Source organism: Littorina saxatilis, linkage group LG10 (assembly GCF_037325665.1).
Source record: "Littorina saxatilis isolate snail1 linkage group LG10, US_GU_Lsax_2.0, whole genome shotgun sequence".
NCBI lineage: Eukaryota > Metazoa > Mollusca > Gastropoda > Littorinimorpha > Littorinidae > Littorina > Littorina saxatilis.
The window spans coordinates 33,139,684-33,283,862 of record NC_090254.1 but is presented as its reverse complement, the minus strand read 5'-3'; the positions used below and the strand labels follow the sequence as shown (position 1 = coordinate 33,283,862).

The 144,179-nt window shown below is 42.0% G+C and overlaps 3 protein-coding genes across 3 annotated transcripts; 2 read left to right on the top strand and 1 right to left on the bottom strand.

Annotated features, from left to right (window-relative positions):
• The first annotated feature begins 7,498 nt into the window (after window positions 1-7,498).
• Window positions 7,499-20,844, top strand: LOC138978633 (microsomal glutathione S-transferase 2-like). The gene is made up of 5 exons (XM_070351396.1): window positions 7,499-7,863; window positions 10,020-10,119; window positions 10,898-10,968; window positions 17,640-17,721; window positions 19,301-20,844. The coding sequence occupies exons 1-5, from the start codon at window positions 7,788-7,790 to the stop codon at window positions 19,452-19,454; spliced, it is 483 nt and encodes a 160-aa protein (XP_070207497.1). The 5' UTR covers window positions 7,499-7,787; the 3' UTR covers window positions 19,455-20,844.
• A 6,549-nt stretch (window positions 20,845-27,393) lies between these two features.
• Window positions 27,394-46,732, top strand: LOC138978629 (microsomal glutathione S-transferase 2-like). Its single transcript, XM_070351394.1, has 5 exons — window positions 27,394-27,778; window positions 30,755-30,854; window positions 34,283-34,353; window positions 39,633-39,714; window positions 46,089-46,732. The coding sequence occupies exons 1-5, from the start codon at window positions 27,703-27,705 to the stop codon at window positions 46,240-46,242; spliced, it is 483 nt and encodes a 160-aa protein (XP_070207495.1). The 5' UTR covers window positions 27,394-27,702; the 3' UTR covers window positions 46,243-46,732.
• Window positions 46,733-58,389: 11,657 nt separating this feature from the next.
• LOC138978622 (uncharacterized) lies at window positions 58,390-122,988 on the bottom strand. The gene is made up of 12 exons (XM_070351385.1): window positions 122,650-122,988; window positions 115,358-115,482; window positions 99,873-99,981; window positions 98,694-98,846; window positions 76,076-76,231; window positions 70,377-70,449; window positions 68,711-68,838; window positions 66,678-66,786; window positions 65,101-65,195; window positions 62,100-63,626; window positions 60,194-60,321; window positions 58,390-58,952 (listed from the first exon to the last, which is right to left on the bottom strand). Exons 2-12 carry the CDS (start codon window positions 115,412-115,414, stop codon window positions 58,722-58,724), a joined length of 2,766 nt encoding a protein of 921 aa, XP_070207486.1. The 5' UTR covers window positions 115,415-115,482; window positions 122,650-122,988; the 3' UTR covers window positions 58,390-58,721.
• Window positions 122,989-144,179: the final 21,191 nt, after the last annotated feature.

The window sequence follows — 144,179 nt, the reverse complement described above, 5'->3', positions numbered from 1 at the left end:
GAGGCGGCACTGTCACATTCTCATTTTTCAATCAAATTAATTGAAATTTTGGCAAAGCAATCTTCGACGAAGGCCGGACTTTGGTATTGCATTTCAGCTTGGTGGCTTAAAAACTAATGAATGAGTTTGGTCATTAAAAATCGAAAACTTGTCATTAAAAAAAAAATTTTTAAACGATCCAAAAACAATTTCATCTTATTCTTCGTCATTTTCTGATTCCAAAAACATATACAAATGTTATATTTGGATTACAAACAAGCTCTGAAAATTAAAAAAATTAAATTTATGATTAAAATTAATTGTCCGAAATCGATTTAGAAACAATTTCATCTTCTTTGTCGGTCCCTGATTCCAAAAACATATAGATATGATATGTTTGGATTAAAAACAAACTCAGTACGCTAAAAAGAATCATAGACCAACAATATAGAACTATGAAAGAATAAAGATACAGAAAAGCGTGTTATCCTACTCAGCGCGACCATTACCGCACTATTCTGGCTTGTCGATTTCACTGCCTTTGCCACGAGCCTGACGAAACTACGAGTATGCGGTCTTGGGGGAAAAATGCAGTGCGTTCAGTTTCATTCTGCGAGTTCGACAGCTTGACTAAATAGAGAATACTACATGGCTTGCTGTGTCGTACCAGATTTACACGAGTTTTTTTTTTTTAAATATTGAACTGCGAGCGAAAGCGAGCTGTTCACTATTTGAAAAAGCAACGAGTGTAAATCTGGTACGAAACGGCAAGCCATGTAGTATTCTGTTTATCCTACATACTGTACTAACGTGTATTTTACTGAAAATGTCCTGCAGTCGAAACAGCTAACTTGAAGACGCTTGTTTTGGAACCTCGATCTCTTCTAAAGCCTCGTGCAATCTATTACGTCAAAGCAAAGAAACGTCACTCTGAAAGTGTGGCGTGACGTGTTGGTTCTCAAAATTCATCGAGGGTAATTAGCGAGCGCAATTTTTTGGGTCTATTATGACGTTTGTCTCGGTGACTTTGGCATCATGAGCAGTGGAAAAACAGGTCCCTGTCAGACTTGCTTGACATGACCTCATTTACATGATACACACACGTGTGATTTAAACGATTATTATCTCACGGGTGTCTCTCTCACGTATGTAGGATAAATGTTGTTATTTCGCCTTACGCGACTTGTTTTCTTCTTTTTTGTTTAATTTGTTGTTAAATGGTACATGTACCCTAATGTGCATGTGCGAGCGAGCACGCGCGCCCCAGTGTCATTCTGATAAGCATCGCGGCTCCACGGCGGCCAGGATGGCGCGCGTGTGTGTCTGGATGTGAGTGTGTGTGTGACACTCACAGTGCATGCATACGTCCGACAGTGCTTGCATGCGTGTTTATATGCATGCGTGTGTATGGGTGTGTGTCACAGGTCAGTTTTCGTCAGCCTGTTTCTTTCTGCGAGCGCCTTCCAAAGGAAGTTTATGGAAGGAAAACACGCCGCCTTTTCGTATTAGCTAAAGAAACAGGTACTGCCTGGACTTTACTTTCCTTCACTCTTTCCCATGCTCTCGAAGTAGCGGAGAAAGGTCAACACAGGTTTATACAATTTAATGCATGGATAGTGTTAATAAAATTCTTGCAATGCAGCACACATTAATCAGGTTAGTCTATATTTTTGCTAAATATCAGTATCGTACTAAATGTATCACACACTGTTCAAGCTAGGTCATGTTATTTGAATCACAGCACGCTCTGATCAAATGTCTATTGCTGCTGGATTTCAATTCTGTCATGGTAATCTAACGTGACTCCGCCGCCGCAAACGTTCTTCGGAATTTTCCCTTGGAGGACATCAAAACAAAAGGAATACACATAATGTTTATGAAGTTTTGACTTAGCTCGATGTCATTGAAAAGGTACTCGAGATGACGTGCAGCACTTGACTGGTCTAGAAGACCGCGCTCCTGGTTTGGGACGTCACTCTTCTTTTCAAGACACCATCATCAAGTTGATAGCAGTAGTAGTCTGGTTACATCTCTCTCCACAATTACGGCAACATGAGGAAGAGGAAGATGAATGAATCATTGGACCGTGGGTTCCTGAAACAGATCAAAGGGCCATATGTGTTACCTACACAGCCTGTCTAAAAGACTTGGTTTGTTCATATTTTATTATCGTTCTCATTCTATTACTGCGTTTCGGAAAATGGGGATTTGGCAACAGCGCACATTCAAAACGTACACAACTTGACAACAACACAATGTAAATGACTGACACGATACACTCATCTCCGCCCAGATTAACCTGGGGAACGGGGCAAAAGGGGTAAAAAAAATGGTTACAGAAATGATATCGAATGGAAATGGTAAAGTGAATGTAGATCTAACAATTGCATCATGTTATACCTATGTACGCCTCTGCATAATGGAGAATTTTCAAGTTGAAAAACGGTAGAATTTAATGTGCCCTCACTGGCCAGCCATAGCTTGGGTGATTTGTTTACCATGGGAGACAACTACAACTTCGTTTTGCGCGAGCATTTGAAGCAGAACTCTGCACGTCAACAAATCTTTGGTAAGTAAAGTATTTCGTCTTTTTTGTGCGATTTATAGTTTGAATTAAAAAGTTGCCACTAAACACTTGCAATATCAATGAATATTTCCGAGGTTTTACTTTGTTATAGGACAAATAAACGATCGGAAGCGATTGGAAGCGATCGATTTGATACTGCAGCAGACGATGCTTTGACAGTCTGTAATACGCTGCAGTGTTCGCTCGAATATATGTTTTTAATTCCTTTTTTTGTCTTTTTCTTTATAAAAATGATCTAGTTGACTACTTTTCTTGGAATGCGCAAGAGGATGATAATCAGCAGTAGCTAAATATCTGTATTTTACTGTAAATAGGACCGAATTGTTTAAGCCGACCTTCACCTTCACGCCGGCGCTAATGTTTTTTTAGGTCACAAGTATGGCTCGCGAAACAGATCTAAAGCTGCTGAGACAGTGTTGTGTATAAAATAGATTCACCGGAAAAAAGACATTATTGTACTTCTCATGATCAAACAATGAGGTAATTTAGCTACATGTATATTCTAACGTTGCCTTGTTGAGAACTGGGCGTGCGAGTCTGTGTGCGTGTGCGTTTGTGTGCGTTTGTGTGTGTGACGGTGCGTGCGTGTATGCAGTGTGAGTGTGAGTGTGTGTGTGTGTGTGTGTGTGTGTGTGTGTGTGTGTGTGTGTGTGTGTGTGTGTGTGTGTGTGTGTGTGATTCCCTGCCAGATTAAATGTCTAAAGTGATATAACACAGAATGACTCATACTCAGTTTAATTTATTTTGCAGCTTTTGTTCCAATTACAAACCATGGCGCTGTGTGTTTTGTGTGGTGATCCGCTCAACCTTGGAGAGAAGACTGTTGTGCCAACAGACAGAGGAAGAGATCTATACCATAAACAAGGCTAGTCTGGAACGTGGTGATGCCGTTTGTCTATCAGAAGGTGAAGCAGTGCACGAGGTTTGTCGTCGCAATTACACGAATGCACGTAACATTCAGAGCGTTTTGAAGAAGAAAGCAGAAAAATAGAACGCTTTATCAAATCAGTCTAGCACAGAATTTGTGCTCACAGTAATAATGTTTTGACTTTGCTAAATGTTGCCTTTTTTGCGGCAAGGAAGCAAACCTTGACTCGCGCTCTCGTCCCAAAGTGTATCCAGTTAGGACACTTGACTTTGAACGCACAATTTTTCAAGTTTGTTCGCAGCGCTGTGATGAATGGGCAGACATTGTACGAAGCAGACTGGAGTTTGTATCAGATTTGCCAGCTGCTGATGCAGTCTACCATCAAAACTGTAGTCTTTGCTTTCGGAGCAGGAAAAGACCACTACAGTTTACTCAGTCGCATCAAGTCAACAAACAGGTGAAACTTGGTCGACCGAAAAATGAGAGGAAAGCTGAAGCGTTGGAGAAAGTTGCTACCTACCTGGTTCAAAATGAAAACGAACAGATAACAGTGAACGACCTGATTATCAAAATGAAGGAGTTTACAGATGATGCTTATAGCCACCCGACGATGAAACAAGAACTTCAAAATTATTTTGGTGAGCAGCTCATCGTCACGGAAGTCAACGGCAAGTCAAATGTCGTAACATTCAGGAAGACAGCCTCTTCAAGTCTTCATAACTTTTATGCAAAAAAGGTCAAAGATGAGGATGCACAGAAAGAGCTGATTCTCAAAACCGCTGCAGAACTGCTAAAGAATGACATAAGAGCAGTGCCGACATCCCGTGCAATGTACCCCAGTGATGATGACATTTCATCGCGTGGCGCCAAATTAGAGTTTGTTCCAAAGTCCTTACAGATTCTTCTTGAAAACCTCTTCAGTGGAAAGGAAACCAGCGTGAAAGTCTCATCGATTGGACAGGCAATTATGCAGGCATCTCGCCCACGATTGTTGCTGTGTCCCCTGCAGATCGGACTAGCTGTGCAAATGCATCACTGTTTTGATTCAAAGTTTCTCATTGACACATTGTATTCTCTGGGATTCTGTTCATCGTACAAGGAGGTTCTGACCTATGAAATGAATGCTGCCGTTTCAGAAAACAACGTTGCGTTTCAAGTTGATGGCCATTTTACCCAATATATCGCAGACAACCTCGACCACAACACAGCAACACTTGACGGGTGCAACACATTTCATGGAATGGGAATGATCGCCACTGTCACTCCGACCATCGGGAAAACAGACAGGATCAGAAGAAGAACTGACGTCAAGCCAGAAGAAATAGTGAAAAGAGCTAAAGTTGACATTCAGTACTACAACAGACAAGCGTGTGATGGCCTGCTGAAGCTGAAATTTGAACATCTTGAAAACGTGTTTGTAGAAGATGTAACATCAAAGGTGGATCTGCTGTGGAAAGCTTGCTGGCTGTTGCAACCCGACAGACCATCTTGGTCTGGTTTCATGCAAGCCATCCACAAGGGCAGATATCCAGGACAGTCATCCATAATATTTATGCCGATGATCGACATGAATCCCAGTGACACCTCGTGCATATTTTCTACCCTGCATTTCATCAGTGCTCAGGCAAAGCGCAGCAACACGACACCTGTGTTGACATTTGACCAACCCTTATAGTGGAAAGCTCTTGGCATCATCTCCAGTGAGCCAGATGGCAGCGACCTTAAAGCCTGGCCATTGTCCTTCGCCTTGGACCCTTCCATCTGGAAATGAGTTTCCTGGCGTGTATTGGCCATCTGATGGAAGAAACGGGTCTTCATGAAGTGCTGTCTACTGTGTACGCACCAAACGCAGCGAGCAACATGCTTCAAGGGAAAGCTGTGCTGCGTGCCGTTCGAGGACACATACTTGTTGACGCAGCACTAATTATGCTGTTGCTGTCTGACATATTCCGTGTGCCACTGCCACTGCCCGAAAGTGACACAGAAAAGAATAGAGATAAAAACACGCAAGATGAGCAGACAGAAACACTTTCGACCCCTTACGAGTCTGAACTCAATGTGAACCAAGTTGACGCACTGAGCATCAATAAGGACACTGCTGTGCAGCTTCACGGTGTTCTAGAGTTAGAAGCAGCCTCGATGAAGGAACTCAGAAACAACCTACAGTTGCAAACACTTGCTGAAGTGTTCCTCCAAGACAATGCGACCTTAGAGGATATCCTATCAGCAGGTGAAAAGGCGTTAGTGCTGCTCTACAACGGTAGTTCCAGAGAGGGTCTCGATGAACTTCGCTACTGACTCTTCTGTTCAAAGGTAGCTGTTGGAACAACGTTTGTGCAAATTCACACTCTGCCACCCACCTCAGCAGCTGCCCGATTCTACAGCATGCGAGTGTACTTGCAAGTACAAGAATGGATGGGACTCAAAGTGGCCATGGATCCCACGGACTACGGCTGGAAACTTGAGCATGGCATCCTTGTTCCAGTGACAACAGATCTGCCGGCAGCACCAGCCGATGTGTTAAAGGTGATTCGCTGCACATGCAAAAGTGGTTGTGACACAAAGCGGTGTAGTTGCAGGAAACACGGACTAGAGTGCACATCTGGATGTGGGGAATGTCGCGGTGTTGGCTGCTGCAACTCGCCTCTACCGTCTTTTGAAATCGAGAGTGAAACATCGTAACCATCATGTTTTCCTCAAACGGTAGGCCTATTGTGTTATGCACTCTTTTCTTCACCTGTAGATGACTTTGAATGAAAGCCGTCCTAGGAAGTATTCTGCTGAAGAAGACAAAGGGATAGGAATAGGTATAGTCATATTAAAGAATGCGTATTTCTTTTATCGTCCGTACGTGAACAACGCATTGCAATGCGTTATTGTTCATTTCATTTTCATTATTTTATTATCCCAGGGCTGGGAAATTCGGGTAGCTTCCTCCAAATGAAAGCTTGCAGCAACAAGAGTGGTGCTAACCAGGTGTGCGCGTGTTAAGGTGTAATCAGCTAACTGCACTAATAGCAGAATGACCAAGATCTTTTACGTCTTACTGTGGTGACACGGGGGTGGGACATGGATACCGTTTCTTAGTCTGCACATACACTTGACCCTTGTCCGTCCACCGGCTTAATAAAGTGTTCCTTATAGATGATGGTAGGCTAATGAAGCGGCGTAGAGTGGAATTTTGCGGCGTTATTGGCAGAAACAAGGGTTTTTATATGTGACGTAATCAAACCGTCATAAAAAAGTTATGCAGAGGCTGCCAACGGTATAACTCGTTGGGAATGTTGAGACAGGCTATCTAAATGCGTTGCAACAAAAAAACTTTCTGTAACCATTTTTTTTGGGTCTAAGCATAATTCTGGACAGGCTCCCCACGCTAGATCCCGTGGAACGATTGTCGATGCAATAATCACAGTCACTTACCTACAAAGACAGGGGAACGGCTTTTCCTCCAAGCGTTCTTCGCTCCGTGGGCTTGCGGAAAACGACCCTCTCGTGAAACGATTTTAGTTTACGTCAGTACACTTGGATACGTCACATGAATACGTCACTTGGCTACGTCGTGTAATGCGCGAGTAGTCTCGGTTGCCTATTCTATTCTTGACAGGTTCGCGCCTCATAATAATAATTCATGACAGTGTGATTGGCATGTGTCTGTGTTTGTGCGTGGCCGGTGTGACTGTGCGGCGTGTGTGTGTGTGTGTGTGTGTGTGTGTGTGCCGCTGCGTGTGTGTGTGTGTGTGTGTGTAAGCCACGGTGTGTGTGTGTGTGTGTGTGTGTGTGTGTGTGAGCCACGGTGTGTGTGTGTGTGTGTGTGTGTTTATCATCCAGGAAAGCTCTTGCCTCATCTAACCCCTTATCTGAATTGACTTTCATCAGCGAATAGGCTAAACTCCAGAAACAAAAAAAAGCGTTTTTGAGCGCCTATGTTATACTTTTCTTTGCCGTGCATGCTCGGTTGATTTCGTGACGTCAAAACAAAACCAAAGTGCAACACATGACGCGGTAGAAGCACTGAGTTACATCACAGGTAGTCATATATATATGCTAAAGCCTTCAGTGGCTGCAGGGCTTTCAATGATTACAGTTACACATTTTTAACTCATAAAACGCACCCCGACGAGAGCGTACGTGCACTCCGTCGTAAACAGCACAGGTTTCCAGGTCAAACGAAGGGAGAGACGCCTGACATTGAATTCAGTATACTGCGAGATTGTGTAGTGTTGCAAACACGAGCCTGACCCCGGGTATAATCGAGAAACAGGTCAACAGTCGACTGCTGCCGAACTACCCGAGAACTGAGAGGTCTTTCCACCCGACAGCACAAAAGTCGTGCACCAGTCTCGCTGAAAAATGTCGAACACTGTTGCGAATTTGGACGAGTATGCTCTGCCAGCATTCGTTACATTTGCTTCTTTAGCACAGCAAGGTAAGTTATTTTTGAATAATATATATGTTTATTCTACGTCAGTCGAGGTTCTTAGCTGATATATTTCACAGCTGTACTATCAGTAGCCTACTGTGAGGGCCCCAAAGAGGGGGTATCATCACGATCACGGGAAGGGAAATTTTAGCTTTCACGATCACAGTTACCTTGATTTTTGTTTTCACGATCACGAACACCTTGACGAACAGAGGATCATAGAGTGATTACAGCTGTGAAAAATGTACTTTGAAAATAAAATGTTTTGCAATAATTCCCATCACGATCACGAAAACAAATGACGATCACGATCACGAGACTTGATTTTTTTGTCATCACGGATCACGGGCAAAGTCCCATCACGATCACAGAAATGGAAATTTCAGCAATCACGGTCACAGAAAGGTCAAAAATCGCCAATCACGATCACGATTTTAAACCCTTTGGGGCCCTCTACTGTGTCTCAGGCTGTCAAGCAAGTGGAAGATGATTCAGCATTTCAAGGTTTACCGGCCCCAGTGAAAGCAAAGGTTAACCGATTCGAGTGATTCATTTGTAATGGGAAATTTCACTACTGCCAGCTGTTTCTATAAAGAAAAAACTTAAACGGGTTAAATTACACGTAACGTAATATATTAGGCTACACAACCGCTTTATGCATTTCCTTGTACATGGACCATGTGTGTTTCTAAAGTGACAGACAAGCAATGTGAGTCATGACTGTGTTCTCAGTACATCGTATCCGACGCGGAAACAGATACGATACAAACGAAACGAGCTGAGCGCAGCTCTAACTAACAATTAACATTCAGGACCCAAATATAGATAGCTCTTTGAACTCTCGGGTTTAATTAGTAGTCTGGCTTAATTACGCCGATTAAAACAATACATTTTCTTGCAAGAGCAGGTCAGTCAATAGGTATAGATGTATGTGTGTGTGTCACGGTGTGGGGGGGTACTGTGTGTGTGTGTGTGCGTGCGTAGGTATGTGCCGGGTGCGTGCGTGCGCCGTCAACGGTGCGTGCGTACGTGTGTGGTGTGCCGTGTGTGTGTCAATGCGGCGTGCGTGTATGTGTCCTCTTTTGGTCAGTACTCCAAGAAGATGGATAAAAAGGAAAAGACCCTGGTATCAGCGTCTGAAACCCGCTGATAGCAAACTGGATCGGCACAATTGTGTGTGTGTGTGTGTGTCGGTTTGTGTGTATGTCTGTCTGTCTGTGTGTTTGTCTATCAGGGTCTTTTTTTTCAAACAATTTTATTCAAATAAATAACTACAATTAACAATATCTCATACAATGAATTAAATACAACTTATCGAGTACAACAAGCTAACTTTTTTAACGTTTTGTTCTTCGAACACTCGCACATAAATGCTTCTTATCTGTAACTGCCTATTAAAAATACTTTCCAACGCGGGTAAAAACGAATTTGTTTTTTTAAATATAGGCCTACTAACGCACATCTTTCCGATTAAGATAATGTGGTTCAATTTATACTAGTTGCCTTTTTCACCATTACAAAATGCATACCGCAAATAAAACATCACTAACTTTCAAAACAATCTTAATTTCTAAAGTACGAAAAATAAATTCTTCAATAAACTTCCAGAATTTGTGTGTCCGGGCCTACCGCGCCCGTCTGCCGTACGGTGTGTGTCTCTTCTACCGGTGTCACGAACTGAAAACTCTGCCTGAACAATCACCGTCCTTCTCATTGCAGTCAATGCGCATGCGCTAACATGGGGAGATTAATCAGCTCGAATGAACAACCTAACCCTAACCTTTTAAATCCTAACCCTAACCCTAACCCCGGGTTCGTTCGCCGTTCGGTCAAAGGGTCGCATTTTTTTAAGTCCAAGATTGGCGCATGCGCATTGACCGCAATGAGGATTGTTCAGCAGAGGTTTCAGTTCGTGACAAAGGGTCGCATTTTTTAAGTCCAAGATTGGCGCATGCGCATTGACCGCAATGAGAAAGATTGTTCAGCAGAGGTTTCAGTTCGTGGTAGCTGTGTCTGTGAAGGCTGACAGACATCTCTAACCTTGGTGACATGGCTTTCAGCACACAGAGGATCCCTGTACTACACTACATGTATATGACTGTTGATTAATGATTATACCGTATTGCATAGCTTTCTTTCTTTGCACTGGGTGTGCATTTCAGCGCGGTTCGCCAGACGGGTGGGCCTGGCTCGTATGAAGTACAAGGTGCCGGTACCCGAGACCACAGGCGACCCTGCCTTCATCAGGACTTTCCGTGCTCAGTGAGTACAACAACAGCAGACAATTTATAATCTTTCTTTTTTTCTCTTTTTGTTTTATATTTGCCTTCATGCCTGCCTCACAAATACAGAGACATCAGACCAAGACGTGACAAGTAAAGATGTAACACTAGAAGACCCCTATACTGTTGTTCTAAACTTGGCCAAACAATTATTGCAACAAATTTCGCACCAGAATTAAAGCCAAACAAGTATTGCAACAAATTTCGCACCAGAATTAAAGCATTAATTCCAGTGTCATTTCATTAAAACTTTATATGTCAGTTGAGGCCGTTCACTTAACTATCAGGCCTGATTAATGAAAAGACACTGGAGTTAATGCTTTAATTTGGGTGCGAAAATTGTTGCAATAATGTTTTGGCCAAGTTCTGTATCAAATTTTGGCAAAAATTGATGTTCGCGATTGCTGAAAGAGCGTGGATAGTGGCGAAGGAAATTTTACTTTGAGAAACATGATGTGCCTGTGCCTATAATCACCGTCATCCCGAATGAACATGATCATCGCATTTCTCATCTGCAGTACAGTGACTGTACTTCACACCGGGTTTCAGCGTTGTTTTCTTCGCAACATGTGTCAGTCTACGAATAAAATTACACTTTTTAATACATGTATAGATACCTTCTTGGTTTTATCACAAGTTTCAACATCACACGTATTCTCGACGTGTTGTATTCTGCAACAATTACTGAATTATTTGATGAGAAGCAATATGAAGAAAAAGCTGGCGGCCTCACTAGTCGAATGTGTTTGTGATTTCAGTCAAAACGGTGTGGAGTTCTATCCTATAGCGGTGTCGTCTCTCTGGCTCTCGTCACTCTTCTTCCATCCAGGTTGGTATTACTATATGTGACCCTCCACCACGAAATGAGTTGCATGTCACCTCACGCGGTTCTGCGCTAGGCTTAAGTCCGGGGAGTGTCTGGTAACAGTGTGATGGTGCCCTTAGTCACAGGCTTATAACTCAAACAGTGTTCGCTCTTTTCTAAAACGGTTTTCACCACTGGACAGAGCATAAAAAAACTCTTTAGGAAAATGTAAACATGAAAATCATGCAAAGGTGACATGCGACTCATTCCGTGGTGAAGGGTCACATATACACTGAAAAAACTGAAGTTTTACGCCTTCACGACAAAGCACAGGCTTTGCGGCATGGGGGGGGGGGGGGGGGGGGGGGTAAAGGCCGACGGTTCGCTGCCGGCGGCGGCAAGAGGAGGCTGAGTTGCACGAAGCCAAAGTGGGTGCCACCCAAAAGGGTCGTACGCAGCCGCGAGGTCTGATTGGTTGAAATTGAGATGTGTTGCCATTTCAACCAATCAGACCCCGCGGTTTGTTCCCACCCAAACGGATGGCACCCACTTTGGCTTCGTGCACCTCAGTCCTGGAGTTGGCTATGGACCTGGCTGGGTTGTCTTGGGTCAGTGCTGTGGATGGGCAGGCTGGGGGCTGTTTGGCCAATTGAGCACAGCGGCTTACTATTTATTTGGTATTTGGTATATCCTAATATTTTCCCAGGGGAATTCCTTCAAGGAAAGGTTAGTACAAAGTTCTTTCCTGTCCATACATTATTATATATATAATAATTATACTGTATTCAATTCAGTCTTTCTTTGCTAAATGTTTTGTCTCTGAGAGATGTTGAATGTCAGTAAATGTGAATCCTTGACTAATTACAAGAACAGATCTAGGGGAAGGGCCCCTAATATGGACCACTTTTTGTTTATTGCTGATAACTAGCTTGTTTTTTTGCGAAGAAGTTTTATTTTGTGGTTGGTAGTCCTTCTCTCTTAGGTTAACCGTTAGGCCTAATTAGAGTGAAATAGCTTTGATAGACATTCAGCAAAAATAAATACAGAACAAATCACAAATGGTCCATATTAGGAGCCTGGGCGCCCAATATGGACCAGTGAAGCGGCCTTCACGATTCACTGTAAAAAGCCCCCTATACTTCAAAATAACATGATACAACTTAGTGTGCAAGTCAGACTAATTCAAATATGCTTTAGATTTATCTGTTTTGGGTTGATGAGAGCAATATTTGAAGCACACCAGGAAACTGAAGAAGCTTATCAAAACCAGAGTGAAAATAAGTGAAATTATCAACTTCCACAAAAAAAAGACTATTTGTTATATTTTTTTGAAGGCTAGTTATAGGTTATTTTCAGCAAGCTTCTTAATGAATTAATTAAAATTGCCTTTAGCTTTTATTTTCTTCGATTTGTTGAAGGTGGTCCATATCAGGGGACTCACACATACTTTGAGGTTTTGCTATTATTTTTTGTTTGCAGTAGAAACTCGGGGTAAACACTGCCAAAATGTAACAAATACGGTCTTAGCTGTCATATATAATAATAATAATAATAAATGAGCATTTATATAGCGCAACATCATAACTTTACAATTATGCTCTTTGCGCTTGACACATTTAAAATTAAAACACAGTTATACAAGCATTTACATCTACATTCATAGTCAACAACGCTTAATTAAAAGCATACACCATCAAAGATACATTACAAAAGATTCTTCCACTAACTAAATAATAAAAACATGAATAAAATAGGTAGTGAAAAATCACTAAAACAACAAATAACACTAAAATTAAAACACAGTTATACAAGCATTTACATCTACATTCATAGTCAACAACGCTTAATTAAAAGCATACACCTTCAAACATACATTACAAAAGATTCTTCCACTAACTAAGTAATAAAAACATGAATAAAATAGGTGGTGAAAAAATCACTAAAACAACAAATAACACTACATGTAGCCTACTGATGGACTGAGAAAACAAAATCAGGGGTTGTATTTCCTGAAGAGGTGCGTTTTAAGTGCTCGTTTGAATGCGTGGGGTGACTGAGAGTGGCGGATGTGAAAGGGGAGAGAATTCCATTGTGTGGGTGCGCAGAAAGTAAAAGTGCGTTGTCCGTATGTTTTGGTTTTGGTGTGTGGAATGGTAAGGATGCGACAGTCAGAAGAGGCACGGAGTTGTCTTGCTGGAGAATAGACGGTGAGGAGTTCAGAGAAGTAAGCAGGAGACGAACCAGAAAAGAAGTTAAAGCAGAGGGTAGACAGTTTGTAGTCAATGCGGGCTTGAATAGGTAACCAGTGCAGTGTGTGAAGAAGTGGTGTTGCGTGATCTCGTTTTCGTGCTTTGAGAATGAGGCGTGCTGCCGAGTTTTGGACTTTTTGTAGTTTATGCAGGAGGTACAGAGGACAGCCAGAGAGAAGAGAGTTGCAGTAGTCAAGTTTAGAAAGAACAAAGGCACAGACAAGAGTGTTAGTTGTTTGAGAGGAGAGTGTGTGGCGAATGGTGCTGATCTTACGAAGCTCAAAATAAGCTGCTCTACAGACTAAAGATATATGTTTGTTAAGGGTCATGTCAGATGAAAGGGTGAATCCAAGGTTTCTAGCTGATGGTGAGAAAAGAATGTCGGTGTTGCCTATTTGAACAGAAACAGGTTGGGGAGATGTAGTGTTCTTCTTTTTGCACAGTAAGACTTCAGTCTTATCATCATTCAGCTTAAGTTTGTTATCGACCATCCAAGATTTAACATCAGTGATGCATGTCTGAATGGTCTGGATGGCGGAATGTGTCTCTGCTTGGGGGACTGGGTTTATACAGCTGGGTGTCATCAGCAAAAGACTGATTTAAAACAGAATGGTTTTGAATCAGTGTGGAGAGGGGCTTAGTGTACATGATGAAAAGGATGGGACCAAGTACTGAACCTTGAGGAACGCCGAAAGAAAGTGGGGCTGGAGCAGACATCTGGCCATCGACAAGCACAGCCTGAGTCCTGCCAATGAGATAGGACTCAAGCCATGCTAGCGGTGGACCGGAGATGCCGTACAGAGTCTGAAGTCTATGGAGAAGCGTGACATGGTCAATCGTGTCGAACGCTGCAGAAAGGTCAAGTAGGGTAAGCACTGACACATCACCACCATCCAGAGCAGACAGAATGTCACTGATTACTTTAAGTAGGGCTGTTTCAGTACAGTGAGAAGGGCGATAAGCGGACTGAGAGTGCGAGATCAAATCATGGGTGTTCAAATATGACAACAGCTGCTTCAAAACTACCTTTTCAAAAACTTTGGACAAGAATGATAAATTAGATACAGGACGATAATGTTTCAAAATATTGACATCAAGACTTGGTTTTTTGAGAAGTGGTTTGACAAGTGCAGTTTTGAACAATGATGGAAAAACACCAGATAACAGGCTATCATTGACAAGTTGAGTAAGAGTTGGCAACAACATCAAGATTCTCAAAAAGCAATGGTGTGGGTATGGCATCAAGTGGACAAGTTGTTGGTTTGGACTTCAGAATAATGGATCTAAGGTCTTTTTCACTGATTGGCTGAAATGATGAAAAAGAACAATCAGTGGGAACATCAACATGACTGGAGGAAGCAGAATGTGCACTCATCTAATCTAGTTCAGAACGAATATCAGAAACCTTCTTGATAAAATAGTCGCTGAATACATCTGGCAGCTGACTAGCGGGGAAAACAGTGGGAAGTGGGGATACCTTACTGCGGCCGGTCAACCGGCTGCAAATATCGAACAGTTTTTTGCTTGAATCGCAGGCAATAATCTGGGTTTGGAGGAAGGTTGTCTTTGCTGCGTGTACTAACTTAGTTACAATGTCCTTTGCTCGTTGAAATATTTGTTTGTGGACAGTAAGACCAGTCTTAACACACCTGCGCTCAGCACGCCTACGGTCACATTTGGCATCACGCAGTTCGACACAGATGTCGGAGTACCACGGTGCGGACTTGGACGGACGGACAGGGCGACGTAAAACGGGGGCATGAGCGTCAAGAGCAGCACGAAGTGTGGCATCAAGTTGGTCAGCGGAGGGGGAGGGGGGCAGCGCGTTCTGCAGCTCGTTCCTAAAATGTCTTATAGCCATTTTTGACTCACATGCGAAGCAAAAGTGAGTCTATGTACTCACCCGAGTCGTCCGTCCGTCCGTCCCCCCCGTCCGTCCGTCCGTCCGTCCGTCCGGAAAACTTTAACGTTGGATATTTCTTGGACACTATTCAGTCTATCAGTACCAAATTTGGCAAGATGGTGTATGATGACAAGGCCCCAAAAAACATACATAGCATCTTGACCTTGCTTCAAGGTCAAGGTCGCAGGGGCCATAAATGTTGCCTAAAAACAGCTATTTTTCACATTTTTCCCATTTTCTCTGAAGTTTTTGAGATTGAATACCTCACCTATATATGATATATAGGACAAAGTAAGCCCCATCTTTTGATACCAGTTTGGTTTACCTTGCTTCAAGGTCAAGGTCACAGGAGCTCTTTAAAGTTGGATTGTATACATATTTTGAAGTGACCTTGACCCTGAACTATGGAAGATAACTGTTTCAAACTTAAAAATTATGTGGGGCACATGTTATGCTTTCATCATGAGACACATTTGGTCACATATGATCAAGGTCAAGGTCACTTTGACCCTTATGAAATGTGACCAAAATAAGGTAGTGAACCACTAAAAGTGACCATATCTCATGGTAGAAAGAGCCAATAAGCACCATTGTACTTCCTATGTCTTGAATTAACAGCTTTGTGTTGCATGACCTTGGATGACACATGTATTTTGGTAGGAAAAATGTGTAAAGCAGTTCTTAGTGTATGATGTCATTGCTAGGTTTAGGACCCTGAAGGTCAAGGTCATGTAAAGGTCAAGGTCAAGCATGTGAGTCGTATGGGCTTTGCCCTTCTTGTTGTGTGATAAACGCTTTGGCTGTGGACAAAAACAGTCCGTTTTAGGCGGCAAATTTAGAGTGAACCCTGCCAAAAGTGAAAAAAAGCGAAAAAGCCTAACGGTTTTGAGGTTTGTGTTTCTGCAACAGTTTTGACATGTGCAACTTATCCAGAGAGGGTGAATAAAGCGAATGAAATTGTTTTGAGCGCTCTAGCGCCGTTAGTTTGTCAGAACAGGAGGTGGTCCATATTAGGAGCCGGTCCATATTAGGAGCCTTTCCCCTACCTTTGTTTGTTTTTTCAAATAGAGTTGTCGCAGTTGTGTCTTGCCTCATAAATATGAGTTGCACACACGTCTACCGCGATGTAAAGTCAAACTCAAAGAAAACTCCAACATTTGCATAACCTCGGTGCGTTGTATTCCCATCAAACAGCGGGAATGCATGATTCATAAACATAAGTTTGTCAAAGTTCTTATGTCTTAAATGCTCCGATAAGAAGGTAAAGGGTTGGCTTGTTTATTCTTGTTTCGCTTTGAGCGCAAGAAAAAGAATATGTGGGTGCTCGGAGACCTACATCTTACTTTGGGTGTTTTATGTATTTTTTTCCCACTTTCATCTCCCACTTTCAACTTCTCAACATAAGTTTTATCGCGTTTGTAGTTTGCAATTTCAGCAAACAAACTGTCGTCCATCTTGAATCAATTTTAAGTTTAGAACAAAGTGACGTCACTATCCGATGTCACATATATATATATGAAGTCTTATATCGCGCGCGTATCTCCAGACTCGGACTCAAGGCGCAGGGATCTATTTATGCCGTGTGAGATGGAATATTTTACACAATACATCACGCATTCACATCGACCAGCAGATCGCAGCCATTTCGGCGCATATCCTACTTTTCACGGCCTATTATTCCAAGTCACACGGGTATTTTGGTGGATATTTTTTGTATATGCCTATACAATTTTGCCAGGAAAGACCCTTTTGTCAATCGTGGGATCTTTAACGTGCACATCCCAATGTAGTGTACACGAAGGGACCTCGGTTTTTCGTCTCATCCGTAATTGTTTCTTGACTCAATTTTCTCTCAGTGGACATCTGGGCCACGTGATGATACCGTGTAATAACAAGCCCGAAATTGCTTTGAAAAAAAAGGGGGGGGGGGGGCCTTTTCGGGGGGGAGACTATCTGGGATGCGAGGGGGGGCCAAATTTGCTGTAGGGGGGCCCATCGAAAACGAGGCTTGATCGGTAAAGGCGGACCTTTTCAGTAGAGCTGAAAAAGTCCCCCGTGGGCCCTATTTAGCTCTGGAAAGTCCCCGTATGGAATATAGTCCATTTTTGTACAGATTTTAGTCAAGCAGTATGTAAGAAATGTTAAGTCCTTTGTACTGGAAACTTGCATTCTCCCAGTAAGGTAATATATTGTACTACGTTGCAAGCCCCTGGAGCAAATTTTTGATTAGTGCTTTTGTGAACAAGAAACAATTGACAAGTGGCTCTATCCCATCTTCCCCCTTTCCCCGTCGCGGTATAACCCTTCGTTGTTGAAAACGACGTTAAACACCAAATAAAGAAAGGTGATTCCACTCTATTGTGGATCGTGGGAAAAACGACTGTCGGAAACATGTGGCCCGGACAGGAGCACGTGTGAAATAAGTCAGTTTGTCCGAGGAAAAGCAAGGGTATTCACTCTTTCACAATCCATACCAACCCGACGGAGTTATTTCCGAAAATCGTCTAGCCTGTTCCCTCAATGTGTGCGTTTTATCTCCACAGTTCCATCCGCCATTGCTGGGGCCATCTACATCTATGGCCGACAAAAATACTTTGACGGTTATGCACAGGACAGCGAAAAAAGGTAAGTGCGAGTGCGCGTAGTGTGCTCTCAACTTACAGCTTAGTGCGCGTAGTGTGCTCTCAACTTATAGCTTAGTGCGCGTAGTGTGCTCTCAACTTACAGCTTAGTGCGCGTAGTGTGCTCTCAACTTATAGCTTAGTGCGCGTAGTGTGCTCTCAACTTATAGCTTAGTGCGCGTAGTGTGCTCTCAACTTATAGCTTAGTGCGCGTAGTGTGCTCTCAACTTATAGCTTAGTGCGCGTAGTGTGCTCTCAACTTATAGCTTAGTGCGCGTAGTGTGCTCTCAACTTATAGCTTAGTGCGCGTAGTGTGCTCTCAACTTACAGCTGCTCCAAAAACAAATAGACTGCCAACGTTCCAAAATTCTAAATAAAAAATAAAAAAGGGATGTTGTTGGAACGTTCAACTATGATTATTGACAAAACAAAACGTTATGTTCACAGATATGATCGACCCAGCCGGGTGTTTTAAATCATTCCCTCATTCGCTTGTGTCTTCCCTGCAAGCGGCTGAACATTTTAGCAAGATGAGTGTTGTCTAATTAGTGTTTGTCTGTGCACATAAAAGACCGCTGGGTCGATATATCTGTGAACGTAACGTTTTCTTTGTCAATAACTTAACGTCCCAACTGTGACAACATACCTTTTTTGTTTGTTGATTTTTCAGTATAGCTGCTCCTCTAAGAAAAGACAGGGCATGGTACATGTACTTGATCCTTGTCACATTTGATGTCATTAAACGACGGGCGCAGTGGCGTGGTGGTGAGACGTCGGCCTCCTAATCGGGAGGTCGTGAGTTCGAATCCCGGTCGCTGCCGCCTGGTGGGTTAATTAAGAGTGGAGATTTTTCCCATCTCCCAGGTCAACTTATGTGCAGACCTGCTAGTGACTTAACCCCCTTCGTGTGTACACGCAAGCACAAGACCAAGTGCGCACGGAAAAGATCCTGTAATCCATGTCAGAGTTCGGTGGGTTATAGAAACACGAAAATACCCAGCATGCCTCCCCCAAAATCGGCGTATGCTGCCTGAATGGCGGGGTAAAAACGGTCATACACGTAAAAATCCACTCGTGCTAAAATCATGAGTGAACGTGGGAGTCTAAGCCCATGAACAAAGAAGAAGAAGATGTCATTAAACTAGAGGGTTATAATGATATGTATCGTCAATTCCGCTGCTGTCCCTTATGCAAAAAAGCAAAGGCTGTGTTCTAACTGTTCATTTTGTGTGTGTGTGGGGGGGGTATGTCTGTGTGTTCGTGTGTGTGTATATCTATGTGTGTGTGTGTGTGTGTGTGTGTGTGTGTGTGTGTGTGTGTGTGCCATACTCACACTTTTCTTGATTTGAGTCATTCTTTGCGGAAAAGAAAAAAGTCACATTTTGTGTGTGTGTGTGTGTGTGTGTGTGTGTGTGTGTGTGTGTCGGTGTGTTTGCTATTGTACATCGCCGTGAGCTCTAGTAAGAAGGGGCGCTTCAAAAATGCTCATTCATAGTTGTAGTGTTCATGATTATTACATGTAGTATTATTCATGGTTATGATTATGATTATGATTATTATGATTATTATTATTATTTCCACAGACTGCCAGGCTTCATGCTGAGTGTGAACGCACTGCTTGCCCTGTTAGCGATGAGTGGTGCTGGTGTGACCACAGCTCTGCTGCGTCGTTACGCCGACACTGACCTCGCTGCCATAGCAACCGACCTCATCAACAAGGTCGTCAGCAAACAGTAGTGACCTTGACCTGAATTTGTATCACCGACCTTGAGAAAAAGATGGCGGAAATGGGACTTTTTCAATTTGTGATGGCGTATTAACTAAAATTTTCCCAATTATCCACAGCTGCCTCTGACTGAGGACGTTAAAATCTGAATGTCGTTAGCTTTTTCACAATCATTTTTGTTTCAATTTTGTATGTGTATCTTAAATAAATGAGGCAGAGCGAGATGTTATGATCTGAGAAACAAAGGGACATAAGCGCTGTGAATGCATAACTCTCACTTATTTTTGTTGCACATGCCATTTGTATACATGAGTTATGGCTGTCGACATCTTGATTTTAAAGATCGAATTTTTCTTTTTTAGTTCAATATTGTGTCCTATGGTCCGACTAACTGCCACGTAACTCAACAGGACAGTACACACCGTCTGATCACTGCTTTGTTATTATCGCTGTAATCATCTGCAGGTATAAAGTGTACATTGTTTTGAAGGCTATGTTCTACGTGCTCTTCAGTTTCAGCCTGGAGTGTATGGGTGTTTGTGTGTGTGTGTGTGTGTGTGTGTGTGTGTGTGTGTGTGTGTGTGCGTGCGTGCGTGCGTGCGTATGTGTGTGTGTAACTAATAATAGTGAATAATAGTACAGGAAGGATAAAGGAGTAGATCGACCGGCGCTTTGATACAACTGAGTTCCTGTGGGTTAGTCTACAAAAAAATGGGCGGCACCCTCGCTCCCGATAATGTTTGAATGTTTGGTTGAGGTTACTTACTATCACCATGCCATGTCCCATGAGGACTGCTTTTTTCATTTTTTGTTTCCTTGCAAGAAATATTAAATGAGTTATTTTTGTCTTATTATTTGCGTAGTTGCTTTAAATAATTATTACAACAACAAACAAACGCTGAAACATTACAGAACTTTCTTTAACAGTATACATATTGGGGGTTTCCTGAAGGGGGGGGGGTGTCATGACGTGAAGATATTATTGTTGAAAGGAGATTGGTTGCTTGATAAGGTCATGTTTTGTGAATGGAGGGTTACATTAGGTACTGTGCGATGCCACCACTTGTAAACTTGCTGTGTGCAAGGGGGGGGGGGGGGGATGGGGGGCTTATTATTCTTTTCATATCTATTTTGTACCCTGTGAAGTTTGTTTTCTCTGTTTTGTTTATGCTTGTTTCGTTTGCAAGCAAGTCTGACAAGAAAGAGCCGTGGTATACGCTGATTTTCCTAGTGCTGTGTGGATTGAAAGATCTGAACAGAGGTCTGTGTAGATGATTTTTGTTCTAACGCATATCGTTGATTGCAGAGCACTGATTTTGTGTTTTTAATTCTGGTTGACTTAAGTTATCTTGTTTGCAATCTTCCCTTTGTTGAATAAAAATAGATGTATTGCAAATTTCATTGATGCCTTCGCTTCATTTACGCTTGCTACATTTGGTGTGTGATTGTGTCTGTGTTATTGGGGGGGGGGGGGGGAGGGGAGGCGGGTAGAGTTAGTATAACTAATTATATTGTAGTAGTCCCGGAATTTTGGCGTAACTCAATTCTTTTCGATTCTTGACGATTTTGATGTTTGTGCTTTGGGCTATGTACATAATTCTCAATGAGAAATATTCTCTAAAATACGATGGACCATACATACATCATTTTATATTCTTTTATCTTTCTATACCAGGAACAAATAACCCCCCGCGGGTTAGGGGGAAGAATTTACCCGATGCTCCCCAGTAAGAGGCGACTAACGGATTCTGTTACTCTTTTTACCCTTGTTACGTGTTTCTTGAATAGAATATAGTCAATTTTTGTAAAGATTTTAGTCAAGCAGTATGTAAGAAGTGTTAAGTCCTTTGTACTGGAAACTTGCATTCTCCCAGTAAGGTTATTGTTACACGACACTTGAGATTGCCACAAGTTCTCAAACGTCGTATAGTTGTGTTCTTTTATTCTACGTCGCCCGTCTTCGCAGCAGCAGAAAACAACTCGTCAAATTGAGTTCGAGGATTTATTTAGCATTCCATACATACAACTGCACATCGTAGCAGAACTCAAAGTAGAAGCTTTTTAACATACAAATCACTCTGGCCTATATAGTAAATACTCAATCTCGAGAATATTCCAGACCGAACATGATACAACTAAAATTAGATGAATAGAATGGACTAGAATATTGACATTCTCTGTGACGTACATCAAAAGCGCCGACGCACTTTTAATCCGAGCGAACGCCACGAACCCACGACTCAAAACAACGTGGTAAACAACTTGTTTTGACAGGACTAGAAAGTTTACCTGCATTCTCGTTCAAACATAAATATTGTGTTTACAAAGTATAATATCGGTACTTTCCCACAAAGTACAAATAAGTCAACTATATGCAACACACAAAACTGAACCAAAGTTCAGCAACGGCAGCGTTTCCTAACAGTAATACATTGTACTACGTTGCAAGCCCCTGGAGCAAATTTTTGATAAGTGCTTTTGTGAACAAGAAACAATTGACAAGTGGCTCTATCCCATCTCCCCCCTTTCCCCGTCGCGATATAACCTTCGTGGTTTAAAACGACGTTAAACACCAAATAAATAAAGAAAGGTAGAAATATAAACACTTTCATAATAAAAATAATCAGCTTTTGCGAGGAACTGGAGTAGCAGAGGGAAAGACAAGATGTCAGGGACAGACAGACAGAAAGACACACACAACCAATACGCACACACATACACAGTGCACACATACACACACACACACACACACACACACACACATACATACACACATACACGGTCACTCACACACACACACACACACACTGGTGCACATATACACACACTTACAGTGAGAGGGGGTGGGGGCAGAGAGCGTATGTATGTGCGCGCTGTGTGTATGTGTGTGTGTGTGTGTGTGTGTGTGTCTCTCTCTCTCTCTCTCTCCCTCTCTCTCTCTCTCTCTCTCTCTCTCTCTCTCTCTCTCTCTCTCTCTCTCTCTCTCTCTTGATTTAGTGAAACCCAACAAATGCTGGATGGAAAAGTTATCCCTGCATAATTTACAACAGTTAGTAACGATTCCAACAAGAGTTACAGCTACCTCATCTACGCTTATAGACCATATTCTGTGTGTCAACTGGAGCTAACATTATTGAAACCTCAGTTCCAAGTTTTAGCTGTAGTGATCATTTTCCAGTGTGCCTCACGTGGTCGAAAAAAGGGGTTAGAATCCCAAAACGAAAATATAAATTTATAACATATGGGTTATTTTCAAAACTTGATCAAGATTCATACCTTTCGGAACTCAGTTGTACAAATTTTGCAATGATTTATAATTATACTGACCCCGACGAAGCATTTGATTTATGGTACAACTTGTTTATAAAAAAAAGTATATGATAAACATGCACCATTTCGAACCTCTCGTGTGCAGCAACATCCCAAACCTAAGTGGCTTACAGACGACATTCAACATGCGATTGATTACCGCGATTTTCTTAAACGGAAGGGAAAAGAAGAAGAATACAGAAAACAGAGAAACAAAGTAACGTCCATGAAACGTGCAGCTCGTAGAAAGTATTACCGTGAGCTCGCTGCATCCAGTTCAAAACAAAACTCAAAAGCCATCTGGAAGGTGATCAACCAATTATCTCGTAAAGATACAGTAAAATCTTCCGTTATTGATATACCTGCTGATGATCTGAACATTCATTTTACTTCTATTGTTGACAAAATAATTACAACTGATAGATCGAAACAGAATAATCTGGACAAGTTGAAACAGTTTTGTGATTCAAAAAATATTACCCATAATTTAGACATTCCTCTGCTATCTGTTAGCGAAGTCTTCCATTATCTGTTGTGCTTAAAACAAACAGGTACTCGTGGTTTGGATAATCTTGATGGGAAAATTCTGAAGTTGTCTGCCCCTTTTATTGCAGAATCCCTTACATATGTTTATAATTTGTGCCTTGACAAATCCTACTTTCCCACCAAATTAAAGGAGGCGAAAGTAATCCCGCTATTTAAATCAGGTAGTTCTTCCGACCCCGCCAATTACAGACCAATCTCAATTCTTTCTGTTTTATCAAAACCACTTGAAAAACACATATTTACACATTTGACCACTCATTTGAAGAAATACGATCTTATACATTCCAACCAGTCAGGTTTTAGAGAAAATCATTCGTGCCACACAGCATTAACAAACCTTCTTGAAAGTTGGCTTAGTAGCATTAATAATAATCAACTCTGTGGTGTCTTAACTCTTATTCGTCAATTTTGCTAAAGCTTTCGACGTTATTAATCATGAATTACTATTAAGAAAATTAGTTGAATATAGAATGTCACCCCAAACCTTATGCCTGCTCTCCTCTTTCTTAGCTGGGCGAGAGCAGTCTGTCTGCGTTAATTCAACCGTATCCAGCAAAAGACCTGTGTTATACGGGGTTCCCCAGGGCTCTGTCCTTGGACCACTACTCTTTTCCCTGTATATTAATGATCTTCCTCTTAGTATTAATGATGACTGCGAACTCTTTGCTGACGATACGACCCTACACACTACTGATAAAAAATTAGACAAAGTTTATTCATCGTTGCAGAACAGTGTAGATGATCTCATTCATTGGACGGAGTATAACCACATGAGTCTTCACCCTAAAAAGACCAAATACATGTTAATAACAACAAGACATGCTGGAAACGCTGCTTTATTGGACTTGCGCAACATCCCATCAAGTGCCGAAATAATCACTACTGTTGATTGTGGGCAGTAATGGAAAGACAAGACAAAAGAGACAAAACATACGAAACAATCCTCATTCCATATTAATTGGTAACGACGCAATAGAGGAGGTAGGAGATCATAAAGTTTTGGGAGTAAATATCGATAATAATTTGTCTTGGGCCCATCATGTTCGGTCGGTATGTAAAACAATGTCCAGAAAAATATATCAGTTAAATAGAATTAAACACTTTCTAGATCAGCACTCAAGGTTATTATACTTTAACGCATATATACAAACCATCACAGATTATTGTTCAACCATCTGGGACTCTGCCAGTGCTAATATTTTAAAACCATTGTATAGTTTACATAGGCGAGCGCTGAAACTAATTTTACTGAAACAATCCAGTCTTGTATTTGATGATTATAAGAAACTTAAGATTCTCCCACTAAAAGAAAGATTTAAATCAAATGAAGGCGTGCTCCTTCACAAAATACTTTCCGGCCGTGCACCACGAACTTTCGTTGCAAACTTTAAAGTCAAACCAAACCGAAAGTTTAACGTCCCAATTCCAAGGATAGATCTCTTCAAATCAAGCCTAGCCTATTCTGGTAGCGTCCTGTGGAATTCTCTCCCGGAATTTGTGAGAGTCCCAATGAGTCTCAATACTTTCAAAAAACAACTTTCACTGTATTTAATGTTAAATTACGAAAAATCACAGTGATGGAAGACTTCGTTTAGTTTTATTTTCATTTGTTCAAAGCATCAGTGTTCATTATATCCACACAAAAACACTCAAAGCTTTAATAACACATTTACTCATGCATGTGTATTCAGCATTGTTTTCACTACGTTACATAAAATATACGACGCTTTATATTTGTGTATAATATGTAATGTGTAAATATTCATCTGTTGTTGTTTTTCTCTACCTTTTTTTCTACGTGAATATCCGTGTAAATATGTGATTAGATTAGTCCCCTCTCTGGGCGAGGGCTGGTTGACTCGAAAAAAGCTCGTTGTATTGCTTATGCCACAACCGTCGAAAAAAAATAAATTTTGATTTGATTTTATCTCTCTCTTTTTGTGATGTGTATGGCAGTAATCCAATCGTTCACAACATGAAATAAACCAAAAATGATCTCATACACTGGGAAGACGTCTTTCACGTGACATCCAATGTGACGAAAGCGTGTCACGAAGAGGAAGAGCAACCGTCAGCAACGTTTCAACGGTCATCACCCACACAATTCCGTCCGTTGACAGTACTACAACTCCTCTACAGGAAACAACTCCTCTCGAGTCGATTGTCTTCGTGACACACCGTGTCTTAGGTCACCAGGGTCACATCTTAGATGACCCGTTTTGATCATGGAGCAGTCATTGTCAAACAAATGACTCGGAGTACAGGCACTTGCTTTAGTTGTGTTTGTGGGTAGGTATATAACTGAAACTATTTTTTTTCTTTTTTCTTTCTTTTTACATTTAGTCAAGTTTTGACTAAATGTTTTAACGTAGAGGGGGGAATCGAGACGAGGGTCGTGATGTATGTGTGTGTGTGTGTGTGTGTGTGTGTGTGTGTGTGTGTGTGTGTGTGTGTGTGTGTGTGTGTGTGTGTGTGTAGAGCGATTCAGAGAAAACTACTGGACCGATCTTCATGAAACTTGACATGAGAGATCCTGAGTATGGTATCTCCAGAAAAAAAATCATTTTTTTGATAAATGTCTTTGATGACGTCATATCCGGCTTTTCGTGAAAGTTGAGGCGGCACTGTCACGCTCTCATTTTTCAACCAAATTGGTTGAAATTTTGGTCAAGTAATCTTCGACGAAGCCCGGACTTTGGTATTGCATTTCAGCGGAGGCTTAAAAATTAAATAATGAGTTTGCTCATTAAATTTGTCATTAAAATCGATTTTTCGCAAACAGATTTAAAATTGATTGCATCGTATTCTTCATCACATTCTGAATCTAAAAATATATACATGTCATGTTTACTCTTAAAATGTGATCACAATTAACGAAAATAGATTAATTTGTCTTACGATTAAAATTTAAGAAATCGATCCAAAAATGATTTCATCTTATTCTTTATCATTTCCTGAATCCAAAAACATGTAGATATGATAGGTTGTAATCAAAATAAGCTCCGAAAGTTAACAAGAATACGCTACCGCGCTATTCTGGCGTGTCAATATCACTACGTTTTGCACGTGGGAGGTGAGCGATTTCATTCTCGCGGGGATTGACGAAGCTGTACTGTCTTGGTGAAAAAATACAGTGCGTTCAGTTTCATTCCGTGAGTTCAACAGCTTGACTGAATGTAGTAATTTCGCCTTACGCGACTTGTTTTAAATGACGGTACTTGTACCCTAATGTGCATGTGCGAGCGAGCACGCGCGCGTGTGTGTCTGGATGTGAGTGTGTGTGTGTGACAGTGCATGCATACGTCCGACGGTGCCTGTGCGGCGTGCGTGTTTATATGCATGCGTGTGTATGGGTGTGATTGTCACGTCTCTGTGTTTGTGCGTGGGTGTGTATTTGCGCGTCTGTCGGTGTGTGTGTGCAGGGGCGGACGAGGGGGGGGGGTTCTGGGGTTTCTGGAACCCCCCCCCTCCCCCAGCCAAAAAATAAAAAAAAATTTGGTGGTTTTTTTTGGTTGAGTTTCAATTTTTGGGGTATTAATCAGTGACAAAATCTGCTGCCTGAAACTGGTAATGATCATCCTCAGAATGCACCAGATTGCACCATTTTGCATCCTTTTTTTCAAAATGTTCCGGGGGGGGGCATGCCCCCGGACCCCCCTAGCAAGCTAGGCGCTTCGCGCGTCGGCTCGGCGCTTCGCGCCTTCACACCCATAATTTATCTTCACAATATACTTTTGGAACCCCCCCCCCCCCCCCCCCCCCATAAAATGAACTGATCCGCCCCTGGTGTCGGTGTGTAAGTGTGTGTGTCAGTGTGTATGTGTGTGTGTGTGTGTGTGTTTATCCAGGAAAGCTCTTGCCTCATCTAACCCCTTATCTGAATTGACTTTCATCAGCGAATGGGCTAAACTCCAGAAACAAAAAAAAGCGTTTTTGAGCGCCTATGTTATACTTTTCTTTGCCGTGCATGCTCGGTTGATTTCGTGACGCTGGAACGCCGAAGAAGAAGAAGAAGAAGAAGATTTCGTGACGTCAAAACAAAACCAAAGTGCAACACATGACGCGGTAGAAGCACTGAGTTACATCACAGGTAGTCATATATAATTATATGCTAAAGCCTTCCGTGGCTGCAAGGCTTTCAATGATTACAGTTACACATTTTTAACTCATAAAACGCACCCCGACGAGAGCGTACGTGTGCACTCGTAAACAGCACAGGTTTCCAGGTCAAACGAAGGGAGAGACGCCTAACATTGAATTCAGTATACTGCGAGATTGTGTAGTGTTGCAAACACGAGCCTGACCCCGGGTATAATCGACAAACAGGTCAACAGTCGACTGCTGAGAGGTCTCAGTTTCCACCCGACAGTACAAAAGTCGTGCACCACTGAGTCTCGCTGAAAAATGTCGAACACTGTTGCGAATTTGGACGAGTATGCTCTGCCAGCATTCGTTACATTTGCTTCTTTAGTACAGCAAGGTAAGTTATTTTTGTATAATATCTGTGTATTCTACGTCAGTCGAGGTTCCGGCTTAGCTGATATATTTCACAGCTGTCCTATCAGTAGCCTACTGTCAAGCAAGTCGAAGATGATTCAGCATTTCAAGATTTACCAGTCTGAAAGCAAAGGTTAACCGAATCGAGTCAGTGATTCACTTGTAATGAGAAATTTCACTACTGCCAGCTGTTTCTATGAAAAACTTAAACAGCTAGGTTAATTACACGTAACGTAATATTACACAACCACTTTGTGCATTTCCTTGTACATGGACCATGTGTGTTTCTAAAGTGTCAGACAAGCCGCTATGTGAGTCATGACTGTGTTCTCAGTACATCGTATCCGACGCGGAAACAGATACGATACAAACGAAAGGAGCTGAGCGCAGTTCTAACAACAATTAACATTCAGGACCCAAATATAGATAGCTCTTTGAACTCTCGGGTTTAATTAGTAGTCTGATTAAAACATTACATTTTTTGCAAGAGCGGGTCAGTCAATAGGTATAGGTGTGTGTGTGTGTTTGTGCAGTTTGTGTGTGTCACGTGTGGGGGGTGTGTGTGTGTGTGCGTGCGTATGTATGTGCGTGTGCGTGCGTGCGTGCGTGCGCCGTCAACGGTGCGTGCGTACGTGTGTGGTGTGTGTGTGTGTGTGTGTCAATGCGTGCGTGTATATATATATGTGTCCTCTTGTCAGTTTTGGTCAGTACTCCAAGAAGAAAGATAACAAGTCGCGTAAGGCGAAATTACTACATTTAGTCAAGCTGTGGAACTCACAGAATGAAACTGAACGCACTGCATTTTTTCACAATGACCGTAGTCCGCCGCTTGTGCAAAACGGAGTGAAACTGACGAGCCTGTTCAGCGCGGTAGTGGTTTCGCTGTGCTGCATAGCATGCTTTTCTGTACCTCTCTTCGTTTTAACTTTCTGAGCGTGTTTTTAATCCAAACATATCGTATCTATATGTTTTTGGAATCAGGAACCGACAAGGAATAAGATGAAATTGTTTTTAAATCAATTTCGGAAATTTAATTTTGATCATAATTTTTAATTTTTAATTTTCAGAGCTTGTTTTTAATCCAAATATAACATATTTATATGTTTTTGGAATCAGGAAATGATGTAGGATAAGATGAACGTAAATTTGAATCGTTTTATATAAAAAAATTATTACAATTTTCAGATTTTTAATGACCAAAGTCATTAATTAATTTTTAAACCACCAAGCTGAAATGCAATACCGAAGTCCGGCCTTCGTCGAAGATTGCTTTACAAAAATTTCAATCAATTTGATTGAAAAATGAGGGTGTGAAAAAAAGCCGGATATGACGTCATCAAAAGTATTTATCGAAAAAATGAAAAGCATGTCCGGGGATATCATTCCCAGGAACTCTCATGTCAAATTTCATAAAGATCGGTCCAGTAGTTTGGTCTGAATCGCTGTACACACACACACACGCACAGACACCACGACCCTCGTCTCGATTCCCCCTCTATGTTAAAACATTTAGTCAAAATTTGACTAAATGTAAAAAGGAAAGGACCCTGGTATCAGCGTCTGAAACCCAAAAGCAGTGTATAGACAGTCTATCCTTTCAAATAGCAGACTGGATCGGCACAATTGTCTGTGTGTGTGTGTGTGTGTGTGTGTGTGTGTGTGTGTGTGTGTGTGTGTGTGTCGGTTTGTGTGTATGTCTGCCTGTCTGTCTGTTTGTGGTCTCAGTAGTGGCCTGCCGCGCCCGTCTGCCGTACGGTGTGTGTCTCTTCTTTACCGGTGTCACGAACTGAAAACTCTGCCTGAACAATCTTTCTCATTGCGGTCAATGCGCATGCACTAACATGGGGAGATTAATCAGCTCGTGAACAACCTAACCCTAATCCTAACCCTAACCCTAACCCATGGTTCGTTCGGTCAAAGGGTCGCATTTTTTAAGTCCAAGATTGGCGCATGCGCATTGACCGCAATGAGAAGGATTGTTCAGCAGAGGTTTCAGTTCGTGGTAGCCGTGTATCTGAAGGCTGACAGACATCTCTAACCTTGGTGACATGGCTTTCAGCACACAGAGGATGCCTGTACTACACTACATTTATATGACTTGATTAATGATTATACCGTATTGCATAGCTTTCTTTCTTTGCACTGGGTGTGGGAAATATTTGTAATGTGATTACTCGGCTGTGAAACCCAACTCCTGTGATATGAGAGGGTAAATTTACATAGTGCAATATCATATTTGCTTGTATCCCTTTTATGTTTTATGTTTTATGTGTGCCGTCCTATACAATTGTTGTTATAATCGTTTACAGGCAGACAGGGTGTGCCGAAGAAAAATTTCCATTTTTGAGTCACTTGAGAAAAAGTGACTCTATGTAATCGGTCAGTGTTAGTCTGTCCGGCCGGCCGTCCGGCCGGCCGTCCGTAGACACCACCTTAACGTTGGACTTTTCTCGGAAACTATCAAAGCGATCGGGCTCATATTTTGTTTAGTCGTGACCTCCAATGACCTCTACACTTTAACGATGGTTTCGTTGACCTTTGACCTTTTTCAAGGTCACAGGTCAGCGTCAAAGGAAAAATTAGACATTTTATATCTTTGACAAAGTTCATCGGATGTGATTGAAACTTTGTAGGATTATTCTTTACATCAAAGTATTTACATCTGTAGCCTTTTACGAACGTTATCAGAAAAACAAGGGAGATAACTAGCCTTTTCTGTTCGGCAACACACAACTTAACGTTGGGCTTTTCTCGGAAACTATAAAAGTGACCGGGCTCAAATTTTATGTGAACGTGACTCATTGTGTTGTGAATAGCAATTTCTTCCTGTCCATCTGATGCCTCATATAATATTCAGAACTGCGAAAGTGACTCGATCGAGCGTTTGCTCTTCTTGTTATGTAATATTTTAATGGACAATAAAGTGCTGTTATTGTTATTGTTATTGTGTGCATTTCAGCGCGGTTCGCCAAACGGGTGGGCCTGGCTCGTATGAAGTACAAGGTGCCGGTACCCGAGACCACAGGCGACCCTGCCTTCATCAGGACTTTCCGTGCTCAGTGAGTACAACAACAGCAGACAATTTATAATCTTTCTTTTTTTCTCTTTTTACATTTAGTCAAGTTTTGACTAAATGTTTTAACGTAGAGGGGGGAATCGAGACGAGGGTCGTGGTGTATGACTGTGTGTGTGTGTGTGTGTGTGTGTGTGTGTGTGTGTCTGTGTGTGTGTGTGTAGAGCGATTAAGAGAAAACTACTAGACCGATCTTCATGAAACTTGACATGAGAGATCCTGAGTATGGTATCTCCAGACGTTTTTTTCATTTTTTTGATAAATAGCTTTGATGACGTCATATCCGGCTTTTCATGAAAGTTGAGGCGGCACTGTCACGCTCTCATTTTTAAACCAAATTGGTTGAAATTTTGGTCAAGTAATCTTCGACGAAGCCCGGACTTTGGTATTGTATTTCGGCTTGGAGGCTTAAAAATAAATTAATGAGTTTGCTCATTAAAGTTGTCATTAAAATCGATTTTTCGCAAACAGACTTAAAATTGATTGCATCGTATTCTTCATCATATTCTGAATCTAAAAATATATACATATGTCATGTTTACTCTTAAAATGTGATCACAATTAACGAAAATTAATTAGTCTTACGATAAAAATTTAAGAAATCGATCCAAAAATGATGTCATCTTATTCTTTATCATTTCCTGATTCCAAAAACATATAGATATGATAGGTTGTATTCAAAACAAGCTCCGAAAGTTAACAAGAATACAGAAAAGCGCGCTTTCCTGCTTATCACAATACGCTACTGCGCTATTCTGGCGTGTTGATTTCACTACGTTTTGCACGTGGAAGGTGAGCGATTTCCTTCTCGCGGGGATTGACGAAGCTGTACTGTTGTGAAAAACTACAGTGCGTTCAGTTTCATTCCGTGAGTTCGACCGCTTGACTAAATGTTATGTAGTTAATTTCGCCTTACGCGACTTGTTTTTACATTTAGTCAAGTTTTGACTAAATGTTTTAACGTGTTTTAACGTAGAGGGGGGAATCGAGACGAGGGTGTGGTGTATGTGTGTGTGTGTGCGTGTGTGTGTGTAGAGCGATTGAGAGTAAACTGCTGGACCGATCTTTATGAAATTTGACATGAGAGTTCCTGGGTATGACAATGACATCCCCGGATGTTTTTTTCATTTTTTCGATAAATGTCTTTGATGACGTCATATCCGGCTTTTTGTAAAAGTTGAGGCGGCACTGTCACACCCTCATTTTTCAATCAAATTTATTGAAATTTTGGCAAAGCAATCTTCGACGAAGGCCGGGGTTTGGTATTGCATTTCAGCTTGGTGGCTTAAAAATTAATTAATGACTTTGGTCATCAAAAATCTGAAAATTGTAATTAAAATTATTTTTTTATAAAACGATCCAAATTTACGTTCATCTTATTCTTCATAATTTTCTGATTCCAAAAACATATAAATATGTTATATTCGGATTAAAAACAAGGTCTGATAATTAAACATATAAAAATTATTATCAAAATTAAATTTCCGAAATTGATTTAAAAACACTTTCATCTTATTCCTTGTCGGTTCCTGATTCCAAAAACATATAGATATGATATGTTTGGATTAAAAACACGCTCAGAAAGTTAAAACGAAGAGATGTACAGAAAAGCGTGCTATCCTTCTCAACGCAACTATTATCCCGCTCTTCTTGTCAATTTCACTGCATTTGTCACGAGCGGTGGACTGACGATGCTACGAGTATACGGTCTTGCTGAAAAATTGCATTGCGTTCAGTTTCATTCTGTGAGTTCGACAGCTTGACTAAATGTTGTATTTTCGCCTTACGCGACTTGTTTTACATTTAGTCAAGTTTTGACAAAATGTTTTAACATGGAGGGGGGAATCGAGACGAGGGTCGTGGTGTATGTGTGTGTGTGTCTGTGTGTGTGTGTGTGTGTGGTGTATGTGTGTCTGTGTGTGCGTGTGTCTGTCTGTCTGTGTGTGTGTGTGTGTGTGTAGAACGATTCAGAGTAAACTACTGGACCGATCTTTATGAAATTTGACATGAGAGTTCCTGGGTATGATATCCCCAGATGTTTTTTTTCATTTTTTGAATAAATGTCTTTGCTGACGTCATATCCGGCTTTTTGTAAAAGTTGAGGCGGCACTGTCACACCCTCATTTTTCAATCAAATTGATTGAAATTTTGGCAAAGCAATCTTCGACGAAGGCCGGACTTTGGTATTGCATTTCAGCTTGGAGGCTTAAAAATTAATTAATGACTTTGGTCATTAAAAATCTGAAAATTGTAATTACAATTTTTTTATAAAACGATCCAAAACTACATTTATCGTATTCTTCATAATTTTCTGATTCCAAAAACATATAAATATGTTATATTCGGATTGAAAACAAGCTCTGAAAATTAAAAATATAAAACTTATGATCAAAATAAAATTTCCGAAATCGATTTAAAAACAATTTCATCTTATTCCTTGTCCGTTCCTGATTCCAAAAACATATATATATGATATGTTTGAATTAAAAACACGTTCAGAGAGTTAACAAGAATAGATATATAGAAAAGCGTGCTATCCTCCTCAGCGCAACCGCTACCTCGCTTTTCTGGATTGTTAATTTCACTGCCTTTGCCACGAGCGGTGGACAGACGATGCTACGAGTGTACGGTCTTGCGAAAAAAATGCAATGCGTTCAGTTTCATTCTGTGAGTTCGACTGAGCTTGACTAAATGTTGTATTTTTGCCTTACGCGACTTGTTTAGATATTTGCCTTCATGCCTGCCTCACAAATACAGACACATCAGACCAAGACAAGTAAAGATGTAACACTAGAAGACCCCTATGCTGTTGTTCTAAACTTGGCCAAACAATTATTGCAACAAATTTCGCACCAGAATTAAAGCATTAATTCCAGTGTCATTTCATTAAAACTTTATATGTCAGTTGAGGCCGTTCACTTAACTATCAGGCCTGATTAATGAAAAGACACTGGAATGAATGCATTAATTTGGGTGCGAAAATTGTTGCAATAATGTTTTGGCCAAGTTCCGTATCAAATGTTGCCTAAAATTGATGTTCGCGATTGCTGAAAGAGCGTGGATAGTGGCGAAGGAAATTTTAGTTTGAGAAACATGATGTGCCTGTGCCTATAATCACCGTCATCCCGAATGAACATGATCATCGCATTTCTCATCTGCAGTACAGTGACTGTACTTCACACCGGGTTTCAGCGTGGTTTTCTTCGCAACATGTGTCAGTCTACGAATAAAATTACACTTTTTAATACATGTATATATACCTTCTTGGTTTTATCACAAGTTTCAACATCACACGTATTCTCGACGTGTTGTATTCTGCAACAATTACTGAATTATTTGATGCGAAGCCCACACAAAGAGCAATATGAAGAAAAGGCTGGCGGCCTCACTAGTCGAATGTGTTTGTGATTTCAGACAAAACAGTGTGGAGTTCTATCCTATAGCGGTGTCGTCTCTCTGGCTCTCGTCACTCTTCTTCCATCCAGGTTGGTATTACTATATACACTGAAAAAACTGAAGTTTTACGCCTTCACGGCAAACCACAGGCTTTGCCGCATGCGGGGGTAAAGGCCGACGGTTCGCTGCCGGCGGCAAGAGGAGGCCAGGGCTGAGTTGCACGAAGCCAAAGTGGGTGCCACTCAAAAGGGTCGTACGCAGCCGCGAGGTCTGATTGGTTGAAATTGAGATGTGTTGCCATTTCAACCAATCAGACCCCGCGGTTTGTTCCCACCCAAACGGATGGCACCCACTTTGGCTTCGTGCACCTTAGTCCTGGATTTGGCTATGGACCTGGCCGGCTGGGTTGTCTTGGGTCAGTGGCTGGGTTGTCTTGGGTCAGTGGCTGGGTTGTCTTGGGTCAGTGGCTGGGTTGTCTTGGGTCAGTGGCTGAGTTGTCTTGGGTCAGTGGCTGGGTTGTCTTAGGTCAGTGGCTGGGTTGTCTTGGGTCAGTGGCTGGGTTGTCTTGGGTCAGTGGCTGGGTTGTCTTGGGTCAGTGGCTGGGTTGTCTTAGGTCAGTGGCTGGGTTGTCTTGGGTCAGTGGCTGGGTTGTCTTGGGTCAGTGGCTGGGTTGTCTTGGGTCAGTGGCTGGGTTGTCTTGGGTCAGTGGCTGGGTTGTCTTGGGTCAGTGTCTTGGGTCAGTGCTGTGGATGGGCAGGCTGGGGGCTGTTTGGCCAATTGAGCACAGGGGCTTACTATTTATTTGGTATTTGGTATATCATAATATTTTCCCAGGGGAATTCCTTCATGGAAAGGTTAGTACAAACTTCTTTCCATACATTATTATATATATAATAATTATACTGTATTCAATTCAGTTTTTCTTGCTTCTTCTTCTTCTTGGCGTTCGCAGTTTTTCTTGCTAAATGTTTTGTCTCTGAGAGATGTTGAATGTCAGTAAATGTGAGGGGTGTTGCAGGTAGCTTTGTTTCCTCCTTGGGGATGAAGCTACCAGGGGAAGGGATTGTGTTGGAGGTGCGGGTAGAGGGGTAGCCCTCCCGGTGCTCCCCCTTGGACCTCCCTAGTCTAGGACCCTGGGTCTTCGCGAGGTGGCCATTGTGGCGTAATCCCTCCGGACTAGCATAACGTTTCCCTATCCCAAGACCGACCGTGCGTGGTCTATGACCACATCCTCTACGAGGTGACCCTATCAACTAGGCAGCGAAAGCCCCTAGGCGAAACACGGCGGATCTAGAGGAGAGAACCTCGATAAAAAATTTGAGCTGCCATGAAGACGGAGCATGTTGGCTGAGGACAGCGGGCAGACCTTCTGTGCCGACACCCATCTACAGGAGAAAACCAGGCATGCACGCATCAAACCCAACATGGCCATACAAACGGAACGGAGTAAATGTGAATCCTTGACTAATTACAGGAAAAGATCTACCTTTGGGTGTTGTTGTTTTTTTTCAAATACAGTTGTCGCAGTTGTGTCTTGCCTCATAAATATGAGTTGCACACACGTCTACCGCGATGTAAAGTCAAATTCAAAGAAAACTCCAACATTTGCATAACCTCGGTGCGTTGTATTCCCATCAAACAGCGGGAATGCATGATTCGTAAACATAAGTTTGTCAAAGTTGTTATGTCTTAAAGGCTCCGATAAGAAGGTAAAGGGTTGGCTTGTTTATTCTTGTTTCGCTTTGAGCGCAAGAAAAAGAAAATGTGCGTGCTATGAGAGCGTGATACAGCCCTCCCCCTTTCCCTAGTTTGCCTTTCCCCAATCATCAAATACCCACACCGTGAAACGCCCATACCCGGTGAAGTATCCCGTTTAGTCCGCCCTCTAAAAAGGGCCTCCAGGGGACTTTTCAGAGCTAAAAAGGTCCGCCTTTACCGATCAAGCCTCGTTTTCGATTGACCCCCTACAGCAATTTTGGCCCCCCCCCCCCCCCCCTCGCATCCCAGATGGTTTACCCTTTAAAAAGGTCCTCCCCGTCCCCTTTTTGGCTGCGGCTCCGCAGACCTACATCTTACTTTGGGTGTTTTATGTATTTTTTTCCCACTTTCATCTCCCACTTTCAACTTGTCAACATAAGTTTTATCGCGTTTGTAGTTTGCAATTTCAGCAAACAAGCTGTCGTCCATCTTGAATCAATTTTAAGTTTAGAACAAAGTGACGTCACTATCCGATGTCACAAAGGCGTTGCGAAGCGGTCGAAGTCATGGACATGGTCCCCGAGTATAGATCTATGGGTCGAAGTTCATGTAATTGTTTCTTGACTCAATTTTCTCTCAGTGGACATCTGGGCCACGTGATGATACGTAGAGGTTACATGCCGAGTCTCAGTGATTATTAAAAATAATGGTCGAAGTTAGCGGATCATGAAAAATGCGAGCTTTAGCGAGCTTTTTCATGACCGCGAACTGAGACCATTATTTTTTTATAATCACTGAGACGAGGTGTGTAACCTCTTCATTCCTCCTTTCTTCAGTTATTCAAAGAAAAGAGGAGGGTTTTTTTGCGAAAGTTTGATCGAATCCTATTCACTCAACCAGTCAACCTGCGCAGGCGATCGATTAACTTGATGCGCGGTTGTATAGTTCCGTGCAAATCATTCCATTCTGTTAACACTTCTTGTCAGTTTTCTTATTTTGGACTAAAAATCAAGTACACAGATATGCTGTTATTCTGCTGTGGCGGCAAAGGCAGATATTGTGTGTTCTGTATATGCTTTGGTATCGCTTTGGATAATGTTCTTTCGTCAAATGGGACTAGCAGACGAACTTTTGCACCCGTGTTCCAACGTTAAAAACTGTATGAAGTTCAGTTTTCTGGGGAAAATAGTGTATGAAACCGCTTTATGTTGTTTAAATTGATGAGATGTGTGCATTTGGTTGCGTGTGATCTGTTTATTAAATGAAATATTGTTGAAAACTGACCGTCGGATTGCAGTCTGTTGTCGAAGAAACTGAGTGAAAAGAAATTTGAAAGGGGAACTACTCTTGTCGCTAGACAAAGTATGAGAGTGACTTGCCTTGGGAATTTGCTTGTGATGAACGCCTGTGCACAGCAGATCTTGATTCAGAAAACAACCAAACTCATGGATTTTATATGGAGATTCATGTGTTCAAGCCTGTAGTTGTTAATTTAAATGTGGTATGTTTGTATTGTTTGCTCCAGAGATGTATACTTTGTACATTAGAGCGTTCGGAACTTTTCAGTCGCAAAAGTAGTACCGACGCAGAACAGCTTCTCAACCCATTGCGCTATCGAGGATTCAGGCTGTTGCTGGGTCGTTATTTGTTTGGTTGCTGGGTGTTTATCGAAAAATAACTAGCTCTACAAGTTTACAGAGGTAAAGAAGCAGAGGGGGGAATAAAGTGTAATAACCAGCCCGAAATTGGCCTTTTCGGGGGGGGGGGGGGGGGACTATCTGGGATGCGAGGGGGGGGGGGGGACAAATTTGCTGTAGGGGGGCCCAATCAAAAACAAGGCTTGATCGGTAAAGGCGGACCTTTTTAGAGCTGAAAAAGTCACCCGTGGGCCCTATTTAACTCTGGAAAGTCTCTCGGAGGCCCTTTTCAGAGGGGGGACTAAACTGACGGGATACTACACTGGCATTGGAGTGCACCCGGCCTGCGCCCGTTTACACACACACACCGTGGCACACACACACACACACACACACACACACACACACACACACACACACCGTCGTGGCACACACACACACACACACACACACACACCGTGGCACACACACACACACACACACACACACTGTGACACACACACACACACACACCGTGGCACACACACACACACCCTCAAACACACACACATGCACACACACACACCGTGGCACACACACACAAACACACACACACACCCTCAAACACACACACACACACACACACACACACACATACTGACACACACACACACACTGACACACACACACACCCACCACAAAGAAAAACTATAAGGCAACAGACTCCTCATATCCATCGGTCATGTTGATCGGACACCTGTCCCGGTCAGTGACCGAATGCGGAGGAGGGAATAAAGTGTAATAACCAGCCCGAAATTGGCCTTTTCGGGGGGGGGGGGGGGGGAGACTATCTGGGATGCGAGGGGGGGGGGGGGGGGAATTTGCTGTAGGGGGGCCAATCAAAAACAAGGCTTGATCGGTAAAGGCGGACCTTTTTAGAGCTGAAAAAGTCCCCCGTGGGCCCTATTTAACTCTGGAAAGTCTCTCGGAGGCCCTTTTCAGAGGGGGGACTAAATGGGATACTACACTGACTGGCATTGGAGTGCACCTGCGCCCGTTTACACACACACACGCACACACACACACACCGTGGCACACACACACACACCGTGGCACACACACACAAACACACACACACACCCTCAAACACACACACACACACAAAAACACACACACACATACTGACACACACACACACTGACACACACACACACACACCCACCACAAAGAAAAACTATAAGGCAACTGACTCCTCATATCCACTCCTTCAAATGGCAGAAATGGAAATCGGTCGATCAATGTCATTTCCATCGGTCATGTTGATCGGACACCTGTCCCGGTCAGTGACCGAATGCGTTTGTTTTGACAGTGCATTACAGACGTATTTGCCACACAATTAGTGCTATTCCAAATATGGGTTCATGGTCTTTCCACTGATGGCCCGGCAGTCCTACCCTCACTGAAGATGACTCTCTCTCTCTCTCTCTCTCTCTCTCTCTCTCTCTCTCTCTCTCTCTCTCTCTCTTTCTCTCCGACTTAACTTGCATATATTGCTTCTGTCAATAGATGAATTCAGAAAAATAACTCTCCGTCTGGTTTGTATGGGTTGTGAAGGATTGAATGCCCTTGCTTTTTACCGGTACTCGGACAAACATTCGAGGGGCCAATCACTAGCGAGGCGGGTGTGTATCTGTATCAGATTCATTCTGTAGGGTCGCTAGCATCCAGATTGCTGGCTTTGGCGCGACGGGTGGTTGTGCGCAGCGACGTCGTCTAGCGGCGGCTGGTGGTCAGCGCCGACTTGAATGCCTCAGTAGAGTCTGAGTGGACAACTATGTTGTCCAGGTGATTCCACTCTATTGTGGATCGTGGGTAAAACGACTGTCGGAAACATGTGGCCCGGACAGGAGCACTGTAAAATAAGTCAGTCCGTAGTTTGTCAGAGGAAAAGCCGGCAAGGGCATTCACTCTTTCACAACCCATACCAACCCGACGGAGTTATTTCCGAAAATCGTCTAGCCTGTTCCCACAACTTGTGCGTTTTATCTCCACAGTTCCATCCGCCATTGCTGGGGCCATCTACATCTATGGCCGACAAAAATACTTTGACGGTTATGCACAGGACAGCGAAAAAAGGTAAGTGTGAGTGCGCGTAGTGTGCTCTGAACTTATAGCTGCTCCAAAAAAATAGACTGCTAACGTTCCAAAATTCTAAATAAACAAGAGGCGAAGCCTTCAAGGCTCACGTAAGAAATCGACAAACAGTAACACAAACTCAATCACTCCGTCACACATACACACACACACACAGTAAGCATTGGTGACACTGTGCAAGAAAGAGAGACACTAGATCTAGATCTGTCTGTCTGCATGTAGCCTACTTAGAGGGCCCCAAAGGGTTTAAAACCGTGATCGTGATTGGCGTTTTTTGACCTTTCTGTGACCGTGATTGCCGAAATTTCAATTTCTGTGATCGTGATGGGACTTTGCCCGTGATCCGTGATGACAAAAAAATCAAGTCTCGTGATCGTGATCGTCATTTGTTTTCGTGATCGTGATGGGCATTATTGCAAAGCATTTTATTTTCAACGTACATTTTTCACAGCTGTATTACACTCTATGATCCTCTAGTCTATTCGGTAAGGAGCCAACCCCGATTGAAGGGAAGCAACAACACATTCAGAAATATGATTTTGAGAGCGATTGCTTCCCTTTAAAAGAACCAATTACACACTGACAAAAAGAGATCCAATCAGAAGGCAAATTGCAAAAGTCTGCCAAACTTCATCCAATGGAAGGGCTTCGTGCAAAAGTTTTGAGTGCAATTCGAATTCGAAGATCAAAAATGGCGTGCAGCGGTACTGTCATCGAACTTCTGTTATATTTTGTGGATTCAAGCCAGACCAAAGCAGGCGGCGAGATTGCCTTCCTTGGTGGAAAGGTCAGGCTACGGGTCGGTCTTTCTGAAGACGAAATATCAAGGTATGTTGATCTATGTTGCTCTATGACTGTTCTGAATGTAGGCAAAGATCTTGAAATTTGTTCAAGATCTTTGAGTTTGAGTGAGATCATTGACATTGTCGACATTGCCACGTCCGGCTGTCACTCGCTCAGTGTGACCTCGACTGGCTCGAGATCGAGTCTGCGTTTAGCCAAAACCGAAACTAGAAATGTGTTTTTCATCCCAGCAACGTGGACACGCTTGGCATAAATTCTAATGGGGCGGGGATATAGCTCAGTTGGTAGCGCGCTGGATTTGTATTCAGTTGGACGCTGTCAGCGTGAGTTCGATCCCAGGTTCGGCGGAAATTTATTTCAGAGTCAACTTTGTGTGCAGACTCTCTTCGGTGTCCGAACTCCCCCCCGTGTACACTACATTGGGTGTGCACGTTAAAGATCCCACGATTGACAAAAGGGTCTTTCCTGGCAAAATTGCTTTGGCACAGTTAATAATTGTCTACCTATACCCGTGTGACTTGGAATAATAGGCCGTGAAAGGTAAATATGCGCCGAAATGGCTGCAATTACTGGCCGTATAAAATTTCATCTCACACGGCATCACTGCTGAGCGCCTAGAACTGTACCCACGGAATATGCGCGATATAAGCCTCATTGATTGATTGATTGATTGATAATTGTCGCTTCTTTGCATTAAGCTTGGATTTATTTTAGCGCCTGTAAACTTTAATATCAGAAACAATGGCGGGGAGACGCGCCAGTTTGGGTCACTTGATCCTCATGTCAAAGACGATCAAAGTCATGTTCGTTGGGGATTTTGTCAGGCATGCTACTTTTCCGGTAATTGCCGGAAATCCGATAAAGCCGTTTTCAAAATCCGGTAAAGTCAAATTTTTTGCGGTGAAGTTGAAAAATTTCCGCAAAAACGATCCGTGTGAATATCGCGCAACGCGACCGGGCGCCGGTCTCAATGAAGCCAGCGCACAGTAATGTTGTTTTCACCAGTTTGGAGGTGTGTTGAATGGTGATGGGGGGAGGCTAAAATGGGATTTTTAACAAGATCACAACACTATTACAACCCCTAAAATGATGCCCAGAATGCACCAGATTGCACAGATTTTAACCGTTTTTTGAAAAAAATTCCGGGGGGGCATGCCCCCCCCCCCCCCCCCCCCACCCTAGTTGGCTCGCCTGCGAAGCAGGCTCAGGCTTGTGGCTTCGCTACTGGTACTGCGCGCTTCTTTCAGGTAAAACCGTTTTTGGCCTGTAGCATTCCTGTTTTTTATTCAAGGCCATGGAACCAGGCGATGGTGTACCTCAAATTGTACGGCAAAGTTGAAAATAAAGAACCCATCACACATACATGTACTTTAATTTCAATCCACCCAATAGTTTTTGAGAAAATGGGTTTACAAGATTTAGCTCTGGAAATGTGAAATTGTGCAAGTATATATTCATGTGTGTGAGTGAGGTTGTGGGGGTTGAATGTGTATGAGTGTAGAGAGAGAGAGAGAGAGAGAGAGAGAGAGGGAGAGAGAGAGAGAGAGAGAGAGAGAGAGAGAGAGAGAGAGAGAGAACGAGAGAGAGAGAGAGAGAGAGGGAGAGAAAAAAAACCCAATGAAAACAACATTCTTGTTACTGATTACAAATCATGATATGTATTTCTATGTGTGTATGAAAGAGAATTCAAAAAATAATTATAAAAAAGTGCAACAGTTGTCACTTTGTGTTGAATAAACAATAGATCCAGAGGAGCGAATTACTGTGTGGTTGTGTTTACTTTGACACGTGCTTTCTGTACATGCAACTTTTACCGTGACCGTGATTTGCCACTGGTGTTCGTGATCGTGAAAACAAAAATCAAGGTAACTGTGATCGTGAAAGCGAAAATTTCCCTTCCCGTGATCGTGATGATACCCCCCCTTTGGGGCCCTCTACTTACAGACACGACTGCCAAATAGTCTCGGCCCGCTCAAAATAACAATGACCGAGACATTCCTTCGCGTGACGTCTAACCCTCTTACGCCATACGTGACGTCTTCAAATGACGAAATGTTAAAGTTTCTACCACAGACATACACACGCACGCACGCACATACGCACATACGCACGCACGCACAGACAGACAAAGTTACGATCGCATAGGCTACACTTCGTGAGCCAAAAATCAAAAATGGATGTTGTTGGAACGTTCAACTATGATTATTGACAAAACAAAACGTTACGTTCACAGATATGATCGACCCAGCCGGGTGTTTTAAATCATTTGTGTCTTCCCTGCAAGCGGCTGAACATTTTAGCAAGATGAGTGTTGTCTAATTAGTGTTTGTCTGTGCACTGAAAAGACCGCTGGGTCGATATATCTGTGAACGTAACGTATTCTTTGTCAATAACTTAACGTCCCAACTGTGACAACATACCTTTTTTGTTTGTTGATTTTTCAGTATAGCTGCTCCTCTAAGAAAAGAGGGCCCCAAAGGGGGGGTATCATCACGATCACGGGAAGGGAAATTTTAGCTTTCACGATCACAGTTACCTTGATTTTTGTTTTCACGATCACGAACACCAGTGGCAAATCACGGTCACCGTAAAAGTTGCATGTACAGAAAGCACGTGTCAAAGTAAACACAACCACACAGTAATTCGCTCCTCTGGATCTATTGTTTATTCAACTTAAAGTGAGAACTGTTGCACTTTTTTATTATTATTTTTTTAATTCTCTTTCATACACACATAGAAATACATATCATGATTTGTAATCAGTAAGAAGAATGTTGTTTTCATTGTTCTCTCTCTCTCTCTCTCTCTCTCTCTCTCTCTCTCTCTCTCTCTCTCTCTCTCTCTCTCTCTCTCTCTCTCCACTCATACACATTCAACTCCCACACCCTCACTCACACACATGAATATATACTTGCACAACTGATTTCACATTTCCAGAGCTAAATCTTGTAAACCCATTTTCTCAAAAACTATTGGGTGGATTGAAATTAAAGTACATGTATATATATGGGTGATGGGTTCTTTATTTTCAACTTTGCCATACAATTTGAGGTACACCATCGCCTGGTTTCAGGGCCTTGAAAAACAAACAGGAATGCTACAGGCCAAAAATGGTTTTACCTGAAAGAAGCGCGCAGTGCCAGTGGCGAAGCCACAGGCGAGCCAACTAGGGGGGTCCGGGGGCATGCCACCCCGGAATTTTTTTTTCAAAAAACGGTTAAAATCTGTGCAATCTGTGTGCATTCTGGGCATCATTTTCAGGGCTGTTAATAGTGTTGTGATCTTGTTAAAAAATCCCATTTTAGCCTCCCCCCACCACCATTCAACACACCTCCAAACTGGTGAAAACAACACTACTGTGCGCTGGCTTCATTGAGACCGTCGCCCGGTCGCGTTGCGCGATATTCACACGGATCGTTTTTGCGGAAATTTTTCAACTTCACCGGAATAAATTTGACTTTACCGGATTTTGAAAACGGCTTTATCGGATTTCCGGCAATTACCGGAAAAGTAGCATGCCTGACAAAATCCCCAACGAACATGACTTTGATCGTCTTTGACATGAGGATCAAGTGACCCAAACTGGCACGTCTCCCCGCCATTGTTTCTGAATTTAACCCATTGTTGATATTAAAGTTTACAGGCGCTAAAATAAATCCAAGTTTAATGGAAAGAAGCGACAATTAGAATCTATGCCAAGCGTGTCCACGTTGCTGGGGATGAAAAACACATTTCTAGTTTCGGTTTTGGCTACACGCAGACTCGATCTCGAGCCAGTCGAGGTCACACTGAGCGAGTGACAGCCGGACGTGGCAATGTCGACAATGTCAATGATCTCACTCAAACTCAAAGATCTTGAACAAATTTCAAGATCTTTGCCTACATTCAGAACAGTCATAGAGCAACATAGATCAACATACCTTGATATTTCGTCTTCGGAAAGACCGACCCGTAGCCTGACCTTTCCACCAAGGAAGGCATTCTCGCCGCCTGCTTTGGTCTGGATTGAATCCACAAAATATAACAGAAGTTCGATGACAGTACCGCTGCACGCCATTTTTGATCTTCGAATTCGAATTTGACTGAATGCACTCAAAACTTTTGCACGAAGCCCTTCCATTGGATAAAGTTTGGCACTTTTTTTGTGTGATTGGTTCTCTTAAAGGAAAACAATCGCTGTCAAAATCATATTTCTGAATGTGTTGTTGCTTCCCTTCAAACGGGATTGGCTCCTTGACGAATAGAGGATCATAGAGTGATACAGCTGTGAAAAATGTACGTTGAAAATAAAATGGTTTGCAATAATGCCCATCACGATCACGAAAACAAATGACGATCACGATCACGAGACTTGATTTTTTTGTCATCACGGATCACGGGCAAAGTCCCATCACGATCACAGAAATGGAAATTTCGGCAATCACGGTCACAGAAAGGTCAAAAAACGCCAATCACGATCACGATTTTAAACCCTTTGGGGCCCTCAGAAAAGACAGGGCATGGTACATGTACTTAATCCTTGTCACATTTGATGTCATTAAACGATGGGCGCAGTGGCGTGGTGGTAAGACGTCGGCCTCCTAATCGGGAGGTCGTGAGTTCGAATCCCGGTCGCTGCCGCCTGGTGGGTTAAGAGTGGAGATTTTTCCCATCTCCCAGGTCAACTTATGTGCAGACCTGCTAGTGACTTAACCCCCTTCGTGTGTACACGCAATCACAAGACCAAGTGCGCACGGCCGGAAAAGATCCTGTAAGGCCTAAAAAAAAAAATAGGTGTGGTTACGGTAACCCGACCTACCCTATTTTTAGGGGCCGATCCTATAACTTTTTATTACATTTGTCAAAAAAGAAAAAAAACAAAAAACAAACCAGTGCAAAAAACGCAATGAAAGCGAAAGCGCCCGAGTCGCACACTTATTTCCCTGTCAAGTAGGTTTAATTTGTACACATTAGAAAAAAAAGTTTTAAAAAAAAAAGTGATTGCCTACCTACCTACCCTATTTTTTTGGGCTATGTTACCGTAACCACACCTATTTTTTTTTTTGGCCTAATCCATGTCAGAGTTCGGTAGGTTATAGAAACACGAAAATACCCAGCATGCCTCCCCCAAAATCGGCGTATGCTGCCTGAATGGCGGGGTAAAAACGGTCATACACGTAAAAATCCACTCGTGCTAAAAACATGAGTGAACGTGGGAGTCTAAGCCCATGAACAAAGAAGAAGAAGATGTCATTAAACTAGAGGTATTTGTATGTTCATTTTGTGTGTGTGTGTGTGGGGGGGTATGTCTGTGTGTTCGTGTGTGTGTATATCTATGTGTGTGTGTGTGTGTGTGCCATACTCACACTTTTCTTGATTTGAGTCATTCTTTGCGGAAAAGAAAAAAGTCACATTTTGTATGTGTGTGTGTGTGTGGGTGTGTTTGCTATTGTACATCGCCGTGAGCTCTAGTAAGAAGGGGCGCTTCAAAAATGCTCATTCATAGTTGTAGTGTTCATTATTACATGTAGTATTATTCATGGTTATGATTATGATTATTATTATTTCCACAGACTGCCAGGCTTCAAGCTGAGTGTGAACGCACTGCTTGCCCTGTTAGCGATGAGTGGTGCTGGTGTGACCACAGCTCTGCTGCGTCGTTACGCCGACACTGACCTCGCTGCCATGGCAACCGACCTCATCAACAAGGTCGTCAGCAAACAGTAGTGACCTTGACCTGAATTTGTATCACCGACCTTGAGAAAAAGATGGCGGAAATGGGACTTTTTCAATTTGTGATGGCGTATTAACTAAAATTTTTCCAATTATCCACAGCTGCCTCCGACTGAGGACGTTAAAATCTGAATGTCGTTAGCTTTTTCACAATCATTTTTGAATTTTGTTTCATTCATGTATGTATATATGTATGAATCTGAAATAAATGAGGCAGAGCGAGATGTTATGATCTGAGAAACAAAGGGACGTAAGCGCTGTGAATACATAACTCTCACTTATTTTTGTTGCACATGCCATTTGTATACACGAGTTATGGCTGTCGACATCTTGATTTTAAAGATCGATTTTTCTTTTTTAGTTCAATATTGTGTCCTATGGTCCGACTGCCACGTAACTCGTCAGGACAGTACACACCGTCTGATCACTGCTTTGTTATTATCGCAGTAATCATCTGCAGGTATAAAGTGTACATTGTTTTGAAGGCTATGTTCTACGTGCTCTTCAGTTTCGGCCTGGAGTGTATGGGTGTTTGTGTGTGTGTGTGTGTGTGTGTGTGTGTGTGTGTGTGTGAGCGTGCGTGTGTGCGTATGTGTGTGTGTAACTAATAATAGTACAGGAAGGATAAAGGAGTAGATCGACCGGCGCTTTGATACAACTGAGTTCCTGTGGGTCAGTCTACAAAAAAATGGGCGGCACCCTCGCTCCCGATAATGTTTGAATGTTTGGTTGAGGTTACTTACTATCACCATGCCATGTCCCATGAGGAATGAGGACTGCTTTTTTCATTTTTTGTTTCCTTGCAAGAAATATTAAATGAGTTATTTTTGTCTTATTTTTATTTGCGTAGTTGCTTTAAATAATTATTACAACAACAAACAAACGCTGAGACATATTACAGAACTTTCTTTAACAGTATACATATTGGGGGTTTCTTGAAGGGGGGGGGGGGGGGGGGGACAGTCATGACGTAAAGATATTATTGTTGAAAGGAGATTGGTTGCTTGATGACCTTAGGAGATTGGTTGCTTGATAAGGTCATGTTTTGTGAATGGAGGGTTACATTAGGTACTGTGCGATGCCACCACTTGTAAATTTGCTGTGTGCAGGTAAATAATCTGCTTTGCGGGTGGGGCGGGGTGGGGTGGGGTTTTTTTTTTTTTTTTTTTTTTGGGGGGGGGGGGGGGGGGGGGATTTGTTTATGCAAGTGATAAAAAAATGACCGTTACATGAGGAAAAAGGTGTTTTTCAAGATAGATGGTACTGCTCTGTGCTCAACCAAACAAACAAAACATCAACAATGGGCCCCACAGTAAAAGACAAGAAGAGCAAATGCTCGTATGACTCGCCTTCGTCGTGCATAATATGAATCAGAAGCAAATCAACTGCTGCTCTAGCTCCATAGATGTTCAAGAATATGATAATTTCAAATTAAGTAGAAGTGCAAAAGTCGTGACCCCTGTAAAAGAAATCTGTGATCCGAAAACATGCCAGATAGCCAAGTCCAGTGTCTTAAATGGCCTAGAAAGTTTGAATGAAATGACACATACACACACCCTCTCGTCGCCAGTTTCCTGGAATAAATTGTCAAAATGTACAAATTCTACCACATTCCAGCATTACATCTCCGATCGCTCCAAAACATCTATTTTAAGTCTAATGTAAGACCAGAGAAGAAAATGAACCCGTTTTCTGAAAACAATTTTTTTTAACTTTAAATTAAAAAGAACGTTTGGTCCATCGCAGCAGCCGTTCCCTTCTCTAGACTGACGGACGCACGCACGCATGCACGCACTCAGACAGACGGACAGTAAATAGAGATGGATCATGGAGAACGGGAAATAACTGTACAAATGCAGCTGACCTCTTCTGTGGGATTTGTCTATCGTTACAGCTGTCACTCACTGGTGAATGTGGGACCCTGGGCATGAAGTCAATGTGTGTGTGTGTTTGTCACTGTGTGAATGTGTGTGCGTGCGTATGTGTGTGTGTCTGTCATGTTTCTCTGCGTGCTTGTGTGTATGGGAACAAGAGAAATTGACAGCACTTGGCACCCACTTACCACAGAAACAGACAACATTTTTCTCTTATTTTTTAATTACATACTGTATGTACAGAACAGTGTTAAACGGAGCTACCAAGCAATTAAGTGTTTGGACAACAAAACGGCACTAATGCATAATAAACTGACATGCATTTTAATATTCACCCAGTTAAGAAACTGGAGTCCAGAACTGGCTGTGATGTCATATATTTGTACCTTGCACACATAAAAAAAATTCTCTTAAATGTAGATGAAAATGCTGCAAACAAAACAAAACGTGTGTGAGTAAAGGCGATATGCAGGGGAGGAAAAAAAGCTAAACTGGATGTACTGAAATTAAAATAATGATTATGTAAGCAGTGAATCGTTTATGAACTTTCAAACACAATTGCTCTGATTTCAATTAACATACATATTCATGAATGTATAAGCGAAAGTAACATCACCAACACACTGTACCAGTGACAAAGCTCATCACTTGACAGATGTCAATGGTTCTACATGGCATATAAATCAGTGAAGCGCGATTTTAGTTTTAAGAAAATACATCAATGCGCAATCACACATGAAAAATATGTAAATTGATCTTCAGCTTGATATGGCTGGAGAAAACTTTGATTGCAGAATGTCATACGAATAATTCGCCTTTATGTCACATTTTTTCAATAATAAGTATTGTTTAACGCCCTCACAGTAAAACCATTAGAGGCATGTTCCCAGATTTGACACCAACTTTAGATGGTAAAACAAAAAGACAGAAATTTTTTTTAAAAGGTCACCGCAAGGGAGGGATGGTTGCCGCGCTCCATTTTTTCAATGAAACATCAGCACATTTATCAAGAATTGACGCTACAATGTGATGGATGAATGCATTCTACATCCGTTTACATCTGCCTTAGGCCGGTTTTTTTTTTTTATCCTGGTAGGAAATATCAACAAATTATAATAATTATTATTACATGTGTAACTATTATTTTCATTAATTAATACTGAGCTGTGCTAACTCTTTGAGACATGATCGACAGCTGGTTGCCAAAATGTGCTTATATGTTTATGTGTACCGAGTTTCTGTTTTACAACCCAAACTATTCTGACCCTGACTCAAAAAGAAAACAAATCAGAATAGTAAAAAGAAAAGAAGACAATTTAGAATCTGACTGTAAACACAGCAGAAAAATTCTTTGGAAAAATAACAGCAATTGTGCTCTGACATGACCTGCGTTTGTAAACATACATGCATATATATATATCACAATGCGACCAAAAAATTTTCTTTTTTCTTCTTGGACACATAACACATTAGTCAACTCTTTTGAAGAAAAAAACAAGCAAACATCCAACAAAAAGAAATAGAGGACAGAAAATCTGCAGATGCAAGACAAAACATTCAAAAATTTTTTTTTAAAAAAAGCTCCAGGAGTTGTGTGTACACTCATGAATCTAAACTCACGATTTAAATTTCACAACATGTAAACACTGTGTTTGTCTGAGCTTCTGTATGCATGTGTCCATCTGTGTACGCACATCTTTCTTTCTTTATTTGGTGTTTAACGTCGTTTTCAACCGTTCAAGGTTATATCGCGACGGGGAAAGGGGGGGATGGGATAGAGCCACTTGTTAATTGTTTCTTGTTCACAAAATCACTAATCAAACAAGAAGAGCAAACGCTCGATCGAGTCACTTTCGCAGTTCTGAATATTATATGAGGCATCAGATGGACAGGAAGAAATTGCTATTCACAACACAATGAGTCACGTTCACATAAAATTTGAGCCCGGTCACTTTTATAGTTTCCGAGAAAAGCCCAACGTTAAGTTGTGTGTTGCCGAACAGAAAAGGCTAGTTATCTCCCTTGTTTTTCTGATAACGTTCGTAAAAGGCTACAGATGTAAATACTTTGATGTAAAGAATAATCCTACAAAGTTTCAATCACATCCGATGAACTTTGTCAAAGATATAAAATGTCTAATTTTTCCTTTGACGCTGACCTGTGACCTTGAAAAAGGTCAAAGGTCAACGAAACCATCGTTAAAGTGTAGAGGTCATTGGAGGTCACGACTAAACAAAATATGAGCCCGATCGCTTTGATAGTTTCCGAGAAAAGTCCAACGTTAAGGTGGTGTCTACGGACGGCCGGCCGGCCGGCCGGCCGGACAGACTAACACTGACCGATTACATAGTCACTTTTTCTCAAGTGACTCAAAAATTGCTCCAGCGGCTTGCAACGTAGTACAATGTATTACCTTACTGGGAGAATGCAAGTTTCCAGTACAAAGGACTTAACATTTCTTACATACTGCTTGACTAAAATCTTTACAAACATTGACTTTATTCTATACAAGAAACACTTAACAAGGGTAAAAGGAGAAACAGAATCCGTTTGTCGCCTCTTACGACATGCTGGGGAGCATCGGGTAAATTCTTCCCCCTAACCCGCGGGGTGTGTGTACGCACATGCATGTGTGCATATTTCGTCTAGCTCCAACAGACCACTAAAAAAACACAACAAAAATCTACAACAATTTCTGCCCCCTAAAAGAACAGATGATCTGATTATGTTACAATGTGATAGTTATTGAGAATGAGATTTACACAGTATGCATCGTCTACTTTGTGCAGCAAGTACATATAACATGAAATAGAGAGACACATTTGAGTATCATATTCATTGTATACTTTTCTATTCGTACAGATTTAGTGGGACAGTCATATTGCCACAAGCAAAGAATGTGACAGCGAAAATATTCAAACACCAACAAAGAATTCAAACACTGCCTTTAACAAGCATAAAATCTGACAATGAGGAAAAAGCATGACATGATCGTTAAAACAGTTTTACTGTAGATGTGCGTCCACATGCAGTCCAACTGAATCAGTTCCATTTTTAAGTTTATTCAACTTCACAGTTAAAGAGAAAAAGGAAGAACTGAATAACTGTTTACATCCAAAATTATGTAAACTTAAGTACTCGAAATAATGCACCACTGATATTTCATTTTTACAAAGCACCACATAAAAATAAAAAAAATATGGCAAAATCACAAAGTTCAATTCACAAAATAAAAATCTTCCAAGCGAGATGTTTAACAAAACAACAAAGAAGAATATGTCATCCTAAAAGTATAACAGCTCAGAATAACAGTACCAAAAACAAAACCCAGACCTGGCATAAAACTGAAACTACACAAAAATGGTATCTGAAAAACTTGTTTAAAATCTATGTGATTGTGTGCAGTTAGACAAAATAATTCTATTGCTTAACTTGAAGCTGATGTTTGGAGCGCAAGCTCCTTTCTTTCTTTCTTTCTTTCTTTATTTGGTGTTTAACGTCGTTCTCAACCACGAAGGTTATATCGCGACGGGGAAAGGGGGGAGATGGGATAGAGCCACTTGTCAATTGTTTCTTGTTCACAAAAGCACTAATCAAAAATTTGCTCATGGGGCTTGCAACGTAGTACAATGTATTACCTTACTGGGAGAATGCAAGTTTCCAGTACAAAGGACTTAACAATTCTTACATACTGCTTGACTAAAAATCTTTACAAAAATTGACTATATTCTATACAAGAAACACTTAACAAGGGTAACAAGAAGAGCAAACGCTCGATCGAGTCACTTTCGCAGTTCTGAATATTATATGAGGCATCAGATGGACAGGAAGAAATTGCTATTCACAACACAATGAGTCACGTTCACATAAAATTTGAGTCCGGTCACTTTTATAGTTTCCGAGAAAAGCCCAACGTTAAGTTGTGTGTTGCCGAACAGAAAAGGCTAGTTATCTCCCTTGTTTTTCTGATAACGTTCGTAAAAGGCTACAGATGTAAATACTTTGATGTAAAGAATAATCCTACAAAGTTTCAATCACATCCGATGAACTTTGTCAAAGATATAAAATGTCTAATTTTTCCTTTGACGCTGACCTGTGACCTTGAAAAAGGTCAAAGGTCAACGAAACCATCGTTAAAGTGTAGAGGTCATTGGAGGTCACGACTAAACAAAATATGAGCCCGATCGCTTTGATAGTTTCCGAGAAAAGTCCAACGTTAAGGTGGTGTCTACGGACGGACGGCCGGACGGCCGGCCGGACAGACTAACACTGACCGATTACATAGTCACTTTTTCTCAAGTGACTCAAAAAGGAGAAACAGAATCCGTTAGTCGCCTTTCTTTCTTTATTTGGTGTTTAACGTCGTTTTCAACCACGAAGGTTATATCGCGACGGGGAAAGGGGGGGAGATGGGATAGAGCCACTTGTCAATTGTTTCTTGTTCACAAAAGCACTAATCAAAAAATTGCTCCAGGGGCTTGCAACGTAGTACAATATATTACCTTACTGGGAGAATGCAAGTTTCCAGTACAAAGGACTTAATAATTCTTACATACTGCTTGACTAAAATCTTTACAAAAATTGACTATATTCTATACAAGAAACACCTAACAAGGGTAAAAGGAGAAACAGAATCCGTTAGTCGCCTCTTACGACATGCTGGGGAGCATCGGGTAAATTCTTCCCCCTAACCCGCGGGGGGTGCAAGCTCCCCTAACAGATTTAATAACAAATAATAATAATGTTGTTTCAAAGACCTAGTCCTTTTGTATGGGCAACAACATCCTCTCTTTATATTTACGTGCTTGAATTTATTGTTCTTAATAACAGTTAACACACTTTGTATCAACCCCTCAGATTCAAACTTTTCAATTTTGAAATACAGTTAAGCCCCAAGTTTTTACACCCAACAGTTCAAGACTTAACCCTGCTTTCTTGGATTTTCTGTTCTTAACCTGGGTAAATTTGTCTCAATTTCAAGATTCCCTCCCTTTTTAAATGTACAAATACTACAAATAAAACTGACAAGAACCAATACCAAAATGGTAAAGACACCCACCCCCCCCCCCCCCCCCCCAACACATGACATAACAGTAACAACCTCCCTTCACAACAGTAGGTGACACAAACTTCACCAAAAAGCTTGAGGGTGAGGACGAGACATAAGAGCATGATGGCGAAAAGAAACCATAAGCTGACCGCTGCCAAAGAATGACCAAGCAAGAGCATGGTCAACACACATGATACGCGTAGCAAATAATACATGTACACTATACGACCTGTACAAATTTTGATTCTTTCTTGCATTCCAGTCACCCAAAACAAAACAAAACGAGCAATTTGATAGACGATCATGAATTTCCTCCTCTACATGATTCACCTTCATGATATGGTGGCAGCTACTTGACAAAATTCAGGCAACACAACACACAAACCAGTGCTACTTTTTATATTTAGTCAAGTTTTGACTAAATATTTTAACATCGAGGGGGAATCGAAACGAGGGTCGTGGTGTATGTGTGTGTGTGTGTGCGTGTGTGCGTGTGTGTGTGTGTGTAGAGCGATTCAGACTAAACTACTGGACCGATCTTTATGAAATTTGACATGAGAGTTCCTGGGTATGAAATCCCCGAACGTTTTTTTCATTTTTTTGATAAATGTCTTTGATGACGTCATATCCGGCTTTTCGTGAAAGTTGAGGCGGCACTGTCACGCCCTCATTTTTCAACCAAATTGGTTCAAATTTTGGTCAAGTAATCTTCGACGAAGCCCGGGGTTCGGTATTGCATTTCAGCTTGGTGGCTTAAAAATTAATTAATGACTTTGGTCATTAAAAATCTGAAAATTGTAAAAAAAAAAAAAAATTTATAAAACGATCCAAATTTACGTTTATCTTATTCTCCATCATTTGCTGATTCAAAAAACATATAAATATGTTATATTCGGATTAAAAACAAGCTCTGAAAATTAAATATATAAAAATTATTATCAAAATTTTTTTTTCGAAATCGTTTTAAAAACACTTTCATCTTATTCCTTGTCGGTTCCTGATTCCAAAAACATATAGATATGATATGTTTGGATTAAAAACACGCTCAGAAAGTTAAAACGAAGAGAGGTACAGAAAAGCGTGCTATGCAGCATAGCGTAGCCACTACCCCGCTCTTCTTGTCAATTTCACTGCCTATGCCGTGAGCGATGGACCACGAGTATACGGTCTTGCTGCGTTGCATTGCGTTCAGTTTCATTCTGTGAGTTCGACAGCTACTTGACTAAATATTGTATTTTCGCCTTACGCGACTTGTTAATTAGTAACATACAGTAAAACGTTACACAACACAGAACACAACAGACAAAATCAAACTATACAACTACAAGTGACGTGGACTATCTAACCTGTGACCATGGTTCAAAATGATCTGTCACTGTTAGATGTTTGCAACGTCAGAAAGGGAGCAAGCCAAGTTAGGATGTTGGGGTGGGGGAGGGGTGAGATGCAGGGTGAACGGGACTGCTGGAGTTGTTACACTCTCTGTCTAATGGGAGCCAGACCACACAAACATCCATCAGAATCTCTCTCTCTCTCTCTCTCTCTCTCTCTCTCTCTCTCTCTCTCTCTCACTCACTCTCTCTCTCTCTTTCTCTCTCTCTTTCACTCACTCACTCTCTCTCTTTCACTCACTCTCTCTTCTCTCTCTCTCTCTTTCACTCTCTCTCTCTCTCTTCTCTCTCTCTCTCTCTCTCTCTCTCTCTCTCTCTCTCTCTTTCTTGATTCACTCTCTCAAAGCATAGTCATACAGAGGATGGGGTACCCTGTGGACAATTTGACAGTAGCTTTCAACAAGTACATGTACTACAAGCATGAAATCATAACAACAATCTGACTTTGGTGAAGCTGAGTTAGCCCTGTGTGATTATTAAACAAGGTTTGGATGGGAAACAAACTTAAAACAGCAGATTCTTTCAAGAAGAGTATCCAGAAGAAAACAAATGTTTCTCTGTGACCCAAACCGAAGAAACTTAAGAATTTTACACAATCATCGAAAATAAAAATAAAACAAGCATAATCATGCAGTATCGATTGTCCACACGTAAACTCAGTGCAAGCCTTTGCTCTGTTATTTTAACTAACTACATTTCATGGTAAATCATGAATTATACACCTTTCCATTCATGTGTACGAAATATCCCTCACTAGCCTTGCTTTAAATCAGTCTCACCACAAAACCACACAAAAAATTAAGCTTCAAGCAAAGAGTTTTGCTGTTGCATCAAGCAGAATAACTTTGGTTTTTGAATTCATGCCCTACTCAGGTAAATGTGAAAAGCGCCATCCCCAGACAAAACCATGCAAGACAGCATTTTCAGAACAGTTTGAGACACAGGTCTGTCAATGCAGAGTTACTGTCAAAAGTGCTAGAAAGCAACCTAGCTTCTTACAATGCTCTCCTGCAGGGTTTTTATCTGCCAATGAGACCGTTCCACAACGCTCCAAGCACAGTCACACCTGCCCTAAAGGTTCCGTGACTATGTAATCCTGAAGCTCCGTTCCTTCTCTCACACACACACAGACAGACACACACACACACACTTTGTCTCAAACTCTCAGGCTGTCATTAGGCCCCCCCAAAAAAATTGTCTGTTTCTGGTAACATGGCTAAAAAAAAATAGGGTCGGTTGGTAGGGAATTTTTTTTTTTAATTTAAAAAAATTTTTTTTTTTTTACCCCAAATGTAGACCAATAAAACTAACTTTAAAAATCGCGCAAAGAGACTGGATTCACTATACATAGAGACAAGACACTCAACACATTTACAAATCGTCAGCGGACTTTCGTTTTCACAGGTTTTTGTTGTTCATTTTCTCACCCTGTCCTTTACCATATAAAAAAAACCAAACATTTTTGAGTTTGGAAAAAAAAGTTTAGGGTCGGCGCCGAAATTTAGGGTCGGTCGGGTGACCAGAAACAGACAATTTTTTTTTTTGGCCTTACCAACAGGTCTGACTGTACACGAATAATGCTTAGTAGCTCAGCCATGTGCACCAAGTGTCGTTAACGTTAACAATGAAGTGGGGTGTGGATGGTGGGTGATACAGCTACAAATTTTAGTGTAATGCCAATCAAAATGCCGCTGGTGTTTTGGTTACATGTAATACTAGTCGTGTTACTGTTACTGTTGTTACTGACACATCATCAACCTTCTGGTGGGAACCAAATACCAACACTTTACTTTCCTAAACCCAAACACATAACAATGACGTCCTATTTTAAGACTGTAACTTCACATGGAAAATTAGCTCTGCAGCACCTTGCTAGCGAAAAAACATTTTTGTCCCCGCTTTTCTTTTTTTGGGGACAATTGAATCTGCTAAATATTTCAACATCTGACGAAAATTTCTTCACGTCCGCCAATCTACCCGCACTTCAAAATGGCAAAGGTGTTTTTTAGCCAGTGCTACAGCTGGTTCCTATAGATGACAGGCAAGGGCAAGATTGTGTTCCAACTTCCATTACCCTATCACCAGATCATGTTGAGTTATGACACAGCCCGAGCTGGAGGGATGCCAGTGTCTGGTGTAAGGTACTACTGTACACTGATTCATATTTGCCATCAAAATCAAGTTAAGCAAATTAGAAGCCAAAAACACTATGACACTTCCTAATGATCAGTCCCTCCTCTTCCACCATCAACAATTCAAAGTGCAAGAAAAATACTTTTAAAAATCACACAATGGATGGTACTACAGACAGGACTCTCTGCACAAGAAAAATATCTGTTCACAACTACTCCACCTCTTCGCGTCCGACTCAAATGTTTTGACTGTACACATGCACTGGCAGTTAAAACAAGCGAACAACAAACACAAAGATTCACCAATATCTCCAAACATAACAGGAGCTCTGCAGTTCTGAACTCTCACCTCAAAGTGGCAGCTCGTATTTTTCTTCTCCGTGAAAATGCGACTACTGGCACATTTTAACTCTGAACAATGTCTCGAAGTGAAACGGTTAGCATTGCTGCAAAAACTTGACCGTCTGTCACTCACTGTTAATGTTACTGTTAGCATCACTGGGTTAGTTACAACACCATGCTCTAATGTCTAAATCTGTCTCAGGAACTCGGTACAGCGTTTTCAATGTATGAATATTCTCAGATGTGTTGCTGACTTCCGCAAGCCACATACAACAGGCCGCTTTGGCAAACACAAAGTGATCCAATGGCAATTATTTGAGACGGAGACATTGCTCGCTGGGTCAACGCAAGCTTGGCAGTGAAAAAAACGTGATGTCTTGCTACAAAAGACCACTTTGGCGCTAACACAGCGTCTCTTCAGATGAGACCCACATGTCTGTCTTCTTCTTCGTTCATGGGCTGAAACTCCCACTTATACTCATGCTTTTGCACGAGTGGGTTTTTACTTGTTTGTTCCACGGCTCTGTCACGGTATCATTCAGTCATTCTTCTCATACTGGCCTTCCCATCGGCACAAAACTCACACTTTTTATCAATCCTTGCCAACACAACACTGGTGTTTCTGTTCCGTGGGCTCCAACAAATACATGCTCTTTCCTTTATTTTCAAAGCCTCCGAGTTAAAAACTCATTTTGTGTTCTTCACATTGAACACATTTTCTAGCCAGTATCACACCACAACCATCGTCATTTCCTGAAAGTGAAATCAGCTCCAGCCTCCAATATCCTCGTACTGTATCACACGGTGAATCATTCCGTCATTCCACTGTTTGGATTAATTTTTAACAAACCAAGCCTATCTTTTCAACAGATGCCCGTACTCTGCCTGCAAGCACCGAGTGTCTTTTAACACAGGTTTTTGCTTTCTCTTGAAGGAGGGCAATCTGAAGACCATGTAGCACACTGTAGTTGGAGCAGCACCATACTACCTCTCATTGCTGTGCCTATAGCAGGTGGGGAACACAACACCACAGCGTGACAACTCTCTTTCCGGGAGAGAATGGCTTCCCTGGCCACTGAGACATCGCAACTCGATGCAACACAAACCTCTTGTATCACAATGCAGCCGCTGAATGTTTCGTGTCCGTCAACAGAACTGAACTTTGTTTCAAATTGAGTTTTACTTCTTTGTGAGCCTATAAGTATAAACAAGCTTTTAATTTTTGTTAGCAGCAGATAGTGCATACCTTCAAAAGACAGCAGCATTTTGTATTCTGCAATATCATTTTGTATTCTGTAATATACACGCTTTAAGCAAGTGCTGTTTTTTCCCCCTACGATTGCTCTTCTCTCTTCGGTTTTTTTTTCACTTTGTTTTTTTTCTCTCATCATTATTGTCTGTATTTCTTGTGTTTTTCTGTAGTCTCCTATTCAAATGGTTCTGCGACAACAAAACTCTTACCTCCTAGACTGTTTAATGCTGTAGTTAAAAAAAGTACAGCTAATTTAAGGAAGGCTACACTGAACCCAAAGCTTTCAAAGCTAACTGTTTTTCAAAATCAAAGCTTCAACACAATAAAAAAAACAAATCCAGTTCTGTTTCTCAGACTTTGACATGACGACTCATCCAAAGTTGGCGGCGCATTGTATCCAATCTCAAACTGTCACACTAACAAAGTGTTTCTTCAACCCTCACTATTTCCATCTGTCGGTTTGTCTTTCCCACCCGACCCTTCCTCGCTATCTTCTGTAGGCTCCGAATCATTGTTGCCATTGAAACGCGTTCGAGTCCTGTCATCACCACCATCTTGTGCGCCGTTGTCACCAACTTCGTTTTCTTCGTTTTCGTCTTCCGACAGGCGATCTGGCGTCTTAGGTCGCGTCAGGTCGTGGTCGTCCGAAGAGTCTTGAGACACCTAAAAACCATTTCAAAACATTTGAACATTGCATCATACGGTTGCTTAGAGCATTGGTGTATATATCTTAATCACAACTAAAACCCAGAAGAAACAACAACAGTGTGAAAGCAAAACGAAAAAAACAAGGTACCAAACCCTGATAATGAAACAAACCACTTATGCTTCTCAGGCCTTTTCCCTCTTTTTTTTTTTTACAAGCCCCTCCACCCATCAATCTCACCAAAAACAAGAAGAGCAAACGCTCGATCGAGTCACTTTCGCAGTTCTGAATATTATATGAGGCATCAGATGGACAGGAAGAAATTGCTATTCACAACACAATACAGATGTAAATAATTTGATGTAAAGAATAATCCTATTAAGTTTGAATCAAATCCGATGAATAGTTTCAGAGATATGATATTTCAATTTTTTTCCTTCAAGACATACCTGTGACCTTGAAAAAGGTCAAAGGTCACCATAGCAGACGTCAAAGTGTAGAGGTCACTGGGAGTCACGTTCACATAAAATTTGAGCCCGGTCACTTTTATAGTTTCCGAGAAAAGCCCAACGTTAAGTTGTGTGTTGCCGAACAGAAAAGGCTAGTTATCTCCCTTGTTTTTCTGATAACGTTCGTAAAAGGCTACAGATGTAAATACTTTGATGTAAAGAATAATCCTACAAAGTTTCAATCACATCCGATGAACTTTGTCAAAGATATAAAATGTCTAATTTTTCCTTTGACACTGACCTGTGACCTTGAAAAAGGTCAAAGGTCAACGAAACCATCGTTAAAGTGTAGAGGTCATTGGAGGTCACGACTAAACAAAATATGAGCCCGATCGCTTTGATAGTTTCCGAGAAAAGTCCAACGTTAAGGTGGTGTCTACGGACGGCCGGCCGGACGGCCGGACAGACTAACACTGACCGATTACATAGAGTCACTTTTTCTCAAGTGACTCAAAAATGAAAACACACACACACAGTGACACACACACAATGACACACACAGAGTGACACACACACACACAGTGACACACACACAATGACACACAGTCACACACCCACAGTCACACACACACTAATCTTAAAATAGCCCTGAGTGAGAGGACAGCACGTTTCGCCCTGCAGTCCAGACTGACGATCTAACAGCGAACGAGAAGAAGAAGAAAATATCCCTTGGCGCCTGTGAATCAGCTGAAATCGACCGATCGGCAGAAAAACAATTTCTCTGGCAAAGGATATCTGCATTGACTGACCTGCCTCCTTGTAAATTGCGTGTGTAGACTGTTGAGGGGGTAGTTACATCGAGTGTTGTCCAGTTGCTGCTGTGCAATCGCTGGCAATTGGTCATTACTGATGTTCAACGACTGGTCACTCTGCATTGCTGTAAAAGTGAAACTGGACTAAGTATGATGTGTAAATAGAGCATTTCTCATCAGAAGTGGAAAGCAACTTAACAAGTACAACTACCACTGCCATCAGAAGTGGAAAAAAAAATACAACTGATCAATAAAAATCACCACCATACCATATACAATGCACACATCAGCAAGGATGAGGGAAGGGGATGTGGTAGTAGTCAATTACACAAGTGAAAGGATGGACAAAATCCCCCAGAAAGATAAAACCCCACCAGTTGACAAGAATCAACACAATATGTATAGCCGCACCATCAGAGAAAATCCTTTCAAAAGGAAAAAGGGCTGGAACTTGGAAGGTAAAATGCATAAATCATGACTGCTGATCAAAATAAATGTACAGTAAAACCTGAGTCTAGCGGACCCTTGTTGTAACGGCCACCTGCTACATACGGACAGTTTATCATGGCACGAACACGATTTCAACAATAACTAACCTTTAACGGGCGGACACCTGCCACTTACGGACGCGGACACGATTTTTCGGACCGTAGGAAGTGTAAACACTGTCACAAACGGACACAACGTACATAAAAACGCAACTTCGAAAACTCGACTGTTATGCAGTCAGTGCTCGGCAGCCGTAGCCGTAGCACAAATGGTTGTTGATTGGTTGTCCTGTCCCTTTTCTGACCAATCAGTGGCTTGTTTAGATGAAGACCCACTTTCGCTCACTCACTTTCGCTTCGCTCACTTTCGCTTTTCCGCATTGTGGATACAGTCACAACCAAAAGCAACAGTAGACTACTGTGTTTGAAAATGGAATCTCCAGCAGGAAAAAGAAAAGCGTTGACTTTAGAGCAGCGTGTCGCTGCCTTGAAAAAACTAGATAGCGGCCAATTATGCCGAGATGTGGCGAAGGAGATGGGATGTGGTAAAACACAGATCGCGAGGATCAAATCGGAAAAAGAAGACGTGATGAAGGAGTGGGAGTCAGGTGCGCAAATCGACCAAAAATTTGTGAAACGTCGGAAAACGCAATATGAAGACCTGAACAACGTGGTATGGGAGTGGTTTTGTACTGCAAGATCAGTCGAAGAATCTGCCTGTCAGTGGACCACTTATACAGGGAAGAAAATGCAACCATTTATCATTTACCACTCCCCCCTTCCCCCCTCCTACTAATCTCTCTCTCGATCTCTCTCTCTTTGTAAGCAATCGTTCGAAGGAAACAATAGTTAGTTGGTCGAGACACACTGCGGAATTTCCCGTTGAATGACTGATGAAGAGTCAGCTATTTTTAGCTTTGCGACGTCCGACTTGCGTAAGTTTGAATGCACAGTGTGTGTAGGGAACGGGGTAGGTGCTAAGGTGGGGGGGATGTTGTTGTTGTTGTTGTTGTTGTTTGCTACATGTATCATTTGTTTACTCACATGTTCAGTGAGTCTCATGTTCAATCCAATAAATACATACTACAGGACTGACAAAAAGTGTCTTGTTCATTTTACGTGCTCTTTGTAAAATATTGCCCCGGCCCCTCCACCTGTGAAGAAGGGACACCTGTCTAATAGGGACACTATTACCATTCCCCAAGGGTGTCCGTTAGAGACAGGTTTTACTGTACTAACAAATACGATTCTTAAATATATAACCAATAATCTCGCTCAAAGAAAAAAAGTCTTTCCAGTTCCACAAAGATATAAAAGATTGGTAAAGATGTAAAAGATATTTGTACAGATAGATTGGTAAAGATGTAAAAGATTTGTAAAGATAGATTGGTAAAAATGTCAAAGAAATTACTCACGTTTGACGACAGCAAAGGGTCGGTGTTTCTCCTCTGGGGAAGAAATACTGCGCGGCAGAGGCTGGGACGGACTGACGCTGCGTGACACCTCGCTCTGACTCCGTCGGTAATTCCCCCTCGACCTTCGACCCTCGTCCGACAGAAGAGACGCATCCAGAGACTCTCCGAGGCCAGAACTGCCTCCCACACTTTTGTGCGCGGTCTCTTCGTCGTCATGACTCTCAGGGGAGGATGAGGGCAAGGCCTGCTTTCTGTACGTCTGCTCGTCCCTCTCCTTCTCCCGCCCCGCAACCTTGCTAGCGGTGGTGGTGGTGGTGGTGGTGGTGGGGGCCTCGCTAGCGGGGTCGACGGACTTCTTGGAGACGGGGTCGCGACCCCTGACCTCTTCCTGCTTAGTGGGATCAATGCGGGCCGGAGAGCCTGACCTCCCCTTGCTGTCCGTCACGTTGGCAGCACCGGTAGGGGGCACCGGTGGTGTGGGGGTGGTGACAGGGGAGGTGGGATGGAGAGGCATGACAGGTTTGAGCTCCTCCATCTGCACCAGGCTGGGGTTGAGGTGCGGCTGCGTGGCAGGGTTGAGGCGCAGCTGGGCGGCAGACGTGACCGGCACGGTGGGGGGTAGGCGAGCAGCCAGGGTGGGGGCTTCCTGCTGCAGCTGCTGCTGTTGTTGCTGCTGTTGTTGTTGCAGATGTTGTGCCAGTTGTTGCGGCAGCTCATGCACGTGCTGCTCGGGGGGCTCCTCGCGCAGGGAGCTGGGGTCACTACGAGTACTCCGGGACACCAGCTGGCTCAGGTGCGGCAAGTTGTCCACGTTGCCGCCCTCCCCGCTGCTGTAGGACGGCTCTTCGCTCAGCAGCATGCTCAGGTTGGGCCGGTTGCCCACCGCTCCCCCTCCTCTCCCTCGTGGCTCTTGGCGGTTGTTGTTGTTGCCGTTGCGCAGGATCCCCCTCAAGGGGTACGCAACATCGGGCGTGGGTGCACCGGACGAGGCGTTCTCCGCGTTTGGCAGGAGCGGGTCGGTTTCCGTGAAGGCCTCGTCCTCCTCCCTCCGCTTGCCTGCAGCCTGCTGCCGCTTAGCCTGACGTTCCTTGTTCACCGCGTTGTTTTCGTCGTCATCGTCGTCACTGGATGGGATGTGAACCTTGTTGGGGTAGTTGTAAAAATCCTCCTGCCGCAGCATGGTGGGGCGAATGCCACCGTTGACATAGCTCGCCACATCCCCATTTCCCAGTTTTCCCCCTGGAGGGATGCTGCTGTAGAACGGCTCGCACATGGATCCGTCACCGGGCGACTCCTTCCCACCCTTGCCGTTCATGTTCATGAAGCCCTCCAGCATCGGCAGCGGCTGCTTCACGTCGCCCGAAGCGCTGGCGCCCGACTTTCCGCAGGCGCCGTTGCTTTTGCTAGACGAGGCGATGCAGCTGTCAGCACAGGCACAGCACGAGTTGTCGCTGGTGTTGTCGTTGTCGGCGCTGGCCATTGGGTAGTCCCTGGCGTGGCATGGCGGGTTCTCACTGTCCAGGCAAGCTGCAAGCAAACACACCCTCCACCATAAGACAACACTTGAACAGCCATTTCTTTTTCTTACTGTCCAGCCAAGCTGCAAGCAACACACCGTCCACCATAAGACAACAGCAGGCCTGTTTACACGAGTAATAATCAGGTCAAAAATCTGATAACCAAAATAGTCACCCAGTGGTTACAAACGCCAACATTAGCAACACAAACCTAATTTGAAGCGCATTTGAAAATCGTAGTCTTGACTCAAATGGAGTATTTGTTACCCCAAATCCTAAAAATAGTAATAAAGACTCCAAAATAGTATGGGCAGGGGCTCACATCCACGTCGGACATCGGACATACACGGATATTTTTTCCAAATGTCCGATACATTTTTCATGCAAGAGGACATATGTCCTATTGTTTTTGTCACATAGTGGTCATTGTCCAATTATGCTTTCATTTGATCAGGACATTGTCAGTACTTTTCAATTTACAGTAGTTTGATTTGCTATTTTATCGATGTTTTGCAAAGCGATGTGTCTCTCCAAGCAGACAAAACTTGGGGAGACTTTATGTGCTTTTTATAGAGAAGAGCTTCCAAGGGTCGCAACTCTGAATGCTCCAAGCCGGTTGACAGTTGCCTCCCTTTGCGTTTTTTCTCTCGAAAAAGCAACATGCCGCCGAAACGAAAATTGGTGCCAGAAAAAGGCCAGTACTTCAAATCTCTGCCATCATCAGCGGCGAGTACCACTGAAACTGAACTCCCTCCGGCCTCTGAGCAGCCAGAGCCAGATGAAACCGTCGCTCTAGAAAGTGAAACTTCGGTGCGGAAGAAAGACGTTACCCCTCCCCCCGCGCGTGGCTTCGTTTCAAGCTGGCCGACTTTATTCCCGTGGGTGTCGCACGACCCAAAGAAGCAACCGATGTTTTGCACGAAATGTCAGCAAACAGGCAAGTCAAACTCTTTTACCGTTGGCTGTTCAAAATGCCGAAAATCGGCGCTTCAAATTTACGTTTTGTTGCGAAAAAAATGTCCTATTGATTTATTTTTGTTCAGGACAAATGTCCTATCACTTTTGCATTGTCCAGGACATTTGTCCTATGCCACCTCTCATGGATGTTACCCCAATAAGTATGGGTAAACAGGTCTACAACAGCCATTTCTTGTTTCCACTGTCCAGGCAAACTGCAGCACAACAGACCTACCACCATAAGACAACAGCCCTTTCTTCAGCAAAGAAGCACAGTAAATATGCTCAGAACAGAACTGAAAACTGCCTGTACAGTTTTTCCCAAAGCAAATGTCAAGTTCAAATCGGTACAATGCGTGAATCGTTCCGCCTTGCTCTGTACTTCAGTTGAAAATGAAGGAAGTAGGTTTCATGAAATCCGGGAACGTAGAAGAAGAAGAAGGTTTCATGAAATGACAATTTGGGACTAAAAAGAAAACGGGTACCTTTTTGGGGTCACCAAGTCTTTAACCAACACTTCAACTTACCAATGCCACGTATCCACCCCTTGCGTCGTGCGAAGAAGAGGAAACCACCCAACAAAATTAACAGCACCACGATACACACCAAAGGTATTACAATCCTGTGAACAGATTGAAAAATATATATTGTCAAACATATATATATCTAATTTTCAAACCAAATTAAGCAAACATGCATACCAAACCACATGAGCCCCCAAAACAAAACAACAAGAAAATCCCATGGTCATACGTCACTCACCTCTCCATACATAATGTGAATCAACAATAAAATATTTGCTGCCCAAGCTCCATGAAATTATGTTCAAGAAAACAATGATTTTCTACTTATTGGCCCAAACTTGACCCCATTGTGACCTTTTTTTGTGTGTGGTTTTTACCCTTGCAGCTATTGCTAAGCTCACTCCATTGATGCTAGGCTGGTCAAAACAAAACACTTTGTGCTCAGACACTTGCATGACATCATTTCTGACATATTACATCATAACATCACCTGAACAGTGTATTAAAGACTAAAACACCACAGACACTAGGCTGTCACCTTAAATCAAACACTCCCACATCATAACTTGATACCTTTTCCATTATATTGTCTTGATAGCTCAGTGGGTACCGGTATATGACCTTAAATCTGACATCATAACTTGATCTATTTGCAATTATTGTCTTGATAGCTCAGTCGATATTTTCAGAAGTGATAAATCTTCTCCAGCAAATATTTTCATGCTGTGACCTTGAAATGTAATGAGGGTGAACCAAACTTTGGTCTTCAATCAATGAGTCTTATATCGCGCATATTCCGTGGGTACAGTTCTAGGCGCTCTGCAGTGATGCCGTGTGAGATGAAATTTTATACGGCCAGTAGATTGCAGCCATTTCGGCGCATATTTACCTTTCACGGCCTATTATTCCAAGTCACACGGGTATAGGTAGACAATTATTAACTGTGCCTAAGCAATTTTGCCAGGAAAGACCCTTTTGTCAATCGTGGGATCTTTAACGTGCACACCCAATGTAGTGTACACGGGGGGAGGTTCGGACACCGAAGAGAGTCTGCACACAAAGTTGACTCTGTGAAATAAATTTCCGCCGAACCTGGGATCGAACTCACGCTGACAGCGGCCAACTGAATACAAATCCAGCGCGCTACCAAAACGTACCCGTGTGTGAAATTTAGAGGCCTTAGCTTGCAAAGCATCTGAGAAAATCTGATGTTAATTTTTTTGTCCATGGCCAGCTGGCCTAACACGGCTCATTACTATGACTCTCCTGATTGCTCAGGTGAGTCAAAACAGCAATGAGAAAGTACTGTTCAGAACTACCATTACACACACAACACGGAGCTCTCAATGCCCATCATTGCCACATACTTTTCTTTACTGCTTCTCTCCATATTGTGTATCATTGTTATGTTATGCAAGGATTTTGCTGTCATGCTTGCTGGTTTTTTTTTCTTCTTCTTGTAACCATATCAGCTACACATTTTCCCACCGGAACAAGAGAAGGAATAGATAAGAGCTTTGCAACAAGACTCAATGCAAAAACCGAAAAGGTAAAATAAAACAGAAAAAAGAAACACTTACACATATGGGTCTGTCCCATCGCCTCCGGACAGAACGGTACCTGGCCTGCCCGTCTCGTTGCCAGTGTTGTCTCCAGTTGGCCTGAATGTGGTTATTTTTGTTGTGGCGGCTAAAATTAGAAAAAAAGTATATCTCCAGAGGTGCAAAGAGCTTAAGTGTGTACTCAACACATTACTTTGAACCTTACTCCTAGATCCTGTGATACCTGCGGTGTGAGGCCCCTCCTATGAAAGGACACCTCCCAATAAAGAACACTTTTTGTTGTCCCTTTGTCTCCGAGTTTACCAAAATACACCTGTCATGACAGCCCACCTAAAATAAAGGGACACGTTTGGCTGCATGGTCCCAAGGGTGTCCTTTCAAGTGGTACCTGTCTTGAAAGGACACCCTTGGGACCAGCCAAACTTGTCCCAAGGGTGTCCTTTCAAGACAGGTACCATTGTACCAAGCTCTATATTTTGGGCAAGAACCTTGATAGAAATGTAGTGCAGTGGAACCCCCCTTTAAGACTTCCGACTTTTTAAGACCTTGTTGTTTTTGTGTTTTTTCTGTTCATAACCTGTGTAAATCTACCTCCATTCTAAGACTCCCTCCTTTTTAAGACCTTGTTGTTTTTGTGTTTTTTCTGTTCATAACCTGTGTAAATCTACCTCCATTCTAAGACTCCCTCCTTTTTAAGACCTTGTTGTTTTTGTGTTTTTTCTGTTCATAACCTGTGTAAATCTACCTCCATTCTAAGACTCCCTCCTTTTTAAGATCTTGTTGTTTTTGTGTTTTTTCTGTTCATAACCTGTGTAAATCTACCTCCATTCTAAGACTCCCTCCTTTTCAAAACCTGATTTTTTTCAGAATCTTTGAGGTCTTAAATGGGGGGGGGGGGGGGGGGGGGGGTTCCACTGTACAGCAGTACCCGTGTTGAGAGAACACCCTTGGTACCTGCCAATAGTCTACCTATACTGCAGATGGCGTTTCAATCAATCAATCAATACGAGGCTTATATCGCGCGTATTCCGTGGGTACAGTTCTAAGCGCAGGGATTTTTTTTAATTTTTTTTTAAAGCAATTTTATATCGCGCACATATTCAAGGCGCAGGGATTTATTTATGCCGTGTGAGATGGAATTTTTTTTTTTTACACGAGAGATACTTTGGTTTAAACAACGAGGCAACAAAAAAAGTCCTTAACAGGGAGGTGTCCTCTCCTCAGGATCTGACAGGTACAGTGTATCACACAGATGTTTCTGTTGTGGCAAACATGTCCAACAGGCAGACCTGGGAACCCCTGTTTTGCACTCGGAATATTCTCAAACAAGCTTGGTGTATTTTCAGAAAAATAAGCGTACTCCACGCAGCATTTGAACATCCATGATTCAATAATGGCTTCACACGCGTCCGTCGCACCGTTAATTAAATTTACCAATACATTTAAAACAAATGCTTCAATACATTTAAAACAAATGCTTTTTTGAATGTTCACTGACAAAAACTGAAATCATGTGTCAAAACGCTGGATCGGCTTCCGGATGCGCTTGTCAAGAAAAGTAGTCTAGGACTTTTTTTCGTCGTATTTTTTCTCCGCTGACCGTACTTATCATATTTTAGACAATCATGCAGACAAAATAAGGCAAAATCGTATGGGTTCCCAGGTCTGTACAAAGTTTCACAGCTTATGCTTCAGTTGCTATCAAGATCTGACAAGCACAAAGGAACAGTTAAATTTGGAATGAAACTTAGGACTAGCCACCTTTTCTCCCAGCCTCATGACTCAATCATGAAGCCACTGCAAGAAAGCTTGAGAATTTTCCCTTCAACGTGTTTTAGTAATTGAATCAAAATGACATCAGTGATGATTGTGTGTGTGTGTGTGTGTGTGCATGATAGTGTGTATTTTTCTTCCTGTCGGTGTCCATTTTCTTCTTTGGTTTTAACAATTTTATTCAAACAATTACAAATAACAATGCCACATAAAACCAATCAGATCAATGGAGCACAACAAGCGATTTTCTTCTTTCTCAATTTCTGAAAGTCACTTACTCCGTCTGGTGGTTGTACTAGGTCCAGAATTTGTCGAATGATTGGGAGGAGGAGTGGGAGGCTTGGCACAAACCGCTTCCTTGCTGGCATCCCCCGGCTCCTCTGTGGCCAGTCCCAAGGCAGTGCAGCTGAAACATTTTCATTTTCATTACTCTATTGTCCCATCGCTGGTTAATTCAGGTCGCTTCCTCCCCAGTGGAAAGCTAGCAGCAACAGAGTTACGCTACACAGGTGTGTGCGGGTTTAGGTCTAATCAGTCACCTGGTGACCTGCACTTATGGCAGAATAACTGAGATCTTTTACATGCCACAGTTGTGACACGGGGGTGGAACATGGAAACCGTCTCTGAGTCTGCACATAAAAGTTGACCCGTGTCTGTCCCGGCCCGGATTCGAACCTGCGACCCTAGGATCACAAGTCCAGTGCTCTGCCAACTGAGCTGCCGGACCCCAATGCAAGAGGAAACTACGTCATTTAGCTACAATGTCTTTTCTGTACTGGCAGAATGTACCAATGTCTGGTTAATGATCCATACACAAAAGTTCAAGTGGCAGATCAAAGTTGGGCTATGTCAAAAGTTATAAATAATTTTCACAATTTCAGCAGAGCTGAAACATGCAAGTGGACATTCCGTCATTTTGCTACAATGTCCCGAACTCTCAATGATGTTCCACACATTTCAACAGAGATCTGTACAATTTTCAAGTTCTTTACATATATTTGATACTGTGTGGAGTTTCAGTCACACATACACATACAGTCGAACCCACCTAAAACGAACACGCTAGTTACGAATTTTGACTTATAACGTATTAGTTTTAAGTTCCCAACTGAATACCTCTTTCTTCATGCTTAAAAAAAATGCTTGAAACGAATTCTTTGTAACGAATTTATGCTTATAACGAGCACTTTTTGGATTCCCAAGCATGCATAATGTCTGTAATTTACTCACGCTTATGACGAAATCTTTAAACTCGTCCCGAGATCGACATATCATATCATTTGCATAACGAACCCGTCTTTTAACACACACGTTTTTCATCGCCCCAGAGCCGCTTTGTCTCTAAAAGTCACAAGGCTACAAGGATCTGCGTGTGAGGCGAGATCAAAGGCAGGTCCATTGTGATGGCTGGGTGGCCTTCTTTATAGACACTGACCTTCTTCCCAGGGGTCATTGACCCAGTTTTAGCTATGAGAGGTGGTTCCCCTTTCATATGAGAGAGGAAACACTTCCTGCACCCGGGTCAGTGACCGAGTTTAACCTATGGGGATTAACCTATGGGGCGGTCTCTTTGATGTCTCGAGAGGAAATTTGGACAGGGTAGTACATGCACCAGAACTGGTGGAAAAAATGAAATCGGAGATTGATCAGAATGTACATGTACATGCTTTTACACGACTTTTCAAATTTTACTTCTAAAATTGTGACAGTAAAAAAATCAATCAATTCTCTTAATGCGAATTTCGGTTAAGACGAACTTATTTCCCGATCCCCAGTGATTTGTCTTAAGCGAGTTCGACTGTACAATCAATATTACAAAAATCAGACAGTTATTTTTCTTGCAAAGCGAGACGAAGGTTTGTGAAGCCAATGTTGGTAGATATAGCCCCTTTAAACAAAATAGCCCAGGTCATTAATGCGGCAACAAAAATCAGCTTTACTTACTTTCTCTGATGACGACACAGCCTGAAATAGTCCAAGTCTTGAAAGGTATTCTCTGGACATTGTACACATTTACCTGTAGATAAACAAAAAAATATCTTACACTCAAACCTGCCCTCCACCTGTCCATAAAGACTACCTGCCACTGGAGACCACCCCAGTGGTTTTTACTATATAAATCACCTGTCCATGAAGACCACCTGCCTGTCGAGACCAAAGACCACTCAATTTCGGTCCCAAGTAACGGTTTCAACCTGTCATGGAAGATCGCCCGACGTCTTTTCTAACTGGTCAAGGCCATGGAGGTGACACCAATGAGTGTGACATGCAAGAACAAATTTCAATGTTATTACAAGCTGACAATTTCCTGACAATTTACTAGGTATTGTCATGCTAAACTTCTACGAAAAATGTTTTCCACACTTGAGCCATCGTTTAGATGTATTTACAAAAATAATATCAATGTTCAAACATAACATGACGCCATCACAATTTCAGATTTAGGCAATTTAATGATCCAAGAACAAACAAAAAGAAATGTTGGTGGTGTTTCTTTATTGCTAGGCCACACATCCATCAATACAAACAAGATAAGCAGGTAAGAATCTCTAATTGGGTCAATTACCTGAGCTTGAAATTGCCATAACATGACACCAAAACACTAAGTCAAAATGCAGCATGGAGTTCAAAGACAAAATACCATCAATACTAATCCAAAACAGAAAACATAGATAATGTTTGTGTGTCTCCAAAATACCATTTATGAAAATACTAATTATAGTCATCAAAATAAATCAATAATAGAGCCATCCTTCACTGGATGCTGCGTAATACCCGAAAATGCCAAAAATTAAACCAAGAACACGCCCAAATCAATCATTTTGGCATTAAATAATAATAAAACATTGTTAGATACATTATTTCCTTTGGAGAAAAAAAAGTGGATGTGTTACCTTGTCTTTAAATGAGAGGGAAAAAAGAAAAAGTAGCCACATAACATGACGCCGTGACAAAAGATAAACTTACATCATCTGGAGCTACAGATGCAAATAAAATATCAAATTCAGAAGCCATTGTGTGCATAGCGTTGGTAGCTACATTGCACAGTTAACTGCATAGCCAAGTCACAACCTTAGAAAAAGTTATTCTGAAATAAAAACACTTAAACATAACTTGACGCCATGAAACATAACATGACACCGTGACAGTCTTTATTAGGCTAAAGTGGCAAAACCAAACATAATAAAAGAACAGGAGGACAGCTATCTACATGCAGTGATGGTAGGTAATTATTAGCCACCAAATAATCTGATGTGTAAACTTAATCTTTTTGCACAGAAAATTTGCTGTTTGAGCATAACATGACGCCATGAAACATAACATGACAAAAGATAAAATTACATCCTCTGGAACTATGGGTGTAAGTAAGCCATCTAATTCAGATGCCATTGTGTGCACATATAAGGCTGCTACAGAGCTAAGTTCACTGAATAGGTGAGGGGCAACCTTAGAACAAGTTTTTGTACCATGAAACAATGCCCAAACATAACTTAAGACCATGTTCAAACCAATTAAAAGGAGAAAAAAATGTATAGTCTACATTTACCTGTACAAAATCCTAGATAACAAGAAGAGCAAACGCTCGATCGAGTCACTTTCGCAGTTCTGAATATTATATGAGGCATCAGATGGACAGGAAGAAATTGCTATTCACAACACAATGAGTCACGTTCACATAAAATTTGAGCCCGGTCACTTTTATAGTTTCCGAGAAAAGCCCAACGTTAAGTTGTGTGTTGCCGAACAGAAAAGGCTAGTTATCTCCCTTGTTTTTCTGATAACGTTCGTAAAAGGCTACAGATGTAAATACTTTGATGTAAAGAATAATCCTACAAAGTTTCAATCACATCCGATGAACTTTGTCAAAGATACAGACCTGTTTACCCCTAAAACATTGCATGTGTATTTTCTGGGAGCAAAATGAGGCAAATGTGTAGTTTTGTAATTGAATGTGTAGAATTTCTCGTCGACCTATCACAACAACAAGAACAATGATTGCTACTTTTTACCACATGTATTGATTGACTGACGGAAAAATGGGAATTGCAGACAGTGCAATGAGCATGATGTTTTCCTTTCCGCGAAGACAAGGCATGGGTAGTCCTGATGATATTTTGGCAGAAAGACTTGGTTCGGCGCATTGCTCGTCTTTTTCTTTTTGGTCGGTGGCCTTTCGGAGTCATTTTCTTCACAGTTCTCATCTTCACTTTCGTGTGCTCTGCGTTCAGCCATTGTGTCGAAACGCCCGCATGGTTTGGCAGTAACACTTTCAGTTGTGCCCGGCATTTGCTTGGAGAAGTCTATTCGGCATTAACAAGCTACAACGCAACGCCCGTGGGCGCTTTACGCGCTGCACGCAGCAAACGACTGCTGGCCGAAAACATGGATTGGAAAATGGATCGGTCAAGGGAGATGAAGAAAATTACGGAATGTGATATGCGTAGCCGAAACAATACCGTTTGCGTGCAGGGACGGGGCGGTGTGAGAGCACAACGGGACAAGGAACAGGTGTAAAGACGGAAAAAAAAAAAAAAAAAAAAAAAATTTTTTATTTTTTTTTTATAAATACTGTTTGCGTAGAAAACGACAGACTTGCGTAGTTGCGTAGTATATTATTCAAATTCGTAGTTTACTATGCTCAATGTGTAGTGTAAACAGGTCTGAAGATATAAAATGTCTAATTTTTCCTTTGACGCTGACCTGTGACCTTGAAAAAGGTCAAAGGTCAACGAAACCATCGTTAAAGTGTAGAGGTCATTGGAGGTCACGACTAAACAAAATATGAGCCCGATCGCTTTGATAGTTTCCGAGAAAAGTCCAACGTTAAGGTGGTGTCTACGGACGGCCGGCCGGCCGGACGGCCGGCCGGACAGACTAACACTGACCGATTACATAGAGTCACTTTTTCTCAAGTGACTCAAAAAGGAAAGCTAGATGAAAATAGACTAAGAAACTATAAAAACGGAAAAAGTCACAAAATGTTGCCCAAACATAACATGACATACCCTGACATTCATGCGTTGGTGTCATGTTATGTTGGACATGAATTCCCAACCACAAGTACCACCAAAAAAACAAAAACAAAACTAACTGGAAGAAAAAAAAAGCTATGCATGCTTGGTCCGGACATGCAAAAAGATTTTGATGATCTAGAATAACAACAAGAAGAGCAAACGCTCGATCGAGTCACTTTCGCAGTTCTGAATATTATATGAGGCATCAGATGGACAGGAAGAAATTGCTATTCACAACACAATGAGTCACGTTCACATAAAATTTGAGCCCGGTCACTTTTATAGTTTCCGAGAAAAGCCCAACGTTAAGTTGTGTGTTGCCGAACAGAAAAGGCTAGTTATCTCCCTTGTTTTTCTGATAACGTTCGTAAAAGGCTACAGATGTAAATACTTTGATGTAAAGAATAATCCTACAAAGTTTCAATCACATCCGATGAACTTTGTCAAAGATATAAAATGTCTAATTTTTCCTTTGACGCTGACCTGTGACCTTGAAAAAGGTCAAAGGTCAACGAAACCATCGTTAAAGTGTAGAGGTCATTGGAGGTCACGACTAAACAAAATATGAGCCCGATCGCTTTGATAGTTTCCGAGAAAAGTCCAACGTTAAGGTGGTGTCTACGGACGGCCGGCCGGACGGCCGGCCGGACAGACTAACACTGACCGATTACATAGAGTCACTTTTTCTCAAGTGACTCAAAAATAACCTATCCAAACTTAACATTACACCGAGGGGTGTCTCAGAACCGGCGTCAAGTTATGTTCAAACAGATTATGGTGAAATTGTATAATGCATTTTTCCTACAGATTATATTTTTGTTGTGCTGGGCTGCATTGCAAACAATTAGACTAAAGCATTATCCCATTTGAAAGAAGAGACTTATTTCACAGGTGTATGTTTAAACTCAATATTACACTACAACACTGTGACAGTTCAAGCTGACACCAATGTGTTATGTTGTGTTTGGACATGGATCACACTAACTACAAACGTGGTTTCTATGGGGGGGGGGGGGGGGGGGGGGGGGGGGGGGGGGGGGGGGGGGGAAGTTATTTGAAACAGATAATATCAATATTAAATTCTACATCTATTTTTCTTTACCAAAAATAAAATAAGTAAAAAACCGAGTGCCCAAACTTAACATTACACCAGCCGTGGCAGCAGAGATCGACTGTGCATAGCGTCAAGTTATGTTTGGACATAAAACTAGCACTCGGCGATCAGACACAATAAGGGTCTAAAAGTTCAGACCCAATGATGATGTTAATTCATAGTATTCAATCTGCCACAAAAATTAGTGTATGTTAGAAGACATTTAGTTGAACGAGTTTAAACATAACGCTGACGACATCGGACTTGGTGTAAAGTTGCGTTTGATCTCCCGCATCCTATAATATCAACCACGTATCTTGTAAATCGCAGTGAATGACTTTTAGGGGTACTTCACGAAGTGATTTCATGAAGGGATGCATCATTGATGGTTGAAAACGTACTTAGCTCTATCAAACCAAAAACGCAACAGTGACACCACATGATCGGCATGAATGCACATGACAAAGCAAAAATTGACAAATGTAGGAACGTAGGAAAGTGTTGATGAAAGCACAACTATTCAAACAGGATCTCTAGTTTTATCAGAGAAACAGAACTCAGCACTCGAAAGCCTAATGTGGTCATTACTTCATATTTTATCCATAATTTCGCTGGATTTGCAAAAACGCAACAAATGACGCCAAAATAAAAACCTTAACTTTCGGCCCTTCCTCGGCGTCCATCGCGCGCTTTGTCTTCAAATGGCGCAATAATCTAAATTGGAGTGGTTTTCACTTCCATGCTGGATTAATCTCCAAAAAAATGGAGTGAAAAATACACATAAATTGTTCCTTTTGCCCAAACGCAACGGTTTGTTGACACCATATCGCTTCCGCAAAATCAATGTAAATTTCTTGCTGCATCAGAGTTTAAAATGTTCGCTTGCTGATTAATCCAAGAACTAAAACATAAAATCTTTCAGATTAGAGGTTAATCCCGTGTGTTGGATGCGGATATTTCTTTCAAGTTAACATCGATCGCTATCACCCAAACATGACACCACGCGTTGCGTTTGAGCACGATTGATGACGCTCTATATAAACAAGAAACGAACAAATATTTGACACGCACGTAACGTCAATAGGAATTGATAATGTTTTAAGAATTCGGAAATCAATAAATTGACTCTTGATTCGATCTTTTTATGGTGAAAAATGCCGTCTGAAGTGACACACAGGTATGTCTGTCACTTTTTTCTTCCACCACGATCGTCGATTTTTCAATAAAGAAAATTGTTTTTTAATGACAGAAAGCAAGTTTAACTCACTTTATGTCATCACACGAAGCTTTGATTATATAAGAACAAGTGACAACAGTTTGATTTCATTAATTCTTTATCTTCAACCTTAGAATCGCAGTCAAAAATGGTCAGCTGGTGATTTCTGCACTTGAGCCACCTCCATGGCCTTCACCAACTATATGTGCAACCGATGGGAAATTTAGACACATCTACCCCTACTTATCTATCCCCTGGCCTGGCATTTAACCTTCAAAGACACTGGACACAAGCAGAGCAAGAAGAAGACAAGACTGACCTGACACATTTGGTTCCTGTCCTTTCTTGCAGACTGAACCAAAGGGCTGACAATTTGATGAAGGGTTGATAACTATCTCAGGTTTCATGTAGAAGAAGCCCTTCTCTAGTTCACAATGGCAGCTCCCCCTCTCCTCGTCGGAGGCTTTCCCAGGACCTGAAACACACAACCATAGCAACACATGAGGTTTGACTTTGCAGGGATCGCCAAATCTCAAAAATGTAACTCGCCAGCCGGACAAGTAACTCCAAGAAAGTCAACAGCCCGCCAGAAATTCTACAAGCCCTGTAAATACCAGACAAACAAACAATGAAATAGTGTTAGTCTGAATGATTGTCAGATTTATATTTATACACACACCGGTAGCTCAGTTGGTAGAGCACTGGACTTGTGATCGGAAGGTCGCTGGTTCGAATTCGGGCCGGGACGGACACGGGTCAACTTTATGTGCAGACCCAGAGACGGAAGCCATGTCCCACCCCCGTGTCATCACAATGGCACGTAAAAGACCTTGGTCATTCTGCCATAAGTGCAGGTGGCTGAATACACCTAAACACGCAGACACCTGGGTAGCGCGACTCCGTTGCTGCTAGCTTTCCACTGGGAGGAAGCGACCCGAATTTCCCAGCGATGGGACAATAAAGTAATGAAAATAAAAATGAAAAAAAAATAAATAAATAGCGGTGGTACGTACGATCGACAAGTGGACTGCGCTCAGCCCGCATCTTGTCTGACTTTAAAGCACCATTCTTCACGGACGCAAGCAGCAATGAGCAATCTTTGTTTTGCACGATTTGACGTTTCAACTTGAGCAATGTTGTTCCAAACCAAATTTCAAGGTTTTTTCTTTCTGTTTCTATGTCATTAAGAATTTTGAACAAAATGAACTCACCAACGTCTTCCCATCCAACTCAAACTTTCCTCTCTGCTGTCAGCAATCACTCACCAATGTTCTTTGAATGCTAGATCTTTTCTCTTTTCTATGCTGTTTGCTTTTGTCCTTTATTTCAATATCATTTTTTTCAAGATACTTTTTACCCGGGTTCACCTGATAATAAAGTATGCCTTTTTGGAATCAGTAGTGAAACAAGTAACAGCTCAAATGAAACGTCGAAAGTGCGCCAGAGATGGGAGCCTCGTTCTCGTGTCACTAGATCATGGCGGCGATCTTGCAGACGACAGAAGTTTCTGCATGTGCAGTGTCTATTCAAAAATTTTTGGTTAAATTTTGATTTGATTAATATACTTACCCAATTCATATATAGCAATTTACTTCAGTTTAGTGCTAGGACGCTGAAACTACGCTCACCCTGGTAAAGGGGGAAAGTACCCTAAAAATAGAACAGCCTTGACCGTCACAATGACGTCATGACCGGGATACCCTCCCAGCATGCACTGAGCACGCATGCTCCCGCCGCCATCTTGTAAATTCATTCGCTCGAAGCACCCCATTATATTTTTAGGGGAACTAAAGCGGGGTAGGCGGGAGGGACTTCAGTATATGAATTGGGTAAGTATATTAATTAAATCAAAATTTAACCCAAAATTTTCGATTAAATTACATATCTTATCCCAATTCATATATAGCAGATTGCTATACTGTTCAAAAAAAGAAACGCATAGCTTGTAATATTTGGTTAATTTAGTTATATGGCTACAAGGATATCCACCAAACTGCAGAAAATGTTTATCTGGTCGTCGACCTTTCGTCCATTGCCACAAGTGAGCTCTGCACGTGACGCATGCGTTATCAGTGGCTACAATGTCAAAATTGCTCATTTGGCATGACCACTCGTCATGCTTCAGTGTAATCTCGTGAAACTGGGGGAATATTGAGCTCTCACCATGTCTTCCAAAACCCATAAAAGCGGATTGTTCGCCACAAAGAAATCAGACGACAATTCAGCGACGAAAGATGGCCCGATTGAGCAGAGAAGACCGCCAAATTGCATTGGGTCGTTACAAGCAGGCCAAAGTCAAAGTGCAATCGCCAGGCACTTCCACGTGTCCCAGAGCACCATCAGTAGACTGTGGGTCAGGTTTCAAGCCACTGGCTCCGTTGCTGACTTGCCACGAGCGGGAAGACCAAGGGCGACAACTGCTGCTCACGACCGCTTCATACGGCTCCGCCACCTCCGGAATCGTTTCCTGTCGGCCTCATCTTCTGTCCAGGCTCTCCCCGGGCCACAGTCACACCGATTATCGGACCAGACCGTGCGGAACCGCCTGCATGAAGCTGGTTTGAGAGCTCGCAGACCTCACAGAGGAGCTGTCCTCACCCGCCGCCATCGCCAGAACCGAGTGCAGTGGGGCAACCAGCACCTTCGCTGGACCGTCCGGAATCACTGGAGACACGTGTGGTTCAGCGACGAGTCCTACTTCCTGCTCCAGCGACATGATGGTCGGAGGAGGGTCTACCGGAGAGTAAACGAACGTTACGCGCCCAACTGTGTGGATGAGGCGTTCATGGTGGTGGAGGCGTCATGGTGTGGGGGGCGATCAATACCGCTGGAAGGAGCACCCTGGTGCACGTCCAAGGGCGCATAACTGCCCAGCGATACGTGGAGGAAATTCTGCGCCCACACGCCCTTCCTCTTCTGGCTGACCAGGATGCCATATTCCAGCAGGACAACGCTCGCCCGCACACAGCACGACTCACCACCCAGTTCCTCACCGACCACCATGTCCAGGTGCTTCCCTGGCCATCCATGTCGCCAGACATGAACCCGATAGAACACCTCTGGGATGAATTGGACAGACGTGTGCGCAGGCGAGAAGAAGCGCCGGCAAATCACCGCGATCTATTGCAGGCACTTCAGGAGGAGTGGGACACCATCCCACAGCAAGATATCCGGCATCTGATCCAGTCCATGCCCAGAAGGTGCCGGGCAGTTGTTGCTGCTCAAGACAGTCACACCCCCTACTGACTTGACAGCCTCGGCACCCAATCGTATTGATTGACTGATTGATTTGAAGATGCAAATGAACTGTGTGTGCATTCAACTGTGTCCATACCAAATTTCAAACAAATAATCTAAATATTGGATTTTCTGTTAATTTTTTCGAAAAATAAAACAAATTTGGCAAGTAGCAACTATGCGTTTCTTTTTTTGAACAGTATAATTAAGGTGGTGGGATGCTCACCTATGAACTTGACAACAACTGGCCTGCAGCTACCATAGCTGGCAGGGACTTGGTATCGTCCTGGCGCGTACTGGCAACGTCGCGCGGGTGAAAGTTGATAAAAACATCCTCAGATCTCCAGTAGGCTGAATCGAGGACTTCAGACAATCTTCCCGATCGTAGCACAGCTAAGGAGGATGCCCAGGCTCTCGCCTCATGCGTTCGAGCCGACGTTAGAGGGAGAACTGACTGTCCCCCCCCCCTCCCTTCTTTCCGTGCCACCACTCATACGCGTTGAGATCCACTTAGAAAGAGTTACCTTGGATATGTCTTTATGCCTAGCCGTGTTCAGAGAGATGAAAAGCAGTTTCTGCTGATTCGCTCTGATAGGCTCCGTGCGAGACAGGTAACTAGTAAGAGCCCGAACCGGGCAGTTAGACATATCCGGGTCCCCTGGAGCGAGAATTCTGCTAAGCGGAAGAATTCTGACTATAGGAGAAATTTGATCAGGCTTCTGGTTTTTGGCTAAAAATTCCGGCCTAAAACGTAAAGTGATAGAACCATCTTTTTCAAAAGCTATGTCTCTAGAAGAGCCTGAGAGAGAGTGAATTTTGCTACCACTCATACGCGTTGAGATCCACTTAGAAAGAGGTACCTTGGATATGTCTTTATGCCTAGCCGTGTTCAGAGAGATGAAAAGCAGTTTCTGCTGATTCGCTCTGATAGGCTCCGTGCGAGACAGGTAACTAGTAAGAGCCCGAACCGGGCAGTTAGACATATCCGGGTCCCCTGGAGCGAGAATTCTGCTAAGCGGAAGAATTCTGACTATAGGAGAAATTTGATCAGGCTTCTGGTTTTTGGCCAAAAATTCCGGCCTAAAACGTAAAGTGATAGAACCATCTTTTTCAAAAGCTATGTCTCTAGAAGAGCCTGAGAGAGAGTGAATTTTGCTACCTCTCCTTGCTGTAGCCAAAAGAACGAGCAAAAGTGTCTTACGAGTAAGATTAGCTAAGCTAGCTGATTGCAATGGTTCAAAATCTTGCGATCTTAAAAATTCCAGAACGAGGAAGAGATCCCATGTAGGGACTGGGGCTCTGGTTTTAGCGAAACCTATTGATGCCCCTTTTAAGACACTAGCGATAACTCCGCTGAGGTTAACGTTGTGACCTAACTGCCTCAAAGTAGCTGAAATAGCAGACCGCCTGACTCGGAGAGAAGAGGGGGAGCTGCCTTGAGCTGCTAACCATGACAAGTGATTAGCTACCTGCATAGAACGTGGGGCCACTGCGATGACCCGATTCTCTGCACACCATTTCACCCAAGCCGCCCAATATGAAGCGTACACTGAGCTTGTAGACTTCCTGTGTGCTTTTTGCACCAAATCCAGTGTCCTCTCTGAGGCACCTGACAAACGCAAGGATCTTCCCTCACAGTCTCCATGCGTGAAGGAGCAGAGACTGTGGGTTCGCATGCTGAATGCCGGTGCGTGGTTGCAGTAATTCTCCCTTTTCCAGATTTAGCGGAATGGGAGGACCATCTGCCAGTCGAAGAAGATCCGGGAACCAGTACTGGCTTGTCCAGAGCGGTGCGACCAGAACCAGCGATGGTTGCTCCAATTCTGCTTTCCTCAGCACTTTTCCAAGGAGTTGGAATGGTGGGAAAGCGTAAGCCGTGAGCCCTGTCCAGTCGACTTCCAGTGCATTCACTTTCCAGGCTTCTGGGTCCGGAAACGGGGATATGAACACTGGTAATCTCCTTGAGAACCGTGTTGCGAAAAGATCGATCACTGGTTTTTCCACCTGAGCCCACAGACGCTGAAGGGCGTACTCCGTGTGGAGTACCTTCGATGATCGACTGAGAGCGTCTGCCACAACATTCAATTTTCCCGGAAGATATTTTGCTGACAACCGTATCTGATGGTGGTGACACCACTTCAGGATCTGGCATGCCTTGAGAGACAGAGTGTGAGAGCGAGAGCCGCCCTGCCTGTTGATGTAGGCTGCGACAGTAGTATTGTCTGTGTGCAGACGAACATGTTTGCCTGTCACCAGTGGCAGAAAGCTCTGAAGACCCTGGGCTACAGCCTCTAACTCGAGCACATTGATGTGCGAGAGGGCTTGGCCTGTTGTCCACTTGCCTGAGGCTGTGTGGTGAGAGAGATGAGCGCCCCAGCCTGACAGGGAAGCGTCTGTGAACAAATCCTCCTCTGGAGGAGGGGGAGTGATGAGGACTCCCTGTGAAATCCATGGTTCCAGCCACTGAGCTGTGGTCTGCTGAAACCAACTTTCTAGCTGAACCGAGACCTGCCATCCCTGAGAGGCAGGGTTCCAAACCGAGCTCAGAGCTGCCTGAAACGGCCACTTGTGAACCCTCCCTAGAGGGACGAGTGTGGCCATAGATTCCATTTGTCCGAGCACTGACGCCAGCTCCCGGACCGAAGCTCGTTGCTGTGCCGCCAGTGATCTCACGAGATTCTGTAGTTTGTCTATCCTCCTCTGTGAGGGGCGTACTGACCAATCTACCGTATTGAACCTCATTCCCAGGTACGTGAAATCCTGGGATGGGGTAAGCCCTGACTTGGCTTGATTGACCGAGAAACCCAACTCGTGAGCCTGACACAGCGTGAGCCGCGTACGGGCACTGCATGCTTCTCGATCCTGATTGAGAATAAGCCAGTCGTCGAGATAAGCCCTGAGACGTACACCCCGCTGTCTGACTAGAGAGCACAGCTGGCGTATCACCATCGTGAAAATCCAAGGGGCCAAAGAAAGGCCGAAGGGAAGAGCCTTGAATTGGAACACTCTCTCTCCCCACCGAAATCTCAGCCATTTCCGGTCGGATGGATGCATGAGGATGTGAAAGTAAGCGTCTGTCAGGTCGATCGACGTCACCCAGTCTCCCGGTCTGAGTGCTTCCCTGACTGACGCTGGAGTCTCCATTGTAAACTTGATCTGTCTCAGAAATCTGTTCAGAGGAGACAAGTCTTTGGTACCACGAAAATTCTCCCGTAGAAACCCGGGAAGTTGTGGTCCAACTTACTTCGTCGATCGCTTCCTTTTGAAGTAGAGACAAAATTTCTGCTTGTATCGCCCTCTTTGCCTCCAGCTTGACGGGAAACTTGAACTTCGGCAGAACTCTGGTTAAGGGAGCTTTTCCCTCCTTCCAGAGTAGCCTGAACCCCGAACGCACTACACCCACTATCCACTGACTGTTTACCTTTAGCGACCAAAATGTGAGCGCCCGAGACAGGCCGCCCGCCGCCAAAAGCGTGATGGGTGTGTGGGGTAGCGTTTCGGGGGGGCATCATTGGGGGTGTGCTTTGCGTCCAGACCCCCTTGAATTGCCGAAAGACGGCTTCTTCTTAGGGAAAGGCGCGCCTCTTCCCCGTCCCCTTGAAGAAGAGCTGGCTTGCGTAGAACCGCCCCTATTCGCCGAAGCGGCGGAATGTTTAGGCAGCCCGTAGCTCTTGCTCTGTGGCTTAGAGAACCCGTGTTGAGCTAACCTAGCGATCGCTAAGTCCCGATTATCCTGTGTTTCCTTCTGGAGAGCGTCGAGAGACGGCTGCCCCAGTAAGGAACCTTCAGTGAATGGTGAAAGCTTAAGCACCTCCAGCGTGGCTTTGTCTTGAATCTTCAAGCCAGCCAGAAACGCAGACCTGCGCGTATGCACCGCATGTGCGTACAGTTGCGCAGACAAACGCATTTGCTCTGCTGAAACTTTGGCCAAAGTAGTGAGCAGAGTAGTCACGTCCTTCACGCTCGCGTCACTCCGAAACACAAACGGGTCCAGTGATGTGGCGATAGACCGAGAGACAGACCTGAGTAGCGTCTCAGACAGAGATGCTAATTCCAAATTGAATCTCCCGGTTTCCTCCAACCCCAAGAGAGAGGCCTCTGTATAAGGGACAGACCTGTCTCTGTTATAGCCGTCTTGTCTGAGCGTTGCCGACTCCGGAGTTACCGGCAGTGTCGCACGAGGTAAGGAGAAGGAGTCTATGAGATTACGTGGCCCAGCGTTCAACGCCACCTTTCGTCCCGCCTGCTGCGGGACGTGAGAGGCTCGATAGGCGTCAGCCAGCCAAGGCTTGGCCGAGTCTGGTGCCTGACAGTGCTCTGCAAGAAGAGGCACTGAATCAGAAGGCGCACCCCCACGCCCCGAACGCTTAGCCAGTAACAAAGCCATCTCGTAAGCCACTGAAGGAGATTCACGAAACTTAAAAGTTTGTGTCCCTTCCTGTGGTGCGCGAAAATCTCCAACGGCTGAGGGTGGCGGTGCCACAGCGTTAGCTGTTGACACCACACCTTCCTCAAAATACCTTGAGGCTACCTGAGCTGCCAATGCTACCGCTTGGTAAAGCTTGGCTGGTAACCGGAAATTGGTATCATCATCCACAGCGGAATCATCGTATTCCGATTCTCCTTCCGGAAGTTCGCCACCATAATGACTAGCATCGTCATAGGCAGTATCCCCCGGAAGTGAGGGTGCTTGTGAGGTATAACAACCACTAGCATCCGCCCTCGAGAATACTTCCTGCCCCCTGGGCGGAAGTGTGGAACGCTGTGCCGATAACGGAACCTGCATAGGCCGTACCGACGATAGCGTATCTTCCGTTCTAAGCGCAGGCATCGGAAGTGAGACTGAGTGTCCACGACCAGCTACCTGGCTAATGACGGCTTCCTGCTCCCGTGGCGGAAGTTGAGACCGTTGTGCCGTCGCTGAGTCACTGCCAGGCATGCACTTCGTGTCTCCCGTACTCAGAGCAAGCACCGGAAGGGAAAGTCCTCGACCGGATGCCTGTCTATCGACGGCTTCCTGCCCGACGCCGGGCGGAAGAAGGGAACTACGTTGTGCCGTCGCTGGAACAGTGCCAGGCATGCACGCGCGTAATTCCCTATGGGTCAGTACGGTACCTTCAGAAAAGATGTCGTTCCAGGGGGAAGACGCACCATGAGAAGACGCACCTCCCTCAAACTCAGCATGAACATCGGCGCTCGTAATCGTGGCTGACGGGGTTGCCTTAACCCTCTGTGCACGCTAGCATTGTCCGCTCCCGCATGCAGAGAGGGCAACTGCGCACTCGCCGATTTTAACTCCGCTGAAAACATGGCACGCATTTCTTCTCTAAACGAAGCAAACATGGATGACAAATCTTCTTTTCCTGACTCTACACTAGACTTAACCGGCGCCGTCTTGCATTCATGCTTCAGCGCCGGCATTTCAGGACTCTTAGGATCATCAATCTGTACTGAAAACGACGTCTTAGAAACAGGTTCAAACACACTAACAGTGGTTTTCGACGCCTTAGCTTTCTTAGTCGCCTTCTTAGACGGGGACTCAACTGTCCCTACCTGTCTAGCGCTAGATTTCTTCTTTCCACTGTCTGCCATATTGGCAAAAGTCTCGGACATTAAAAACGTAAACAAGACTAACTTGTGGCAAACGAAAGTATAACAACAAGGTAAAACTGGAAAAATCTCACCCAAACTCAGCCAAAGCTAAGTAACTAACTTGAAACCAGGGTTGGTACTGCTGAAGAAGCAGTGGGCTAAGGAATAGCCCGAGCGTAGACCAAAACACGTCCGCAGCCAACGACGCTGAAGAGTGGAATGAATTTACAAGATGGCGGCGGGAGCATGCGTGCTCAGTGCATGCTGGGAGGGTATCCCGGTCATGACGTCATTGTGACGGTCAAGGCTGTTCTATTTTTAGGGTACTTTCCCCCTTTACCAGGGTGAGCGTAGTTTCAGCGTCCTAGCACTAAACTGAAGTAAATTGCTATATATGAATTGGGATAAGATATGTAATTTAATTGGCTTTTAAAAATGAAACTTAATAGTAAAAACAAAAGTTGCGTTACATCTGACCAGAATTTTCACTAGCCAGCCGAGCCAGACGGTTTCTACTGGCCCGGCGGATTCTTTACTAGCCCCTGGCGACCGGGTGGTGGATTTGGCCATCCCTGCTTAGATATAATTCACCACAGCAACACATGAAGTTTGCTTTTGACATAATTCACAGTGGACTGGGAAGTCTTGAGAGTGATACAGTCACCTGCCAACCCATGTGAAACCTCAAGTGTAGCAATTTATTGGAATTGTCAGCGTAGCAAATGGTGTTTTAGTGCAGGGGTGTCGTTTGGGTCGGCACTTCGGCCAATCGCCGATTTTTTTTTATACTTTGGCCGAAACTTTCATGTCCCTATCGGCCAAATGTCCGAAGAGTATTTGCCTAAATCGGCCAAAGTTTGTCCAGTTTTTTGTAATGGTCAGGCTTTGATTGCTAAAACTGCTGCCGATGTACTTAGTCAACTGATTGACGTGTATTTCCTTCGCGAATACCAAAAACGAAACATCAATGTTTTGAACGGAAGCCATTGCCAAAAAATATAGATGCCGGAGTGGTTTCCCTTGGACAAGGGACAAGGGAAACCACACTCTCAGCGTTTGCGTTCGCCGGTTCGCGATAGTTTAAATCAGTCAGTCAATCAGTGCTTTCGATTTGGATTTGAACATCATGTCGCAACCAAAAAAGAAAAAATCTAAATTGGCCAAGGTTTGCTACCATTCGCCAAGGTAAGTGATTCCGGACAAAATGACAGGAACACCGCGAATGTGGACAGTGTCAGTGTGAGTGGTAGTAGTGTTGTCGAGTCGATCGAAGCAGACGATAGTCACTGCGAATCGAAATCCGCTGAGCCAGAGAATGAAAAGTGTCCTCCAAATCGTGGTTTCCAAACAAAATGGCTCACCCTACACGGTTTTTATTGGTGTTTTACCAGTCATGTTTCCCAAGGCTTGTCAAGAGTAGCACAAGATTGGAAGAGTTTTACTTTCAAGAAATTAAAGTTTGTTTGTTTGTTTATTTGTTGCTTAACGTCCAGCCGACTACGCAGAGCCATATCAGGACGAGGAAGGGGGGGATGAAGGGGGCCACTTGTCAAGCGATTCCTGTTTACAAATGCACTAACCCATTACTTGTGTCCCAGCAGGCTTTAGTAAAACTAAATTAATACCTACTGGAAGATTACCAGTTTCCAGTATGTTAAAATAGGCTTAACCTATCTACTGCTGGACTTACATCAGAACACTAACAGATTAAACTATACATGAATCGCGAGACAAGCGGCAAGAGAAGAGATTTTTGGAAAAAATACAGGTGAATGAGCAAGAAGGCAGAAAAAAGAAAAGAATTCATGAAGAAAAAGAGAGCATGACAGGAAAGAGGAACCAAAAATCTACCTAACAGCAAACTAGAAAGCTCCTGCGGTTCCAAAAACAGGAGGGGCCTTTAATTTCATAACCGCAGTGCCCCACTGCGGGAAGAAATTAAAGTTAAAAGTTTGAAAAAGTTTCAGAGAACTGGTGTCTGATGTAGTTAAATCAGCAAAGCTGATTGTTTCAGTTGCAGTAAGCAACATATAATCTAGGGGCGGATTAGGGGGGTAACACCCCCCCCCCCCCCCCCAAAAAAAAAAAGTACTGTCTGTGAATTCTATTTTTTTGTAAAGCCGGTGTAGAGTTAATTGTTTAATTGTCACAGTATGCGACATGTCTGTCTTCCTTCTAACCATACTATATGATGTCGGGAGCAGATATCACTCAGTGAAGATAAACTGCCATTATTCAATACTAACGTTAAAAGAAATAATGAGTGGCTGCTGACACCAGTTGATCATGTTTAAAATCAAGGATAAGCCACAAATTGTTTATAAAATAACTAAAATTCTTCAGCTTCAAGGGGGCTTTGCCCCACAGACCCCCCAACGGGACCCTGGATCCCAGGTTGTACCCCCCTCCCCCCCCCCCCCCCCCCCCGACTTAACTGCTCCGCCCCTGTAATCTGTGTTCCTAAGACAATGATTGTATGTATTAGTTTTCCCCTCTTAAGTCTTGTGCTTCAATGCTGCGGTGACTTTGTATGAGCCAAAATAATGGCCGACATTTTTCCAAGATGTCCTAAAGCTTTCTGTTCCCATCTCCCCCCTTCCCCCGTCGCGATATAACCTTGAATGGTTGAAAACGACGTTAAACACTAAATAAAGAAAGAAAGAATAAAACACATTTATAAAAAGTCAATTAAAAAAAATAATAGCCAAGAGAGTGTCTGCAGTGGCGCTTTATCCGTTTATGACACAAAATCTAAGGAGAAAACAAAAATGAGTACAAAGACTCACAAGAAAGTGCAAACTGTTGCATGCTTGTAATTATTTTGTGTGTGCCCTAGCAATTATAAGCTTGGCGTAACAGCGTATCAATTTGTCTTAAAATGTAGCATGCTACGCTAAAAACATAACCGTTGGCTGCTCTGGTGTCGATGCTTCTCCTTGATTTTAGGCAAATACAAGCTGACATGATGACTGTGTTTTGCTTCTTTACTTGTTTGTCAGTTTGTTTGTTTGGTTGGTTGGTTGGTTGGTTGGTTGGTTGGTTGGTTGGTTGGTTGGTTGGTTGGTTGGTTGGTACTTGTTTTTACATGTAGTCATTGTTTGGTTGAATGTACTATGGTAGACTGGGAATCGATTCAGGGCGAGTATGTGTGATTGTGAGTGTGTGATTGTATGATTGTGTGTATATGTGTGTGTGATTGTGTGCGCACGCACGTGTGTGTGTGTGTGCATGTGTGGTGTGTGTTTGTGCATGGAGAGCAATTCTTAGAAAACTACGGAACAGATGTTTATGAAACTAACCATGTAAATCCTTCCAGATAATCCCCCCACATTTAACTTTTATTTTCAAAACTCTCAGAGAGAGAGAGAGAGATGATGATGATAATTAGTTTTAACGTCCTCTTAGAACCATTTGGCCTATCTTGGGACAGGTAGAGTTAATATGCTTTATGTGGGGACAAGACACTGGACAAACATGCAAACAGAGAACACATATGATCGTGTTATATATCTGGAGGTCCTGTTGCGATATTTCGAAATGGGGATGGAAGTGTAATGATTGTGTACGCGGAATGTGGTTGGACTGGAGCGGTTTTGTAGGCTTATTTGCTTTTTATGTATGTAGAATATGTTTGTATGTGTGGCTGAATAAGTTATAAAAATTTTAAAAAAAAATAAATAAATAAAAATTTAAAAAAATAAATAAATAAATAAAAATAAAAAATAAAAAATAAAAATTAAAAAAATTAAAAAATAAAAATTCAAATTAATTTTTAGCCAAAGGAAAATATTGAAGCAACTTGCTAAAAAATATATCAGAATGGGGAACTTAAGTTCAGGTAGGAGGGCAGTATGTGCTTAAGCCTTGTTTGATCAATTGAGTATAGCTATGCTTTGTGTTTTAGACGCTTTAGTTGTTGGGCGTGGGAGGGGAGGGGGGGGGGGGGGGTAAGGGGTCGGTGGGAGAGAGGATTGAGGGGTGGGAAGAAGGAAAGGGGATGAGGTTTTCAGAACAGATGTCCTATTTCAGCCTTATATATTGAGAGACACAGGGTGTATGCTGGCTTCCATTGAAGCCTGCAATGTTTATCTAAAAACTCATGGGGTTTCAGTTTGTGTTCGTTGACAAGGGTGTGTAGGTTGCGGAAATCTTGTTGGAGTGATTGGCAGCGGTCAAAGAGGTGTAAAAAAGATAGCAACTGTCCACATTCACAGAGACGGGGAAAGAACTTGTAAGCGCATCCATCTGTGCGAATTCTGCGAAGTATTTTAAGGAGGGGGTTGGGGAGTGTAGGCCTGTTTTGTTTTGTTTGTCGGGGCAGAATAAACCAACCATGGGCATTGCCTTCTGTTTTTAATTCTGTTTCCCAGTGACACCAGGCAACTTTGGCCATTTTGTGTTTTGCTTCCGTCTTTGTTAATTTTAGGTCATGAAATGCTGCTTGATCTGTGACAGCCTCTTTTGCTGCTCTGTCAGCCATATCATTGCCTCTGATCCCTGTGTGTGAGGGGATGTACATAAGGGTCAGTTCTGTCCCAGAGGCAATGATCTGGTGACAGAGGAACAATATTTCCGTCTGAAGCTCTTCCCGGTTTCTGGAACCATTTTGGAGAGCAGTCAGAGCTGATTTTGAGTCGGAGAGAATGACGACTCTTGTTGGGGGTCGAGGGAGGTCATTGACATAGTGGCATGCTCTTAAGATGGCGTACATTTCTGCAGTGAAAATGGACACATCCTTATTGAGTTTAAATTTTTTAGTTATTTTGAGGTCAGGAATGACAAAAGCACAGCCAGTTTGGTCATCATTTTGTTTTCAGCCGTCAGTAAATATCTGTAGGTGATCATCGTAACTGTTTGAGATTATTTCTCTTACTAGTGATGAGACAAGTACAGGGTTATCTTTTTTTGTTACACCCAGATAGAAAGAGATAGAAAGAGAGAGAGAGAGAGAGAGAGAGAGAGAGAGAGAGAGAGAGAGAGAGAGAGAGAGAGAGAGAGAGAGAGACAGAGACAGAGACAGAGAGAAAGAAAGAGAGACAGAGACCGACAGAGAGTCTCAGCAACATACAAAATGCAGAATTGGATGAAAGCAGAGAAGAGTATCAGGGTAGAGAGAGATAAGTTTATCTTGCCCAATGCTCCCCACAGCAGACACCTAGCTGGAAAGTGAGGAATGCACAGCATGTGGTAAACACACTACAGGCCCGATGGTGCAGGCCCTATGCATGGTGCAGGGGGATGTGCACTGACAGATGCCAACTTGCTGCAACCACAGTGGTAATGCTGCCCAGCAAGCAGGCAGGTGCACAATTTATACAATGTTGTGCGTATAATATTAACTCAACCCAACCCGTCACCTCTCTCTCCACATGTCTTATCACCCCCCTTTAACGCACCACTAACATAGATCTATCTCTCTCCCTCTCCACATGTCTTATCACCCCCCTTTAACACACCATTAACATCTCTATCTCTCTCCCTCTCTGATTCTCTCTCTCTCCACATATCTTATCACCCCCCTTAACCCACCACTAACATCTCTCTATCTCTCTCCCTCTTGATTCTCTCTCTCTCCACTTATCTTATCACCCCCCTTAACCCACCACTAACATCTCTCTATCTCTCTCCCTCTTGATTCTCTCTCTCTCCACATATCTTATCACCCCCCTTAACCCACCACTAACATAGATCTATCTATCTCTCTCTCTGATTCTCTCTCTCTCCACATATCTTATCACCCCCCTTAACCCACCATTAACATAGATCTATCTCTCTCCCTCTCTGATTCTCTCTCTCTCCACATATCTTATCACCCCCCTTAACCCACCCCTAACATCTCTCTATCTCTCTCCCTCTCTCTCTCCACATATCTTATCACCCCCTTAACCCACCACTAACATAGATCTATCTCTCTCCCTCTCTGATTCTCTCTCTCTCCACATATCTTATCACCCCCCTCAACCCACCACTAACATCTCTCTCCCTCTCTGATTCTCTCTCTCTCCACATATCTTATCACCCCCCTTAACCCACCACTAACATAGATCTATCTCTCTCCCTCTCTGATTCTCTCTCTCTCCACATATCTTATCACCCCCCCCCCCCCTTAACCCACCACTAACATAGATCTATCTCTCTCCCTCTCTGATTCTTTCTCTCTCCACATATCTTATCACCCCCCGTAACCCACCACTAACATCTCTCTCCCTCTCTGATTCTCTCCACATATCTTATCACCCCCCTTAACCCACCACTAACATCTCTCTATCTCTCTCCCTCTCTGGACCGGCACGGTGGCCTAGTGGTAAGGCGTCCGCCCCGTGATCGGGAGGTCGTGGGTTCGAACCCCGGCCGGGTCATACCTAAGACTTTAACATTGGCAATCTAGTGGCTGCTCCGCCTGGCGTCTGGCATTATGGGGTTAGTGCTAGGACTGGTTGGTCCGGTGTCAGAATAATGTGACTGGGTGAGACATGAAGCCTGTGCTGCGACTTCTGTCTTGTGTGTGGCGCACGTTATATGTCAAAGCAGCACCGCCCTGATATGGCCCTTCGTGGTCGGCTGCGCGTTAAGCAAACAAACAAACAAACAAATCTCCCTCTCTGATTCTCTCTCTCTCCACATATCTTATCACCCCCCCCCCCCCCTTTAACCCACCACTAACATAGATCTATCTCTCTCCCTCTCTGATTCTTTCTCTCTCCACATATCTTATCACCCCCCTTAACCCACCACTAACATCTCTCTCCCTCTCTGATTCTCTCTCTCTCCACATATCTTATCACCCTCCTTAACCCACCACTAACATCTCTCTATCTCTCTCCCTCTCTGATTCTCTCTCTCTCCACATATCTTATCACCCCCCTTAACCCACCACTAACATAGATCTATCTCTCTCCCTCTCTGATTCTCTCTCTCTCCACATATCTTATCACCCCCCTTAACCCACCACTAACATAGATCTATCTCTCTCCCTCTCTGATTCTCTCTCTCTCCACATATCTTATCACCCCCCTTAACACTTTCGCGACGGGAGGTGACTATATTAGTAATAGCGCTGCAACGCCCACGGACGGGAAGTGACTATTTTAGTATTAGACATACAAGGTACACGGCTCGTGATTGCTTCCCGGTTTTTGAAGCTTGCAGTAAATTGAGTTGTTTCCCTTGACACACTTGGTGTGCCCTTCCGCCATATGCAAAATTAGCCTGGTTTGTGCGGTTTTTTCGAGAAAAAAAATGAATCGAAGGCGAGCCTTGTCACGGGAGGAGATTCTCCGGATGTTGGATCTTGAGGACCCTGTAGATCATGATTCCGACGTGTTGTTTTCGCCTCAAGAAAGCGATAATAGCAGTGATATTGAGGAAGAAACAGTCATGTTGTTGCTGCTAGTATGAGTCGGCAAACTACACGTGTTAGGGTGGTACTGCATGAATCTTCGAATGTGTAGTTGCAAGGGGGGCGTGGCAGCACTGATAACAATGGATGGCTGGAGCCTAATCCTTTTGGAAATGTTCATAGGTGTACAGTTGGGACTTTGTTGTGAAAATGTGACTTATATTCAATATGGATTACCTAGACATCATTTGGTGAGTGTCACAGTTTTGTTTCATTTGAGTCAGGATGCTGTGAGTGAATGCGGGATTTGCTTGTTTTTTTCTTTGTACTGTCTCCTTATTTCTGTGTAGAATTTTAACAATATTTCAGCTAATTCATAGGTTTTACACCTTGTTTGGTTATAAAATTATTTATAATACTTTCTGTTAAAAAATAACTTTTAAAAAAGCAGTGGAAAAGAAAACACACAAAAAAAAACGTTAAAAAACACAAATTATCCCCCTTTCACCCCCCCCCCCCCCCCCCTTTGCTAAAACAAATCGCGTGACAAACTTATAAATAGCACGACTAAACTGGGCATCCATTTTTTAATTAGTACACAAAATTTGGTGGTGATTGGACTTAATTCAAGCTTGCTAGACAGATTTCTTTACAGTTACTGTTTTTTGGGAAGTTTCTTGGTGGCAAGCTTGGGCAGGCAGGACGTTAACGCCGTGGCAATGCTAGTCACAATAGTGTTAACCCACCACTAACATAGATCTATCTCTCTCCCTCTCTGATTCTCTCTCTCTCTCCACATATCTTATCACCCCCCTTAACCCACCACTAACATCTCTCTATCTCTCTCCCTCTCTGATTCTCTCTCTCTCCACATATCTTATCACCCCCCTTAACCCACCACTAACATAGATCTATCTATCTCTCTCTCTGATTCTCTCTCTCTCCACATATCTTATCACCCCCCCCCCCTTAACCCACCACTAACATAGATCTATCTCTCTCCCTCTCTGATTCTTTCTCTCTCCACATATCTTATCACCCCCCTTAACCCACCACTAACATCTCTCTCCCTCTCTGATTCTCTCTCTCTCCACATATCTTATCACCCCCCCCCCCCCTTAACCCACCACTAACATAGATCTATCTCTCTCCCTCTCTGATTCTTTCTCTCTCCACATATCTTATCACCCCCCTTAACCCACCACTAACATCTCTCTCCCTCTCTGATTCTCTCTCTCTCCACATATCTTATCACCCCCCTTAACCCACCACTAACATAGATCTATCTCTCTCCCTCTCTGATTCTCTCTCTCTCCACATATCTTATCACCCCCCTTAACCCACCACTAACATAGATCTATCTCTCTCCCTCTCTGATTCTCTCTCTCTCTCCACATATCTTATCACCCCCCTTAACCCACCACTAACATAGATCTATCTCTCTTCCTCTCTGATTCTCTCTCTCTCCACATATCTTATAACCCCCCTTTAACGCACCATTAACATCTCTATCTCTCTCCCTCTCTGATTCTCTCTCTCTCCACATATCTTATCACCCCCCTTTAATGCACCATTAACATCTCTATCTCTCTCCCTCTCTGATTCTCTCTCTCTCCACATATCTTATCACCCCCCTTTAACGCACCATTAACATCTCTATCTCTCTCCCTCTGATTCTCTCTCTCTCCACATATCTTATCACCCCCCTTTAATGCACCATTAACATCTCTATCTCTCTCTCTTCACATATCTTATCAACCACTCTTACGCACCACAAACATCTCTCTCTTCTCCACATATCTTAATATCCACCTTTCACACCTCTCTCTCTCTCTCTCTCTCTCTCTCTCTCTCTCTCTCTCTCTCTCTCTCTCTCTCTCTTCTCTTCTCTTCTCTTCTCTTCTCTTCTCTTCTCTTCTCTTCTCTTCTCTTCTCTTCTCTTCTCTTCTCTTCTCTTCTCTTCTCTTCTCTTCTCTTCTCTTCTCTTCTCTCTCTCTCTCTCTCTCTCTCTCTCTCTCTCTCTCTCTCTCTCTCTTCTCTCTCTCTCTCTCTCTCTCTCTCTCTCTCTCTCTCTCTCTCTCTCTCTCTCTCTCTCTCTCTCTCTCTCTCTCTCTCTCTCTCTCTCTCTCATAATAACTAAGAATCTGTTCCCAAAATACAAATCACTATCATTTAACATTTTGAACTCTTCTTGGAGAAAAAACAACAACCAACAAGCTTTTTCCCTTTGCATAAAACTAAAGCTGCACCCTTTTCTTCAGTGTTTGCAGTTTGTCTTCGCAACTGATAAGCTCTTAAATAATTACATGCTTTTACAATTCTCTGTTTGATACAAAGTTTCACAGAAACTCCTAAAAGACAAAACAAGAAAAGCGGCCCTCAGTTAACAGAAGTCAGCACTGCTGATGAGTCACGCCCACTTGCACCCAAAACTATTGAACATTTCATGAATATAAAAGGAAAAAAATATTTTGAAAAATTCACTGACAACGTTAAATTTTAAACTCAGCTGACAGGATTACTGACGGGAAAAGCATATATACCTACACTCTGCAGTTGTCACCCCTGCTAGCTCAGTCTGTTTATGTGTTGTATAAAGTCTGTCTTTATGTGTTGTATAAAGGACAGGTTGGAAGAATAGGCTTTGCCTAAAACCTTTATCCTTTTGTAATAAAGTTCTGAGTCTGAGTCTGAGTCTGTTTTACAAACACCCTACGAAAGGAAAAAAATATGTTAACAAATCCACTGACATAGTGAAAACTCAGCTGACAGGATGACTGACGGGAAAAGCATATACCCACGCTCCACAGTTGTGACCTCTCCTGCCTCAGTCTGTCCAACAAACACCCTTTCCTGCCATAAATAACACTCCCACTAAATGAGAATTGTGTCGTTGTTTGGCAGAGAAAACAGAAAGTGCGTTGCTCGTCTGCCATTTTCGCTCCATACATCATGCCCCCCAGTGTCAGTCCAACAAAGTGAAGATCTCCACATTATCTCCTCACCAAGAAACACAAGCAGCTCCGGTTAAAAGAAGAGATAAGACAGCTACTTTATGCACAGCGACTGGATTAACTGTCCCAGACAAGGGTCTTATCCACAGACAAACCTCTTCAACATTTTTGGGAGGGGAGGTGACAAAGCAGCAAGGGACAAAAAGACAGTAGAAAAGGGGCTCCCAAACTTTCAAAATGTGTATACATTGAACCCCCCCCCCCCCCCACCCCTTTTAACACCCCCTCCCCTATTTAAGACTTCCTCCCTTAAGACCCTGCATTTTCAGATGTTCTGTTCATAAGCTCTGTAAATTTACCTCCATTTTAAGACTCCCTCCTTTTTAAGACCTGATTTTCTAAGATTTTTGAAGGTCATAAACGGGGGATTTGACTGTAGCATCCACCATTGCAGGGTTTACTGCAGTGATGTACTTACACCGCAAAAATGCGATAAATATATCAGTCATTCTTTGCTATTGGTAACAGAGATGAGGAATTGAGGCACAAATGTACACAATCAATAAGAAAACTCTGTGTGTATAGTTTACCCTCATCACTGAGGAATATAAAACCATAAAAAGAAAAGCAGCACAGTATTTATTCTATTATGGGTTAATTTTGTAAAAATCTGGTTTTCTCGTTAAAGGTGACTATCATTACAGTGTAACATAAATATTGCATTAACATAACTGTCCCAAAGGTTTTTGAGTTTACTTGGCCTGGTGAGTATTGAAGAGAAATAAAATTATTTCCACGTTCAACAGTAAATGCGCTAACTGCACATTAGGGCCGCATCCCTAATGATTTCTGCCAGTGCCATGCAACATGGTTTTGAGTTCAATCAATCAATCAATATGAGGCTTATATCACGCGTATTCCGTGGGTACAGTTCTAAGCGCAAGGATTTATTTTTTTATTTTTTTATTTTTATTTTATGCAATTTATATCGCGCACATATTCAAGGCGCAGGGATTTATTTATGCCGTGTGAGATGGAATTTTTTTACACAATACATCACGCATTCACATCGGCCAGCAGATCGCAGCCATTTCGACGCATATCCTACTTTTCACGGCCTATTATTCCAAGTCACACGGGTATTTTGGTGGACATTTTTATCTATGCCTATACAATTTTGCCAGGAAAGACCCTTTTGTCAATCGTGGGATCTTTAACGTGCACACCCCAATGTAGTGTACATGAAAGATGCTAGCTGTAGATTATGCATACCAGTTGACTTGGAGAAAAAATAAATGCCCTAGTACCTGTAAAACAGCGGAACCCCCCTTCTAAGACCTAAATCTGAGAAAATCGGGTCTTAAAAAGGATGGAGTCTTAAAATGGGGGTACATTTACAGAAGTTATGAACAGAAAGTCTGAGAAAATCAGGTCTTAACACTTTCGCGACGGGAGGTGACTATATTAGTAATAGCGCTGCAACGCCCACGGACGGGAAGTGACTATTTTAGTATTAGACATACAAGGTACACGACTCGTGATTGCTTCCCGGTTTTTGAAGCTTGCAGTAAATTGAGTTGTTTCCCTTGATACACGTGGTTTTCTCTTCCGGCTTGATCAAATTAGTGCAGATTTGCGTGGTGTTTTCGAACAAAAAAAATGAATCGAAGGCGAGCCTTGTCACGGGAGGAGATTCTCCGGATGTTGGATCTTGAGGATCCTGTAGATCATGATACATCGTGTCGTTTTAGCCTCAAGAAAGCGATAATAGCAGTGATATTGAGGAAGAAACAGTCCCGTTGTTGCTAGTACGAGTCGGCAACTACACGTGGTAGGGGGTGATACTGCTAGACGAACATGTATCTCGGAATCGTGCAGGAGCTATGGGGGCGTGGCAGCACTGATAACAATGGATGGCTGGAGCCTTCAAATCCTTTTGGAATTGTTCATAGGTGTACAGTTGGTACTTTGTTGTGAAAATGTGACTTATATTCAATATGGATTACCTAGACCTCATTTGGTGAGTGTTACAGTTTTGTTTCATTTGAGTCAGGATGCTGTGAGTGAATGCGTGATTTGCTTGTTTTTTTCTTTGTACTGTCTCCTTATTTCTGTGTACAATGTTAACAATATTTCAGCTAATTCATAGGTTTTACACCTTGTTTGGTTATAACATTATTTATAATACTTTCTGTTAAAAAATAACTTTTAAAAAAAGCAGTGGAAAATAAAACACACACAAAAAAACGTTAAAAAACACAAATTATCCCCCTTTCACCCCCCTTTCACCCCCCTTTGCTAAAACAAATCGCGTGACAAACTTATAAATAGCACGACTGAACTGGGCATCCATTTTTGAATTAGTACACAAAATTTGGTGGTGATTGGACTTAATTCAAGCTTGCTAGACAGATTTCTTTACAGTTACTGATTTTTGGGAAGTTTCTTGGTGGCAAGCTTGGGCAGGCAGGACGTTAACGCCGTGGCAGTGCTAGTCACAATAGTGTTAAACAAGTCGCGTAAGGCGAAAATACAATATTTAGTCAAGTAGCTGTCGAACTCACAGAATGAAACTGAACGCAATGCCATTTTTCAGCAAGACCGTATACTCGTAGCATCGTCAGTCCACCGCTCATGGCAAAGGCAGTGAAATTGACAAGAAGAGCGGGGTAGTAGTTGCGCTAAGAAGGATAGCACGCGTTTCTGTACCTCTCTTTGTTTTAACTTTCTGAGCGTGTTTTTAATCCAAACATATCATATCTATATGTTTTTGGAATCAGGAACCGACAAGGAATAAGATGAAAGTGTTTTTAAATTGATTTGGACAATTTAATTTTGATAATAATTTTTATATATTTAATTTTCAGAGCTTGTTTTTAATCCGAATATAACATATTTATATGTTTTTGGAATCAGCAAATGATGGAGAATAAGATAAACGTAAATTTGGATCGTTTTATAAATTTTTATTTTGTTTTACAATTTTCAGATTTTTAATGACCAAAGTCATTAATTAATTTTTAAGCCACCAAGCTGAAATGCAATACCGAAGTCCGGGCTTCGTCGAAGATTACTTGACCAAAATTTCAACCAATTTGGTTGAAAAATGAGGGCGTGACAGTGCCGCCTCAACTTTCACGAAAAGCCGGATATGACGTCATCAAAGACATTTATCAAAAAAATGAAAAAAACGTTCGGGGATTTCATACCCAGGAACTCTCATGTCAAATTTCATAAAGATCGGTCCAGTAGTTTGGTCTGAATCGCTCTACACACACACACACACGCACAGACACACATACACCACGACCCTCGTTTCGATTCCCCCTCGATGTTAAAATATTTAGTCAAAACTTGACTAAATATAAAAAGAGGGAGTCTTAAAATGGGGGTACATTTACAGAAGTTATGAACAGAAAGTCTGAGAAAATCAGGTCTTAAAAAAGAGGGAGTCTTAAAATGGGGGTACATTTACAGAAGTTATGAACAGAAAGTCTGAGAAAATCAGGTCTTAAAAAAGAGGGAGTCTAAAAATGGGGATATATTTACAGAAGTTATGAACAGAAAGTCTGAGAAAATCAGGTCTTAAAAAAGAGGGAGTCTAAAACTGGGGATACATTTACAGAAGTTATGAACAGAAAGTCTGAGAAAATCAGGTCTTAAAAAAGAGGGAGTCTTAAAATGGGGATACATTTACAGAAGTTATGAACAGAAAGTCACACAAATAAAACAAGGTCTGAAAAGGAAAGAAGTCTTAAATTGAAAGGTCTTACAATGGGGTTCCACTGTACCAAAAATACTTTCTGGTCACCTACCAGGAACTTCTTCACAATTTCCAGGTGAAAGACGGCGCCGCAAACATTGTTCTGGATTAAAGGAAGATGTTCGTTTCAACAGCCAGTGATCCTCCCCACACGAGGAGCAAGTATCCGACGTTCCATTCTCCTTGCAATACTTCACATGGTGGTCTGAAAAAAAAACCCAGCATTTTAACAGTAATAAATTGTCTTATGGCCGTCTAGCGCCTGAATGGCGGGGTAAAATCAGTCGTACACGTAAAACCCCACTCGTGCAAAAACATGAGTTAACGTGGGAGTTTCAGCCCATGAACGAAGAAGAAGAAGAAGAAATTGTTTTAATTAATAAACAGAAGAAAATACAAGTGAAGTCGCATCAAGCGATATCAAACCGTTTATTCGAATGGCCTGAAACTCAAAAATCAACACTGAAAACCTACGACTAGTCATCACAAAGACTACTATAGCCTGGCTAGCCAAAACCTGTAAATCAAGACAAGTCACGCTTGTCTCATGTGAACATAGTACTGACCAAATTTACATAAAATGATACACCAATTTTCTTGAAAGTTGAAATGAACATGACAATATTTTATTTTTAAATTCAGGAAATGACTTCTTTTTTTAAAAACAAGGCAATAACTCTTAAATTTGATCTCAGTGTTATTGCAATTTAATTTTTAATGAAAAAAAATAGTAAATTAATTTTTAAGCTATCGAGCTAAAATGCAATCCCATACTTTACCCCAAAACTGAAGCTATTCGATTATATTTCCACCCATCACAGTGCAGCCTCAACTTTTATAAAAAGCCAGATATGATGTCTTCAAAGGTGACCTTGAAATTTGACAGGTCAAACAGACCTGTGTTATGTCTGGAGGTTCTCAAACACAGAAAGTGTGGGAAGTTGCAAAGACATTGCTTCCAAACATTCATGAAAATGATTTTTTTTTTCCATCCTAAACTTGAACATGCTGTGAATTTGACGTTTAACGAAGGTCAACCAGACATGGATCATGACTAGACTTAAATTTATCAAACGCTTAAAGTCTGCAAAGTTACAATAGAACATAAAACAAACACATACAATAAATACCATAAACAGTGTAAACATTTTTTTTTTTAAATAAAACAGTTTTCTATTGGTGGGCTTTTTTCAGAAAGACCTTAAATAATAAAAGCAACAACAACACTCACCTGGATCACAATACACAGGCAAGCAGCATTTAATCTCGCCAACATCCTGATGAGCGACCTGACCTTTCGGGCACGGGTGACCCCTGACCCCTGACCCCAAGGTTGCGACCTGCACACAAAACATGAGGGTGAAAACACAATGACAACTTCTCTGCTTTCCACACACAAAACCTGCCGTTGGCCTTGGAGATAACAAAACACCTTGATATATGGGGGAGAATCTGAAATGGCGTCGAATGCCTAGTCAGCCACTTCAAACGTATTTTCTGTCTGACTGTGAGGTTGTTTTTCTTGTTGTGTGCATGGAACGTGTACAGTAATGAATAAAGAAAGAGCTGATGGTATTTAAAACGGTTTGGTGGGAAGAATGTAGCTATGAGAAGCAGAATTTGCCCCAAAATCACGAGTATTTTGCCCGCCATTTTGTGACACTTACTTGGGTAGGTATACTTCGAAGAAACTAGGTGGCACACTAACAGACAAAATCAAGTAGATGAAACTGAAACACGCGCACAAAAGATTCAGCTCACAGTACAAGCACTTGAAACCACATCTGTAGCCTGTAGTATTATTTTTTGCAACATATTCTCGGGTCACGGCGGCCGTTAGATTTTCGTGTCAGAAATCACGTAGGCACTTTCCCGGCATTGTCTGGCGTTGATGTACGATGGCAGAAAGAAAACTATACGATAAATTTAAGGGACAACACAAACAAATAAAAAAGAGACATTCATGATGATATCGTACGGAAATTACTATGAAGATGTGTTCTCCTCGGTCTTATTTTATTTTTTCGTGTCGTCGATTTTCGAGACTTCGTACTTCGGTTATACTTCATCGCTTTGTTTTGCCTATTTTTTTCCCGCGAAAAGTTTGGAACATGTTAATATCCACTTATCTTCTGGTTCATTTGCTGTCCACGATGTGTGACCCGGCACCCAGCGCCGAAAATGCGGAAGGTAAGTTGATACCATTTTGGGCATCATGTAACGCCCTCCAGTTACTAAAAAATCACTGTTTTTTTGCTTTCTTTCACTTTTTGTGTGGTTATTCTTGTATTAAAATATAATATTATTGTTCTAAAAACATTATGGGTTGATGTCGGTGATTTGTTTTCACAATTTGATGACTGGTTCGTGTTCTGAAGTCCGGCAAAATTTGCCGATGTTCATTTCAAGGGGTTTTCGTCGTTTTCTTTGTTACCTGTACGAATAATAATGATTTTAATTTTGTTTAATCCAGAAAGTGATTCAAACTCGGAAAACACGAGTTTAGTTATGAAAAATAAATAATAACGGAAGAAGTGTATTTCCGAACCCGGAGCTCGTTACAAACACCAAACGAATACCGTGTAGCGTAACGCCCACCTGCACTTGATGTGATTGTATTTGTTTCTTTCACTTATTTAATTTAGCTTACAGTTTGGAAAGACAGAATGCAAACTGAAACGTTAGACACGCATTTTGTTCTTTTTACACATGAACGTGCTGAACTTGTAGGCGTGAGTTACCAACACCACATCCAGTACAGTCGTCTCAGTGTAGGGAAACGCGCTCTTACTGTCGTCAGAAAACTTTTCGCTCGATTGTCGCTATGTTAAAGTAATTGTCTTATTTTTCTTCGTTATTCAATAGTATTAAACGCACTCGCCTTTATCTTGACCTTACACGAAAAAACACTGTGGCAGACAGCGGTAGTTACGGAACACAACGGTGGTTGTTTTCGTCGTGTATGTAACTTACTGAGGAGTACAAACTAAGAGGTATTAATACATGATTTCTGTCTCTTTCATTTTTTTAGTCTGTAAAAAACAGGAAATCGGTATTGGTTATTATTCTTTGTTTCGTTAAGTTCAAACCACGAAAATGGTTTTGCAAGGCGTTGGTTTCAAAGACGAAGGTGTGTCAATATCTTGGTGTAAGTAACTTACATCTCGAAGCAGTTGAAAAAAAACACACCCCCACCCCCCCCCCCCCCCCCCCCCCCCCCCCCCCCGTTCCCTCGCTTAACCTGACGATAAACAAAATCAGTAACACCACATCTTTCTTTCCATTCACTCTTTTAATGGTAAAAATTCCTTAATCAACGGAGTTGGTTTCCAACGCGATTTCGAAATTACGTTCTTCGTGTAGGCTAACTCGCTCGACCAAGAATAATGACGAATTTATAGAACCTCTGCTCACAGGTTTTCCTGTTGTTGTTTATTTCTCCTGCTTTCCCTTGTGCCAGTATTTGGATGAAGGTTGCATTAAATGTGTTTTATTATGCATAATGAAGTTGGTTACATACACCATACCACGGATGTTTGATTGAAGCATGCGGTGAACTGTAACGCACTCCGGAACGAGACCTTGCTGTCGTGGATTATCACTCGCTTTCAAGTTTTACATTTGCGCGAAGGCACTGTAATGAGCGATATAATGTCTTCGAAGTCACATGTATTTCAGGGAACTGTAAATACTTATTCAATATGTGGTCTATTAGAGTTAGTTACATTTCACTGGTGTAACGTAGATCAGACGTGTCGGTAACTCCCACGCTCAGAGTAGTTTTCCACTCTATTAACCTTTGGGTAGCGTGATGGTAGGCCTATAGTGAAATGGATTCAGTTGAAAATGCCCAGAATTTTGAGTATTCTCCGTGATTTAATTCATCTCGACCATCATTTCCTACGAATGGGTTACCCAACACCAAAGTTGGTGTCAGTAACGCGCTCCGGCTTGCAAAGATGCCTGCTATCGAGCGATTCGAATGGAGAGCAAAGTAAATAGAAGGATTAAACAGAAAACTCAAGATTTACCCATTTAAGATGTTAAAGTTATGTATCTGCTGACTGACACGGAGCGCGTTACACTACACGACACAACGGCTGCAGGTAACCAACGCTGCTGGCGACAGTACTGTCCAGTGTCGATTTTTTTTTTTCGCGGTGTGCACACTGTCAGTACCACTTCACTCTCTATCTTCCTTGCCTCCACGGATAGGGAAGGGGGTGGCGCAGGGTGGTGGTGGTGGGAGTGGTGAGAGAGGTGGTACTGCGTGAAAGGCGAGCGTGGTACAGAGCCAGAAAAACACAGTGCACTGTTCGCTGTTGTGACCACAATCTGATGCTCAGTGTCATGTACGCGGCATGTGTGTGTGTGTCTGTGTGTGTGTGTAAGAGTGTGTGTGTGTGTGTGTGTTGGGGGGTGGGGTCGAGGGGTAGAGGAAGGGGAGATAGAGAAGAGTTTAATTGCTAGGCGTTCCTTTTGTGATTGTTCTTTGTAATGAAAAGAAAATTATTACACACACATACACACACACACACACACACACACACACACACACACACTCAGTATGTTACAGTACCCAGGCTGCCCCCATTTTTAATATAGATTTGGTAAAATCTGCTTGTTGAAACGTCTAAGACTAAAATCGAACAATTTTAAATCTGGAATACACAAGGCTGTAGTACTGGAGTTTTCAGCTATGGGAACATGTACAATGACCAGAAAGAAAAGAGAAAGAAACCAATTACCTTATTCTACTGGACAATGATTTGGTGTGTGTTTTTTTCCCGCTGGGGAGGGGAGAAGGGTATGTATATTTTGTGTTGTTGATTTTGTTTTATTTATATTTTTTACCGTGAAACTGATATGAGCTCATTACACTCTTTCAGAAAACACAGCAGAGCCGTCTTCAAGTGCTAAGTACAACTTGCGGATTAAACTGAAAAGACCCGTCAACTGCAGTTATGAAGAAGATGAGGAAGATGAGGGGGATGGGGAGATTTCAGCAGGCGAAAACCTCACAGAATGGCAGAAGAAACTCCGGAAGCATGAAGAACATGGAACCATGGAAGCATTCCGGAAGAAAGAGAAGGAAAGGCATCAACTTTACCAGCAGTCCACCACTTCTGAAAAGAGGGCTATCATTCGTGAACAGGTACGATGCCGAGTTGCAAGATGTTACAGAGATTTTAGTTGGAAAGTAGAATGCAATACAAACCATTTGTTGTATGTATTTCATGAACCTGTAGCTAGTGATTGTTCTGTGCATTTTTAATTTTTAACCAGTGAAGTTACTTGCCAAACAACCATAGGCACATGATTCAGTGCTGAACTCAGTTTACCTTGACCAAGGACAAGCTCAACTCAAGCCAGGGGATTTCATTAAGGTGAAGGTGCCAAAGAAGAATGGATCAGCTGTCATTTACATGGCACAGGTGAGGATGAAGAAAAATATGTGTAAGACTCATTAACTTCGGCGACGGAATAAGTGAAGACCATTTATTACAAATGCAAATTTTAATTTCAAGTATTTCTGCTATGCCAGTTTTGCTTCTCCGCCTACAGAGTATTTGTGCATCCTATGTAGAGCCTCACCACTGTAGTAACACTTGGCTATTCTCACTTCTCATTTACACAGGTCACACAGAAAGAAGGAGGGGTCATTTCTGGACGCTATCTCAAACCATGGGGAGCAGCTTGGAAATTCAGTGATGCCCTCTCATTTGTCGAGGAGTATCAAATTCCTCTCCAGGACATAGGGGAGAAGATGGACAGTGCTGTTCTTCATGATGACGGACGAAACATCTACTATACCTTTTGAACAAGCCTGCAGAAACATGTCAACCATTTGCCAGAGCTTTTGTTGCTGAATAGCACAACTCTTGACACTGAAACTGATAGTTTATTTTGCAAATGATTGTGGTCTAGCTTGTTTGTTTTTTTCTTTCTTTTGATGCTGACCTTTTTTCCCTTTTACTCTGTAGATTGTGAAATAGCTTGGAAGATACTTGCTAATCTTGTAGTGTACATGTTTGACACGTTTTCTGTCTTATTTTCTACAAGACCAAAATGATTTTTTTTCTTCTGCAAGTTGTAAGATAACTGTGCCTTGCAAAATGCTTTGTTCTTAATCTGCTTAATACTTTCCTTACATAAAAGATGGAATGTTGCAAATGATGTTTTAAAACGCACATAACTTTTTCTCTGAATTACCCTTACACGTTGCATGTATAATATGCCTTAAAGACTAAAAATGCTGTTTTGATTACTATGAAGTTAACAGTTGGATTAATAATGGGGATATTTTCATGCCCTTATATTCATTCAACTTGTAACCTACAGATTAACACGGTACCCTGGTTCTGAGTCAGCCGTTTGTCTCAGCGAAATGACACGTTCTTCTCTTTATGAAGTATTATGTTCGCTATACCCTGTTATAATGAATAAACAAATATATATCTATACATTGTATATATATAAGTGCACCAAGATTTGTGGCTACCATAAATTGCAATAACTCTAATCAGCTATTTAGACTGATGGAAAGCTTTTTCTTGCTTAATCTTATGAAAATGGACAATTTTCGTGATATGTAACTTACTCCAGGGCATTCTGTAACACTTTACTTACTGTTTCTCTCACACAACTCACTGCAACCCTTCATGCGGCGGTGAACTATGCAAGCAACCTTGTTCCTAACATTTCAACATAAAATTAGGGTACTGGCAGTACATTTTCTGTCCTGAAAGCAGGAGAAGTAGTGTTTTTGGTAACAGGTAACCAGCACCACAGTGGGGCTTGATACTCAGCGGCCTAAAAAAAGATATGTCTGTGTGCTGCAGGTAATATGTATGAAAAAATCATAATTTGATAGTTTATACTTCTTGAATCCTTGCACATTTATGCTTTCAAACTTTATAGTAAGTGCCAGGGAGTAAATTGCCGATAACAGGCAAAACCAGAAACAGGGTACTCAGAGATTTGAGAAAAAAATATTGCTTATGTACATAGTAAAGACATTATATTATCTTAAAAAACATTTCCAGACACCCAAGACACTTATAATGAAAAGCAAAAAGCAAATCTGTGTGAAATCAGTTAAAAAATGTCAAAAACTGTGTATCAGCAGCATCTTTGGTGAAACTGTAACCTACTCCAAGATTCGACTCATGAGACACTGATGAAACTTCATCAAATTGGACAAGATTTTGTGCGAAGATACTTGGCTGTGCATAGAATAATTGCATGGAATCCAAATTTGCAAAACCTTAAAGTGAAAACAACAGTATAGATATTGTGATGTGACACGGTGATGTGTAACCAGCTCTGTATTTTATTTTGACACTCTACCACTTCAGACTGTTTGCCGATATTCCTTTTTCATTTATGTGAACACATACTGCATGGATTAATAAACTTTATAGAGGAAATAAAAATTGTTTCTGCTCACTTGTAATTTTGCCCTTTGTGTCACAAGAATTCGACACCATTTCAAATTCTTCCCCATATCCATTCCTCTTTCTTTTGACTGTTCCCTCTCTTATCCTATCCCTCTGAGCCTCCCTCTGGGTCTACACTGTTCTGTTGCAAAGCAATCTGTATCACTGTAGTACAGTGGAACCCCCCATTTAAGACCCCCCCAATTTAAGACCCCCTCCTTTTTAAGACCTTGTTTTCTCAGACTTTCTGTTCATAACCTCTGTAAATTTACCTCCAATTTAAGACCCCCTCCTTTTTAAGACCTTGTTTTCTCAGACTTTCTGTTCATAACCTCTGTAAATTTACCTCCATTTTAAGACCCCCTCCTTTTTAAGACCTTGTTTTCTCAGACTTTTTGTTCATAACCGCTGTAAATTTACCTCCATTTTAAGACCCCCTCCTTTTTAAGACCTGGTTTTCTCAGACTTTCTGTTCATAACCGCTGTAAATTTACCTCCATTTTAAGACCCCCTCCTTTTTAAGACCTGGTTTTCTCAGACTTTCTGTTCATAACCGCTGTAAATTTACCTCCATTTTAAGACCCCCTCCTTTTTAAGACCTGGTTTTCTCAGACTTTCTGTTTATAACCGCTGTAAATTTACCTCCATTTTAAGACCCCCTCCTTTTTAAGACCTTGTTTTCTCAGACTTTCTGTTCCTAACCGCTGTAAATTTACCTCCATTTTAAGATCCCCTCCTTTTTAAGACCTTGTTTTCTCAGACTTTCTGTTCATAACCGCTGTAAATTTACCTCTATTTTAAGACCCCCTCCTTTTTAAGACCTGGTTTTCTCACCTTTTTTGAGGTCTTAAAAGGTGGGTTACACTGTACTTTGAATACTAGCAAGGAGAATATACAAATCACATGCAAACGGCTATCAATTTGTAGCAGTTGCATGTCATCTGTATCACTACATTGATAGGTTTTTCTCCAGAGCTGTGTACCAGTGGAAATCATGTTATAAAGTTGAAATTTCTTTACTTAACTGTGAGTGCGACATTTTTGTCTATGTTTGTTTGCCTTAAAGTTAAACTAAGTTAAACTAAAGACGACCTCTTCATTATAATTTGTAGCACACACACACGGACAATAACACACACACCCACACACAACACATCACTCATTCACCGCAAAATACCAAGTTAACTTTGCGAAACCAATCAGACAAGATGATTGAGGTACAAATGACAATGTAATAACTACGCAAGCTATGGGTCATTAAGGAACATGCACAAAAATAATGAGGCATTTGTTCCCTAATTTTACGCTCACACGACAAGCTTTACAGAACTACAATCTCCAGCTCATTCAGGCAAGCTTTGTGCAATAACTGTCTCTGTGTCAACTAATGCATGACCTTCCGCTAACATTTCTAGTGCATGCATCCACTGCTGAGTGTTTCCTTCCTCACAAACTCATTATGAGCTTTCTTACACTTAACTGAGGCAGTTTTCACAGACAAGAACACTGTCAACGCATTCAACTATTTTTACATTTAGTCAAGTTTTGACTAAATGATTTAACATAGACGGGGAATCGAGACGAGGGTCGTGGTGTATGTGTGTCTGTGTGTGTGTGTGTGTGTGTGTGTGTGTGTGTCTGTGTGTGTAGAGCGATTCAGAGTAAACTACTAGTCCGATCTTTATGAAATTTTACATGAGAGTTCCTCACTTCCTGGGACTTTTTGTCGATAAATGTCTTTGATGACGTCATATCCAGCTTTTTGTAAAAGTTGAGGCAACACTGTCACACCCTCATTTGAAATGCATACGGTCTTGCTGAAAAAAATGCAGTGCGTTCAAATTCATTCTGTGAGGTCGACAGCTTGACTAAATGATGTTTTTTCGCCTTACACGACTTGTTAGTATATATATATTTGAGAGGGGGGAAAAAAACCACCAGCATTCTCCATTTTTATATTTAGTCAAGTTTTGACTAAATATTTTAACATCGAGGGGGAATCGAAACGAGGGTCGTGGTGTATGTGCGTGTGTGTGTCTGTGTGTCTGTGTGTGTGTGTGTGTGTGTGTAGAGCGATTCAGACTAAACTACTGGACCGATCTTTATGAAATTTGACATGAGAGTTCCTGGGTATGAAATCCCCGAACGTTTTTTTCATTTTTTTGATAAATGTCTTTGATGACGTCATATCCGGCTTTTCGTGAAAGTTGAGGCGGCACTGTCACGCCCTCATTTTTCAACCAAATTGGTTGAAATTTTGGTCAAGTAATCTTCGACGAAGCCCGGACTTCGGTATTGCATTTCAGCTTGGTGGCTTAAAAATTAATTTATGACTTTGGTCATTAAAAATCTGAAAATTGTAAAAAAAAATAAAAATTTATAAAACGATCCAAATTTACGTTCATCTTATTCTCCATCATTTGCTGATTCCAAAAACATATAAATATGTTATATTCGGATTAAAAACAAGCTCTGAAAATTAAATATATAAAAATTATTATCAAAATTAAATTGTCCAAATCAATTTAAAACCACTTTCATCTTATTCCTTGTCGGTTCCTGATTCCAAAAACATATAGATATGATATGTTTGGATTAAAAACACGCTCAGAAAGTTAAAACAAAGAGAGGTACAGAAAAGCGTGCTATCCTTCTTAGCGCAACTACTACCCCGCTCTTCTTGTCAATTTCACGGCCTTTGCCATGAGCGGTGGACTGACGATGCTACGAGTATACGGTCTTGCTGAAAAATGGCATTGCGTTCAGTTTCATTCTGTGAGTTCGACAGCTACTTGACTAAATATTGTATTTTCGCTTTACGCGACTTGTTAATCCTGTCCTAATTTTGCGTTCAAAGTGCTACTGTGAGAAACTCTTAACAGCATAAAGAAATGTGAATAATAAATGAGCTCTACAAAGAGTAGTGTACTGCAGTAGAACCCCCCTTTAAAGACCTCAAAAAAGGTGAGAAAACCAGGTCTTAAAAAGGAGGGGGTCTTAACAAAAATGGAAGTAAAGTTACAGAGGTTATGAACAGAAAGTCTGAGAAAACAAGGTCTTAAAAAGGAGGGAGTCTTAAATTGGGGGGTCTTAAAAGGGGGGTCTTAAAAGGGGGGTTCCATTGCACTACTAGCACACTGATTCATGAGCTGTACAGACAAATTGACTTCGCAGTTTTCCACTGCACGCAAAAAAATCTGTGGATATTTCGTATACTATAAGTGTAGGCAATTCACAAAATGCACTATGTATACTTAACACTAACAGTAATTCCAAAAACAAAGAGACTGCCAACGTTCCAAAATTCAGAATCAAAAAACAAGAAAGGTAGATTGTTGGAACGTTTGTTATTGACAAAACAATACATTCACAGATATTTCGACCCAACGGTCTTTTAAGTGAACAGACAAACAAATATTCACACAAAACTTATCTTGATAGTTCTATCAGTTTACGTCCACTCGTCAGGAAGCCGAGCGAATGAATGTACAACTAACAGTAATGTAAAGGGGGTTTACAAAAGACTTTCAACAAATGAATGTAATGATTTTATGAAAAAGTAATCAACAATAATTTCAAACTGATAAAGGTATCACTAAAATGAAGTAGTTTAAGCTAACTAACTCATGTTAAGCACACAAATAGGTGGCTGTGTTGTGAAGGGCTAAACCATAACCTGCTGGCAACTATAGTGTTATGTGACAATACTAGTTTAAAACTCTAAAATTAGCTCAGAGCTGTACTCCTGTTTTGACAATCCAAATCATCAGTGACTTAGATTTACAGTTCAACATCTAAGAAAACATTAAACCTCTGACGGAAATTCACTTAACACCAACACACACATACTGACAATGCACTCTTAGTCTTAGTTTTATTACCTCTTCTCAAATTTTACACCAGTTCTCTAATTCAAAACCCTACTATACCACCTCCAAACTGCAAAGGCCACGCCCCCCCCCCCCCCACCTCCCTTAGGCCAATTAACTGGTTGCAAACACATGATGAGGGCTCTTTAGGATAAGCACATAGAGTGTCAGATTTCTTTGCACACCTCATTAGACACTTAATCCTCAAGCTAATATAGAGCTGCTGAACCATTTATTCATTACCGGTTTTCTTTGCTGCCACTTTAAAATCCCCCTGTGCCTCCTTGCCCTTGGCACCACTTGTAAACAGACCGGTTATGGCTTGCAAAACCACATAACAAAAAAACAGACTGGAAAACTGTCTTCTCTGATGAAACAAAGCTATCATGCTAAAGTGGAACCCCCCTTTTAAGACCTCGAAAAAAATGAGAAAATCAGGTCTTAAAAAGGAGGGAGTCTTAAAATGGGGGTACATCTACAGAGGTTATGAACAGAAAGTCTGAGAAAACAGGGTCTTAAAATGGAGGGAGTCTTAAATTTGGGGGTCTTAAAAATAAAAAGGGGGTTCCACTGTATCCGCCCCTCCCTGTCACTGCTTGCAAAGTTTGGTTCTGTCTTGCAAACCATAGGACAAAACAATGCTAAGAAGCATGGCTCTATTCTCCAATGTAACCAAAATAGCCACAATCAATAATAGATTCACAACGGAATACCTTACCAGACCCCTCTCCTTAACAGGTTACTAGTTAGGCATTGAAGCAAAGCAAAAACTGCTGGTTTTTTTACAAACACAATCACTGTACAAATTGTAAACTGGAGTCCGATTTCAAGCACTTTAATGTTTAAGCAAAAGACAGAGAAGCATTGATTGATTTCAAGCAATAGACTGTACCTTCTAGTGCATTCAATGTCCGTTAACATACACGCACAGACTCATATAATTTATCAATTGTATAATGCAAACTTCACAACAGCTTTAGATTAAAATAACCTCCTTACACCCCACCCCTTCTTACCAAACTTCCCCAATTTCTCACAATAACACATGCATACATGCACACACACACTCATAAACAAACATGTGTTGGCACACACAGGCTACAGTATAAAACTAGTTTCTCAAAAAAAGCAAGTTACAATGTATGCATAAATGTTCCAGCTCATACACTCACACAAACAGGGCCTATGGTGTCTCTATTGAAAAGCCGAGAGGGTGAGGGTACAGTTACAAATCGCTCAACCGTAACCACCTGGGTCCCAGAAAAGACCCGGGAAAAACACAATGCCACAACCACTATGTCAACACGGCGCATGCTCTAACCATCAAGGTTGAAAAATCATGTGCCGAAAAAATGGGCTCAAGGTTGTGAACCATGCACAATACCGTCACTGTTTGGATCTCCCATTCCCTTCCACCGAGATCCCCCCCCCCCCCCCCCCTTCATTTTTTGTGGTGTTTTTGACATGAATGAGTCTGCACACTTGCTCTCCTGTAGCCCCCCCCCCCCCCCCCCCTATCTCTCTCTACTGACATCTGTAACCCACCACCCCCTATTTTTTCTCCGCAGTAGTACTTGCGCACCTGCTCTTCCTTTTCACAGAGGCCTATTGTGCATTATTCTCTTTCGCTTCAACCACCCCTGATCGCCCTTTCCTCTTCTTTATCTTCTCTTTTCAGTTCTCGTACCATTTATCCCAACCAAGTTTAGTTCTCACCTCTCTTTCCCTCAGCACCCAACCCCCTCCATTTCCTGGCGCTCTCTCCCCGACTCCATGTTCTCTCACTGTTTCATCCCTTGTTAATCCCCCCTTTGCAAAATTCATGTTCTTTGTCTGTCTTTACTGAGTTACTTATCGGTTATCCACTTTTCCCTTCATATTTCATTCCTCGTCCTCTTTTCGCTTGCTTCTCATTCCAACTCTATTTTATCCTCGCTTCCAAACTATCACCTCCTTCACTCCTTCTGTATCCATTCTTCCCTTCTTTCTGCTCCCTTGCACAATTCTCTCCCTCTCTCTCCACTGAAGTCTCTGGGCACTCCCTCCTTTGCAAGCCCAAGGCTGGCAAATAAAATCTTGCCCTGGCAGAGAGAGCTAGGAGGGGGGTTTGGCTCAGACCAGAAAGGCAAGTCTCACTAATGCAGAAACCACACACTGCATGTAGCCAGAGAGAGAGAAGAAAACAACAGCTGAAGTGCATGAAGCCTCGTAAGTGTAATGGCCTAAATTTATAAACATCTCCCGCCAAAACGGGAAGGGGGGGGGGGGGGGGGGGAGCTTCTGAATTTCAGTGCTAACTTTACGGTGTCCCGTGCCTTGGGAAATCACAAGGCTTGTGCGACAATAACTTGGCCACAGCTACTGGGTTGTTGACAGTTGTGGGGTAATAAACGGACACAAAGCCACACATGTTGAGGCAAGGTGGTCCAAATTACAATGTTAATAACTCACCATGAATGATAATACCTGCTGCCCTTTTATGTTTCACATAATGATAAAGCACAGTATCGGACTGGGTGGCCGAGTGGTAACGTACTTGGTTTAAACAAGTTTATTCAATAAATTCCATTGGTACTATTACCGCATACATGAAACAAGAAATTCCTCCGAGGTAGGAAAAACACCCCCGTCCTTACCATTCTCACTGCCACCAACTGAGAAGGTTATTTCCCTTTGACCATTAATATGTCCCTCTATAAGTCCTTGTAGAATCTTAATCCACCAATAACTCCCTAACCGTGTGTTTGACTGGTCCCAATTTTTGTAAGGACCGTCTCAGGAATGTATAGAACCTGTTCACCAAGTTTGGTGACGATCGGTCCGTTCATTCTTGAGATCTATATGCGAACACAAACACACAAACAAACAAACAAACACATCGACCGAATCCTATACACACCCCTATACCGGGGGTGTAATAAGGAACATGGAGCACAACAAGCTAGGCTTATGAGCGTACTCTTAAAAGCAAATGAAATTTGGCGGACGATTTTAATATAACAAATTTGAAATAATGTCAAAATAATAATGGTAAATTATGGTAGACAAATAAAACATGTAACGCACTTGTGCTCGGAAGCGAGAGGTTGCGAGTTCGACCCTGGGTCAGGGCGTTAGCAATTTTCTCCCCCCTTTCCTAACCTAGGTGGTGGCTTCAAGTGCTAGTCTTTCGGATGAGACGAAAAACCGAGGTCCCTTCGTGTACACTACATTGGGGTGTGCACGTTAAAGATCCCACGATTGACAAAAGGGTCTTTCCTGGCAAAATTGTATAGGCATAGATAAAAATGTCCACCAAAATACCCGTGTGACTTGGAATAATAGGCTGTGAAAAGTAGGATATGCGCCGAAATGGCTGCGATCTGCTGGCCGATGTGAATGCGTGATGCATTGTGTAAACAAATTCCATCTCACAGGGCATAAATAAATCCCTGCGCCTTGAATATGTGCGCGATATAAATTGCATAAAATAAAAATAAAATAAACAAGAAGAGCAAACGCTCGATCGAGTCACTTTCGCAGTTCTGAATATTATATGAGGCATCAGATGGACAGGAAGAAATTGCTATTCACAACACAATACAGATGTAAATAATTTGATGTAAAGAATAATCCTATAAAGTTTGAATCAAATCCGATGAATAGTTTCAGAGATATGATATTTCAATTTTTTTCCTTCAAGACATACCTGTGACCTTGAAAAAGGTCAAAGGTCACCAAAGCCGACGTCAAAGTGTAGAGGTCACTGGGAGTCACGTTCACATAAAATTTGAGCCCGGTCACTTTTATAGTTTCCGAGAAAAGCCCAACGTTAAGTTGTGTGTTGCCGAACAGAAAAGGCTAGTTATCTCCCTTGTTTTTCTGATAACGTTCGTAAAAGGCTACAGATGTAAATACTTTGATGTAAAGAATAATCCTACAAAGTTTCAATCACATCCGATGAACTTTGTCAAAGATATAAAATGTCTAATTTTTCCTTTGACGCTGACCTGTGACCTTGAAAAAGGTCAAAGGTCAACGAAACCATCGTTAAAGTGTAGAGGTCATTGGAGGTCACGACTAAACAAAATATGAGCCGGATCGCTTTGATAGTTTCCGAGAAAAGTCCAACGTTAAGGTGGTGTCTACGGACGGCCGGCCGGCCGGACGGCCGGACAGACTAACACTGACCGATTACATAGTCACTTTTTCTCAAGTGACTCAAAAAATAAATCCCTGCGCTTAGAACTGTACCCACGGAATACGCGCGATATAAGCCTCATTGATTGATATTGAAGTGTGTATGTGTGTGTGTGTGCGTGCATGTGTGTACGTGCAAAGAGGTATCTGAGTCTCTGTGTGCCTGACAGGAGAGAGAGAGATCATATTAAAAGGGGTGTAGGTGCACACGTGCGTTTGTGTGTGTGTCTGCATAGACAGAAAAAAGACACCAACGCTAAGAGTAGAAAAAAAATGACTAGTATAAGATTGGAAGCTTGACAGAATAAACAAGTCGCGTAAGGCGAAAATACAATATTTAGTCAAGTAGCTGCCATTTTTCAGCAAGACCGTATACTCGTAGCATCGTCAGTCCACCGCTCATGGCAAAGGCAGTGAAATTGACAAGAAGAGCGGGGTAGTAGTTGCGCTAAGAAGGATAGCACGCTTTTCTGTACCTCTCTTTGTTTTAACTTTCTGAGCGTGTTTTTAATCCAAACATATCATATCTATATGTTTTTGGAATCAGGAACCGACAAGGAATAAGATGAAAGTAATTTTAAATTGATTTGGACAATTTAATTTTGATAATAATTTTCAGAGCTTGTTTTTAATCCGAATATAACATATTTATATGTTTTTGGAATCAGCAAATGATGAAGAATAAGATAAACGTAAATTTGGATCGTTTAATAAATTTTTATTTTTTTTTACAATTTTCAGATTTTTAATGACCAAAGTCATTAATTAATTTTTAAGCCACCAAGCTGAAATGCAATACCGAACCCCGGGCTTCGTCGAAGATTACTTGACCAAAATTTCAACCAATTTGGTTGAAAAATGAGGGCGTGACAGTGCCGCCTCAACTTTCACGAAAAGCCGGATATGACGTCATCAAAGACATTTATCAAAAAAATGAAAAAAACGTATGGGGATTTCATACCCAGGAACTCTCATGTCAAATTTCATAAAGATCGGTCCAGTAGTTTAGTCTGAATCGCTCTACACACACACACACACACACACACACGCACATACACCACGACCCTCGTTTCGATTCCCCCTCGATGTTAAAATATTTAGTCAAAACTTGACTAAATATAAAAAGATAAAGAGATCACATTTATGTGGGCGTGGAATGTGAAAATACAAATCAATGCATGCATTCTAAATTACAATTTACATCACTCAATTGCATCTGAATTACTTACCAGCACAAGAAGAACGTGAAATTTTACTGAGACTGGTAAAGGATGAAACAAATTCATGATGACAGTATATTCAGCACAGATTCAGGAATGGATCCATGTTATCTGCTGTTCTTGCAATCCGAAGCCTGCAAACAAATTTATACAAAACATCAATTATTCCCTTCAGTGCAAGTGTTTCAAAACCCCTTTGGTGTTGGTCTGTGACTAAAACTTGTAAAAGCACAGTAACACTGTGTAAAAGTGTAAGGCTCTGTGTGTTGGTGTTGGGGGGAGGGGGGGGCGAGGCGGTGGTTGGAAATGTACCACCACCAGTCAGTAGTAGACTAGTACATCATGTATAGTATACCTATACATTACAATTAACATACATGTGTCAGTGTGCGTTCGTGTGTGTGTGTCAGTCTCTCTGAGTCTGAGCACTGTCAGTCAACAAAAACTGTCAAGAACTGCTTATAAACATCAAAAGTGGTCCTTGAAGGATCACTGGTACTTAAATAATGTAATTCACTTTCTGTTTCACTCACAGACCAAGAAAACAACCGAAGACAACAAACAACCAAAAGTCCGTACACCAAGCCACTCACACACTGAAGAACACAAACACACACGAATACATTCCTGAATGTGGTGATGGCATTCACTGACTGAGCCAAAATTACACACGCGGTTACACCGTGCTGGAACTATGCCACACTATCTCACCCACAAGAATCTTGGGCTCTACAGAGTCACGCGGCATTGCACAATGTTTTTCCCTTGTGAGAATCAGCAGAGCGCAGTTCACTAACCTACATCAACGTTCTGTGAATATGGGGCAACAGCTGTAAATGCAGCTCACAGTGAACAACAGGAAGGTTATTAAAAACAACAATGGAATAAAAATTAAAACCACCCAGTACAGTACAAAATCACCCTTTGTAGTAGTACTCTTTCTTTCCTTCTTTCTGTCTAGTCTGTACCCTTTTCTTCTGTTGATTGTTTGGAAAGGTAGTTGTGGTGGTTTTAAGAAGTTAAATTCTCTTGACTGGCATGTTGTTAAGATTAATCTAACTTCTAAGTGACGGTAAATTTGCTTTTTTTCTGAACCGGACTGGCACTGGCAGTTTTTCAAATCTTGTTCAGAAGTTCGGTATGTGGGACTAGAAAAACAACAACAAACAAAAACCCATGCACATGCTTCATCGCTTGGTACTGGTCTCCATAGCTGGTAATGTGGTACATTATTCAACATGTGCACCTGAACTGAGTGGGTCAGCGAGTGGCATTGGTAGCGGTGTACCAGTACTACCATAGTCAGACTCACAAATACTGAGGTAGCAATCAATAAACCACACAATTTGTGTCACTTCTTGTTTTTGGTTGATCTGTCACTGTCAAGCTTGAATTAACTTATTCACATTATTCCTTAAGAAACATTGAAAAGAAAAATGGATTAATTGCCTGGCCTGGACAGTTACACAATCAAGTATACACTACATCCGTTGCCAAGATAACCTATAAGGGTTCCTGCAATGTATCGATCCTGATTCTGATTGTACACAGCCAAAATCTGTGCTGTCACTGCCAGTACTCTGACATGTGTTTTTGGTACATGTTTTTTTCTGCAGGTCACCTTTCTTTAGTTTTTGGGGTAAATTTATCAAAAATAATCAAATTAACATGTCCTTGTATACATGTGCAGACTATAAATTAAAAAAAAGTTTCTTTGGACTTACCAGTACCATCCCCACCACAATTGTCAGGCATGGTATTGGTAGTGTTAAAACAAACACACTTTTAATCCTTTGAATTACCTAGATCACAGATAAACCCTTAGAACTACCTTTGGCAGAGCAGTGTCAACTGTCATGGAAACAAAAAAATGTTGGCCTTATTTTGTTGGTGCAAAGCGCGCCAGTGGGTTTCTAATGCCTCAAATATGTATGCGTGCACCCGATCCTTGCTTAGGTAAAAAGTTACTCTCACTTCTAACCTACATTCTCATGATACCAAACATCATTGCTCCAATTTAAAAAAAATAGAAAAATAAAAGAAGAAAAAATGGCCTTTGCTCACCCTTAAAATAAACGACAACGCATGTAACCCTGGTATCACACAGCAAGCCATGCAGTTATCTCTATGAAGCATTTACTGATTCAGATTGACAATAACATAAATGAATCCTTATTAGACTAGAGATTTGTAATTGTATTGAACTTAAAGCACCAAGCCATAGTAATAAATTATACTTTATGCAGCATTTACCGATTGTAATTTAAATGTAAAGCTCATACAATGAATACATCATTACATGCAACATGTGTCTCCTTTTTTACTAATGGTAGGAACCTATTTTTGTACTCAACTTCCATACCAGTGTTTAAATGCACTGTAAATTTGTAACAATGGAACCTCTCTTTTCAGTTCAGAGACATCCTGCTTGCTGCCGCGCGAGCAGAGAAAATGTTCCCTCTTTATCTTCACTGGGCTGGCAGCAAAACCCCTCCACGAGGAGGTGTTTTCAGATAGCTCAGACACAGGGTGTATTAAGACCTTAGTTTCCATATATTCAATATTAATGAATTTAATCATGTCTGTAAATTAACCTCTATTCTTAGAATTTCTCCCTTCTAGTTTTAAGTTATTCTACTTCTTCTTCCTTCCTAAGCTGAAACTCCCACGTTTACTCATGTTTTTGCACGAGTGGGTTTTTACGTGTATGACGGTTTTACCCCGCCATGCAGGCAGCCATACTCCGATTCCAGGGGAAGCATGCTGGATATTTTCGTGTTTCCATAAACCCACCAAACATGGATTACAGGATCTTTTCCGTGTGCACTTGGTCTTGTGCTTGCGTCTACACACGAAGGGGGATAAGACACTTTCAGGTCTGCACATAAGTTCACATTGGAGATCAGAAAAATGTCCACCCTTTAACTCACTTGGCGGCCGCGATTTAAAATCACGACCTTCCGCACAGGATTAGGGTCCCACGGTAAGTCTCTTTTCTTTATTTCAAACAACTAGGGTTCATATAGTTTACAACAAATGAACTTAGTTCTACTACAATATCTGCCTCTTGCTTCTGGGAATTGTGGGATCATGTTAACCGATTACTTATACAGTTATAGTATTTCTGGTTTGAAATCTCACACTCTGGAAACAAAACAGACAGCCCTTCGGCTTCAGACCTACTTTGAACTTATTACTATTTCAGCATTCGCTGTGTTTTGTTTGAGAAATCACCTCCTATTTGTAGTAAAGTAACAGTGCCAATGAAAGCTTCCCTTGATACATAATACCATGGGTGCAACCTGGAAAATTCCAAAAACCGGCAAAAGTTGGGGTCCAGCTTTTTTAGTATTTAAAATGCCAAAAAAAACTCTCCTGGAACAAAAACATCGGCAGCCGATGCCGGCGTGTAGCCGGCAGAGTTGCACCCATGTAATACATGTTACTGTTAGTGTTAAGTACTGTTAGGCCAAAAAAAAAATAGGTCTGTTTACGGTAACCCGACCGACCCTAGTTTTTAGGCCCGACCCTAATCTTTTTTTTGGATCATCTGAAGAAAAAAAAAACGCATCCAAAATAGAGCTGTTTGCGCTCAAACAGCAGACGACAGAAGGGAGGTAAGCTCAAAGTACTGTTTATAGTTATGTTGGGCAAAAACAGGGATTGATGAGAAGAAATGAACTGTGAAACATCATAGAGAGGGGAGAAAAAAAAAAGAAAAAAGAAAAAAAAAGAAAAAAAAAAAAAGCCGACCTACAGTACAGACCCTATTTTTTCACCCTATGTTACCGTAAACAGACCTAATTTTTTTTTGGCCTTAGTGTTAGTTGTTTTGACTGCTTGACACGATTTGTTATGACAGATCTATACATTGTCAGTGTCCAACCTTTTTCTGTGAGGGTATGGATTCACCCTTTATCAGTTTTAAAAAAAAAGGCTAGCACAATCAGACCCACTATAGTTTAGAAATTGATAGAAGTTGCTAACTACAAAATGCTCGATTACTGAAAGATTTGTGTCTTAAGTACTCAACATTTTCAATTTATGACAAGTTTAGTGTCACTCATACAGCAACAAAATCCATAAACAGACCATAACTACGGTGAATGAGGAGCATCAAGAAAAAAAATAGTATAATAAAATATATGATAATGAATGATGCATGCAGTGATGTACATTTTTCTAGCAGCCTTTAGGACAATTGTCCTGAAGACTGAAAATCAATAGGACACAGTGTCCTGAGATTGCAATTTCAATAGGACAAAAACAAGACTCGTAAAACCGCATTTAAAAAGATTTTTCAGTTTAAATTCGTCCACCTTCCGCGACTGTCATGACTAGATACTCAAAGGATTGAATCACATTTCAAAGTTATTTGAACAGTTGTTGCTAATCCCTTTTCTTGCTTTGAAAAAACAACTTTCTCGCATATCTCTTGATTCTCCTTGTGTCCTGGTGCAGCAACAGCGTGTTTCCCATTGGTTTAAACGATTTATTGCTGAGTCAATGAATGCACTCGAGGCACCATATGGGTTCGGTTTTCTTTTTTTCTTCTTGATCCAACTTGAGGATAAATTAATTCAAAGAATCAGATCCCATATGGTGCCTCGTTCACTCAACAAACTGGTCACACACAGTGCATACTTTCGCTTGGCAAAACCAAAACCAGCTTTCCTCACGCAGTGTTTACTTTCGCTTGGCAAAACCGAAACAAGCTTTCCTCTTGAAAATTGAACAGTCCGCATGTCCGCTTCATTGTCAAAAACGATCGGACCCTTGACCACTTCTTCTGTAGGTTAATCAGACCTGTGTCTTGCTGGGGTTAAAGCTATAGGTCCTGGGGAAATTGGATCGGTCAGAGACCGGAGACCGACTAAAATGTACATCACTGTGCATGTATAGCATAAACAGTCAATCTGTTCCTTACATTCAGTATGACAATCTTTATAGCAATGTATTTTTTTTGAAAAAACGATAAAGTGGACTTTGTTTGGTATAAAAACTGGTAGCAGCCACCTTGTAGAGTCATACTTTGGGTGTAATCCACCCTTAAAAAACACGCGATGAAGTTGCGGCACTGATGGCTGACGAACTTCTAGTTCTACACTCTTCAACCCATTCATCAGTACTTTGGTCACAACCTAGTAAATCATTTGACATATTTATAACTTTCTCAGCTCCCTACAGGTTCCTCTTTCATGTCCCAATCCTATCCCACTGTCATAGTCTTTATGCTGAAATGGTGACACACAAGACACACGCACAAAACATGAGCCAAAAATAGACCAAGGAAATCAATACAGAAACTGGGTACTCATTACTTCTTTATATAACATCAGAAATTGTGAAAGAAACAATTGAAAGTCAGCAGCGACTTTCTTCCGAGATTTGTTAAAATCTCTTAGCAGAGATAGAGAGAGAAATAAGTATCCCTTCACAGACAGCCTATTGGGAGCATCAGACCCTCCTCAAGGGGGACCGAGATTTACAGAGCAAAGTCCCTTTGTGGGGGACGTATCGCAAGGTAATCTAGTCCTGAGGAGGACCATTGTATTTGTACCTAGACCAGACACGTGTTTCGACACTATTGTGTCTCATCAGTGGTCAGGTGGTACTGATGGCGAGAGTTGTCAACCCATGGTATCCAACTAAGAAGCAAACCATTCTCTGAATGGTAGCTTCTGTTGGCATGGGAGACTACCCTCATCTGACAACCCCAAGAGGATATCTGTGAAGGGAAACACTTTGATTTAAGGCCAAAGTGTAGAATTGATATTTATTAAGAAAGAATTTAGAAATGTAGACAAGTTTTAACCAAGAAATTAGGTAAAACAAGGGAAATTTGAAAAAGCCTAAAGGGAGGTAACTCTGTACCAGCCTGCAGATCCAGAAATGGATACGCGAACAAGTTAGATCTAATTTTGAAAATATTACTTCTTTATATGACAGAGTACATGTATACAGATCTGTTTTTCTTTGAAAAAAATGCACCAGTACAAAACCCAGTCTTAGCAGGGCCGGACTAGGAGGGGGGGGGGGGGGGGGGGGGGGGGGGGGGGGGGGGGGGGTTACCCCTGGCTTAAGCATGTACCTCCGAAACGCATTTTTTTTTTCAGGCAAATTTGCTGTCGAATTTACCTTTTTCGTTCAAGGAGAGGCTTCCTTTCCCTCCAGAAACATCCAAAAACGTTCAGCTTCAAGGGGGCTTTGCCCCCCCCCCCCCCCCAATAAGGGGGCTTTGCCCCCTACAAAGTGTCTTCGCCCCCTGGACCCCCATCTGTAACACCCCCCCCCCCCCCCCCCCCCTTACTACTTACCTAGTCCGGCCCTGCTTAGTTAGATAACTTAGAACACAACTTGGCAAATTTATGCCAAGTTGTAACAATACTACATTTGCTTGTAAACGGCTTACCCCCTCACAGATAAATTTTGCTTGAGTTTGGTCTCTAGATCTTCTTACTTACTTACTTATGCCTTTGACCCCGTCCGGGGCATAGGCCGCCAACAAGATTATCTCTTGTTGACGTTTCTGTAACGAGTACTTTTTTCCATGGATGAGTTGTTAGCCCTTAGCACAACCCCCAACCTGGAGGGCCAGGGTGTATACTTAGTCTGGCCCCATTCACCTCAGACCTGTCCGGCGTGGTTTCACCTGCCAGGAGCACTATGAAGGCTCCGGCCGGCATAGCTCTTTGGATCATCAGGGCACACAAGCTGCTACGCCACGGCAAGGCATATACACCAGTAGCAGTCTAGATCTTCTGCCTTATTCAAACTTTCAATTTTTGTCCAACTCCAAGTAAGTTAGTTCAATACTTTATGAGAGAAAAAACCAAAAACAAAAAAAACAGTGCTTTGTTCCCCACTCAACCCCCTAAAAAACGTGTCCAGTATATAAAGACTCAAATCCCACACATAGGTTACACCACAACAGCAACAACAACAAAACAATGAAGTTGGTGGTTGAGTACCGTTGAGTAATTTCACTTCACCATGTGCACAGTCGAGGTCTGCAGTTCGTTTACATGATTTATATACACATGTATGTGTATAGGCCTAAAACGGCTGACTACGAGTATGGAATTCAAACCGATTGAAAACAAAAACTAGTTGTACTACAGTCTTTCAATGGTTAGGATGCGGAGGCGGTCAATGAAAAGACATTCTCAAGCAATGCGCCATGCACACCAGAGGCTCTTGACTCCCCCTTCAAACAAACCTCTTCAATTGGTAAACAAAACACACTAAAAGTGTCACCGTTTCTGCCAGTCAAATCCAGATTCTGCCAAAGATATACTTACTTTATATATTTACAACATCCAGAGAACAACCAGACGCCTTAAGGTTGATGATCTGTACGGAAATACTCCATAAACACGATGTTTGTTCACCAAAATCGCTGAAGTTGTGGTGTCAAGGCCATTACATGCTTCTGTTTCTACCTATGTTGACGCTACCGCCACAGTGGTCCTTGATTTCAGCTAAATCAATCGAAGAAAACACGTAATCCAGAAGCTGTCCTTAAGAATAATTCCTTCAAAAACACCTGGCGTGTAAACCAGTGCTTGAAAGACGATCAAAATCCATCACAAATTGAACAATGTGTAGTGGCGAAGAGTACGAGTGAGAGAAAAAATGGCTTCCGAAATGCGGTCTGACTAAATACTACGCGGCCGCACGCGGCCTTGCACTACCTTGCACTACCAAACTAAAGCATGTACATGTATGTACTATTTTTTTTGTTTTTTGTTGTTGTATATATAGTATCTTCACAACATTATCTGACTTTATACCAAGTTTTAAGTCACAGAAATAAAAAATAAGGGAGTTATGATGTATTTTGCGACGATCTATCGAGCGAAAGTGAAAGCATCGTGGTTCAGCGTCCGACCATGTTCGCATTGATCTAAGAACGCAGGCTCAACCTCAAAATAATGAATGTTCATGTAATATTTTTATATATCTAGAATCTTCACAACATTATCATACTTTGTACCGAGTTTTAAGTCACAGAAATAAAAAAATAAGGAAGTTATGATGCATTTTCGAAGAGCTAGCGAGCGAAAGTGCAAGCATCGGATATCTGCGTCCGACCATGTTCGCATTGTTTTTAGAATCGCAGGCACGACCATAAATTAAAGTACGGTTGTTTAATATTCTTATATATCTAGTATCTTCAGGACATCATCTGCCTTTACACCGAGTTTTAAGTCACAGAAAAAAAAGAAAAAAAAAGGAGTTATGATGCATTTTGGAAGATCTAGCGAGGATGATGATAATGATGATGAAAATTATGATAATGATGATTATGATAATGATGATGATGATAATCAGTGATGGTGATGATGATGATACTCGAAGGAATGGAGCAAAAGAGAGCAATAACTAGAAAAATGAACATCAGCATGTACAACAACAACAACAATAACACTGAACAACAACAACAACAACAGTCTGCGTCATGTGTGAGTGTTTGTTAGTGTATACGTCAGTGAGTGTTTGTGTTTGTGTGTGTGTGTGTGTGTGTGTGTGTGTGTGTGTGTGTGCCCGGTGTGTCAATGTGTGCGTGTGTGTGTGTGTGTGCCGTTGTGTCTGTGCCGTGGTGTGTGTGTCAGTGTGTGCCCGGTATGTTCATGCAATATTCGTATAGATCTAGTATTTATGATCCTACACACGTGGGAGAGACATCCGTGAGATAATAATCGTTCAAATCACACGTGTGTATATCATGTAAATGAGGTCATGTCAAGCAAGTCTGGCAGGGACCTGTTTTTCCACTGCTTATGATGCCAAAGTCACCGATACAAACGTCATTATAGAAACAAAAATTGCGCTCTCTAAGTTACTCTCGATAAATCTTTAGAACTAACACGTCACGCCACACTTTCAGAGTGACGTTTCTTTGCTTTGACGTAATAGATTGCACGAGGCTTTAGAAGAGATCGAGGTTCCAAAACAAGCGTCTTCAATTTAGCTGCCTCGACTGCAGGACATTTTCAGTAACATACACTGACGTAAGTACAGTATGTAGGATAAACAGAATACTACATGGCTTGCTGTATCGTACCAGATTTACACTCGTTGCTTTTTCAAATAGTGAACAGCTCGCTTTCGCTTGCAGTTCAATATTTTAAAAAAAACCTCGTGTAAATCTGGTACGACACAGCAAGCGATGTAGTATTCTCTATATCCATAACATTACCTGATTTTGTATCGACATAAGTTTTAAGTCATAGAAATAATAATGAAGGGAGTTATGATGCATGTAAATGTATTTTTTTTTATATTATCTAAATTAGTATTATGCGTGTTTGTGTGTGTGTGTGTGTGTGTGTGTGTGTGTGTGTGTGTGTGTGTGTGTGTGTGTGTGTGTGTGCGTGCGTTCCGGGCGACGTGCGGTGTGTGTGTGCGTGCGTACGTGTGTGTGTGTGTGTGTGTGTGTGTGTGTGTGTGTGTGAGCGGCCAGCCGCACTATGTACAACAACAACAACAACAACGATCTTTTATACCATCTACAACTGTCCTGTGGAACACCTTGCCAGACAACATGAAAACAACTAACTCAATCAGCGATTTCAAACGCTATTTATCTACTCCTGATTATAACGTACCTGCCTAGTATTACTGTGGTAAAAGACTGGATGAGATTCACCACTGCAGAATGCGCCTACAGGCCAACCCACAGTGCGCTTGCGGCTACCTGAACAAAACAGCTGACCATTATTTGACACATTGTCCTTTGTACGTAGATGCTCGCCTGTCTACAATAAACGCACTTCCTGTAAATTACAGACATGTTGAAATATTGTTAAATGGTAGCGAAAACCTTTCTCTTTGCACCAACAAGCTTATTTTTGAAAATGTCCAATCGTTTATCCATGAATCTGGTCGTTTTTATATTTAGTCAAGTTTTGACTAAATATTTTAATATCGAGGGGGAATCGAAACGAGGGTCGTGGTGTATGTGCGTGTGTGTGTGCGTGTGTGTGTGTGTCTGTGTGTGTGTGTAGAGCGATTCAGACTAAACTACTGGACCGATCTTTATGAAATTTGACATGAGAGTTCCTAGGTATGAAATCCCCATACGTTTTTTTCATTTTTTTGATAAATGTTTTTGATGACGTCATATCCGGCTTTTCGTGAAAGTTGAGGCGGCACTGTCACGCCCTCATTTTTCAACCAAATTGGTTGAAATTTTGGTCAAGTAATCTTCGACGAAGCCCGGACTTCGGTATTGCATTTCAGCTTGGTGGCTTAAAAATTAATTCATGACTTTGGTCATTAAAAATCTGAAAATTGTAAAAAAAAATAAAAATTTATAAAACGATCCAAATTTACGTTTATCTTATTCTCCATCATTTGCTGATTCCAAAAACATATAAATATGTTATATTCGGATTAAAAACAAGCTCTGAAAATTAAATATATAAAAATTATTATCAAAATTAAATTGTCCAAATCAATTTAAAAACACTTTCATCTTATTCCTTGTCGGTTCCTGATTCCAAAAACATATAGATATGATATGTTTGGATTAAAAACACGCTCAGAAAGTTAAAACAAAGAGAGGTACAGAAAAGCGTGCTATCCTTCTTAGCGCAACTACTACCCCGCTCTTCTTGTCAATTTCACTGCCTTTGCCATGAGCGGTGGACTGACGATGCTACGAGTATACGGTCTTGCTGAAAAATGGCATTGCGTTCAGTTTCATTCTGTGAGTTCGACAGCTACTTGACTAAATATTGTATTTTCGCCTTACGCGACTTGTTGTTGATTTGACTCAGTACCCATACTCATGCCAACAACCCTTATTTTATATGCATTTTTCAAATATCATAGTATTTAGTGAGCTACTGCTTTTTTGCCACAGGATTATGGTTTGTAATGTACTATGTATATTCTTTTTTGTATGCGCTAACCACCTTCATCTATATCTATATACGGCTTGTGTGTGTCTGTCTGTCTTTCTGTGTGTTCCCCATGCACGGCCAAAGTTCTCGATGGATCTGCTTCAAATTTGGTGGGCATATTCAGGTAGACCCCGGACACAATCTGATCGATGAAAATTTTCAACACGTGCTCTCAGCGCGCAGCGCTGAACCGATTTTGGTTTTTCTGTACATCCATTCCCAGTAACTCTTCCTTATCTTCTCCAGTGTTTTGCGCGTTTATCTCCCTTCCTTCGTGAACCAGGTAAATCGGCTCTACTTCTTCCCGGCGAAGCCGGATACCCGGCGAAGCGGGTATTCATCTAGTCTTTTATATGTACCAACCGTCCTTTCCTCCCACCTCCACCCTCCCCCCTCTTCCTCCTGCTAGCTTTTTCTTATTCTTTCTGATTTCCTTTAACTATGCTTTTCATCTAGATAGTTCCACAATTTATAAGTAATGCTTGTCCGACATCATATTTGTGTTATTTTCCTACTACGTAGGGCGCGTCACAATATAAGCGTTCCGGCTTGAGTTCGTGTCCCAATTGTTTATCGTTGTATTATTGTATCATGATTTAATAAAACATTGTTTAAACCAACAACAACATCAAGTCAAGTTTGATGTGTCACAGTGCTTGTGTGCTTGTGTGTATGTGGGCCTGTGTGTGTGTGTGTGTGTGTGTGTGTGTGTGTGTGTGTGCGTGAGCGGCCAGCATGTAAACAGCAACAACTACAACATCAAGTCAATTTCACACTTTCGACAAAATTGTCTCGCGTCTGGGATCAATAGTATGGAGGCTACATGTAATATTTCTTTGGAACCAACTTGAAGTCGATAAGAGTAGTATGACAAATTAAGTGCCTCATCCACAATTTGGCTTGTCATTTCAGCCGTAGAAAACCGGCAGGGGCGATGTCAATCGTGTCAACTTGAGTGCTCGCGTAACAAGTAGGATGGGGGTTGTTCCATGGCCTACTGGACCGTTCGAAACTCTATTGACCAGAACCCTACTGGCCCAAATGCTACATGCACGATGTCGTCGTGGAATTCCTGCGTAACTCCATTCTTGGCGATTTTGATGTTTTGGTCCCTTAGACTGATTTAGTCATTCATTCTCACTGAGAAATATTATCTCAAATACGTCAAAACGAAAATGTGTGTGTGTGTGTGTGTGTGTGTGTGTGTACTATTTGCGAATATTGACACATTCACGCACAAGTGCGAACGTGCGCGCGTACACTGACACACACACACCGGCACTGATACACACACACACACACTCACGCGGCACACACCGGCACACACACAAACACTCACCCACCCACCCACCCACCCACACTCTGACACACCGGGCACACACACACACACACACACACCACAGCTGACAGACACAGACACTCACTCAAACCCTCAAACACAGACGCACTGACACACAAACAGTAACACACACACACTGCACACACACAGACACACCGAGCACACACACTGACACACCGGGAACACACACCACTGAGACACACACTGACACAACGGACACACACACACACACACACTGACACACCGGCCGGGCACACACACACACACACAAACACTCACGTATACACAAACAAACACTCACACACACTCACACGCAGACTGTTGTTGTTCAGTGTTGTTGTTGTACATGCTGATGTTCATTTTTCTAGTTATGCGGCTCTCGTTTGCTCCATTCATTCGATCACTGATCATCATCATTATCATGATAATCATCATTATCATAATTTTCATCATCATTAATATCCATTCTGATAAGCATCGCTCCACGGCTATTGCCAGTTGTCTCTCTGACCGGACGCAACAGTCCAACGCGAATCTATCCAAACAAAAATACAGAGTTATCTCCCATATGTTTTTCGCGAGCACTGATCTAAATTTGAGATCAGTGTTCGCGAGACAAAAATGATTGCAGATTGGCTGACTTCGACAGTGATCTCCATTCTGTTCTTCACAGTTATGATAAAGACATCGTTCTAAGGTCAAAACAAGTCGAAATTTTGGGACTGCTGCCGGAAGGAGACCGTAATATATGGTTTCATCACTGTCAACTGGTTACAGAAAAAATCGTCTGCTCCAGTGAGCGCCGAAACCAAACGGTTGATTATCACGTGACACTTTTGCCATACTTAGAGTTGTTTGCACAGTAAATACAGCCGCGAAAAATAGCTCGCTTGAAACTGTCTTACATATCAATTCCTTTGTAATTTACTAAATTATCGGCAAAACACCATGAAAAATCTTTATCGACTACGATCGCGAATCTGCTTATATCAATAATACATTACAAAAAGCTCTAAATATGTAAAAACAAATTTTTAAAAAAATCGGTTTCCTTGCCAGACAACCGGGAAACTCAAGGCATCCTGTCAGGGAGAGAATGATCGAGCCGAACTCATTTGACCTGAGTTCAGGAAGCATCATTATCATCATCCTCGCTAGATCTTCCAAAATGCATCATAACTACCTTATTTTTTTTATTTCTGTGACTTAAAACTCGGTGTAAAGGCAGATGATGTCCTGAAGATACTAGATATATAAGAATATTAAACAACCGTATTTAATTTATGGTCGTGCCTGCGATTCTAAAAACAATGCGAACATCATGGTCGGATGATCCGATGCTTGCACTTTCGCTCGCTAGCTCTTCGAAAATGGATCCGGCATAACTTCCTTATTTTTATATTTAGTCAAGTTTTGACTAAATATTTTAACATCGAGGGGGAATCGAAACGAGGGTCGTGGTGTATGTGCGTGTGTGCGTGTGTGTGTGTGTCTGTGTGTGTGTCTGTGTGTGTGTGTGTGTGTGTGTAGAGCGATTCAGACTAAACTACTGGACCGATCTTTATGAAATTTGACATGAGAGTTCCTGGGTATGAAATCTCGGAACGTTTTTTTCATTTTTTTGATAAATGTCTTTGATGACGTCATATCCGGCTTTTCGTGAAAGTTGAGGCGGCACTGTCACGCCCTCATTTTTCAACCAAATTGGTTGAAATTTTGGTCAAGTAATCTTCGACGAAGCCCGGGGTTCGGTATTGCATTTCAGCTTGGTGGCTTAAAAATTAATTAATGACTTTGGTCATTAAAAATCTGAAAATTGTAAAAAAAAATAAAAATTTATAAAACGATCCAAATTTACGTTTATCTTATTCTCCATCATTTGCTGATTCCAAAAACATATAAATATGTTATATTCGGATTAAAAACAAGCTCTGAAAATTAAATATATAAAAATTATTATCAAAATTTTTTTTTCGAAATCGTTTTAAAAACACTTTCATCTTATTCCTTGTCGGTTCCTGATTCCAAAAACATATAGATATGATATGTTTGGATTAAAAACACGCTCAGAAAGTTAAAACGAAGAGAGGTACAGAAAAGCGTGCTATGCAGCATAGCGTAACCACTACCCCGCTCTTCTTGTCAATTTCACTGCCTATGCCGTGAGCGGTGGACCACGAGTATACGGTCTTGCTGCGTTGCATTGCGTTCAGTTTCATTCTGTGAGTTCGACAGCTACTTGACTAAATATTGTATTTTCGCCTTACGCGACTTGTTTATTTCTGTGACTTAAAACTCGGTACAAATAGAGAATACTACATGGCTTGCTGTGTCGTCACGTACCAGATTTACACGAGTTGTTTTTTTAAAATATTGAACTGCGAGCGAAAGCGAGCTGTTCAATATTTGAAAAAGCAACGAGTGTAAATCTGGTACGATACAGCAAGCCATGTAGTATTCTGTTTATCCTACATACTGTACTTACGTTTATTTTACTGAAAATGTCCTGCAGTCGAGGCAGCTAAATTGAAGACGCTTGTTTTGGAACCTCGATCTCTTCTAAAGCCTCGTGCAATCTATTACGTCAAAGCAAAGAAACATCACTCTGAAAGTGTTGTGAAGATTCTAGATATATAAAAATATTACATGAACATTCTTTATTTTGAGGTTGAGCCTGCGTTCTTAGATCAATGCGAACATGGTCGGACGCTGAACCACGATGCTTTCACTTTCGCTCGATAGATCGTCGCAAAATACATCATAACTCCCTTATTTTTTATTTCTGTGACTTAAAACTTGGTATAAAGTCAGATAATGTTGTGAAGATACTATATATATATATATATATATATATATATATATATATATATATATATATATATATATATATATATATATATATATACATATATATAAAAATAGTACATGTGCATGCTTTAGTTTGGTAGCGCAAGGTAGTGCAAAGCCGCGTGCGGTCGCGTAGTATTTAGTCAGACCCCTCGGACCCTCCGAATGAGCCTACTTGTCCCGAATGAGAACCGAGCAGTTTTAAACCAATGAATCAAAAGCAAACATTAACTTGCGAAACAACCATCTTCTGTCCATGTTACATGGAGGAAACTGGGAGCAACGTGCAGTATTATAAACAGTCTGTCTTTATGCAACAATGACAATCAATTTCACAAACTATGCTTAGTTTTACGACAAACAGAATAAACAAAAGTACACAGCTGAGATTCGCAAATTCATTATCCCCAGTTGGTACGATCTATACATCTTTGTGACGGGGACACACAGACGCAAGATCAACTGTGAAAAAAATAATTATAAAATAATGTTTTACCTCTCTGTGAATGTTACCTTGAGTGAACGTCAAGCTGATTTTTCCTGTGTAAAAAACTCACAAAAAGCGCTTTTTTTGCTTCACTTTATTTATGGGGGTAAAAAAAAAAGAAGTGTTTTTCTCACCTATAATCCAAGTATTTTTAGTAGGCTTTATATAATTATGAACAAAAGAAACTACATATATATGATGGAAAAACAGACAAATTGCTTTTTTTACATCGTTTTTGTTTGTGGTTGTTTTTTTACCTCCAAAAAAAGTAGTTTATACCGAGTCATTATTTAAGAGTTTGTTTCAATGCTTCTTAAACTTTTTGGTGCCAGTATAAACAATAATGCTTAATATATCTGATATGCCCAGGCTTTTAAGATAAGATCCCTCCACTTGGACGCATTCTAAATCTCATCAATCGGCACAGCTGCTTTCTCTTTGGGGTGGACATTTTTTACATTTAGTCAAGTTTTGACTTAAATGTTTTAACATAGACGGGGAATCGAGACAAGGGTGGTGGTGTATTTGTGTGCGTGCGTGTGTGTGTGTGTAGAGCGATTCAGATAAAACTACTGGACCGATCTTCATATCCTGGGTATGATATCCCACGAAAAAAAAATCATTTTTTGATCAATGTTTTTGACGACGTCATATTCGGCTTTTAGTGATAGTTGAGGCGGCACTGTCACGCCCTCATTTTTTCAACCAAATTAATTGAAATTTGGGTCAAGCAATCTTTGACTCAGTCCGGACTTTAGGATTGCAGTTCAGCTCGGAAGCTTAATGATTAGTTAATTTAAATAGTTTGCTCATTAGATTTATCATTAAAAACGAATTTTCACTTACAGATTACAAATTCATTGCATTGTATTCCTCATATTCTCCTGAATTTAAAACTATATAAATATGTTTACAGTAAAAAAAAACAACTTAGAATTAAAGAAAATAGTTTGAGTATGACTATGATGTTCGCATGCTTCGCGGAGATGAGCGTGACACGTCTCGGTCTTCAGGTATGGTTAGCCAAGGCTATCTGAATGTAGTCTTGCCGATGTCTTCTCTTTTTTTTAATTGATCCTATAGTTTGATGCCTACAGATTTACTTCATGTTTTTATATCACTTCACGCAAGTTGTTTTATAAATTCATTAGTGTGAATTTTGTTGTGAAACTATGTGTATTCTCATCACAGGAACTTGTATCCAACCACCGGTCGATAATTATTTACTCCTGCATGCTTATTATTTACTGCTGCATGCTTACCCTTACTACTACTACTTATTAGTAAATAGTAGTAGTAGACTGTATGGAATAAGGAGTAAATATATGGAATAAGGAGTAAATAATGATCGACCGGCGATTGGATACAAGCTCCTGTGATTCTCATAACAAAATTCCCGCTAAGTGCAGAAACCAACCAGGTTGATTTTGGGTATGTGTCTCAGTGGAAAGATATTGCTATCCTGGGACGTAAATCCCCGAACATTTTGGTGACGGTGTACAAGATGGTTTACTCGTTAAGGATTGATACCTTTAAATTCGCGTAGTTCTAGCGGTCTAGCTGTTCCCGGCAAAAATCCTGAAATAGTTAAGTCATAATTAAACTACCGTACTTTCCGGGTGACAAGGCGCTACAGCGCATAAGGCGCACCCCCTTCTTTTTAACAAAAATTGTAATCCAGTCACCCATTGGGCGCAGGGGGCCGATAGGGGGCACCAAAATTGAAAAAGTATACCGGTAACAAACGGTCCAAGAATGAAAATAAGCCGCACATCAAAGGAAGAATACAGAGTGGAAATGACCCAGTTTTTGCCATGAGAGGTGGTTCCCCTGTCATATCTGAGAGAGGAAACACTTCCTGCACCGGGGTCAGTGACTGGTCAGTGACCGAGTTTAACAGAGTGGAAATATGTGTGCTCTGTGTGTGCGGCGAGATCAAAGGCAGGTCCATTGTGATAGCTGGGTGGCTTGAGAGCTCGAGGAAACTTGGCCAGGGTAGTACCTAGTACATGTAGCTGAAACATGCATTATCACAAGTTGTTTGACTGGTACTCAGGTGGTCTCTTTGATTTTTTTCGTATTTCATACACGGATTAGGCGCTTCGTTATACAAGACGCAGGGGTCGAACTCGAGGAAAAAAGTCGCGCCTTATGACCCGGAAAGTACGGTAGACCTCTCGGAATGCAAAAAAACCAGCATGAACTGAATATCTAACTGAATATCTAACTGAATATCTAACTGAATATCTAACTGAATATCTAACTGAATATCAGAATTTACACAATTGTTCCCCATAACAATCGTAAAATAACAACAAAACAACAACCACCGCCACACAACAACCACCGCCACACAACAACAACAACCGCAACCACAACAACAACAACAACAGTGTGTACCAGTTAACATGCCTATATAACGACTTTTGCAAGTCACTCGACGACAGCATTACTGTCCAGGCAATCTTTTTCGACATTTCCAAAGCATTTGACAGAGTCTGGCACAAAGGTCTTCTGAGAAAGTTATTTGCACTAGGGATTCGAGGTCAGATGTTTAATTGGCTGCAAAACTATTTAACTGATCGAACACAAGCAGTGGTGCTTAAAGGAAGTATGTCTAGCTACTTACCTGTGCAAACAGGCGTTCCACAAGGCTCTATTCTAGGACCTCTCCTTTTTCTGGTTTACATTAACAACATAGTTGATAACCTTGAATCCATTATTAAACTGTTTGCCGACGATACAAGTATGTATTTAAGCCTGGAAAATTCTCAGATGCGAACAGATATTTTTAACTCAGATCTTGATAAAATCGACCAGTGGGCTAGACAGTGGAAAGTTAAATTTAATCAAAGTAAAACAAAACTTCTGAATATAAGCAGGAAAAGAAATCCAGATTACATCCCTTTAAACTTCGGTGGCACAATTTTACAAGAAACTGAAAGTCATAAACATCTTGGTATTATTATTCAGAATAACGGTAAGTGGGAGTTACATATTAAATCTGTTATAGCAAAATGCCGTACGCTAGTAGCTTGCTTACGATCTTATAAATATAGACTAGGCAGAAAAGCTTTAGAAATAATGTATAAATCCTTCATATTGCCACATTTTGATTATGCTGATGTTCTCTGGGACAACTGCCCTAAGGAGTTAGCCACCGAGCTCGAAAGTATTCACTTAGATGCAATTCGAACCATTGTTGGAGCAGTCCGCGGTACAAGCCATCACAAATTGTACGATGAGTCAGGCTTTATTTCATTACTAGAGGCGAAAACGTCATAAATTGATATTATTTCACAAGATCGTTCACCACAAGATGCCAAACTACTTATTAGCGATATTGCCACCACTAATATCAACTAATAACCCATATCACCGGCGCAGACCTCTAGACAGGAAAGTTCCATCGTTTAAAACTGAATTATACAGAAACTCATTTCTCCCATCTACTACACAACTCTGGAATTTTTTACCAGACTATATAAAACTTAGTGATTCCCTAAGTGAATTTAAGCACTTTTTGTCAAAAAACGATTTAAGTCCGCCGTGTTATTTTTATTCTGGAGATCGCATGTCACAAATAATTCACTGTAAGCTCAGGTTATATATAAGTGATCTTAATAACGATCTAGTGAGACGTCACGTTGCTACAGATGCATCTTGTGACTGCGGATTCCCGTCCGAATCCGTACAACACTTCATATTCGATTGTCCAAATTATCGCGAAGCACGTCAAGAAACTATACATACCCTCCCCAATCACATAATTCACCTCCCCCACCTTTTAAACGGAGACAGACAGTATTCCTTAGATTTGAACAGGAAATTTGTTTCCACCGTACACTCGTTCATTAAAGGCATATGTACGCGCTCCCGTGTTTACAAAGTGTAGTTTGCCCATAATCGATGTCAAACGCACCATAAGACCATATAATGACGATATGTCACCATGCGCGGACCATAATACATGCATTACAGCTTGTTCTAGCCTCTGAAAAAGTGAGGATGTCAACAAAGTCGCGGTGTCAGCTCCCTTGCATCAACGTTACATGTGTTGCCAAATCTATAAATAGGACGATCCAGATCAAAATGAAAATTAACATATCTCAACATTGAAGGGGTCCTAGACCACAATATTTTGCAGGGAACTTAATTTAGCATGTCTCCAGCTGTTGGTAAAGCAATTAGCGTGTACAGTCATCGAGTACATATGCCTTTAAACGTTCAGGCCGCTTTGGGTAAATCAGAATAAATGCTCTACAAGCCGGACAACAACTTTAACTTCTGCACATCTCCTACCCATCCCTCTTCTTTTATTTATCTTCTTTCCCTCCTTCCTTCCTTTACTGTCTTTCTTTATAATCATTATGCAACTTTCATTACGTTATTAATAGATTTGGTTTATTGAGACAAATTTTTCAGCCGTTACCGCCTCATGTTGTACTGTCATGCAGGAACACCACTATAAGCTTCTAGCTTGTTGCTGTTTCTGTGAACTTTGTATACATGTCATGATTGTAACCTTTGTTAAAATAAACTTATGTTTACAACAACAACAACAACACCACAACAACAACAACAACAACAACAACAAAACAAGCCAGCAACAACAACAACAAGCCAGCAACAACATACTAAGTGAACAAGAGGAAGGTTGGTTTTGGGGCCTGTCTGTCTGGATTCTTGAGAGTGGATGCAATGGGCGGTTCTGGTGAGGTTATGCCCCTTCTTTCTTTTGGCTGGTAACAGGCGGAACCTCGCGGCAAGATCACACGAGAAAGGAAAAAAACGTGCATTGGTCCCAAATAGCATGTCGCTTTGGTAACAGTTCGTGTGCAAGTCGTGCATTTTATACGGTAAAAAGACAATGGTAACAGGCGGAACCTCGCGGCAAGATCACAGGAGTTGTCTCGCGTTATCACCCCAGAAGCGCTCATTACTTTTGTTTTGAACGTTATCATACAAATACATGTACACCAAAAAGTGAACTACAGAACGCTCACTTCTTAACCCTTACGCTGCCAATCAAAACTTGCGTATGTGCATTCCTGACTGCCAGGGAATATTGGAGTTCGGGGTGTAATAATTCACAAAAAATTCTAGTTCCAAACTGGCAGTAGGTAGGTAAGTAAAACCTATGCTATTTTTAAGGGAAATTGAACCAAGAATCTGTTTTTAGTGTCTAATCATGGAAATAATAATTAGTTTGGCTTATAATGATGTTTAAATATGAACTTTTAAAAAATCAGTCCGGCGCATCTTCCGGTGCCTGTGGATCAAACACAGGTGGCTGTTTTGCTCGCTCCAAGAAAGGATTATAATCACTATCATCTACCTGTTTGCAACGAATCGTCCGAAAGAAGATCTCCCCCTTCCCCTGTCAGTATCCATAGTCATTTGCACCCCCTGTAGCGTCAGTCCGGCTTTGTTTTTCCCTACCGTGGCCCGGTCGACTTTCACCGTTTGCCATTTTGACGAGTCGAGATTTCTCTCCCCTATCCTGTCGCCAAGGCCGAAAATAGCCTTCAGACGCAAAACCGCGTCACCATTTATGTTTATTCATGAGAATGAGGTATCCTACCAAGCCATTGGCTGCTATTTTTGTGTCAGCAGTGACATCGCACTTCTGGAAAATCCCGGAACCGTCAAGACGGGTAAACCCGTCCTAAGGCGCTGCGGCTGCACAAGCGCAGGACGGGTATACCCGTCCTAAGGCAGGCAAGTGACTGATCTTTATTGGTTCTCTTAAAAAAGGAAACATCAATATATTATTTTAGGAAAGATCAACAAGTCGCGTAAGGCGAAAATACAACATTTAGTCAAGTAGCTGTCGAACTCACAGAATGAAACTGAACGCAATGCAACGCAGCAAGACCGTATACTCGTAGTCCACCGCTCACGGCATAGGCAGTGAAATTGACAAGAAGAGCGGGGTAGTAGTTGCGCTGGGAAGGATAGCACGCTTTTCTGTACCTCTCTTTGTTTTAACTTTCTGAGCGTGTTTTTAATCCAAACATATCATATCTATGTTTTTGGAATCAGGAACCGACAAGGAATAAGATGAAAGTGTTTTTAAATTGATTTCGAAAATTTAATTTTGATAATAATTTTTATATATTTCATTTTCAGAGCTTGTTTCTAATCCGAATATAACATATTTATGTTTTTGGAATCAGCAAATGATGGAGAATAAGATAAACGTAAATTTGGATCGTTTTATAAATTTTAATTTTTTTTTACAATTTTCAGATTTTTAATGACCAAAGTCATTAATTAATTTTTAAGCCACCAAGCTGAAATGCAATACCGAAGTCCGGGCTTCGTCGAAGATTACTTGACCAAAATTTCAACCAATTTGGTTGAAAAATGAGGGCGTGACAGTGCCGCCTCAACTTTCACGAAAAGCCGGATATGACGTCATCAAAGACATTTATCAAAAAAATGAAAAAAACGTCTGGGGATTTCATACCCAGGAACTCTCATGTCAAATTTCATAAAGATCGGTCCATTAGTTTAGTCTGAATCGCTCTACACACACACACAGACACACACGCACGCACATACACCACGACCCTCGTCTCGATTCCCCCTCTACGTTAAAACATTTAGTCAAAACTTGACTAAATGTAAAAAGAAACAAGTCGCGTAAGGCGAAAATACAATATTTAGTCAAGTAGCTGTCGAACTCACAGAATGAAACTGAACGCAACGCAACGCAGCAAGACCGTATACTCGTAGCATCGTCACTCCACCGCCCGTGGCAAAGGCAGTGCACGTGGAATTGACAAGAAGAGCGGGGTATTCGTTGCGCTGAGAAGGATAGCACGCTTTTCTGTACCTCTCTTCGTTTTAACTTTCTGAGCGTGTTTTTAATCCAAACATATCATATCTATATATTTTTGGAATCAGGAACCGACAAGGAATAAGATGAAAGTGTTTTTAAATTGATTTCGAAAAAAAAATTTTGATAATAATTTTTATATATTTAATTTTCAGAGCTTGTTTTTAATCCGAATATAACATATTTATATGTTTTTGGAATCAGCAAATGATGGAGAATAAGATAAACGTAAATTTGGATCGTTTTATAAATTTTTATTTTTTTTTACAATTTTCAGATTTTTAATGACCAAAGTCATTAATTAATTTTTAAGCCACCAAGCTGAAATGCAATACCGAACCCCGGGCTTCGTCGAAGAGTACTTGACGAAAATTTCAACCAATTTGGTTGAAAAATGAGGGCGTGACAGTGCCGCCTCAACTTTCACGAAAAGCCGGATATGACGTCATCAAAGACATTTATCAAAAAAATGAAAAAAACGTTCGGGGATTTCATACCCAGGAACTCTCATGTCAAATTTCATAAAGATCGGTCCAGTAGTTTAGTCTGAATCGCTCTACACACACACACACACAGACAGACAGACGCACATACACCACGACCCTCGTTTCGATTCCCCCTCGATGTTAAAATATTTAGTCAAAACTTGACTAAATATAAAAACAGGACAGCACAACATGTATTACAATTAGTATAATGTGCCACAGATTTTTACTGAATAATACCATACAATATTACATACTTATACATATTCAGCACATTATTTTACAACGTTTCATTCATTGCTGAAAATTGAAAAAGAAAATTAAATATGCATAAATACATATATTTCAAAACAGTCAATTAATGCTGGAAACTTACTGGTTTTGTCTGCACCAAGATTGAATTCCTCAGTCACTTCTATTTAAAGAAGCACAATACATGACTAAAATAATACAGTGCATTACCAATGTAAAAGATCCTTCAATGAATTTGAACTGCTGATAAGCCCTTGCAAACCTATAAACTCAAAATTCTTTGATTCAAACACTCTGACAAACACACAAAATATATACTTGAACCAAACTGCACAATCAGTTCTTTCGCTGCATGATTAGATGCAGTTTATGCATCACCAAATCAATTTGACTTTTTAAAAATAACTGACATAAAACGTTGAAACCTACATGCTTACTTTCAGTTCACGGTTATGAAAATGTATTTCCCTTACATACTATACTTCTGTAAGGCATTCTGTATTTTTCCCATACCAACTCCAAATTTGAAATATATGCGAGGCATCTTTTTTTTTTTAAATACATTCAACATGCAAAACCACTAAAGACAAGTTTGATGCATGCATTAAAAACAAAAAGTGTTCAATTATGATTGACTCTATCAAGAAAACATCAAAAAGACGTCTATTCTTTCTTTACTTTATTTGGTGTTTAACGTCGTTTTCAACCGTTCAAGGTTATATCGTGACGGAGGGAAGGGGGGTGATGGGATAGAGTCACTTGTCAATTGTTTCTTGTTCACAAGAGCACTAATCAAAAATTTGCTCCAGGGGCTTGCAACGTAGTACAATATATTACCTTACTGGGAGAATGCAAGTTTCCAGTACAAAGGACTTAACATTTCTTACATACTGCTTGACTAAAATCTTTACAAAAATTGACTATATTCTATACAAGAAACACTTAACAAGGGTAAAAGGAGAAACAGAATCCGTTAGTCGCCTCTTACGACATGTTGGGGAGCATCGGGTAAATTCTTTCTCGTCCCAACCAATATGGGACTCCCCCTAACCCGCGGGGGGCAAAAGACGTCCATTAGGAACATTCATGAAATACTGGTACAAAAGCACAAACAATATCTTATCCATCAACAGTTGATAGATAAACAAAATATAAAAAATAAAAACAAAAGAACTTTTCAATGTGCATAGATAATTGCGTGTCAAGAGTAAAAAACACACAAACACACTGGCAGTAGCCTCGTTTTTCAGTACATGTATAATATGCACTTGTAGAGGAAAATACAAGAGAGCAACAAAAAAGATTAAAAAAGGTTGAAGTGTAAAAAAGTACAAGTTTTAGGGTATAATTATGGCGCACACAATTGAAAATTTTAAAAGTAAATTTTGATTTGATTAATATACTTACCCGACTCACAACTAGCATTAACCTCTGGTTTAAGTGCCGGGACGCTGAACTACGCTTCACCCCTTAAGGGGAAGTAACCCTAAAAAAGAACAGCCTAGAACCCGCAAGCTGGGTCACAGGTCAAAGCCATACCGTCACGTGACTGATCACGCGAGACCGCCGCCGCCATGTTGGAATATGTCACTCGAACGAAGCGAAACGTTCATTTTTAGGGTATCATAAAGCGGGGTAGGCGGGAGGGTATAAACGATGTGAGTCGGGTAAGTATATTAATCAAATCAAAATTTACTTTTAAAATTTTCGATTAAATTACATATCTTATCCCGACTCACAACTAGCAGATTGCTAATGAAGGAGGTGGGTAAAAACCTTACTCTACAAGCTGGAGAGAACCTGCCCTGCGGCTACCATAGCCGGAAGGGTACTGGTCCCATCCTGACGAGTACTTGCGATGTCCCGCAAGTAGAAATTTATAAACACGTCTTCGGATCTCCAGTAAGCGGAATCCAAGACTTCTGCCAGTCTACCAGACTTGAGAACGGCAACTGAGGATGCCCAGGCTCTGGTTTCATGCGTCTTAGAAGACGACTGGGGAAGGACTGACTGTCCCCCCCCCCCCCCCCCTTTCCTTCTTGCTGCCAGATGTACGCTTGTTTGATCAAGGTAGACACCCATCTGGCCAAAGTGGCCCAAGACAGGTCTCTGCTCCGGGCCGTATTGATCGAAATGAACAGGAGTTTCTGATCTTTTGAACGAATAGACGCTGTACGCGACAGATAGTTGCTGATTGCTCTGACAGGACAATTTACGATATCTGGGTCCCCTGGTGCTAAAATCGTGGAAAGCGGAGGAATTTTGACCAAGGGGGAGAGCTGATCTGGCCTCTGATTTTTGGCTAGAAAATCCGGACAAAAACGAAGCACGACTGAACCGTTCCTCTCAAACGAAATGTCTTTAGCAAGGCCGGATAAAGCATGTATCTCACTGCTTCTCCTAGCGATGGAAAGCAACGTAAGGAAAAGCGTTTTACGGGTAAGATTGTGGAGACTCGCTGCATGCAAAGGCTCGAAATCCCGTGACCTGAGAAACTCGAGAACCAGAAACAAATCCCAAGCTGGGACTGGTGACCTTGTCTTCGCAAAGTCCAAGGAAGCACCCCTGAGGACGCTTGCTATAACACCATCAAGAGAGATTATACGCCCCAACTGCCTAAGTGTTGAGGAAATCGCTGATCTCCTGACCCTCAGAGAAGCAGGAGACCGGCCCTGAGACGCCAACCAAATGATTTGCCACCTGCATGGAACGGGGGGAAGTAGCGTTCACGCCATTATCCGTGCACCATTTGGACCAAGCTGCCCAATGTGAGGCATATACAGAGCTTGTGGACTGTCTGTGAGACTTTTGCACTAAGTCGAGAGTCCTATCCGATGCACCAGCACGGCGCAGAGACGTCCTCACAGTCTCCAGCCGTGAAGGCGTAGGGACTGCGGATTGTCGTGCAGGACGCCCGTGCGCGGCTGAAGAAGTTCCCCTTTTCGAAGGTTTAGCGGAATGGGTGGACCCACTGCAAGACGGAGAAGGTCCGGGAACCAGTGCTGAGAGGGCCAAAACGGAGCCACCAGAATGAGAGACGGACGTTCCATCTCCGCCTTCCTGAGAACCTTGCCGAGAAGCTTGACAGGCGGAAACGCATAAGCCTCGAGTCCCGACCAGTCTATCTCCAGTGCGTTCGTTTTCCAGGCTTCCGGGTCCGGAAACGGCGAAACGAACACGGGAAGTCTTCTTGAGAATCTCGTGGCAAACAAGTCGACCAGTGGCTTGTCCACCTGAGCCCACAGACGGAGCAGGGCTTGGTGAGCGATCGTCCACTCCGTGTGGATGACGGTGGCCGACCGGCTGAGAGAGTCTGCCAGAACATTGAGAGACCCTGGCAGAAACTTGGCTGACAGAATGATATGATGCTGCTGGCACCACACCAGAATTTGACAAGTCCTGAGAGACAACGAGTGGGAACGTGAGCCGCCCTGTCTGTTCACGTAAGCAGCTACTGTAGTGTTGTCCGTGTGTAACTTCACATGGTGCCCCGTCACAGTGGGAAGGAAACTCTGAAGTGCAAGGAATACAGCCTCCAGCTCTAGCATGTTGATGTGCAACAGAGACTGTGTCCACACACCCGAGGCCGTCAGATGGGCTAGATGAGCGCCCCAGGCGAGCCGCCACAGACATCTGTTCCGCATTGACCTTAGCTAAGGTGGCCAGCAGTGTCGTAACGTCCTTCACACTTGCGTCATTCCGGAATTCAAACGGATCCAGAGAAGACGCAATCGAATGAGATAAAGTCCGAAGGAGTGTCTCAGAAAGGGAGGCAAGTTCAAGAGAGTATCTGCCTGCCTCCTCCAAACCAATAAGAGAACCTTCCGTGTAGACACAAGGTCTGTCTTGACGGTAACCATCCTCCCTAATAGTGGACAGCTCCGGCGTGACCGGAAGGGCTGCACTCGGCAGGGCAAAAGTGTTGATAAGGTTCTGAGGCCGACGGGTGAGTGAAAACCTGCGCGCAAGGGCAGGGACACTAGCATGCGGAAGTTGGTCAGTGGCAAGCCAATTCTTGGCAGCCTCTGGCGCCTGACCATGAGCAGATAGGAGAGGGACCGTGCCAACCGGCAAGGAGCTCGACGTGCCTGGAACTCTTGCTAGAATTTTCGAGAGTTCATAAGCAACTAAAGGAGACTCAGAAAACTGAAAACCTTCAGCTGCTGCTGGTGCTGTGCGGAAGTCACCCACCGCTGAGGGTGGGGGTAAGACAAGACCCGCAGATGAAACAACGCCGTCAGGAAAGTATTTGTAAGCGATCTGTGCTGCAACAGCTAAGGACGGCTTCAATCTTGGCGGTAACTGGAAGTCACCGTCATCCTCATTGAATGAGGGAGGATCGTCTCGCTCCGACTCCACTTCCGTATGTATAGACAAGTCCACGTGACTCACCGAGTCTTGAACATCATCAACTGGAAGCGAGGCTGACTGCAAACCGGAAGTAGAACTTCGGTGCAGAGCCTGCATGGAGCCAACTTCCTGCCCAGGAGGAAGTGGTGACGCGAATACACCAACGGGGGAAGTCAAAGACGGCCCGTGTGCACCTTGGTCACCAGATCGATGTAAAATCGATTGCATTCCCACGTCAACACCCCATGAGCTCCGCTTCGTATGAGTCGTTTGCCCCAGGTATGTCGAACTTTCACTCCCTGACCTATGAGGCGGGGGAGCTACTAGTTGCGGTCTATGCGGAACGCTTTCGCCAAAGAGCCTGGCTACCGGCGAACCCAACGTACCTGAGGAGAGAGCCTGCTGCGCAGGAGCAACAGTGTCCCGAGGGACCATCTCTCCGAAGCTGGCGTGCGCCAGTTCTTCCGCCCGCAAGTCCGCTGACGTGACTGTGGACGAAGGAGGCAACCGGATGCGGGAAAGTGAAAAAACATCGCCCACACCCTTAGGCAGCGAACGCAACTCATCTCGCGTAGCCTGTAAGTCGGTGGCAAGTTGCTGCTGTTGAGAAAACATGGTATGCATTTGCGAGGAGAAAGAAGAGAGAGGGGAAGAGAAATCTTGCTTATCACTTTTCTTAGACTTGGCTGAACGAGCCCTACTCCTGCTTTTAGATTCTTTCAGAACGGGCATGGTAGGGCTTGCTGGGTTATCAATATCAACCGAAAGGGAAGCATTAGAAACCGGGTCTACAAGCGTAACCGTTGTACCTTTGGGTTTATCTTTTGCCTGACTGCTAGCAGGGGAAGAATCAGCAACTAACTGTCGAGTATTAGGCTTTTTCTTCTCTTTGTCCGACATGTTGGAAACAACTCACAGAGAGTAGAACAACAACAACAAAGTTGACGGACGCAAGGCAAAAATTCAAGTAAAACAAAGAACGATCTCACCAATACAGCCGTAGAAGCAGAGACCGTGAAGAAGAACCGGGGTGAAGATAAACTGCCGACCAGGCAGCAGGCTGAACGCCAAAATGCGTAGCTCGAGAGAACAACGTCCTATCGCTAGAACCGCTGAGGAAAGAGTGACATATTCCAACATGGCGGCGGCGGTCTCGCGTGATCAGTCACGTGACGGTATGGCCTTGACCTGTGACCCAGCTTGCGGGTTCCAGGCTGTTCTTTTTTAGGGTTACTTCCCCTTAAGGGGTGAAGCGTAGTTCAGCGTCCCGGCACTTAAACCAGAGGTTAATGCTAGTTGTGAGTCGGGATAAGATAT

Bases quoted from the DNA above. Each gene is read 5' to 3' on its own strand.
- LOC138978633 (XM_070351396.1), top strand. From the start codon at position 7,788: ATGTCGAACACTGTTGCGAATTTGGACGAGTATGCTCTGCCAGCATTC. The intron at 7,864-10,019 runs GTAAGTTATTTT...TGTGCATTTCAG, and splicing joins TGCTTCTTTAGCACAGCAAG to CGCGGTTCGCCAGACGGGTG. The intron at 10,969-17,639 runs GTTGGTATTACT...TTATCTCCACAG, and splicing joins GTCACTCTTCTTCCATCCAG to TTCCATCCGCCATTGCTGGG.
- LOC138978622 (XM_070351385.1), bottom strand. From the start codon at position 115,414: ATGAATTTGTTTCATCCTTTACCAGTCTCAGTAAAATTTCACGTTCTT. The intron at 68,839-70,376 runs GTAAGTAAAGCT...AAAATGTTTCAG, and splicing joins CTGTGTCGTCATCAGAGAAA to CTGCACTGCCTTGGGACTGG. The intron at 58,953-60,193 runs GTCAGTCAATGC...AATGGTTTTTAG, and splicing joins CGCAATTTACAAGGAGGCAG to GTGTCTCAAGACTCTTCGGA.
- LOC138978629 (XM_070351394.1), top strand. From the start codon at position 27,703: ATGTCGAACACTGTTGCGAATTTGGACGAGTATGCTCTGCCAGCATTC. The intron at 34,354-39,632 runs GTTGGTATTACT...TTATCTCCACAG, and splicing joins GTCACTCTTCTTCCATCCAG to TTCCATCCGCCATTGCTGGG. The intron at 39,715-46,088 runs GTAAGTGTGAGT...TTATTTCCACAG, and splicing joins GCACAGGACAGCGAAAAAAG to ACTGCCAGGCTTCAAGCTGA.